The following is a 108,503-nucleotide window of genomic DNA, read 5'->3' on the forward strand; positions in this document are numbered from 1 at the left end:
CAAAAGCAGAGAAGCAATGTTACATCACCTGAACCGCCTTGACAGCAGATACGTGCAGTGGTAGCAAGATGAAGACAAAGGTGGGGAGCAGCCGATGGAGAGATCCTCTGAGGCACTGTTTCTTCCATTAGTGGTCCATGGCATAATTACAGGTGGTCTAAAAACTGCCCAGTCCTGAATGGCCTGGGCAGGTTTTACGTTTTTGCCCTGTGTGTGTGTGTGTGTGTGTGTGTGTGTGTGTGTGTGTGTGTGTGTGTGTGTGTGTGTGTGTGTGTGTGTGTGTGTGTGTGTGTGTGTGTGTGTGTGTGCGTGCGTGCGTGCGTGCGTGCGTGCGTGCGTGCGTGTGTGTGTGTTAAGGTTAGGTTAAGGTTAAGAGTTACAGCCAGGTAAAGAGTAAGAAAAAGAAAAAGTACTGTTATGTACAGCAATACAAGGCAGAAACAAAACAAAACAAGAAGCATCAACAATACAGAGCAACGGTAAACGGAGGTAAAAACAAATAAAGTGTCCATTACAGTCAGTGCTTCAGTGTCTCACTGTATCTCGTCATGAAACAAATAATAATAGTTATCAGAGACTGCCCTCATCAAAGTCACCAATGACCTCCTGCTCTCCTGCGACACCAGCTCACTCAACATCCTCATCCTCCTCGACAACCGTGCTGCATTTGACATCAACCACCCCATTCTCCTCTCAGGCCTCAAATCCACCCTCGGAATCACTGGCACTGCCCTCTCCTGGTTCACATCCTACCTTTCCGATAGACATCAATTAATATCCATAAACAACTGCAAATCCATCACAACCTCTGTCACCCATGGTGTCCCCCAGGGCTCGGTACTTGACCCTTTCCTTTATTCTTTACATTCTCCCCCTCGGTCAGATCCTTCACCGCCATGGCCGTTTTCACTGCTACGCCGATGACACACAGGTCTACCTCCCCTCCAAAACCTGAAACCACTAGCCTCCTCTCAACCTCTCAAGAAACTTCAATATGTGCAAAACTTTGCTGCCCGCCTCCTCACCAGAACCCGATCCAGAGACCACATCACCCCAGTCCTCCACGACCTTCACTGGCTCCCAGTAAAACACAGAATGGATTTCAAAATACTGATCACCACCTACAAGGCTCTCAACGAGCAGGCTCCCCGCTACCTCTCTGACCTCCTCCAACGCCACGTCCCCTCCCGCTCCCTCAGGTCTGGTAATGTCAACCTCCTGGAAATCCCCCCCAAAACAAACAAACGCACCTGGGGGAACAAGGCTTTTTCAGTTGCAGCCCCCTCCCTTTGGAACCCACTTCCACCTCACATCAAAGCCGCCAACACCCTTGCCGTGTTGAAGGCCTCCCTCAAAACCCTCCTTTTCAGACTTGCTTTCCCCGCCTAACTAATTTCAAATCCCCCTTTCTGCCTTTAAGTCTTAGCTCAATGTTTTTCTCTTTGCTCAATTCTTAGCCTTTTAACTATTTCTCTCCTAGTGAAGTTTATTTTATTTTATTATTTGTTTTGTAAAGCGACTTTGGGTACTATGAAAAGCACTATATAAGTTTGATGTATTATTATTATTGTTATCAGTGCAATGCCAATCAAAAAAGTGTCCATTCGGTCAGTGCAAAAGCATGAGAAGTGAAAGTGCGCACAGATAACCCTAGGAATGTCATTGGTGGTCTTTGAAACATTAATCATAAATCTAAGAACAATTTGAGGTCCCTGTGTGGTGATCTGAAGGACCTGAAGGCTACAGCAGCTGCTCCAGCTGGTGAATCAGCAGACAGTCTCATACCATACATAAAGCTCACAGATTTAAAACCAACGAACGAACCTCTCAACCTCTCAAACAACCCAAAGATGAACTTGAGGTCAACAGCTGCCATTCCTCATTCAGGAAAGACAGATGTGGGACATCGAAAGGACATCAGGGAGATTTAGCCTATAACTAGGAAAGATGTGAGATGAGCCAATAGTTGCACGGCAGCTACTGTACTAGGCTACTTCTAATTTCCTCCACACATAAAACCGGTGTAGTATGTGTACTGGGAGAACGTTCAAACTGACTGAGAAATACTATTGACATCTCGCACAACTTCTAATCGCTTCAATAAATGATGGATAAAGTTAAATGTAATGTTACTGCTGTCACCACTGAGAATTGAGCGCTTGAAATAGCCACTATGATGTAGAGATATAAATGGGGTAAGCCCTTGGAAATCAATCAATGGCTCAGAGAAACATAGAGTCTGGCAGAGTCAAGCAGATTGCATTACAATGAGATGCAGCTATTTACCAAAATCTCAGACTGTCTGGCTTAGCAGCATTGTCTATTAAGGAAAAGGATTAAATAGGTTCCCATTCCCATAAATGTTTAAATAGGTTATGTTATTGCTATTATAGTGAGTGTTAATAAATGTACAAGCTGCTAAATAATGAGCCTCCCCTAGCCTTTTTCAAAATTGTCCCGTGACGAAGATACAGTGGCCATTGGACTGAGAATGGAAGTCCCTCTGTGATTTTTTAAACTTTATCATTGTCTATAAATAGTTCTACTCATTCAACAAATAAAGTAACAGAACTGAAATGCTCTTGAAATGACCCATTACAAATGATTTAATTATGTGGGTGTGCAGGAACATCTCTCAAAGTACTGGATCAACCTGGGCAAGTTTCCCTCAGCCCTGTGATAGCCACTGGCCTGGTTTGTTTCCTTTCAACCAACTTTTGGCTATAGTATAGATAGAGCACATTAAAACTGCTTATGGATTTGAAGGTTACAAAAATAACTGACTCCATAACATACCCATGCCACCCTGTCAGGGCACATGTGATCCTGCATGCTCAGTCTGCTTATCTCCTTCTCCCCAGGACAAAAGCATCAGCTCAGGAGAGCATGAAATTGAGTTTAGAAACAAACGGACGTAAGTGATGGTTTTATGGTCACCTCGAGCAAACACCCGGACCATTAGCAAGTTAACAAGCCAAACATTCTAATAAGCTCAGCATTTCTCTGTGCAAGGAGCCCTGAGCACTTACTGGGCTTAATGATGAGCAGGAGTAATGGATGGACTGCAAACAGACAATAAAAGGAGGAGGCAGCCAGCCCAGGGCAACTGAGGGTTAGTTGATCTCAGTGTCTATCATCTGTTCTGACGAGCTGCCAACTGTGGAATCCTTAGTCAGTTCTGTTGTCAACACAAAAGTTTAATTAGTTTTACATATACAGTAGGAAAAAGACATGCCTGGCAGTGGGTATTGTTGAAGCGGAACAGTACAGCATACATGCACAGTTACCAATAATGGGCCAACAAAGTGCACAGCGAGGATCTTCGTGTATTTATATTGCATTTACATGGATATGACAAGGGAGGGTATATTATTATAATCTTTTGTTTAATATCTGTGAGCAGTGCCTGACAGTTTGAATATGAATGATGATCATTCATCCGAAACAAACAAGTTGTTGAATAGTGATAGAGGAGCGAGGGCTTCGGAGTATTCCCCCGAGGAGGGTCCTATTCCAGTACCAGATTCATCTCCATTCCCACTGGGCCTGCAGTCAAGTATGAAGAAGATAGCAGAGCAGCTGGCGTATCAAACTCCCATACGCTTGGGACTCAGGGGCAGAAACCCCAGAGTTGTCTGAGCTGACTCATTTGCAACCTTAAACTCCAAATTTTGTTTACTCTGTCGGTATGTGAACCTATAGTGTCACTTATTAAGTCAAATTACATTATAATTTTTGTTTTAACAAAACCATAACAGATGTACAGCATAAGGTTGATTTCATGATGGTTTTTATTTATATTTGTATTTATTGTCTCCGTCAGGCCGAAGGCATGGCGAGAGAGTATGTTTTGCACCTCGTCCGTCCGTGTGTGTGTGTGTGTCCGTGTGTGTGAGTGTCCGTGTGTCCATCTGTCTGTGAGCAGCTAATCTCCGGCACTGTTGGCCCGGTCGCTGCGAAACTGTGCACACACACTCCCTGGATGCCAATTCAGAACCTCTGGCCCAAGTTTTTGACATGGGCCTGTTATAGCGCCACCAGGAGGCCGATTTGTGCAAAACCCATTTCTTTATATTACTCCTACCGATTTTATCCAAACATAACGCAAAGCAGTACACAGTATCTCTATAGTCAAGTGATCAACACAGATCTGTCTGATTTTCCATATTCCATCTTGATTGGCTAAAGTTGCCCTCCAAAGTTTGCAGGATTGGCCCGATTTGAACAAAATGCCTGAAATCATCTACGCAGCATGCGATTTCCGTGAATTGTGCACACACATTCCCACTAGACTGAGGAAGAAATGCCACTTGAAAATGTTCAAATCAGCCTCATGGTGACGCTATAACAGGCCGATTTGCGTTTTTACCTATAACTGCACCGATCTGCGTGAAACTTTGCACGCACTCTCCCTAGAGGCCAAGGAAAAACCTTTGCCAAGCATTTTTCACATCTGCCTTTTAGAGCGCCACCAGGAGGCTGACTTTTGTAAAACAAATGTTTTGCTATTACTCCTTCATAATCTGTCCAAAAATCACACAAATCGGTACACAGTATCTCTATAGTCATGTGATCAAGATGGAAGTGTCCGATATTTCATATCCCATCAAATTGGCTAACATTGGCTTCCAAAGTTTGCTGGATAGGTCCGTTGAACAAAATGGCTCAAATCATGAACGCAACGTGCGATTTCTGTGAAATTTTGCACACATATTCCCACTAGGCCGAGAAAAAAATGCCACCCTTTTCACATTGGCCTGTTATAGCGCCACCAGCAGGTCTAATTTAGCAAAACACATTTTTGGAACAAAATGCCTCAAATCATGAATGCAGTGTCCGATTACCGTGCAAGGCCTAAGAAGAAATGCCGCCCCTTTTCACATTGGCTTATTATAGCGCCACCAGGAGGCCACAATAACCTACCTGACTTGGTGGAGACCTGTGCTCCGAGGAGCACTTTTTCTAGTTTTTGTATTAAATCTTGCTTATCACTAAGTGCACATGAAGTTGAATCTTTACTACAGTATGTAGACAATATAGTCGGGAACCTTTCTACCCCAATGTTCTTGTGGATTTCTCTTGTCAGAATCTTTTCACTTGTCTTCTTTGTGAATGTGTCAATGGTAATTGGCAAGTTATTGGCATGAGCTTACAATTGTGAATGTCAATACAATAACAATGGCTCAGCTCCTCTGCTGAAGGAGGACAAAACAAGGCACTTACTCTACAGTTCAGAGGATCGTGGGTTTTGAGAAACTACAGTAATTACTGCACTGCTATGGAAACAATTATATTGAATGGACCACAAAAAAAAGATTGCGATGACAATTTCATGTTCTAGTGGCACATTTATGATAGCATTTTACCCTGCTTACTGTAGTTGCAACAAGAAAACCCCATCTTGACTGTCACGTGGCTGCTCAGGAAGCCTTGCAGTCTATCAATACAACTCAATATTCATTTGGACCAATAATTGTTATTTAGGGAAAATGAGGCGAACATAAGCAATATATAAATGACTATATTCACAGCTGCTGACAGAGGAATGAGGACAGGACCATTGGTTTATTTAGGCCTATACATGTTAATCTCAATCCATCATTGTTCAAAACTCATCTATTATCATATAGTCTAAAATGAACGATTTTCACAAAACATCCGTTTCTCTGTCTTTTGGGTTGTGCAAAGTCACAGGGTCAGTAATGACTAAATCCCATATGTGACTGTGAGCGTGACATCCAATGATTTATGCAAGTTACTGTGAACTTTGAACAGCCTTGTTCAGCCTGCACAAAGGCAATGAGGATAAACACAGCACATCCTAAGTACCATTTACCAGAATGCAATTTTCCATGTTATTTGTGCTTTGCCAGTTTCTGTGATCAGATTTCCCACACAAATAGAACATAAACAGTTTCATGTCAGCGAGAGGAATCTGTTCGCCCCAGGAGGAAGCAGCGTAGCGTAACAGTAGCACAACGCTAAACCACAATGGTACACATTTTGTAAGGAGTTATTAAAGTCATGCTCAAATTTCAAATATAGTAACAAGAAAATACTGTTCCTGAAGAAACGTGGGCTCGCTGTGTTGGAAGCCAGTATCTAGTAGTTAGAATGTTGGCAGTGTTACTTATTGATAGTGTTAGGGTGCATGTCGCCTTTCCGACATGTCGCCTTTCCGACGTTAACGAACCCTAACCCTAACCGCACGCGGAAGCCACTAGTCGGAGTGGCGACTGGCGAGATGTCGGAATGGAGAAATTACCCCGTGTTATAGTGTTGATGGTTTTAAGTGGGGCGGCAGTGGCTCAGGTCGTAGGGGCGTCAGTGGCTCAGGTGGTGGAGTGGCAGTCTTGGAATCTGAAGATTCCAGGTTTGGTTCCCGGCTTCTCCTGGCTACGTGTCGAATGTCGTTGAGCAAGACACTGAACCCCTAACTGCTCCCGATGAGCAGGTTGGTGCCTTGCATGGTTTCCTACGCCATGAATGGGTGAATGTGAAGTACATGGTAAATTGCTTTGGAGAAAAGCGCTATAAAAATGCAGACCATTTAATTAGGGAGTATTTTGATGAGACTGAGTGCTCAAATCTAGTTACGGGGCCAGAGCTCAGCTCTGGACCTGTTTTATTATTCGCTTTATTCTGTTTCTTCTGCCAATTTTCACAGTTCTGCCTGAACCGTGCTGTCGCTTTTTACGAAACTCGGCCATATGGTAGATGGTCATGAAAAACTATCAATAAATAATTCTCACAATCTTTCGTCCAAAGGTGGCGCTATAGCACTCAATTGAAAATGGCAACTTTGACCAGGTACAACTCATGCCTTGTTTGACCTAGAGCCATGAAACTTGGATACACATATGCGTCTCCTCATGCTGAACAACTTTCACCCTCTGACTTTTGACCTCTGACCTTTAGATCTCCCACCATTTTGAATTATATGAAAAACAGTCATTGGCTCTTAACTTCCGCATTTTTTCACTTATGGAAAATCCGCTTCTAACGTTTTGTCGGCAGAGGTTCAAAGTTCATGTGTAAAGAGTTTCGTGCAGATTACTCAAAAATCCCAGGAGGAGATATTTAACTATTACAGTTTTATGAAAATTATTCATCTGCCCCTAACACATACATGCAGACTCACATTTCTTTGAAACTTTACAGAAATGTTGAGGGTCATTCCAAATATCACTGAAACCAATCTTACTCCAATTGGCCAAAGGGGGGCGCTATAGCAATTTTTTGAAAATGCAAACTTTAAACAGGCATAAGTCATGCCTCGTTTGGCCGAAAGTCGTGAAACTTGCTTACACTTGTAATGCAATTTTGAGCAGTTTGAAAAACACTTAAACCCAGGATTTTCCAGCTATTTGCGTGAAACTGTATCATTTGTGCGATCTCTTTTTTCAGAGGTTCTCGTCCAATGGCTTCCCGCTTAAGTGTATGTCTCACAACCTCAAAGTCGCCGGTTCAAGCCTCACTTGGTGCAGACTTCATTTAAAGTGCATTGCAAACAACAAGACTGTATCAATGAATACATGTGCAATTGTTAAAGATAACATGAAATGCTTATTTGATAGTGTGTTTTCAATGTATGACATACTTCATTGTGAAAATAGCTGATCTACAATCTCACAACTTTTCAGATAGCAACGAGAGTATGTTTTTTCAATGTATAACATACTTCATTGTGAAAATAGCCGATCTACAATCTCACAACTTTTCATGTTTTGTGAGCTTGTAGATCGGCTACTTTCACTAGTTTTGGTTCTGAGGAGATGTACAATTTCTTCATTGGTAAATGGTTTGTGAACGACTGATCTTAGTGTTAGTGAAACAGGGGCTTGGTTCATGACAGAAGGCAAGAGTTTATGATCTTCAACAGACAAAATCAGCCTGGACAAAGCTATAGCACTAGTGTTGCAGCCTATTAGTAGCCTACAAAGGTTCAGAGTTCGAATCCTGTTAATGGCAATAGGTTGAGATGTCCAATCAAACCATTCTGTTTCCATCTCTCTCTCTCATCAATCTATTCCGTTTCCATGTCTCTCTCTCTCTCTTCAATCTATTCCGTTTCCATGGCTCTCTTGCTCTCTCTTTCTCCTTTTCATCCACATGGCACCACCTGAATAACAGTGTTACTTTATAGCAGGGGCGACGCGGTGTGAGCTTTTAGATCGGACATTTTTTGTGCACAGTAGATGGAAAAATAACGCAGTGAGGTGAAGTGGTTAAAACTGAAGTGATACTGATGAATTCCAAGTATTCTGCAGCACTTGCCCCTGGCCCTGGGGGTCCCGACCCACAGGTTGAGAACCACTGCCCTAAGAAGCAGGGAGGCGCGGGCTATTTGAGTCCTTTAATTGTTGGCCCCTCCCCCTCTCACACACACCTACCAGCAAACAAATGTTTGTGACCCAATGTGTTGGAAGGAGAAAGACTCTTATAGTGAAATAAACAACTCATTATGTAACATTACTCCACATTGACATTGAGTAGAGTTATCAGTGTTCACAACTGTTGACATATGCTCTCCATTGTTTGTACTCTTATTTTGAAGTGCTCAACCGGAAGTGCTTGTTAGCCTGACATGTATAAAATGGCTGACTTAATAAACACACCCAGTTCAAAGTGAATGGGTTGAGATGATGCCTGATGTCTCCTTGTCCTCCTTATTCCTCCGTCTATATTATTTCACTGCAGTATTGTGGTACACATGCAGATCGCTGTAGTGTTGCTCTGCTAACAACAACAAGCTGTTAAAACACATTGTGACCAGACTGTGGAAACATTATCTCCATCCAAATGAAACAGGTGTGTTTTCTACAGGTGTGTTTGCTACTTAGCGTAGCTAATTAACTGCTTAGCATTAAGGAATTGATGAAATTGTGTGTAATTTCACTTTTATTTGATTTGGTAAAAAAGCAACAACTAATGAGGATGAAGCATTGTTGTGTGAAGTGAACATGAACCGTGTTTGTTTTAGTCCTGAAACATGAATGGATAAACTTCAACCTGGTGTTTGAGCTTTCTCAATTTACGGCCCCTACATCTATATAAACGTTCAGATTCTAAATATAAATTGCTTACTTTATGGCTGCGGTTATTATCATTATGTACGGGTCCTCAGATGTAGCTGTATATTCCGTATTTTTCAATTAAAAGCATTGTAATCCGATCGGTGGCCATTTTCTCCGTCTCTTCGCCATGTGCCTTAATCTACGCTGCCCTATCGGTTGGGAGGTGTATTGCACTCTGATATATTATAACTCTATGAGGAAAATGGCCGCCAATCGGATTAAAATGCTTTTTATTGAACAATACGGAAAATACGGGTACTTCTAAGGGCCCGTATAGAATTGTAACATCTGTGGCCATGAGGTAAAAACTTTATATTTGAAATGTGAACGTTTATGTAGATGTACGGACCGTAAATGGAGAAAGTGCAAACACCAGGTTGAAGTTAATCCATGACGGTCGTGATGCTGACGCTATGCAGGCCTAGTCAGTGGTGTAAAGTAACAAAGTACATGTACCAAAGTACTGTACTTGAGTACAATTTTGAGGAACTTTTACTTAAGGAGTTCCAATTTTCAATACTTTTACTTCTACTCCACTAAATCTCAGAGAAATATTGTACTTTTACTCCACTCCACTGCTATTTTTAAAATATTTTTATACATTTTGAAAACTTAAAAAGAGACATTTCTGCATAATGAGTACTTACTTTGGTACTTTGAGTATATTTTCGATGCCAATACTTTTGTACTTGGACTCAAGTATGTTTTTAATACAGTACTTTTACTTCTGCATTGTGGTATTGATACTTTTACTTAAAACATGTGAGTACTTTTTCCATCACTGAAAGTTGGTGTCTGTGTGTATGTCTGTCTGTTTAGTTGTAGATCAGGGGTGATGCAACTTTAATGATGTAGAGGGCCTCTGTATTTCCACACTCACTCCAGAGGGCCACTTTGCATATACTGTGCCATTGTCACACAAAAGTAGCAAAAACAGCCGATCTACAAGCTCAAAACGCGCCGCAGTGCGATGCGTTTTGAACTTGTAGATCTGCTATTTTTGAATTGGAATCCTGATTTGATTTTGTGCTATTTTTTAATTGGAATCCTGAAAAGTATTTTTTTTATTTAATTTCCAATGCATTTAGTTATACTTATGTTAACTGTATGAACTTAAATACAAATATATTGGACATAAAAAAGAACATAGAATTTTAATACTAGTCATTAAGCTATAAATATAGACTGAAGTAATTAAAGCGGCTCATGTTTGCGTGTTTGGAATTGTAACAGCTGAAATCAATAATATATCAGTATTCTGATATTAACCTGTGGGCCGCATTAAGTGAAGGTGAGGACTGCATGTGGCCCCCGGGCCGCCAGTTCCCCAACTATGATCTACAACATACATTAATATCGGAATACTGATATATTATTGATTTCAGCTGTTACAATTCCAAACATGACCCGCTTTAATTACTTCAGTCTATATTAGTAGCTTATTGACTTTGTTTTTGTCCAATGTATTTGTATTTAAGTTCATAAAGTTAACATAAGTATAACTAAATGCATTTGAAATTAAATAAAAGTTACTTTTCAGGATTCCAATTACAAAATACCCAAACAAATTTCAGGAAATAGCAGATCCACAAGCTCAAAACGTATCACGATGCGACACGTTTTGAGCTTGTAGATCAGTTATTTTTGCTACTTTTGTGTGACATACTAGAATGCCGAAGTACAGCATTAATTTACAAAAAGATATGTAGATAAGAGGTTACCAGTATGTCATGTTTCTAATGTTTGCAGACCAATAGTATAGTTGTATATTTGGTTGTGCAAGCCCGCCAAGGTTCTTTGGTCTGTAAAAATGCTTTACATAGACGTGGTGATCTTTTTTTGTTCCACATAAAATAAGTAATAGGCTACATTGATCTAGCATATTGAAATAGGATTTTGGTATGCAAACTGGAATAGACTGGAATAAGTGAATGCATTTTGGGAGCAAGTTCATTTTTATGGAGTTTATATTATACGCCCCGAAAGGGATAGAGGTAATGGAGACCAGTGTTCAAAGTCTGCTTGTTTTTTTTTTTTAGAAGCACAGCAAAGTTGGCTTTAAAAAGGTCTTCATAGTGGCGGGTGACTACTATGTCAAGCTATGTACATTGAGTTGACAGTGAACCAATTTAAATGGTAGGTCAGACATATTTGGTTTGGAGTGACTTGAGTGAAGTGTTAACATAAGGGATATTTCACTTTCAAACATGTTTGGGGTCATTTTAACGTCTACTTGTGTTTCACCCCAGATAGTTTTTAAGTTGCTTGATTCAGTATTTAGACATTTGATATGCATTTAATCAGACACGCCCCCCTCCTATACAAACCCATTGTTCTGGGACATTCTGCATGAGTACTTTCACTTTTTTACTTTTGATGCCATTACTTTTGTACTTTTACTCAAGTAAATGTAGAATTCCGTACTTTTACTTGTAACAGTATTTCTATATTGCAATATTGATACTTTTACTTAAGTAAAAAAGTGAGTACACCACTGGTCTATATCAAGGGTTCCCAAACTTTTCAGGCCGTAACCCCCCAAAATAATCCTATTTGAACAGGTGACCTTCACCTTGACAAGCACTTGGAATTGTAGGAGGCAGTTGAGGCATTAAGTTTAGTTTGACTCGGTTCCACATATAAATATTGTGAAAATAGCCGATCTACTAGCTTGTAGATCGGCTATTTTCAAAATGTTTGTCGTGCCAATGTTGGACAGTTTTTTTTAATAGTATAGTTGGTTACTTTTGACGCAGTAATGGTCTTATTCGTTTTTATTTGTCATTTTAGAGGTATTAAAATGTCTTAAAAGTCCTTAAATTGTAACTTTATAAATGTGCAGATACCCTGTACACTTATACTGTATGTTGGTTTGTTTACTGTTGGGTGAGAAAATAATGTTGCAACATTAAGCTAATCGTCTGGGGACTCCCAACATAATTTGGGGGACCCCCCCAAGGGGTCCTGGCCCTCAGATTGGGAACCATTGTTCTATTGCTCAATCTAGGCATTATCTTTGTATTTTGTAACTGCTGTTCTACTGTTATGGCAGCAGTATGGCATAATTTACAGTAATAGAGACATTTAATTTATTGCCTCACTTCACTGGCTCCCTGTCAAATTTAGAATTGATTATAAGGTCCTTTGTATTTGCTTTTAAATCTTTAAACGGGCTAGTATAGCTCCTCTGTACCTCGCTGAGCTCCTGGAACCATACACCCTTAGCCAGGGCTCTGAGGTCTGCCGATCAGTCGTTACTGGTACTACAAAAACGAGCAAAAAGACCACGGGTGGCCGCACTCGGTGCTACGCTATGAGCTTGTATATCTGCTATTTTTAAATAGCCAAAGAAATCTAAAATGACACAGATGCTTTCCCGGTCTTAATGGGTTAAAACCCACCTATTCTCTTTGGCTTTTAATGTCACTGCATCCTCTATTGCAGGGGTCTTCAATGTTTTCAGGCCAAGGACCCCCTCTCTGAGAGAGAGATGGAGCAGGGACCCCCATTATGTATTGCATAAACTTGTGTTGCAGATTAAAGCTTTTCATAGATGTTGGTTTCATGTTAATGTGTATTTTCAGACATTTAACCACTTAAACCATCAACACTAAGTAAACTTTAACTCTGTACTTAGTCTGCTCTTTTCCCCACTCTCTTTGCCAAAAATAGCCGATCTACAAGCTCACAACGCCTCGCACTGCGAGGCGTTGTGAGCTTGTAGATCGGCTATTTTCGGTTAATGTTCCCCTCAGGATAGGGATGCTAGGGTTCAAGTGGTTAATGTAAAAACAAAAATCCTATCACAAAGATTTGGCGGACCTCCTGTAGTAACTCTGAGAACCCCCTAGGGGTGAAAAAAACACGGTCCCACACATTAGAAGGTCCACATCAGTCACCAGAACCGAGGACAGGTGTTTTCAATGAATGTAACATGGTTAAAATGGAGTTTGAAGTTTACAATGGGTTTGTATAGGAAGGGGGCGTGTCTGATACAATGTATATCTTCTAAATACTCAATCAAGCAATTTAAAGTGTCTGGGGTGAATCACAAAAGCAGAGTGGACGTTAAAATGAGCTCAAACAAGTTTGTAAGTGAAATATCCCTTCACGGTTATTTGTCATTTGCAATTTGTTTTATTACAAAGCCTGGAAGCCAAACAGAAATTACATTTGAATCCATATGCAGTGGTGGAAAAAATGTTAAAATGTTTTACTTATGTAAAAGTATCAATACTGCAATAAAGAAATAGTAAAAGGACTGAAAATTGGAAATACTCCAGTAAAGTAAAAATACCTCACAACTGTACTTAAGTACAGTACTTGAGTAAATGTACTTAGTTACTTTAACGACTGTCCATATCTTCCAATGCCAAAAACACAACTAAATGGTTAATCACATGTATTTGTATGACAGGTGTCAACTTAAATGTTTTAATTGTCACAGCCCTAGGCATAGCCTAAGCCGGTCTTAAAGGGATAGTTCACCCAAAAATAACTTATTTTCTAACGATTAGTCACCCCTGAAGTCTTGAATTTGTGGATATTTTGTTGTTTTGTCTCATTCCTAAGCCAATAATTTGATGGCCGGTAGCGGTTCCGGTAGGAGACACAAAGAGTCTCCTTTGTTTCTCCTACCGGAACCGCTGCCTACGGGTCCGCTGGTTATCAAATTATTGTCTTAGGAATTTGACAAAAAAAAAATATCCATGAATTCAAGTCTCCATGGGGTGACTAATTGATAGAAAAAATTGTTTTTGCGTGAACTATCCCTTTAATGGATTAATGTGCTGCCTGCTATTGCCACTGCTATGCTGTGTCTAGGGCTGTGTCACAGTTACAAAACTTAAATAATACACATAATTGTGATTAACCATTAATTGTGTTTTTGGCATAAAACATTGGAACATAATACAATGCCTTTCAGGCACACTGTGTATGAGGATACAGTATTATCAGTATACGTATACTAGGCTGTGTATGAGGATATAGTATACGTATACTAGGCTGTGTATGAGGATACAGTATACTAGGCTGTGTATGAGGATGCAGTATACGTATCCTATATGTGGCTCTCGGTCACTTGAATAAATCTTTGTTTCTTTGTTTGTTTCTTTCAGATACTCAAGAATACATCCTGGCAGAGGTTCTTCACCCTCCTGTGGAACAATCCAGCCTGCACCCTCCAGTGAGTCGTCTAAGCCTGCCTCCGCCACTGTCTACACTAAGGTAAGTCTTTTGAAGAGCCGCTGTCTACAAAGTCTTTCGAAGAGTCGCTGTCTACAAAGTCTTTCGAAGAAGAGCCGCTGTCTACAAAGTCTTTCGAAGAAGAGCCGCTGTCACTGAAACTTCTCTGTATCATTTCATTTTCTGGTGCCCCCCCCTTTTTTTTCCCGAATTCGAATTTAAAATGATGTGATTGTATTTCAGTAGTTAGCACTGTAACCCCCCCCATCACCCCCCCTCCTCCCTTTTCAGATTAGAAAATGCCACACAGAATTTTGTTGAACTGAAACAGTTCCATATCATTTCATTTTCTGGTGCCCCCCCCATTTTTTTTTTTTGGTTCCCCCCCCCCCCCATTTCATTTGCCGGTGCCCCCCCTTCCCATTTCATTGTCCGGTGCCCCCCCCCATATTTTTTTTCCTTTTTTTCTTTTCTTCAAACTTGGATGAGAAAAATGCTATATCAGATTTTCACCCCCCCCCCACCACCACCCCCCCCCCCCCCTCAAAAAAAGTAATTTGATTTGCGTCGCGTCTCAGGATTTCACGTCACATCCGTGCAGGTAAGTCTTCATCACGTCAGCCCACATCACATAAGTCCGTAGTGTAGTGTAGTATGTGATGTGGATTGATGTGATGTATGTGTTGTCATTTCACAACACATGCGCATAAACCTTCATTACATTTGATTTGCGTCATTGAACTGAAACAGTTCCGTATCATTTCATTTTCTGTTACCCCCCCCCCCCCCCCCCACCCACCACCACCCAAAAAAATGACATAAAGAATTTTGCTCAATTGGAACATCTCTTTGTCATTTCATTTTCTGGTAGCCCCCCCATTTCATTTTCTGGTGCCCCCTCCATTTCATTTTTTTTGTTGCCCTCCCCCTCCCCATTTCATTTGCCGGTGCACCCCCCCCCATTTCATTTTCTGGTGCCCCCCCCCATTTCATTTTTTTTGGTGCCCTGCCCTCCCATTTCATTTGCCGGTGCCCCCTCCATTTCATTTTCTGGTGCCCCCCCATTTCATTTTTTTTGGTGCCCTCCCCCCATTTCATTTGCCGGTGCCCTCCCCCATTTCATTTTCTGGTGCCCCCCCATTTCATTTTTTTTGGTGCCCCCCCCCCCCATTTCATTTGCCGGTGCCCTCCCCTCCCATTTCATTTTCCGGTCCCTCCCTTTCCCATTTCATTTTCCGGTGCCCCCCCCAAGAAGAAAAATGGCGTATCAGATTTTCACCCCCCCACCACCACCGCCCCCCCCCCCCCCCCAAAAAAAAATGACAAAGAATTTTGCTCAATTGGAACATCTCTTTATTATTTCATTTTCTGGTAGCCCCCCCCCCCCCATTTCATTTGCTGGTGCCCCCCCTTTTCATTTTTTTTGGTGCTCTCCCCCCCCCCATTTCATTTGCCGGTGCCCCCCCCTTCCATTTCATTTTCCGGTGCCCCCCCATATTTTTATTTTTAATTTTTTCAAACTTGGGTAAGAAAAATGCCGTATCAGATTTTCACCGCCCCCCCCCCCCCCCCCCCCCCCCCCCCCCAGAAGGGACTGGACCAGTGGTTTTTTTTATTATTGAGTCACGGCCAGCGTTTGTGTGATTTATGTTTCGTAGCATTTCGCGTCAAGTTAAGTAATTTGATTTGCGTCGCGTCTCAGGATTTCACGTCACATCCGTGCAGGTAAGTCTTCATCACGTCAGCCCACATCACATAAATGCATGGTGTAGTGTAGTGTAGTGTAGTATGTGATGTGGATTGATGTGATGTATGTGTTGTCATTTCACAACACATGCGGATAAACCTTCATTACATTTGATTTGCGTCATTCAACTGAAACAGTTCCGTATCATTTCATTTTCTGTTACCCCCCCCCCCCCCCACCCACCACCACCCAAAAAAATGACATAAAGAATTTTGCTCAATTGGAACATCTCTTTGTCATTTCATTTTCTGGTAGCCCCCCCATTTCATTTTCTGGTGCCCCCTCCATTTCATTTTTTTTGTTGCCCTCCCCCTCCCCATTTCATTTGCCGGTGCACCCCCCCCCATTTCATTTTCTGGTGCCCCCCCCCATTTCATTTTTTTTGGTGCCCTCCCCTCCCATTTCATTTGCCAGTGCCCCCTCCATTTCATTTTCTGGTGCCCCCCCAATTCATTTTTTTTGGTGCCCTCCCCCCATTTCATTTGCCGGTGCCCTCCCCCATTTCATTTTCTGGTGCCCCCCCATTTCATTTTTTTTGGTGCCACCCCTCCCCCCCATTTCATTTGCCGGTGCCCTCCCCTCCCATTTCATTTTCCGGTCCCTCCCTTTCCCATTTCATTTTCCGGTGCCCCCCCCAAGAAGAAAAATGGCGTATCAGATTTTCACCCCCCCACCACCACCGCCCCCCCCCCCCCCCCCCCAAAAAAAAATGACAAAGAATTTTGCTCAATTGGAACATCTCTTTATTATTTCATTTTCTGGTAGCCCCCCCCCCCCCATTTCATTTGCTGGTGCCCCCCCTTTTAATTTTTTTTGGTGCTCTCCCCCCCCCCATTTCATTTCGCGTCAAGTTAAGTAATTTGATTTGCGTCGCGTCTCAGGATTTCACGTCACATCCGTGCAGGTAAGTCTTCATCACGTCAGCCCACATCACATAAGTAGTGTAGTGTAGTGTAGTGTAGTATGTGATGTGGATTGATGTGATGTATGTGTTGTCATTTCACAACACATGCGGATAAACCTTCATTACATTTGATTTGTGTCGTTGAACCCCCCCCCAAAAAAAATGAAAAAGAATTTTGCTCAATTGGAACATCTCTTTATTATTTCATTTTCTGGTAGCCCCCCCCCCCCCCATTTCATTTTTTTTTGGTGCCCTCCCCCCCATTTCATTTGCCGGTGCCCCCCCCCCCATTTCATTTTCTGGTGCCCCCCGCCCATTTTGTTTTTTTTTGGTGCCCTCCCCCCCATTTCATTTTCCGGTGCCCCCCCCCCCCCCCCATATTTCTTTTTCATTTTTTTTTTCAAACTAAGATAAGAAAAATGCCGTATCAGATTTTCACCCCCCCCCCTCCCCCCTCCCTTTTCGGGGAAACACTACATATATATAGAAGAGGAGCCACTGTCTACAAAGTCTTTCGAAGAGCCTCTGTCTACAAAGTCTTGTAAAGAGGAGTCTACCCCTCCTGTGAACCTACCCAGCCTGTACCCTCCTGTGACTCGTCTCAGCCTGCCTCCGCCTCTCTCTATCCATGGATTTGTCTGCTTGGGGGGGATTCCTCCGCACCGAGGCCCGGTGTATCCACCTCGATGCTCAACGCTGGTTGGTTTCCGCCGTCGAGGACCTTGGCCCATCGGGGGTTTCTTCTGAAGACGCCTCAAGGTAGGAACCTCCTAACCCTAACCTGCTGCTTTTTTCCCAGGTTTTTAGCCATAGGCCTCTGTAAATCCGGGCCCCTACCTGGTCATTTGAAAAGTCACTTTTTGGTAGGTCCCAAAGGTGACTTTTTTGGGGTGTTAAGTCGGGGTGGGGGGAACTGTGTAATTTCTTGCCCGAAGAAGAACAAGAATCACATGAAGCTGCTACATTTTAATCAAGATGATCTACGTTTTTCCATTTAAAAGTTTAATTTCTTGTCCGAAGAAGAACAAGATCAAGAACATCATGTCGATGTGTCCCAACATACCTGAACTGAGTCAACGAGATGTACATTTTGAATGATAAATGTCTAACCAATGGAGCAACCATTTTTGATTTCTCGCCCACCTTGGAGTTACATCATTGCAAGGTAGCTATACAATTCAATAGCTATAAAAGTGATCAGCAGTCTGCTCAAGCATATTGTGCTGTCTACCAGGCCCTACTTCTTCATGTATGTTTTGAAGTGTCCAACCCCAGTACGCAGTCGGTTCAGCTAGGTCAATTTCCCGCATAGCAGATCTCCCTCCTTTGATGCCGTCTCCTGGGTCCCAGATGTAGCGGTGACAACGTGTTGGCCCATGCAGAAGACTCCCACTCCTGCTTCCAGGATGCCTCCATCCATGCCTTTGTAGACAGGTCCTCAGGGATAGAACTGATCATCTCTTGTTGTATGGGTGGCGGGACTTGAGTCTGTTTTGAAGGCAATGCTGTCATAGTGTTGTCATGCAGGATATGCCAGTCATGTTTCTGGGCTATCCTTGGGCGAGGATGTGAGGGTAGCAGCCTCTTGTTGGAGGCCGGTTGAGGTCTGCTAGGATTGGGAAGTAGAATATAGGGGTGGGATTCAGGCAACCAGTTATAATCCGGAGAACATTGTTAATGGCAGCATCAACCTTTTTGGCATGTGGGCTTCTACACCAAGCTGAGGCACCGTGTTTGGCTGCAGCAAAGACCAGGGCTTGCGTGGGGATTCGTAGTACGTTGGCAGAGGAATCTCAGGACGTACCAGCGAGACAGCAGATTGGCGAGACCGTTGATGACACTTTGGCCTCTGGGTGTTGCTTAGAAGACGGTGTCCTATCCAGGTACCTTGGGGCTTGCTGGAACTCCAGGTGATTGTGGTCCATGAACGCGTCCAGTTCCCGTTTTGCTTCGCTGTTGTTGAGGTGATATGCTGCCAACACTGTCCTCCCAATGCTGAGCTGCAGGCGCCACCTACGAAGGTGGGCTGCTAAGATGTCCATGTGGACATGATAGAAGTCATTTGGGGTAGAGCGGCTGAGTTGGATTTGACAGACCAGGAGTGTTGGTATAGGTAGAGGCATGGCCGAAGAGCTTTGCCCTTCACTCACTTCTTGCTGATGCCGAAGTCAAAACACAGTATTTCCCTCATTGTGATAGCTCTAAGTCTGCAGTACACCTGACTGGTGGCAATATTCTGGTTGTGATGCGTAGATGTGATCAATCAGGGTGTGCTCTTTGGTCGTTCACAAATAAATCACCACAAGTGCCACAAAATGCCTCAAAATTGTTTTAAAAGACCACAAATGCCGCGACAATATCTCAACTGTCACAATACATTTCTAAGAACGGCACTAAAAATGTAAGGTTTTAAAGGTTTAAGGTTTAAGAGGTTTTAGGTTTAAGAGGTTTTTAAGGTTTAAGAGGTTTTTAAGGTTTAAGGTTTTTAAGGTTTAAGGTTTTAAAGGTTTTAAAGAAAGGTTTTGGTTTTTAAGGTTTTAAAGGTTTTAAAGAAAGGTTTAAGGTTTTTAAGGTTTTAAAGAAAGGTTTAAGGTTTTAAAGAAAGGTTTAAGGTTTTTAAGGTTTAAGGTTTTTAAGGTTTAAGGTTTTTAAGGTTTAAGGTTTTTGGTTTTTAAGGTTTTAAAGAAAGGTTTAAGGTTTTAAAGGTTTTAAAGAAAGGTTTAAGGTTTTAAAGGTTTTAAAGAAAGGTTTAAGGTTTTAAAGGTTTTAAAGAAAGGTTTAAGGTTTTAAAGGTTTTAAAGAAAGGTTTAAGGTTTTAAAGGTTTTAAAGAAAGGTTTAAGGTTTTAAAGAAAGGTTTAAGGTTTTAAAGAAAGGTTTAAGGTTCTAAAGGTTTAAGGTTCTAAAGGTTCGAGAGCTAAACTAATTAAGGGCTAGTTTGCCGTCAAAAAACGGATGGAACGGGTGGAAAATCCCTTTCAATGGGGAAATTCAAAGTGAAATATCTCTAAAAATTTAAATCAGATAAAAAAAATGCAACAACAAATTAGCTTATATCCACTGCAACGGCCAAAGAGCTTACCCTGATTGATCACATCTACGCATCACAACCAGGCAATTGCCACCAGTGAGGTGTACTGCAGACATACAGCTATCACAATGAGGTATATACTGTGTTTTGACTTCGGCCTATACTAACACTCCTGGTCTGTAAAATCCAACTAAGCCGCTCTACCCCAATGACCTCCATCATGTCCACATGGACATCTTGGCAGCCTACTTTCGCAGGTGGCGCCTGCAGCTCAGCATTGGCAAGACGGTGTTGGCAGCATATCATCTCAACAACAGCGAAGCAGAAAGGGAACCGGATGTGTTCATGGACAACAACCAGCTTGAGTTCCAGCAAGCCCCAAGGTATCTGGATAGGACACTGTCTTTTAAGCAACAAAGGAAAGCCCAGACACATGATTGGCATATCCTGCATGACACCTCTATGACAGCGTTGCCTCCAAACTGACTCGAGTCCCGCCGCCCATTCAACAAGAGCTGCTCAGTTCTATCCCTGAGGACCTGTCTACAAAGGCATGGATGGAGGCATCCTGGAAGCAGGAGTGGGGAGTCTTCTGCATGGGCCCACATGTTGTCACCACTACATCTGGGACCCAGGAGACGGCATCAAAGGAGGAAGCTCTGCCACGCCAGCAATTGACCTAGCTGAACCGACTGCGTACTGGGGTTCGACACTTAAAAACATGCATGAAGAATGGTCCTGGCAGACAGCACAGTATGCTTGAGCAGACTGCTGATCACATAATCACCTCTCTGTGTCCTGTACAGATCACCATCGGAGGCCGGTCTCTTTGATGTGGGACCTGAGACGAGGGCGTTGCTGCACGTCATTGAGCTGGACATCTGATGATGATACACGAAAGAAGAAGACGCCCAAGTCTCGTATTATGTAATATCTGTTTGCTTATGTTTGTAATAAATGTTTCATGTTGTCTCGTCCCAATCCCCCCCCCCCCCCTCCCACAACCCCCCCCCCCTCCCCCCCCACTCTCGGCCTGCACCTTGTCGTGGTGAGTGGGCTTTAAACCAAGACAGGCCATTTAAAACCACAGTTGTAAGGTAACTTAAGTACATTTACTCAAGAACTGTACTTAAGTAAAATCTAGGTATTTTTTACTGGAGCACAATTTTCACAACCTTTATTTCTACTCCACTACATCTCAAATGTAAATATTATATTTCTACTCCACTGCAATTATTTGAAAACTTTAGATACTTGTTACTTTGTAGATTTTGCGATCATTACGAAACATACATTAACCACTTCAGCCCTATATACATTTCGGCCATTTGAAAATAGACGATCTACAAGCTCACAATACGCATTGTGAGCTTCGGTGTCATTTTGATTATATATAATCAAAATTATTAATATATATATATATATATATATATGTATGTATGTATGTATGTATATATGTATATATATATGTATATATATATGTATATATATATATGTATATGTATATATATATGTATATATGTATATGTATATGTATATATATATGTATATATATATATATGTATGTGTGTGTGTGTGTGTGTGTGTGTGTGTGTGTGTGTGTGTGTGTGTGTGTGTGTGTGTGTGTGTGTGTGTGTGTGTGTGTGTGTGTGTGTGTGTGTGTGTGTGTGTGTGTGTGTGTGTGTGTGTGTGTGTGTGTGTGTGTGTGTGTTTGAATTATATATAATTCAAACCACCTCCTTCCACCACCAGAAAACTCACTACGTGTCGCGTCGCGACGCGTTGTGAGTTTAGCCAAAATGTATATAGGGCTGAAGTGGATAATGTCTGTTTTGTAGTAATAATCAAAATCTACAAAGTAACTAGTAACTAAAGTTTTCAAATACGTGCAGTGGAGTAAAAGTATAATATTTGCCTCTGAGATGTAGGGAGTAGAAGTAAAAGTATTGAAAATTGGAAATACTCCACAAGTAAAAATACCTCAACATTGTACTTAAGTAAATGTACTTTACACCACTGCAGCTATGTAACACAAGCAGGTTACCGATGGCTCGTTGAGCCTGTGCATTTGACCCTGATTTGACCGCATAGGCAATCAACAGCAACTAATTAATGGCAGCAGTAACCGCTTGTGTTTTGTCTGTCTTGTTTGTATGTGTGTAGGCCAGTGACAGTGGTTCTCAACCAGTGGTCCGGGGACCACCAGTGGTTCTTGAGGGGGTTCCAGGTGGTCCCCAGCTAAATGATGGACAGTTGGTAACCAAATGGACCCTTATAGATCTGTAACTCTTGAGAGTGTAAAATGAAACCAAATGAAAAAAATGAATGTTTTCTGTAGCCTAGATGTCGAGTCATTCCCTGCAGAGGGTAGACCCTCTCCCTCATGCTAAACTTAAATTGACTTCTAAGTTCCACTTCTCCTCAAAAGGACAACTTTAGTTTCCATCCTCAATGACAAGCCTAATATTATTATTGCATTTTGGCTATATGCAATAACTGCAAGCCAATGTTCAGAGGCATGTTCAGTATTTGGCTTATTTTCTTGAATTCCTATTTATTGTGTTGCCAATAATTCAACTGTAAGCCAGTGTTTTGAGACATATTGTCTTTTATTGCTACACAATAAATAGTAAAAGAAATTCTACATGCATGAATAATACAAAATAAAATAATAATAAAATCAAATGAAAATAGAAAAGTTAATGTGGAGCCCTGTCTTGTTTTTGTAGTGCTGATGATGATGTCATGATAAACTGTATTTGGTTAGGTCAAAGATATGCTAAATCCACCTTTGCCCACTACTAGTATTTCTTACCTTAAGGTGTGCTGCCAATACTACAGATTAATATACATTTTAAATGTACATATTCTCTCTCTATCTCTATGAAATACACAGTCTAGTCAACTGTTCTCTGTGAATAGCCTAAGGTTTGGTCTTGATCAGAAAATATTTGAAAAACGCAAAAAAAGGGTATTTATTAAATATAGTGTATAATTAAATATAATAATATTATAATCAAATGTTTTATGGTCATGATTCACCAGGAGCCTGGATGGCTTGGTTCCAGGCTTAGAATAATTGATGTAAATATTTGTATTATGTGAAAATGTAATGGGTTTGTGACGCATGTCCTCCACTGCTCTGCCCTATACTGTATGTTGGTTTGATAACTGTTGAGTGAGAAAACAATGTTGCACATTAAGCTAATCATCCCCCCCAATCATTTGGGGACCCCCCTAGGGGTCCCAACCCAAAGTTGAGAACCACTGACATACTGCATGTCAGCGCATTTACTTCCACTTGTCATTAATCATACTCGTCTCTCAGAGCTGCTCTGTAATCAGACAGCAGTGATGGAAGAAGTACTCACATTTTTTACTCAAGTAAGTTTGTGGAATTCTGAAATACTATGTATGCAATTATTGTCTCCGCCAGGCCGAAAGGCATGGAGAGAGAGTATGTTTTGCATACACATAATGACCGAATGACACACGGACATGGACGGACGGTAAAACATACACTCGCCATGCCTTCGGCCTGGCGGAGACAACAAACCAAAACAAAAGGCACTGGTCTGGTTCTCCTGGTTTTACTAAGACGGGGTTCAAATCCCTGTGGTGCCCTGCTCATGGTTTGCGTTGCATTTACATTTCCATGGTTTATATGCACTCTATAGTTGATTGGTTACATTGTTACATTGTTACAGTTGGTGCCTACTGAGGCACTTCTTTGGGCTCTATCATCAGTGGCCCGGATCACTAGTTGATGCATAAAAACGCTAATATACGGCTGACATTTGGGGAAAGCTAAAAACGGGCTTTGGTGTTCCGTGCACATGGTGATGGTCAATGGCTGTGCAAACGCAGAGCAATTGCTCCAGCCACTGAGGAGAACCGGGCAGAAGAGATTTTGGGCTCACCGCACAGAGCTTCGCACAGAGCTTTGTAGAATTATAGGAGGATTATATTTAAGCTATTCTGTTTGTTTTAATTTGTGTTTAGATTAGGGGTTGTAATATTATTCATTTTAAATTGTATCTCCATATTATGTATTCACTTTGCTAATTTCTTATCTTGTGTCCCTTATTATTATTATTATTATAATTATTTTTGCAAAATATGTTGATTGCTTTTTTATATACAAACATTCAAAACAAACATAAACAAACAATAAATAATAAAACAATAAAACAGCTCCGACACAACATTCATAAAATGCCACTTTTCGCAGTTCTGGCTGAACCGTGCTGTCGCTTTTTATGAAACTCGGCCATATGGTAGATGGTCATGAAAAACTATCAAGAAATAATTCTCACACTCATTCGTCAAAGGGTGGCACTATAGCACTCAATTGAAAGTGCCAACTTTGAACAGGTACAACTCATGCCCTGTCTCACCTACAGCCATGAAACTTTGATACACACATGCAGCTCTTCATGCCCGACACCTTTCGCGGTCTGACTTTTGACCTCTGACCTTTAGATCTCCCACCATTTTTAATTATATGAAAAACATACTTTGGCTCATAACTTCTGCATTCTTTCACTTATGGAAAATCCGCTACTAACGTTTTGTCGGCAGAGGTCCAAAGTTCATGTGTAAAGAGATTTGTGCAGATTACCCAAAAATCAGGAGGAGAGAGTTTTTAACTATTGCAGTTTTATGAAAATTATTCATCTGCCCCTAACGCACACATGCAGACTCAAATTTCTTTGAAACGTTGCAGTAATGTAGAGGGTCATTCCAAATATCACTGAAACCAATCTCACTCAATTGGCCAAAGGGGGGCGCTATAGCAATTTTTCAATTGCTATAATTTTCGTAAATAAGTCATGCCTCGTTTGACCGAAAGTCGTGAAACTTGCTTACACTTATGCCTTGACGCATGAGGAACACATCTATCGCTTTGACCAGTAAGCTTCGCCCTTAGATTGTCCGCAATTTTGAGCAGTTTGAAAAACACTTAAACCCAGGATTTTTCAGTTATTTGCGTGAAACTGTATCATCTGTGTGAGCTGCTTTTTCACCAGTTGAGGTCTATCGGTCCAATGGTTTCTCGCTTAAGCGTCTGCCTGACAACTGCAACGTCGCCGGTTCAAGGCTCACTTAGCCGATCTACAATCTTACAACTTTTCAGATAGCAACGTTTTGTGAGCTTGTAGATCGTCTACTTTCACTGGTTTCTGTTCCGAGGAGACGTACAATTTCTCCATCGGTAGATGGTTAGGGAACCAGTGATCTAGAGTAGTTAGCAAAACAGAGGCTTGGTCCATCAGGGACAGAAAGAATTATCAACAGACACTGTCAGGGAAGCCATATATCTAGCTCAATGAGAAGAAAGGCAGCCTATGAGTCCGGAGGTCACCGGTTCGATCCCTGTCCCCGACGATGTGTTGAGGCGATCATGATTTGGCATTCGTAGGCTTACACGTAGTATTTCTTGAGGTAGGGGAAGGCATAGTTTTACCGAGGTTAGGGTTAGTGAGGGTTTAAAATGCTCATTTGTTCAGTATTCTATGTTTCTATGGCTTATTGTGCATATTACTTATCATTGCTTCTTTCTTTCTTCTCTCTGCAATCCCTGGCCCCGTATTATCAGTGCCTGCAGCTATTTTTATATTTGGGTTCCGATTACTGGATGAATTGACTATATTATCTCAAAATGAAAATGAGAGCCCAACATGTCCATTGCCACACACCCTAATCACATATTAAATCAAGATTAGAATTGATCATTTATTGATGAATCTATTACCTACAATAGCTACAGTGACTGACCAGGCACAATTTCAGGCTCAGACACATTCGCTGTTCATGAAACAGTCTGGTTGGCAATTTACAGTGGGAAAACAATACATTTTAAGGGCAAATATTAAACAAATGTTTTGTATATCAAGTCTCTTATCTTGTGTATTGGGGAGGAGGGGTGCATGCCATTTCTGTCTTTGTACCGTTATGTGTATTGTGTCAATGTTAAACTGATTTGTTCTTTTTTTAACCAGAAATGAAGAACAGATTAAGAACTTGTTATCCTTCCTTTTAGTCTTTTTTTTTTTTTTAGGTTTTTCTCAGATAAAATTCTAATTAACTTCAACGCTGAGTGACAAGCAATGACAAGGGGTGGGCACTAGAAAAGGGCTGGTGCTGGAAGATGAATTATGGCCTGTGATGCGTTTAAACACGATGGCCCCAGTCAATTTCTATAAGAGAGATACTGCAGTGTTGGCCTGATTGCCCAGTGGAATTCTGTTGAAACTCATTTAAGATTCAGCCGGGAAGCTCATTCCCTTGACTTGAAGATAAATTCAGCATTATTGAACACAGAAACAGACGCTCACTGACAACAAGCTCACTGACAGACAGCATCTCATATAAATGAGATGCTGTCTGTCACATACAAGTCTACCTGGCTGGATGATCACTTAACATTACAGTGAACATTCATGTTACCTTGTAATGCTGTTCCAGTCATCATGGGTGATTGGACAGAGCTATACTGTAGGTTTCAAGATTGCCTTTAATGTGAAAGGGAGAGGATAAATAATTTCCACATACACAATACACATATTGAGCATACATATGTATGCTCAATGCTGTACAGCATGTGTACTGTAGGTTCCAATCAAGTCCCAACATCACTTTACTCTACTCATCTCCTCCTAAACACGCTCATTGCTGAAAATAAGTCCAGAGTTGTAGAGGGGCTTGGAGGATTAAGTGGGAATCAGTATTCTGGTTTGTGCTCAGTCACAACAGTGAGACAGAATGAATTAATACCGGACCTGGACACTTGTGTCCCCTGTCACCTCAGGCATAATAACTTTTCAAGCATATCAGGGCACTCCAGCTGTGGCTGTGCAGCCTTATCATTCCCACTGCAATGTTACACATTCTGTCACGATCTGTTGGTGTGGTGAGGACCCAAATGCAGACAGACAGGCAGAAATAGAGTTCAAAACCCATGAATGGGTATTTAAAACAGGAAAACGGGGAATTAACCTCACAATCACAAACTAACACTAAACATGATGTGACACCAAACAATGACTGGACAAGGACTGACTGGTACACATGAGGGCTGATTACACATGAGAAACACCTGGGGAAGACGTGAAAGCTAGAACAAGAACATAACCTAGAAATACAAGACCTAGAAAAGAGAGGCAAAGTCTGTGACTGTGACAGTAACCTCCCCCCTCCCCCCTCTAGGGACGGCACCTGACGTCCCACATGTCCACCATGATGAAGAGGGACACGACGGAAATGCAACAATGGGCTAGATCACCGAGAGATGAGAGTAAAGGTACTGTAGAAGGCAGGGAAAGTGGCTGAAACCCCCCAGAGTGTTCTTCCACTGCAGACAGGAAAAGGTATTTGAAACATTTTCCAAAGGGCAGGGAAAGGGGCTGAAACCCCTCTGAGCTTTCTTCCACTGCCGGACAGTAAAGGGACATAGAACCTGGGGCTGAAGAGATGCCGGACAGTCAGCGCTTCCACAACCAGAACCCCTGAGGAATGATATCGGAGGCAGCACAACCAGGACTTCGAGGAGTGACACCAGAAGTTGCATGACCAGGACATCACAATCAACCAGTCAGTGCTTCACTAGTAATCCCTCCAACAGTCACACCAGCTGGTGCATTAAACGACTTGCCCCCCACTAGCCGTAGCATCAGATGTCCATTTGACAACTCAAGGCCTCACCAGGTGTAGACAGGCTGGGTCAGGGTGCTGTCCGATGGGTCCTGTATGGTCGAGTCATTCTGGCACAATCTGGTGGTGTGGTGAGGACCCAAATGCAGACAGTCAGGCAGAAATAGAGTTCAAAACCCATGATTGGGAATTTAATACAGGAAAACAGAGAAAACGTCACAATCACAAACTAACACTAAACACGTGACACCAAACAATGACTCCAAAAGGACTGACTGGGGAACTAATATACACTAATATACATGAGGGATGATTACACATGAGAAACACCTGGGGAAGACATGAACAACAACCATGAAAACTCGAACGAGAACACAACATAGAAATACAAGACCTAGAAAAGAGAGGCAAAGTCTGTTTTTTTTTATTTCAGTGCAACTCACAATTCCGGTGGCATCAAGGAAGGAATTCTTATTGACAGCTTCACAGAACCAATCCAAAGACTTGGGGTGGTCCTTCATATGGGATCTGCATATTCCAGATCTGTGAGGGGGTAACTGCCTAGTTTAACCCTAAACCTGGGCTGAACACGGAAAGAGCAGATCTGTAAGCTAAGAAAGCATTGAATCTGCGATGTGCTGTGCGCTTGTAGATCGGCAATAGTCGGATATAATGATTGTCCACAGAAAGGTGACATGATCTTTCTAGAAAATATAGTGTTAGGGAGTCATGTGATTCACTGCATCACAGTCACTCTACACTATGCTTAAAAAACAAAGACATACAGTAGGCCACAAACATCCTCCGAGAATAAACATTGTCAGTGCCATTCAGACTGTGCAGATCAATCTCTTCTGAATGCATTTTGCCCTTTTGTAAGCCAGAGATAAGAGTCAGCATTCACAATGAGGAAATGTAGGGATAGGGATTTTGGCTATTTCATTCATTGAACAAAAATTCACAGACCAATATCTCTTTGAAAGTGACAAAATGGTTTCTTATCCATGTTGATTATCAGAGCAGTGAGTTCCACCAGAGTGTAAAGAAACCTAATCAAGATGCACGTGACCCAAGGGTTGACCCGCGGGTTCGGGTAAGCTTCAGATGCAATTATCCCGGGTGCGGGTCGGGTGGGTCAGCCCCAGCCACAATAAAATGAATGGAACAGGTTGTGTTCAGGTCGGGTCGTGTTGTTATTTACAAATGTTTGTTTTTTTCGGGTTGGGTCTGGCAGACATCACTAGCGGACATTTTAAAATCAAATGGGCACCCTCATGACAAAATTAAACCTTAATTATATGAGTCCTAGTGTCACTATTCTGGGCATGTCATAATAGGCGAACATTCATCAGAAATTGCAGATCTTGTAGATCAGCTTTTTTCCACAAATCGATTTGGGGTAGAGGGGAAAAAGGAGGTGCCAAGTACAGAACCTTGGGGGACCCCTGCCAACGAATTATGGTTAAGTGGTCTAATTTATGTTTTCCACATGGAATTCTGTTATTGGGGTGGCACTGCACTAACTGGCACAGCCTGGCACAGCCAGTTAGTGCACTGACCCCATGCTCCCGAGTTTGAATCCATCTCACATGTCTCCTCTCTCTGACCTAAATTTTCCGTCTCTCTACAACATCCAATCTAAGTAAAGCAACATGCCAAAAGATATTCTTTAAAAGAAAATATGTTATTTTCAGCAAGTGGCATGGTCATACATCAAAGAAAAGATTTGACTCAACTCCAGTAATAGCCAATTTGTCACATGCTCTGCCTACTAATGTAGGGCCCATAAAGAAAGACAAACTAAAAGATGACTCCATTTCACATTTGAAACCTTGTAGTTCCATTAATTAATCTTGAGTTAAGTATTGTAAAAATGATCAACTTTGGGGAGGGAGAACATGGATTACATTACATCCCTGGTTACATCATGCAAAAGAACATTCCACTGAGCACTACAGTACAAGAGACTGTTCAATGAAGCATGAAAAGTACATTTATAGAATGTGTCTAATGATTCTAAGCCACTTTGACCTTGACAGTAAACAATGCCAAATTACCTTCTTATCGAATTCATAATTTTATATTACTGAGGTGTATAACAAAAGGTACTTGGAAATAGCTCCCATAATTTTCCACAATCTTCCAGTAGCAGAAAATAAAATGTAATCCATTATGGCCATATGTGTAATTTAGATTTTGTTATACTTGTCAAACAAGGTTGGAATTTATATCAAGTAACAGTCTTCTCATATTTAATCACTAATTACCTGCAGCTATTTCTTTGCAGATATGTTGTAATGCGGTATTGATCTCAAATAAAAATGAAAAAGATTGGTAACTTTGTTTCTTTTTGTACACTGTATATCATCTGTAATTCAGAACGAGTAGAACATTTGTAAATCAGTATCTAATCAGAATCTGTCTGTACAGGGAACTTGGACAGTTCTACAATAAATGGACAAAAGAGTAAGACTAATAAAACAGCCGAGATATAGTAGATAAGTATACAGTTCATATACTAAATCTTATATACTTTTAAGATACCTGGTACCACCCAAGCTGAACTCCAAAGAACTATCAGAAGGGCCAAACGGGATTACAAGGTCAACAGTGGCAACATGAGGAGGAGCATGTGCAGAGAACCCCCCCCTCCCTCCCAGTGAGCTGAACGCCTAGTTCAAGACTAGTTTGAGTTTAACAGTACCAACCAGCCAGTCAGCACCACCTGAGTAGGCCAGCTCATTAACCATCTCGGATGCAGATTTTTTGAATGCCTTCCAACGGGTGAACACCCGTAAGGCCACTGGTCCTGACGGCATCCCAGGCAGTGTCCTCAAATTGTGTGCGGATCAGCTGGTGGGAGTGTCCGGGAATAATTTCAACCTCACCCAAGCAGTGTTCGGGGACCACCATTGTGCTGGTTTCCCAAACACATCAAAGTATCATGTCTGAACGACAGGAGACCTGTCACCCTCACCTCAATTGAGAGGATGGTGAGGAACTACATTTGTTCCATTTTGCCTGCCTCTTGGGTTTGCTGGTCAGTCCAGACAGCTGGCCGACCAGCTCCCGTTTGTATGCGAGAGCTGGCGAAAACTTCTGGGAACTCAGATTACTGGGTGACCAACTCTTGAACCGTAGGTCGTACTTTCAACATATCTTTACCTGGATTCCTTGGCTCATGGCGCAACATATACCGTAGATATAACATCAGAATTATTAGATCCCATTCCAATTGGCTATGACTGCCTTCCAAAATTTGCAGGCCCTGGATAAGCAACTCGGCCTGGCGGAGACCTGTGCTCCGATGAGCACACTTTTCTAGTTTTTCATGTTTTTTACATTGGACGACATAGTGTAGCATGGCATTTTTTACATTTTACTTATTTTTTTTAATCATTGGACGACATAGTGTTAGTGTGTGTAGCATGGCATTTTTTATGCTTTTTACATTGGACGACATAGTATAACCAAGCCAAAAGTGAGCAGATCATCAAGGACACTCACCACCCCAGCCACATCTGTTCACACCAAGGGGACACATTTGAGAAGCGAGACAGATAACTTTACCTAAATCCAATTATATGAAGAGGGCCTAATTTACCTATTCTATACAGTAGGTCGATTGTATTATGGAACAGTCTTCCATCAAGGGAAAGTCTTGTTTTAAAAGGAAGACTCACATATACAATAAACGTGTGCAGGCTAGTTTGATGGTTTGTGGACCTTGCCCTGTCGCCATGTTGTCTTGACAACACAGGCCATCACACAAGCATTATCGTTGTGTGTAGGTGACACTGTGACTGTACTCCACTCTGGCACTTGCACTGCCACTTGTATGTATAGCCTACACTACTATCTGATATCGGCTGCTAAGTGACTGTTATTCTGTATACTGTATATCTGCTGCTGTTTCTCTACCTGCACAGTCTGCCTCAATGTATTACCATTTTAACCATGCACGTTATTTGACATTGCTTTTACTATATTATTGATATTTGATATAGCAACCGGTCTTGTGAGATAGTAATGACACGATTAATTATAGAAACAATTCAGATCGCAGGTGGATTAGTGTGTGGTGTCAAAGGTGCTCCTGCAATCAGCAAGTATTGTAGCTGTAGATGAATACACTGTCAGCTATTAGTTATTTATGTTGTAACAGAAATTACAGGCACATACACGACCAAACATCACAGCAGGAATCCAAAATGACAGATGACTGACTGACACAGAATTTCTTAATAGCTAAAATAGAACAGTACGGCTCAATACATGACATGGGCTGTGCAGATAACAGCAGTCATTTAGCTAAAAGGTGCAGCTTTGGTCATTTCAATATTTTATACTGTCATCTAAGAACATAGTGCCCCCCTCTGGCTAGACTGAAATACGTGTATGTCAAAGGTTGAACCAACAACATCATTGTAACTCACTCACTGTAGTATGTCTGAATGGGATCAAACTCATCTGAATAGACCTTCTGAACAGCTGTGATATTTTCTCTAAGCAATACAGCATTTGTGTAAGACTATAACAGAGTTGTTTGACAAAGTTAGTTAGGAGTTTGGTGGATGACCTGGCTGTATGGGTCGGTATTGTCTGAGCTCTTCCATCTGTGTTGAATCACATCAGAGACTTCATTCTTTTGAGTGTTTTTTTAAAATGTCATAATATTATAACTCTATAAAGTACTTATCAAAACAAGGTTGGGCAACACTGATTTAGCAAGCCTGAGCTCCTCAGGCCGGTCATTCCAGAGTATGTTCTCTTCTCCTGGCTTTAGTTAAAAGCTTAGCATCAGCATTCTGTACAATGTGGATGCCTTTAAGATGCATGCTATACAGACTACTCGATTCTCCATGTCAAAACCTCATCTTAGGTCCTGGTTGTGGCCTTGGCTTTTGAACAGCGATGGGTTCTGCAGCTTATCATACAGTATAACACTTTTATATGTCTTGGCTAGTTATCTACTCTCTGTGCCGAGCAGGCCCAGCATCTTTTCAAAGCGTTAGAATTAAAATAACCTCACAACAGAAGCCAAGAAAAATATCTTTAAAAATAAATTTGAATGCTTGCCTCCTGGGACTGGTGGTGCTCCCTCTCAAGTATACAGGCCATTTCAATGCTCTCTTTGACTTATTTCAATCCATCACTTCAAAAGAGCTAATTTTCATATAGGGGGAACATGAGGACATATTCTTACCGTAGCTTTCAAATGCATTTATGAACTCGGAATGGAGCAATCAGAGGAGTTTCCACTCATTCACATATGCATATTGAAACGTATCTTTATGCAGATGTCATTTCACTAAACAGCTGCATGGCAGAATATATTAGGAGAACAGCTTATCACAGAGTAATCAAGGGTAATGCATGCACGCTGACTGAAATATGCATGACAAATTGGCTTTGGAGAACATGGAGCAGGCAGGTCCTTGCACAAAGGCTCATTGAAATTCCTTTCAGTAACACTGCAGAGAGAGAGAGAGAGAGAGAGAGAGAGAGAGAGAGAGAGAGAGAGAGAGAGAGAGAGAGAGAGAGAGAGAGAGAGAGAGAGAGAGAGAGAGAGAGAGAGAGAGAGAGAGAGAGAGAGAGAGAGAGAGAGAGAGAGAGAGAGAGAGAGAGAGAGAGAGAGAGAGAGAGAGAGAGAGAGAGAGAGAGAGAGAGAGAGAGAGAGAGAGAGAGAGAGAGAGAGAGAGAGAGAGAGAGAGAGAGAGGCGAATGGAAAGATGATCCAAGCATCACAGAGTAAATATAACCACATTAAAGCAATCCTGCAGTTCAGTGAATACACAGTCAGACAAGATGAGCATTTGGTCATTTTATTTACAAACGTTACTGAAGAAAGTTTGCCCAATATCATTCCAGACAATATGTTTTTTCTCATGAAACACTTCTCGATTGTAAATTCCAACAGTGAAAACTCATGATAAGTGCTCTCCAAATAACCGTGAAAATGTTTAAATACATTTGGAAATAGTTTCACCTCTATTACTTCTCCCTTGTTAGGAACATGAAGGCACATAGACATGGTAAGCACAGCTTAGTTGACAAAACATTTTTATAGCGCAAGACTCAGCAGAAATAAGGCCTAGATGAGAGGAGATGAAGGTGCAGGTTTCCCCCAATCTAATCTTCTGTCTCAGATATCTTTTAATAATATTTATCAAAATCGGTCATGATCTGCCTCAATAATTTTAAAGACAATATAACACTTGAGTAGTGTTTTCTGGTTAAACATCTAAAAACTCTCTGGTGCATGCACATCCCTTATACTTTGTACAACTTGTAATACTTATTAAGATATAAACACATTAACGTTGCTAACCTTGTCGAGCTTACCCTCTCACAATCACACACACTGTAAAAAGAATCAATATGATGATCAGCGAGGAAGGGGGGGGGGGGCTTTATTGGAATCATAAATGCGAGTGCATCTAGGCTGTGGTGTCCTGCCTGGTTTCCATGGCTGCGTCGTTCATGGGTTGTTGTCCAGAGTAGTCTCTTCATCGATCTGCTGGAGAGCAGTCCCATCACATGGGGGTTGGCTGGCCAGCTACAAGGAAGGGAACAACAAGATGACAGACGCCTGAAACAGCTGGCCGTAGAGTTTGTGGTGCCCATTTAACCCATTAAAACCGGGAAAGCGTCTGTGTCATTTTAGTTTTTAACCACTTTAACCATTATTTTATACTTTGGCTATTCAAAAATAGCAGATATACAAGCTCACAGCATGTCACTTTGTGCTGCGCTGCAAGCTTTGTAGATCTGCTATTTTTGAAAAATCGTCAAAATGTGTGCAAATCTTTGAATAAATATATATATGTATATTTTAAATATATACATTTCTTTTAAATATATATATATATATATATATATATATATATATATATATTTATTTTTTTATCTTTAAAAAATCTTTGCTTCTGGGGGTCCCTGGAACAACATATTTTGAGATGGGGGTCCGCGGCCAAATACATAATGTTGGGGGTCCACCTTGACATGAAAACATTTGAGAACCACTGACAAAACATCAGTTTTTCAGAAAAAGGTTAGGATTTAGAAGACATTTTTAGAATCGGCCTCAGGTCTTAACAGGTTAATGTACTCACTTTTGAGTCGCATGTAGCAGGAGTTACAGTAGAGCTGTCTGTTTCGTATCCTGACTTCGGCCCCAATCTCTGATCCTCCAAGGTCGGACTTACAGTCGATGCACTGTGGGGTTTTAGGAGAGGGCAGGGTCAGAGAGGAGACAACGCTTAATCAGACCTACACAGTTCAATCCAGAGGATTAAGCCTAATTTATACTTTGACGGTGTTGCTCGATGCTCAAGTGAAAAGCAACACCCTCCTATGACAAAGTATACCCAGTAAAAATTAAATCCTCAGTGTTCATTTATCCATGTGTCAATCCAAGAGCGTACAAGCGTAACCAAATGTACCCGGTTACATTTATACACTCTCAGAGTTAAATGAACATTGAGGATTTTAATGTGTACGTACATTAGGCTTTAATTATAATTGTTTAATTATAAGTGTGTAATGTGTAGCCTTCAATGTCCTGCTCCACAAGAGTAGAGCCTAATTTATGCTTTGTTACATACCGGTAATAGCAGACCTATAAGCTCGCATTGAACCCAACGTGGATTGTTAGCTTGTAGGTATGCTATTTTCAGCGTGCGACCGTGCGAGGGCTTTAGAGCACAGACTGACTGAAGGCTCTGGGTCTGGGATATACATATATATATGTACAGTGCAGTAGGTACTGCAGAAGTTGATCAGCGACGGCGAACAGCAAAGTTGGAAAGAAATAACATCAGAATGATTGACAGACACCTGAGGATGACAGCCATGATAACCAATTAGATGCAGTAGACCGACAGTTCAGAGACTAGTAACAACCAAAGCTCCAGGTTATATCAGCAAACAGAATCAGGTGTTAGGATGTTAGGAAGAAATAGAATGGAGGGAATTGATTAGTTTGGCTCACATAATAGTGTGACATGATGAAGAGTGTGATCAGCAACCAGAATCAAGTGTTAGGATGTTAGAAAGAAATAGAATGGAGGGAATTGATTAGTTTGGCAGAATAGTGTGACATGATGAAGAGTGTGTTAGTGCAGTAAAAGGGATCAGCTTCCATTGCGATCCATGGTTAGTAGAGCATAATTAAGGCTAGGCTAAGGGTGAAACAAGATTAATTTCTGGTGGGACCGACCAAGATGGGCAAGAATCTCCAGGCCAAGGTGGTCCGATGTGGACTTTAAACTCTCACCTTAAAACAGCCCAAATGATAACAGAGCCCAAGGGACTCGATGATCATGGCAGCTCCCTTTCCCAGTGGGCTGTCACAGAACGTACAGATTTTCTTGCCACTCACTGACCTAGATTGCAGAATGTAAAACCATGATTGAGGAGCTAAGAAATACAGTATGCAATCTATGCATTAAGTATACATGTCTGAATGTACTGTGTTGTGTTGTGTATTGTTCTTTTGTGTGTGATATAAATTGGGGGAAAAAATAATTACAAAGAAATGATGCATGTGTGAAAATATATGCATACGCAAGTGAAGTGCACACACACACACACACAATTTACATGTGCGCACGCTCACACACTCTCACGCACACACACACACACACACACACACACACACACACACACACACCAAAAATCTATGCAGCTGAATGGCAAAGCCAAGGGGAGACGGCATCAGACAACTATACAGAATCGCCTCCATGCAATCATTTGGATCTGAAGTGAGCGAATGTATATTAGTTTGACAAAATAAATGGAATGACATACAAGTTTCCCTTTTACCACCACTCCCAAACCAGGGTTATGGAATCACACCTGCATCAGTGGTTACTGGGTTATAATCGGTCCAGTATCAGTCAGGGTTTAGAGGCAAAGTTGCATTAGAGCTTTTTACTGGCTGTTACCTGCTCCGCTGCTGAGGAGGCCGTGGCTCAGAGGAGGGCTCAGGGGAGGTGGTGGGGGAGGGAGATGATGGGGTTGGGGAAGACGAATGCTGAGACCACAGGGACGAGGGGGTTCCTGCCCCACCTCTGAGGGAACCCATGGAGTAAGAGGATGGCAGGGTAGCTGAGCTGGGGCGTGCCCCCACCCCCTGCCCGGCTCCGACGCCATAAGAGGAAGTGCTGCCGGAGAGGGCAGAATGAGGCCGACTGTAGTTGGGGATGGAGGTGGTACTTCCTGGCGTCCACGACGACCGCCAGGAGTTGCGAGGTGTGTCCAGGTTGTCGAGGGACTCTCCTCTGCAAAGCCAACCCAAGCCAGCCCATGTTAACCAGTTAGTAGAAGCATTTCCTAAAAGAATGGACTGGCTGGCAGTCTTCATCTTTACTCCACAAAAAGTGAAAGATACAGTTCCCAAACAGGCAAAAGTCAAAAAATATGAAAAATTAGATGACAAGCCATTGCATAATGCCACAAAGAAATGTTTATAAATAGCCTTAAATAGGTCACCCTTTACAACATTTTGAGTAGTTGAGTAGGCCTTCAGACGTAACGGCTATATGTACTTACAGTAAAGACCACTTAGCAATGCGTTTAAACTATTCTGCCTGAGCATTGGACACTTGAAACGCATTGCAAAGTGGTCTGTAGGTATAAATCAAAATGTTGTACAGGGGGCTTATTCAAGGCTATAAATAAATATTTAGGTTTTTGGAGCATTTCCTTCACATTTTTCATATTTTCAGAGCTTTCATCTGTACCCACAGTGATGCACATTTCTTTGAATTTTTCGTTCCTGTAAATGTATTAATATGAGACCAGATTGGACAAAAGCAGACTGAGACTGGTAGCCATCCATGCTTTAAGAGACAAATTTAAGCATACCGGTACTATCGAGGCACTGAAAATATTAGTATGTTTATGGTTATTTAGCCGCTTTAAATACACACAGGCAAAAATAAACTCTGACGCCTTGTGAGCTTATAAATCTCCTAATTTAGAAATAATTTATAAAAGTTGTAAGTGGTTAAACACACACATAATACACTGACAAAGTGTTCCATCAGAAAATAAGGGCCTACCTACCAAATGCATTTAATTCAGTCCTGTTGGCTGTTTACTAACGTAATATTTGTGTTATGGGTGAGATATTGTAGTGCAGTGTAGTGTACCTGCGCATTGGCAGGTGGATGGGCTCCTTGGGGACTGCAGCGGCGGCACGCTGCCGGATCCAGCTGCCGTCCGTCAGCAGGGGGGTTTTCTTCTTCATCTCCTGCAAAATCTGCTGTCTCTCATGCTCTGCCTGAGACTGTCCTTTCTTCTGAGAGTCTCTCCATGATGTCTCCCCCACACCACTGCCTGTCACTGGACAGAGAGACGGAGAGAGGGGAATAGCATTTAGGGACAGCATTGAATGGTGCTCCCAGAGTCTGTGGTCATAGAGAATGACCTTTAGGACAATGAAAGTACTATGTTATTGTTCACTTTACGCAGTCACTGCAACCACAATGTTATATTGGATGCAAAAAGCATGTATGAAAAAACTTGCTATGTGAGAACAAGCAACATTTAGGTATACAGTAGGTCGAGATAAAATACCAATATTGCACTCAAACAAATGTTCTGGGTAACTGATTGATTGATTGATTGATTGGTTGATTGATTGATTGGCTGGTGAGATTCTCCAGATTGGATCTGTGCATAACTGTAGTCCCAATTTTCAGAAGGTGGCATACCTGTTTCAATTCATCTTCCCATAGCCTCATTTGATTGGCTCAGCCCAAGACAAATACTTGAAAACCTATCTCCGCTTTCCTTTCCGTATCTGTGTAACCTAGGTGGCCGCCTCTTTAGGGGACCAGAAGTAGGTTGTGAGTCTATTGATTCCAAAGGGAGACGTGATTGTGAACACAGCTTCTGACCCATTCTTTAGCCCCATGGTCACTGAACTAAACATTGGACCCATTCTTTACAAGCCACACATCTTCCAAACATTCCAAAAGGGAATTTTTCAGAGAGACAAATGAGGAGCAGATTTGAACTAGAAACACATGTGTTGTGTGTTTATGGTTCAAACCTGCTGCCCGGCCACTCAAACAAATAACGCCAGGGGAAAATGAACTGGCACGGTATGCCAAGTATGCCACCTTCTGAAAACTGGGACTACAGTTTGTGCACAGAGACGATTGAGTGGATCACGATGGAATTGATTTGGAGACGAGCAGGTTTGTGACTCGGCACACCTCTCTCTGGTTGTCTGTATCTCATGGCATTGAGGATGTGTCTCCTCTCCAGCTCCAGTTCTGATGCAGCCCTTTGAATCTGTGCCTGTCCACGCTTACGCCTCAACTCCTCCTCCACCAACCAGTGGGTCATGCCCCCCGGTTGCCCATGCACCCCTGTGGTACAGCCCCACAGTATGGTGTTTAGGTCAGGATCCTTATTAGGACATGGATATGCAATCCTACGTTCCTATACACTGACCGAAGTGTACATGGAGATATGATTGTTCACAGATATGCACCGACACACGCAGATATTCTCAGGACACGCACGAACACACGCATGAACAGACAGACACACATGCGCGCGCGCACGCACGCACGCACGCACGCACGCACGCACGCACGCACGCACGCACGCACGCACGCACGCACGCACGCACGCACGCACGCACGCACGCACGCACACACACACACACACACACACACACACACACACACACACACACACACACACACACACACACACACACACACACACACACACACACACACACACACACACACACACACACACACACACAATACAATTACATGTTTACTTCAAAGGATTTTTCATAGAACAGCCCCCCATTCCAGCACTGCAGCTGATCTATAACATCTCTCAGTCTTAATCGGAGGAAAATGGATCGGAAAGACTGACCTTTGCTCTGCGGTTTCTCCACTTCATCAAGGTGAGGCGTGGATTTAGACTTTGCCCTGTTAATTAAAATAGATTTGAGGAAATCAATCAAGCTCATGATATTTCATCCAGTTTATAGTGGAAACGGATCAATTCAAAAAGCCACACAGATCATCATAAGCTGATGGTGCCTACATTGCATTGCTTTGACACATTCATTTATATCATATATTTTGCAATCATTAAAAAAAAAGTACATTTAGCAACCGAAACATTGTCATCACATGACAAATTATTTTTACGTTTAGCAATTATTTTTCTGAAATATTACATGCAAGGGTTTCCCTAGTGGAATTAGTGTGATTTATTAGTGTAGTAGCTGTGGAGTGGATACACAACGAGAGCTGAACCAGCATATGTAAGTAGAGAATGCATGCATGCTCTCATGCACTAACCTGTCTGCAAATGATAGCTCAGGCTGGACATTGACAAAGCCATAGGATTCCCCACCCCTTTGGTGAAGGGATAGGTTAGGGTTTAGAGACAGGAGTGAAAGGTGGGGGTGAGGAGGGGGGAGGGGTGTTACAGCGGACATGCGGAGGGAAAAGCACATGCATACACATCAGTGGGAGTCACAATAACGCACAGACAACGAGGCAGTTTACAGTTTAAAGTTAGTGGTTAATTCTCTTAACATTAGCATCATAGGCGAGGCATGAACACAGCACATTTAAGCACTTTTTATAATTAGTCGGAAGCGTCGCTTGACACAAACACTCTTCAACTGACTTTTAGTGTTTAGTGTCAACACTTTCTTCAGTTGAAAATACGCAATTAAAAAAGCCTTTACACACGGTTTATGTGAATTATGACCAATTTATACTTTGTCGTACGACCCTGCCACTCGCATTAAATAAAATTGTAGTTTTCAGCGAGTATCACACAGCCATACAATGAAGTATATAGGCTTCGTTGTGTAAAAAATAATCTGACTATACTAAGTTGTTATTTGTTTGTTTAAGTCAGGCTATACTCTACTCAGAGTCATAAGTTTACAAAATGTACTAAAGTACAGTGAACGTCTGTGCGGTTTGTCTTCATCACTGAAAATAACGTACATGTAAACTTATGTCATGTGCAGTTGGGGTGAAGAAACACAACCATTTCACTCCTAATAATACCTATTTGATTTGACATCCTGACTTGCTGCTGTAGCTGAGGCTTGAACCTGTTACCTGCGGCTCACTAGTCAGTGACTCTATCCATTCACCTACAGCTGTTTCCTTGGAATCTGTGGTTCTGAAACGTTTTGTTGTCAACCCCCCAAATTGACATGTATTTGGGCAGTGGACCCCAATGTGAAAAGATGTAGTGTCAGGGCCCCCCATGAAAAAGATTTATATTTATGCTGTAACACATTTTTTTTTAAAGTTATTTGTCTTGTTTGTTGTTCAAGTCAAAGCACCAGGAAGGCTGTACTTGTCAGCCATCTGTTAGCTCAATGGGTTGAGACGCAGTATTCATGATCCAGAGGCCATGAGTTCAAATCCCATTGATGTCTTTCCTATGATTCTTTCCTTTGCAGACTGGCTTCCAGAAGATCAACTGAAAACTACCAGGAAGGCTATATTTGTCATCCAACTGTTAGCTCAATGGGTTGAGACGCAGTATACATGATCCAGAGGCCATGAGTTCAAGTCCCATTGATGTCTTTCCTATGATTCTTTCCTTTGCAGACTGGCTTCCAGAAGATCAACTGAAAAGTACCAGGAAGGCTGTACTTGTCAGCCATCTGTTAGCTCAATGGGTTGAGACGCAGTATTCATGATCCAGAGGCCATGAGTTCAAATCCCATTGATGTCTTTCCTATGATTCTTTCCTTTGCAGACTGGCTTCCAGAAGATCAACTGAAAACTACCAGGAAGGCTGTACTTGTCAGCCATCTGTTAGCTCAATGGGTTGAGACGCAGTATTCATGATCCAGAGGCCATGAGTTCAAATCCCATTGATGTCTTTCCTATGATTCTTTCCTTTGCAGACTGGCTTCCAGAAGACCAACTGAAAACTACCAGGAAGGCTGTACTTGTCAGCCATCTGTTAGCTCAATGGGTTGAGATGCAGTATACATGATCCAGAGGCCATGAGTTCAAATCCCACTGGTGTCTTTACTGTGATGCTTTCCTTTGCAGACTAACTTCTAGAAAAGTTAAAACCACCAGGAAACCTGTAACTCTCAGCCAACAGCTTAGCTCAACTGGTAGAGCGTCTGTCCAATAACATGACTTGACCTGATGACCTGACTTGAGTGGGTTCGATTCCCACTCGAGGCAAGTGTCCCCGGTAACTTGGGGCAACGGATAAATTGTTGGCTGAGAGTTACAGGTTTTCTGGTGGTTTTAACTTGTTTTTCTAGAAGTTAGTCTGCAAAGGGAAGCATCACTAAGGATATCAGTCAATTTATCCGTTGCCCCAAGTTACCGGGGACACTTGACTCGAGTGGGAATCGAACCCACTCAAGTCAAGTCAAGTCATGTTATTGGACAGACGCTCTACCAGTTGAGCTATGCTGTTGGCTGAGAGTTGAAGGTTTCCTGGTGGTTTTAACTTGTTTTTCTAGAAGTTATTCTGCAAAGGGAAGCGTCACGAAGGATATCAGTCAATTTATCCGTTGCCCCAAGTTACCGGGGACACATGACTCGGAGTGGGAATCGAACCCACTCAAGTCAGGTCAAGTCATGTTATTGGACAGACGCTCTACCAGTTGAGCTAAGCTGTTGGCTGAGAGTTACAGGTTTCCTGGTGGTTTTAACTTGTTTTTCTAGAAGTTAGTCTGCAAAGGAAAGCATCACAGTAAAGACACCAGTGGGATTTGAACTCATGGCCTCTGGATCATGTATACTGCATCTCAACCCATTGAGCTAACAGATGGCTGACAAGTACAGCCTTCCTGGTAGTTTTCAGTTGATCTTCTGGAAGCCAGTCTGCAAAGGAAAGAATCATAGGAAAGACATCAATGGGATTTGAACTCATGGCCTCTGGATCATGAATACTGCGTCTCAACCCATTGAGCTAACAGATGGCTGACAAGTACAGCCTTCCTGGTAGTTTTCAGTTGATCTTCTGGAAGCCAGTCTGCAAAGGAAAGAATCATAGGAAAGACATCAATGGGATTTGAACTCATGGCCTCTGGATCATGAATACTGCGTCTCAACCCATTGAGCTAACAGATGGCTGACAAGTACAGCCTTCCTGGTACTTTTCAGTTGATCTTCTGGAAGCCAGTCTGCAAAGGAAAGAATCATAGGAAAGACATCAATGGGACTTGAACTCATGGCCTCTGGATCATGTATACTGCGTCTCAACCCATTGAGCTAACAGTTGGATGACAAATATAGCCTTCCTGGTAGTTTTCAGTTGATCTTCTGGAAGCCAGTCTGCAAAGGAAAGAATCATAGGAAAGACATCAATGGGATTTGAACTCATGGCCTCTGGATCATGAATACTGCGTCTCAACCCATTGAGCTAACAGATGGCTGACAAGTACAGCCTTCCTGGTGCTTTGACTTGAACAACAAACAAGACAAATAACTTTAAAAAAAAATGTGTTACAGCATAAATATAAATCTTTTTCATGAGGGGCCCTGACACTACATCTTTTCACATTGGGGTCCACTGCCCAAATACATGTCAATTTGGGGGGTTGACAACAAAACGTTTCAGAACCACAGATTCCAAGGAAACAGCTGTAGGTGAATGGATAGAGTCACTGACTAGTGAGCTGCAGGTAACAGGTTCAAGCCTCAGCTACAGCAGCAAGTCAGGATGTCAAATCAAATAGGTATTATTAGGAGTGAAATGGTTGTGTTTCTTCACCCCAACTGCACATGACATAAGTTTACATGTACGTTATTTTCAGTGATGAAAACAAACCGCACAGACGTTCACTGTACTTTAGTACATTTTGTAAACTTATGACTCTGAGTAGAGTATAGCCTGACTTAAACAAACAAATAACAACTTAGTATAGTCAGATTATTTTTTACACAACTTACATTTTGTAATCAAACTACCGAAACGAAAGTTGGTCACCACCAAAGCGAAAGTTAAATCCGAAATAATCACTAAGTGTGGAGGCCAAAATCGTCCCCCCAAAAACCTGTTAGGAGTACGTTTCAGGCAATTTAGAGTTGATTGGTAGTACTTTCTAGTGACTTTGTTGGTCCCTAACACCACAAATGGTTTACATACTCTTTACGAATGTCTTACGCATCATTTGCTTAACATGAATGATAATTCTAGTAATTGTTTGGTGTCTGCATTCATGAAAGCCAGGTAGTTTGCAACAGGTAAGGAGAAAGTCCACATTAACAGACAGTCATAAATGATGAACTGTCTTCACTTTACTGTAGGGCACATAATAACATGTACAAAGGATTTATAGATATTTTAGGAATGTTTTACAAAGCATGTTAAACATGAACAAACACATTAACAGACAGTTGTAAATGATGAACTGTCTTCACTTTACTATAGGGCACATAATAACATGTACTAAGGATTTATAGATACTTTAGGAATGTTTAACAAAGCATATGTTAAACATGAACAAGCTACCAATAGCTTGTATATATTATGTAACATCAGTTACAAATGATTTAATAATCATTTACAGATGTATTATACATGGCTTATTCATGAATAGTTACTAATACCTTTATAGATGATTTGTAACCGTAGTTATAAAGGTTTTAGTAATCATTTACGAATGTCAATAAACAGGTTGTTAATGATTTGTTAATAGTCTACAAACTGCTTATAAATGTTTATAAATGCTTTAGAATGGGTCGTTACAAATGATTTAATAATCTTTTACAGATGTATATAAATGGCTTATTCATGAATAGTTCACTACTTACTAATACTTTACAAATGATTTGTAACTGTAGTTATAAAGGTTTTAGTAATCATTTACGAATGTCAACAAACAGGTTGTTAATGATTTGTTAATAGTCTACAAACTACTTATAAACGTTTGTAAATGCTTTATAACGGGTCATTATTGTAAAGTGCTACCAATATTTTTAACGTTTGATTCCACTACAATTATTTGAAAACTTTAGTTACCGTGCAAATTTAGATTAGCATTACAAAACAAACATACATTAACCACCTAAGCCCTATTTTATATATATATTTTGACACATTTTCTTTTAAATTAGGCGAAATGGGACATTCTGCATAATCAGCACTGTTTATAATATATTTTGATGCCAATACGTTTGTACTTTTACTCAAGTAAAATGTTGAGTGCAGGACTCTACATTGTGGTGTTGCTACTTTTTAAATAAAACATCTGAGTAATTCGACCATGTCTTCAGAGACACTGACTGCACTGACCACTGCTGCTGCTGCTGCTCCAGTTCCAGTGCTCTCTCCCTCTCCCTGCGCTGCTGCTCCTGCTGCTCCGCTGCCCGGCGCCTCCTCTCCTCCTCCACCCGCTCCTCCTCTTTCCTCCTCTGCCACCTCAGCTCCTCTTCCTCCCTGCTCTTCCTCTCCTCCTCCTCCTGTTGCTCTCTCCTCTTCCTCTCCTCCTGGAGGCGCTGCAGTTCGCGCTCCTCCTCCTCCCGCCTCCTCTTCTCCTCCGCCTGCCTCTGGCACTCCTGCTCCTCCCTCCTCTTTCTCTCTTCCTCCAGGGCTTCCGCCACCTCCTCCTGGTTGTCCCAGGAGGAGGGCTGGCTGAGGGGAGAGATGGGGGTGAGGGGGGAGAGGGGAGAGTACGGGCTGACGGGGTGGCTGTTCACCTGGAGGCCCTGTGGCTCCTGAACGTCAGGCTGGAAGAGGGGATCAAAGAACAATCTCTGATATATCAAAAATCTGATATTTCACCCATTAAGACCTGAGGCCGATTCTACAAATGTCTTCTAAATCAATTTTTCTGAAACACATATGTCGCTATAATATCAGTGGTTCTCAAACCTTTTCTTGTCAAGGACCCCCAAAATGATATGTATTTAGCCGCAGACCCCTATCTAAAAATATGTAGTTCCAGGGACCCCCCAGAGCAAAAAAATTGAGTTACAAATGTTCGCTTTAAAAAATATATATATTCAAAGATTTGCGCACATTTTCTTGATTTTTGACGCGCTATGAGCTTGTATATCTGCTATTTTTGAATAGCCAACGTATAAAATAATGGTTAAAGTGGTTAAAATCGAAAATGACAGATGCTTTCCCGGTCTTAATGGATTAATTAAGTCTGATCATGTGTCAGAAGTCAGAAAAACAAAGAAATGATAAATAACTAACTGATGATGAAAGTGCAATGTACAAATGACGCATTTGTACATTTTCTGAAGTAATTAACACTCCATATTTGACTGTGTAGTCTGAGGCAGTAAGTGGACTTTGTACCTTCTTGCTGGTTGCCACTTCCTGCTGGGCCTTAAGCCACTCCTCCTGCATCTTCTCCTGGTCACGCTTATACTTCTCCTGGACACAAGAGGCAATGAAAGTGGGTCACCGACTTGAATCGCACTCAACCCACGCGCGCACACACACACCTTTGAAGTCCACAACATTGAAATTGATTCTCTGGAACATGGATTTAATACACTACTTGCAGACATTCCCTTGACTTGAGCCCATCATCTTTAAAACACTGTCCTGAAAGCAGTCGAACCTAGAAGAACTTGTTTCTCCACCTCATTAACCCATTCAATCCGGGAACGCATACTGTGTCATTTTAGATGTTTTGCTATAAACATTAATTTACACTTTTGGCTATTCAAAAATAGCAGATTTACAAGCTCATACGAGCTGGTAGATCTGCTATTTTTTGGGAAAAATCGTGAACATTTTTGCAAATCAAGCGAACATTTTCAAATCTTTGCTTCTGGTGATTCTACAAATGTCTTCTATAAATCCTAACAGTTGTTTTGAAAAAAAACTCGCGTTGCAATAATATCAGTGGTTCTCAAACTTTTTTCATGTCAATGATATGTATTTGTTCGCGGAGCCACCCCCATCTCAAAATATTTTGTTCCAGGGACCCCCAGAAGCAAAGATTTTTGTTAAAAATGTATATATTCAAAGATTTGCACTTTTTGCATTTTCACGGTCTTTCAAAAATAGCAGATCTACAAGCTCATACAGCCACGTTATGAGCTTGTATATCTGATATTAGTTCTTAATAGCCAAAGAAATCTAAAGTGACACAGATGCGTTCCCGGATTGAATGGGTTAAGAAATCAGGCCGTTTGACCTACAGGGAAAAAGACTGCAGGAGTAGCAGGCCTCTCCAGCTACAGCAACACTCTCTTCTCAGATGTGAAGAGAGAGTGCATTTATATGCACACGTGTGAATGATGTGTTAGGAGTAGTATTCTTAGACCATTAGGAACCGTAAAGGAGGATTGGTTGTGATCCCGAGGGGAAATTACTTATTTGTTTTGATCCAGCAGAGGCTTTTTCTGTGAGCAGCTGGGGGGTGGGGGTCAAAACGGAGTGAATGCAGAATAGTAGCCATGAGTGAAGACCAGACCCATAATAAATTGTATCCCTTGGCCAGGTGATGTTTGATGCTTGGCTTCCCAAATGGGAGAACCAGGTTCAAATCCAGGTGGTTACACATGAACACTGGTAATCTGACCCTGTGTACCTGGAGGAGGCGCTCTTGCTCCTTTTGCCATTTCTCCTGTCTTCTGCGCTCCTCTTCGGGATCCCATGACCAGCGGTTAGAGGAGGGAGTAATTGTGGGAACAGGTAGCTGTACTAGCTGGTAATGAGAGAGCAGACACACCCAGTGTCAATCAACACACATTACATTACAGACGACTATTATGTCATTATGAAAACTGCATGATGACAATCATCTTCTTAACCACTAACCACCCTATATACTTAGTTGATCGTGCCCCCAGGGATCTATATTTGGCCCCCCCCCTCCTTTTTCCCCTCTACACCAATTCTGTTCGCCAAGATTGCAGAATGTTTGCCTATTATGACATGCCCAGAAAAGGGAGCTTGGGTTTATGGGGTTAAACTCATCTTGGTTACCTATTCAGTAGCATCTGATAGTAAATTTCAGTATTTCTCTTCTCAATATTCAAAGCGGGAAGGAAATGGCAGCACCCATTAAAAACAACAGCAGACCCCAACAATCATATGCTTTGTGTTCACATGATACTGTGGAATGTCTACCATTATAATGCTGTATTCAAGCCAATCAAGAGCTTAAAAGGGAGAATAAGCACCCATCTCTGTAACTGTATGACACGATTAACTAGTTAAACCCTATTCAAAAATGTTCAAAAACAGCCAATCAACAAGCTCATGTAACGCAACACATCGCATCACTGCGTGACGCATTGTGAGCTTGTCATTTTCTGACATGTCCAAATAATGGGCACTAGGGTAACAGTGGTTGATGATGGGCCTTGGCGCTGTAATGATCATGGTATCCTCTTTCAAAGATGCTGTCACAATTTAAAAATACCTGTTTAACTGTGTGCAAAAATCTATCAAGGGATTTGTAAAAACAAACAAAACAGTCACACTAAAATAGTACAAATGAAAACAGGCAAAACATACTTTTATATACGTATATAAAAATTACTCACATCGGATATTACCGTCTCTGATCCTCCTTTAAAAGACAAAAAATTGTTCAATGAATACCAAGTATGTACTATTGGAGCAGCAGAACAAATCACAAAAACAGCTTACAGGCACGTTAAAACCTAAGCACTATTTGCAGTCTGGTGCAAATTCGCTTTTGGTAATGGAATTTAACACCACAGCGATAATTGACGTTTTTAAAAAGCCTGGAGCAAAAAAGGTCCCTTAAGTTCACCTCCTCGGATTTATTATCAATTTGACATTTACATTGGGTAATGGTCATTGATGTCTTGTGGGTAAAATATATCATTACATTGATTGTAGAGGAAATAACATCAGACAAACAAAGTAACATCATACAAAAAACACTTCAGAAACCACAAACCGGGCACATGCACAAGATGCAAAGTATACAGTCACCAATCATCAAACTGCACTTCATCCAATGCATGCAGGCAAACTATTAGTAGTCAAACGAGTGCAACAAAAATGCTTTCATCATCGTGCACAGCAGCACAATGAAAAGTGTAATGTGTTTAACCTGGAAACCATACAAAAATATCACACACAGCAAGATACAGATCAAACGAGGATCTGTATTTGTGGTCAATATATTGGCACAGTGTCTGGCATGCTGTGTAGCTTTAGGGGCTAGATCTGTTACTTAAAGGGGAAATCCACCCATTTCCCACAATCAATCCTCCAGTTCAAGGCAACACAGAAAGGGGGGAACTTTTTTCTTATTTCCACACAACTCCTTTATGCTATATTAATGACATAGTTAAATATTGAAAATGGGTGGATTTCCCCTTTAACACACAAAAAAGTATTTTCAAATGTAATCTTATCACTAAACTAGATTAGACAGTATTGGAGGAACTCTGAATTGTATGTCTCATTGTTTGTCTATGGTTATTACTGTACCTCATGGTCTGTACAGCACTTTGGTCAATGAGAGTTGTTGTGCTTTATAAATAAAAACTTAATTTGTTTCATTTGAGGTGGAAAAATCATGAAATTTGTCATATGTTTTGAACTAAGGTACTCTTTAAGTAATACAATTATTCAAGCGGAATAGTCTGAAAAGTGAAAATAAAAAGCCTCCTTTGGTGTTAAGTTCACACTAAGGGGTCAAGCCTGATTATAGTACTTGCCGTGTCCATGTAGGTGCGAGGGTCAGTGAGGGACAGTGGACGTAACATGGTTGTAATTCTAATTATACTACAATTTGGTGTCTGCAGACACATGCATTCAAGAGCAAGGTCCACACAGGCTGCAATCAACACAAGGCATAATCTAATAACCTTCTTCCAAACAAATTAAAGTTTTGTGAGACGTGGTCTACTCTCTATCTTGTGTAAATAATTTCTGTGCATTCATGTTATTCCCTGAAGACCTCAGATACTAATGAATTTGAGATTTGAAGTGGGTTTTATTCAGGTTTTTATTCTGTTCTGCTGCCATTTCAAGTTCTTTATTGTAACATAATATAATACAGCAGGTAGCAATGCATCTCCTAAATTGGATTTATAAAGAAACTCCTCTCATCTCCTCAAACAGAGCGTCCATTTTTCTTTTCTAGCACATGTGCAGTCATTACACTTGTCTGGGATGTACGCAGATGTCCCCGCGGGCGCGGACATTACTTGGTGACGGATTTATGACACATGACGTTGCTACAGTACATGGACTCGCCTACGCAGACGCGGCAAGCATAATTTGGCCTTTAGTGTGCCTTAAGACTTGTCAACCACTACACTATGTCTGTGTTCCCTTGGCTTTGACAGCATGTCAGTATACCAGGTGGAGGTGAAGACATCACCGCACACTCAACCCTGTTTACCACAGAGGTAGACCAGCGCACTGACACTGGGCCCTGAGCAGCCTGAAGAGGGGAGGGGGTAGAGCAGAAAGGGTTACATACTAACAACAGACCAGACAGACAAAAAAGCTGTGACCCCAAGTGGAACCCTGGAGGATCTCAAACTTTTGCAGTTTTGTTTCTATTTCAGTCCTCAGGCGACCTATGATCAACTGATCTCTAACCACTTGAATCCTAACGTCCCAATTTTGTCTTTGGCGACTGAATTTCCCCAGCGGGATCAATAAAGGTCTTGTCTTATCTCTCTCTGGAGGGAACATTCGCAGAGAATAGCAGATCTACAAGCTCGCAACGCCTTGCGTTGTGCTGCAACACGTTATAATCGTAATTATTCGCTATTTAAGGCGAAGAGAGGGGAAAAAATGAGCAGACTAAAATATAGCTAAAGAGCCAACGCTGGTCAACTAAGTAGAGGGTTTAAGTGGTTAGCACATTGCTGAACAGTTGAACATGAGGTCTTGATTGGTTTATGTAAAACATGCATAAAAGACAATAAGCCCAATAGAACCCCGTAGGATTGCGCAAGATGAAAGCATGGAGCACCCAGCCACCAGATTATGCAGAACTCAACCCAACACTGACAGCCCTGCTAAGGTCAGTGCTTTTTACCTTGTTCAAAAAACTCTGACCTCCGTTTTAAGTTTTTCATAGATATGGGTTCTGAGTCTACATGGGAAATGGAGAACAGGGGAAGAGAAAGTAGGAACCTATGTAAATAACACATTTAATTCAACAATTGATATAAGCAAGATTCAACAAAAGTAAAACATCATGCTGATTTGATTTCAATGACTTCAAAGTATTTTCAGTACCCTAAAAAAAACTTTCTTCCAAAATCATGGCACACAAAATAGATAATGCTTCTATGTTTTCATTAAGGATTGATATTCTACCTTAATATATCTCCCATCAAGATGCGCTACTCTGCCCTTTACCTTTGTTTCTCATGGTCACTGGCTCTTTACGGAAACCGCCATTCATTCCGTTGGAGGCCACGTCCTGCAAGGAGACACATTATGGCGGAACTTTGTTAAAAAAAAGGTACTAGCGAATGAACACATGCATCTAAATAATATACTCACTGATCTGTCCACATCCAAGCATTACTAGAAACACATTTAAAACAAAGCTCACAAACTAATTAACTACTTTAGTTAGTCAACTTCACTTATCCTAGGTCACTCACAATGGTTGAGTGGGTAGGCAACTCCTGGGGTGTCAGCGTGTCCGTGGGTAGTCGTGAAGTGAAATCCAAGCTGGTGTTGACCGTTTTTGTGTCTGAGGCACCTACAAATATTGGATGATCCATAGTGGTCAGATTGATGGTCTTATGGCCTTTAAATGGTGGGGAAGGTAGGTCTCTGTCCCAGTCTGCATGCACACAACGCAGCGACAGAAAGAGAATTGGAACGGACATGTACATGTACATAGACATGTACATGTACATGAAGAAGGTGCATTTGTGTGAGTTAATGCACAAAATGTGTGTTTACTGTTATAGATTAGCTGCAGTGCTGGAATAGGTGTATGGTCTATAAATAAAATATTTTACATAAACATGCATTTGCAGAGTGTGTGTGTGTGTGTGTGTGTGTGTGTGCGCGTGCGTGTTGTGTGTATACAGGTATACTATATGTCAAAGGGAAAACACAACATTATACATTATGTTGTCTATTATATCACTATGGGGCCCTGACATGGTTATCAAGCGAGGAAATGAAGGTGCTGTTATGGTGTTAGAGAGCAGCATGGGATTGAGAGAGAAACCAGCTTCCCCAGCCATGCAGTCTATACCAAAGCTGCCACAAACCCCACAGTGTTGCTAACAGGCTCACACCCACACTAGACTTATAGAATGAGTGTTTAACACGGGACCTATACAAACACTATTCAGTTTCACTCAACTAGGCTGGAAGGCATATTATGTTAGCAAGTGACAATGAATGACTTCTGCATAAGAACGGGTAAGCCTGTTATATTAACCCATTAAGACCCGAAGCTGATTATACAAATCATCTCTGTCGGGTGGGAAACCTCATATGTCCGAAACGGGTCATATTTTTCAGGGTTCAAATTAAAAAACAAATTAAAAAACATCAAAAGTAGCAGATCCACAAGCTCAATAATTAAGTAGGGCATTCATTTACGAAAAAACACCAAAAGTTAGAATATGGAGATAAAAGATTTCTGCCCTACAGCAACGAAATGCTTTTTTGAAAAACGTTTGTTGTTATATATATATATATATATTTATAGCTAAAATCTAAAATGACACAACTTCTTTCCCGGTTTTAATGGGTTAACACTCTAATCAAGAAAAACACACACTCATAGGACCAGGTGCCTGGGCAGGGTTCTCCTAAAACACCACACTGGAAACAGAGGAAAGCTTATTCATAGAGAGTAAAGCCCGACGTGCATTATTTTCAACTGAAAAAGTGTCGCTTCAACACTTTTCCAGTTGAAAATACGTTGCTGCTGTTGTCGATCAACATGTCGCACGTCAATCAAGCTTTAAGAAAGGACATGAACAAATAGACACAAATACAGGGACAGACATTAAGGACACAAAGCGACACCAGTCAGAGGATAGAGTGGTCTCTTAATTCTCAGCATCAGCTCGAAAATTGTCTCCCGTTCCCAGAATAGAAATAAATAGGAAGAAACACAGTTATGAGACCTTTACCATTTAACTGTCATGAGATCATTCACGGATGGTTTCACAGCAGTTTACGGACCAATTTAGAGTGTCAAAACCGTTTAGCAACCCAACCAGCATAAGCAACCTTGTCACCCTAGAAATGCAATCCTTTAAGTGGTTCAGCAGCAGCTCTGCTATTCTCTCTCTCTCTCTCACACTTTTTCTCTCTCGCTCTCTCTCCACCACTGGATCAAGTATTTCACTCCCTTGCAATTTGTCTCTCTTTCTCTCTTTCACTCTCTGCCTGTCTCTCACCTACACCCACACTCAACCCTGTACACACACGCACACAGGTGACTCACTGTTCTTGCCGTGGCGGCGTATATCCATGACCAAACTTCCCTGCTGCAGAGCATGCTCCATGCTGTCCTTCCAGTCTGGATAGCTCATGTCTGCCACCCTGTGACCGTTCACCGTCAGCACCTCATCACTGACCTGCAACTGGCACATCTCTGCTGGGGTGCCTGCACAGGGGAACACAGAGAGCGGGCATGAAACACCGCTGGTCTCTGATCAGCTGAGAAGGGCCGGAGAGCCAACATTGAAAATCAAGACAGTGACTGACTGCCGTGGCCCCATCTGCACCATTACTGACCGTTCAAAGTAACCCCTTCCCTCGTTATAATACAGCACTATCTGTCCTTACCTTCATGGGAGATAGTATCACCACTGTAAACAGATTGCTGTTAACTAAGAAACTAACTATCACCATTAACAAATGTCACTACCACCAACAAAAAGCGTGATCAAACTCTTTATTTCAGCTGATGCATAATAAAAGCCTTGATACAGAGGTTGAGAAGCCTCTGCAAAGAGACAGAGAGGCTCAGGCCCAGCAGATCTGACCCAGATAGATGCTGCCCTACATAGGCCTGGCATACCCGCTGCAATGGGCCCCCGCCGCAAGGCGATCTGAGAACTAGGCTTTAATTCCTGACTGCTATAATGAACAGAGATAGAACACAGGTTTTCAATACTACCACTCTATCTCTAAACCCAACAAGTCGCTTTGGGTCATTTCTTGCGAGTCGTTGTCCACTGAACCATGCTGGACCAGTGTTATCTTTGGTGTAAAATATTTAAAAAATATTAAAATGTTCTCCATTTTTCAATTCATGGCTAGTCAGTTTCCTTTTTTTGTAATGACATTTCTATGTGTTCAGACATTAAGCAAAGTGTACCTGTCTGGATGGACGAGACGTGAGCCCCGGTCGAGTCCCAGTCGGCCTGGAAACCAAAGTCTCTGCTGCTGTTGGGTTTCTGATTCAGATTAATCCGCATGTCACAGTAGCTCTCCTAGAACAAACACACGCGCGCGCGCGCACACACACACACACACACACACACACACACACACACACACACACACACACACACACACACACACACACACACACACACACACACACACACACACACACACACACACACACACACACACACACACACACACACACACTGTTACAAAGTGCTTCACAAAACAGAGTCCCATGGACCGACATGAACAGACACACTCCATCTATCTAATATGACAGCCTTCAATGTTTTCCATTTCCATAACTTTCCTCTGCTATGGGGAGGAGCTGGCATGTCAGGTTTTGTGCGCATGTGGAAGCAGGCCTGTGCTGGTTAGGCTCCAAGAGCCAAAGAAAGCCGAACCATTGTTGCTCTCTGTATGTATGAATGATTTATGTCTGTCTAATACAGCCAAGCTTGGATCCTGTACTGTACTGTACCTACTGTGTAGCTGCCGTGTGTGTGTGTGTGTGTGTGTGTGTGTGTGTGTGTGTGTGTGTGTGTGTGTGTGTGTGTGTGTGTGTGTGTGTGTGTGTGTGTGTGTGTGTGTGTGCGTGCGTGCGTGCGTGCGTGCGTGCGTGCGTGCGTGCGTGCGTGCGTGCGTGCGTGCGTGCGTGCGTGCGTGCGTGTATTATTATTATTTAGTAGTCTTGTTGTGTAGCCTTTATTTAAACAGGCAGGCCATGTAAGGACAGTTTTGTATTTACATTTGAACACCTGCGGCAGCAGCTAAAAATCATTTATTCAGTGTTCAAGCTCATCTTTCATATATAATCTCTTACAGGATTATTATATGTCACAGTCTACTATTGTAGCCAGTGGATAAGAGCCGACGTGCTTTGTCAACAGTTTGTAATTCAAGCACCTGGTTGGTATCCTTGGCCAGAGCAGGACTGACTGGGGCTTCACTCTTGACCTGGGGAGGGACAGGTGAAATGCTCTGTGTGGAGCTGACGCCTTTCTCTCTGGTCTCGTCATCCTCCTCTTCATCCTCGCTGCTGCGGGCTGAGCTGGAGTGAGACTGAGCCTCGTCCTCCGAGGTCATGAACTGGTGGTAGCGGCTTGGCACAGAGGACTTCTTGGAGATGTTTACATCGCCGTTCACACGCTTGTGAGGATCATCCATCTGCCCCAGAGGAAATGAAGAGCGGGTTAAGTACAGAGAACACAAGTCTCAAACTTGACAGGGTGCAACATTCCAATTTAAAAGACACAGGAATAATCATAATCTTTTAATCATTACAAGGTGTTTAAGTGGGTAAATCCAGATATGAACTACACAGTAAATGCATTTCAGATGTACAGTAGTACAAGACTTAAGACTATAACGATGGCATAACCATGATTTGTACATGAAATCCAGTTCGACATTCAAGGACTTGTCTAAATAACGTATTTAAAGCTGACAATAATTTCTATACTCAGTGAGTTAGTCCTGTATAGTAAGAAAAAACATGATCTTCATCCATTATTTACAGACAAAGTAATCAGATATTACTTGTGAGTTACTCTACTGTACAGCCCAATACATGACACTATAACACACCAAAAAAAACAAGTTTCTCCTAATGTCAAATACAGACAGTGTCCCAGCCTGCCTGCTAGATGCCCTTCAGCTTAAAACCACTGCACAGAACAGACCTTGGATAGAAGACAGGTACAGGTTATCTTTAGCTGCACAAAGATGCACAATAATCAAGTACTCACGGTGACGGCTCGGGGAAGGGAGGCGATGCGGGTGGACTGGGTCCCGATGGGCCTGGGTGTGACGACTGAGGTGAGACGCGCGCTATCCGATCTCTGGTAGCCCCTGGGGAGGGAGGCAGACACCCGATACACCCCAGGAGGCTTGGGTTCCATTGAGTTGTACTGTGTTGGTTGTTTGTACAGGGAACCGGAGGAGGGGGCCTCGTTCTCAGCCTGCGTAGCCGCCAAGGGGCGCTTTGCCTCCGGCGCCTTTTGGAAGGCGCGGGGCGCGGAGACGGCATTGCGGGACTCCTCCGACTTGGCCGTGCTGGTGTGCTCCAGGGCTGGCCCGGTGTTCATCTCTGTAGGTGCAGCGGTTGCAGAGTAGTGCTTGGAGATGGAGGTATAGCTTCTGGGGGTGGTGGTGGTGGTGGTGTCGCTGCCAGCAGGACTTTCCACAACCTTAATTTCCTGTGTGGTGGGAGGGGGTGGTGCAGGCCTGTCAGTAGATGGCGCAGCAGGGGTGTCCTCCTCTAACAAAGAGGGTTCCGAGTAGATGCGGGGACGGTCCGCTGAGGAGTAGGGAATGTCGATGGTGTTGCTTCTAACCGGGACAGTGCGGGAAGAGATGGGGTTGTCAAATACGTCCTCGTCCTCGTCCAGGTAAGAGAGAGAGCTGAGACGACTGCCAATGGAACTTCTGTCTCTATTCTTATTCTCTCTGTGGGGAGGAAAAGGGGGGTGGGGGGTTGGGTAAGTGGTGGAATGGACAGTAACAGGTACATTAAAGACGGACGGGGTGGGAAAGCAGTGAGTATTAGGGAGATGCGGAGGGCAGGGACAAAGAGTACAGGGCTGGGGTGAGCAGGCGTTGACATCAGGAGGGGAACAAGTGAAAGGGAGGAGAGTGGAATGAGGGACACAGGATAAAAAGGGAGAGAGGTGAGGCAAGAAGAGAAAGGGCAGGTAGGGAGGCGAGTTATAAGTCACTATTAGATTACACTTTCACAGAGGGACAATTAGAGAGTTAGCCCATTCAATGTCTCTGACCACAGGATCCGATGTCCACTCCAATCCTTGCACAAGCAGATTTATTTGTTGTTGATAAAAAAGAAGCAAAGTTTCTCCTTCAGCGAGTATTAAAGATAAATTACGTTTTCCTAATGCCATTAGGTAAAATCACAACAACCATTAACAAATAGTTTGGAGCAGACATACCAAGATTGCACCAACGTTCTTCAGTACACTCAGTGAAGCCTGCACATTATCCAGTGTTTTTCCATACCTCCCCTCTTGCATCTCCTTGAAGGTCTTGGACCTTCTGTTGCTGTAGGTGGCCGCAGGTGACTGCTCAACTTGCTCCCTCTCCTCTTTCTTCTTCACAATATCAGAGTTGACACTCTTGCGTCGGTTCTTCCATTTGGTCAGGTCCTGCAGAGACACGAGACCAGACTACCTCAACCACCATCGCAGAAATATGCACTGTATGAAAACTAAACTAAACTCAGCTTGTTCACCTAATATGGATGATGGAAGGAATCTGTTGAGTGGTTAACACCACAGAATTGAAGTGAAGTTGAGAAGGAAAAGGGAGCGAAAGAGTAGGACGGAGAGAGGGAGAAAGGGCTACATTTGAAGGTGTTCTATTTGTGTGCTTTAGGCTCCTCCCGGCTCACGTCCCCCGAGTGTTTGGGACTCTGTGTGACCTAAATGCTGCTTTAAGACTCCATTATTCTACACTGACACTGTACTATTAGACCACTGATTGACTTTTCCACATTGTAACTACATGTGGCTAAGAGGTTATTAATGAATCTATCTGAAAAGGACTAAGTGAGCATGACGGAATGGAGAACAGCCTCCTTCAAAACTGGAGTGATAGGCTGGCCTCCTTCAAAGAACATGTTTTCAGGTACAAAAGTGCACCGCATTTTCACTCGACAGTGGAACAGATGTCATGTTGTTTTGGATAGTTTTAGCCTAATTAAATCTATCCTAGCATCACTAGACGTCTCGGTATCATCTCTAGACATTACATCACAGCATCATTGCACAATATTCCTGAGTGAGAGCATGGTTGCAAATTGGAATGAGGGCAATCCATAGCCAGAGGGCAGTGTCGCTCTAATCAGCTCTGTCTCCCTCTCTACCTTCTGTCTAAACAGCTCTGCTTTCACCCTGTGGCCACTGGGCCATTCTGGCTGCACCGTAACACCTGTTCTCTTTATGTAGCTCTAACAGTAAATAGAGTGCACTTGTTTTCAATTTCTAGGTACACAATTTTATCATAAGCTTAGGTCAGCTTACAGGTATTCAACAGTTAACACACAAGGGATGTTTGGGTTTGGAGAAACAAGGCTGCTAGGTGACAAACGGCGATCCTGCAGGTGTATTGCACCGTGTGTGTGTGTGTGTGTGTGTGTGTGTGTGTGTGTGTGTGTGTGTGTGTGTGTGTGTGTGTGTGTGTGTGTGTGTGTGTGTGTTATGCCTGATTTATCTTGGTTGTTAAAATGCTGAAAATAGCCAATCTACAAGCTCACAACGCGTTGCGTAGATCTGCTATATTCAGCATGCAACATCAGCGCGCAACTAAGTATACAGTAAGTCAGGCTTTCGAGTGGTACTCACATCCTGCCATTGGTCATCTGTCTCCTTCACCGTCTCGCGCAACTTCTGCAGCTCCTCTTGACGCACCTGTCGCAGAACGGCCGGGTCCACTTGGATGTCACTCATCGACTTGCTCCTGTGATCGGTGGGATGTATGGAAAGTAGACGGGAAAGCAAGTTTGGGAAAAAATCAGGACCAGCAAGCAACTTGAGCGAAAGGTGTATGGGATGTGAAATTTATATTTCCACGCAGATCGTTTTCATGCAGCTTTGAGAACTGGAAGACTATACCTCTACAGTATACACTCATCAAATTATGCTATAAAAAGGTGTTGAACAATACCATGTCTTCTAGAGTCAATGGCAAAAGATATCACATCCACGTGTTTTGCATTGAGAAAATAAGCCAGGTTAATCATTTTATCTGTGTACAGATGTTAGTGCACAAACACAGCACACAGGTCAACCACACAAAACTGCAGAGCAGTTCAAGCTGAATGGGTTAGGAGTCAGGACAACATGCTGCAGTACAGTAGAGTGTATATATTCACGGCTATGAACCATCCCCTTCATGCAAACACAGTCTTTCGAAGCTTTCAGAATGTCAAAGCGTTCGCTCCCACTCACCTGTAAAGGTTTATGCATTCCACATAATTGCTATCAGTGTCGGAGAGTATTTTAGAGGTGCAAATAGAACTTTGACTGTAACGCTCACTGGGACATACAGTACTGTAGCGTTTGGGCAGATGTCCCTGTGTATTGGTGCTGTATGCATCATCACGCCTCACTTTGTTGCTTTGTCAATAGAGCTTTGTGGAGCAATACCCCCCCGCCCCCACTTGGCCCCGTGCCATACAACAATCTTCTGCGTCAGCGTTTAGCAACTAGACAGTGAGAGCAGCAACACAAAAGCAGGAGCTGTGGGGGTATGACTGCAGAAGGCAGAGGAAACGCAAAAGTGCCACATTCCTGGAACCCCATATCAACTCACCCGTCGCTACCATCACGCTTTTGGAGCAGTCTAGGAAACCAAAGAGAACCACAAGACAAAAAAGGTCACAATGGTGGAAGCTGATTGCTGTCGGTGTGTCTGAGAGTGGACGGCTATTACTTAAGATCAAGGTCAAGAGCGTGGACTCCCTGACAGAGGTCAATTAGGAAAATCAGCTTCCACCTCCAAAGCAAATCCAAGATCAAAGATATTATTTCCCTGGTCTGGACTTTCTCTGTTGGTGTTGAGTAGTGTTTCAGGTATATGTAAAGAGTTTCAGGTGTATGTGCAGTGAAGTAAGCCTGTGCAGTACAACTGCACCACCTTTCTCTTCCTGCTATTTAGCTCCTGAAGATTTGAGGAGCTTTTTTTTGTGAAGTTATAAAACTTTTTTCTTTGAACCAGTGGTTCCTCTCTACAACATACTCTGACATGATGTAATTGGAAACACAGCTTTCCATATACAAGGGAAGTAAATCCAGATGGCCTCAGGTCAGGTTAAATGGCTGCTTTGTTGCTGTGTGTGTGTGTGTGTGTGTGTGTGTGTGTGTGTGTGTGTGTGTGTGTGTGTGTGTGTGTGTGTGTGTGTGTGTGTGTGTGTGTGTGTGTGTGTGTGTGTGTGTGTGTGTGTGTGTGTGTGTGTGTGTACGTGCGTGTGTTCAAGTCTCTGTGGTATAGATGTGTTTCCATATTACTATGGAGTTAAAGATGAACTTTCATCTTCTTGCTGAGCATTGGGAAATTTCAGTAGAGTACATGTAATAATGACTCTGCTTGATGTAGTGTGTTCAGGGCATTCCCTGGTTTAAATTTGGCCTTTACTCAGACCATAAAGCTTTCTACAGTACTATGGCACATTACATCAGCTTTCCATGTCAGTGTGAAGTTCCCTTCACTCCAAGGAAACAACTATTTGTTCTGTCTAATACCTGTGTAAGTGCTATGGAGAGGTCAGGTCCAATGCATTCCATCACAAAAGCTTGAAGTCTGAGGTTTTCTTTATTAAGCTTGGAAAAAATGGTTCCATTCACAGGCAAATTCAGTTCAAGGAGAAGAAAACAAGAACATTATGAAAACCAAAACAATCTGGGTCTGTTTACCCATATCAAAAACTAGTTTATTTTTTGTAGATCCTGTGAGAATTCATGCAATTTTGTTTGTACAGTATGTACTGTACATCTTAGAAATATATTTTATTTGTCATTGTGCTCAGAGAACAATGAAAAACCGTTTAACAGTAACACTTCAAAAGACAGAAACACTGTAGCAGCAGTAGGTCATGAACAGTAAGGCCATCCACTGTGGGTGCCTTACATTTCTCTCCTTGTTATTGTACAGTGTATAATGAAAGGCCACATGGAGGCTGTATACAATCAACCTGGTCAGCAAATGCATATTTTTACAATTCAGAGGTAACAACAAACCAACACAAAAATAAAATTGATCAAGTAGGATGTACATCATTCTGCTACATTTCCTCCGCTGGGATTTGTGTTTCAATATTCCTAATTTAATAGCAATTGATTAAGGGAGTATACAAGGCACCTGTATGTTTGCAGGAGGAAGTGCTTTGACTGGTAAGATTCCCCATCTCTGTGGTTCTGGTGGTTCATGTACAACAACATGCAACATACTGTAGACCACTTCAGCTCCAAGAGCCAAATGTCACCAGGGAGCTCTCACACAAAAGATGAAAAGGAATAATAATCAATAAAGAAAATAATTAAATACACAACCTGCAGTGTCAATAAAGTAACTGGCACTGTAACATAAAACAACTTGTTTCTACGATCTCAGAGCTGCTAGCTTTTCCACCAAAAGCTTCCTCCTAAACCTCAGCTGACTGGCTTCCCTGATTGCCTGCATCTTTAGCAGGTCACCTTCACTACAGGATTTCGGCAGTGACGGAGACATCTGATTGCCTCTCGGTGACCCCTGACCAAGGATAGACCCTAGCTTACGGAGCAGCATATCATCGGTTTTGGGGTGGACCTCCTCCTTTTCCCCCTGATTCTTATCTACTTCTTTTTCATGGGTCAAAGGGCATGGGGGACAGAGCAGCCTGGCCTGGAGATTTGGGGGCAGTGCCCAGGGCTCTGGGATTGGCATTGGGGCATAGTTGTCAGGTGCGCCTGAGAGTGGCCTCTGTGGCTGAGCTTGCATGGTGGCACGGTACACGACATCGTCCAGCTCGATGTCTGGGAACTCGAGCCGGTCCTTGATGTTGGCGCTGCCGAGGCCTTGTGGCTGGACTACGATGTTGAGCTCTGGGTCCGTGGAGTACAGGTGACGTGGGGTGCGGCTGGCACACAGCCGAGTCTTCATCATGGCCAGGTCTGTGTTGGACTGGAAGGCCAGGGTCCGCCTGGTGAACATGTCATCGTTTTCCATGTCAGGGATAATGCTGTCATAGTTGACGGGGTCAGGGGGCTCATTGGGGTCTTGACGGCCCAGAAGGGGTCGTTGCTCACATTTGATGAGTCTGGGACCTGAGGTGGGGTCCATTTTGGCAAACACCAGAGGGGGGGTCTCTAACTGAGGGGACTGTAGCTTGGGTAGCAGGGGGGCAGAGTGTAGCTGAACGTGAGGACTGGAGGGTGGGCAAAAGGAGGGAAAGAGAAGGATATAGGAGATGATGAGTGCATGCATGTGAACCAGAAAGTACAGAAAGAGCAAGAAAAGGAGGAAGGGATAAAACGAGCAGCCAAAGTGATATTTGATTCAAATACAACAAATTTGATCAAACAAGGATTGTATAATCACTCTGCGTGATGCTAGCAGCTATGAAATATTATCTAAAAAAACACACTCTAAATGTTTGTGCAGTCTTTATTCCAGCAAAGTCTGTGCAAGCAAGCTGCCTTCTCAAGCGTGTTAGGGCGACATCAGTGGCACAGTTTTGTGATTATTGTCATTAGTGTGTTAGGGGGGCAGCTTATTAGAAGATATCTGCCCACAGTAAGAGCCTTTCATATTCCTCTTATTATATCAGCATGGCTCTAGAACATTCCTGCATCGTCAGAGTCATGCAGCTGTATCGACCTTTTCCCCACAACACGGGTGGTGGTGTGGGCGGAAGTCTCAGGTGTGTGGGAGTGAGAGGGAGAGGGACCGGCAGGGGAGGAGGCTGAGGAACGCCAAGGACTGGTGTCACAGTCTGAGTCTTCAGAGGAAGAGCCTGACTTCTTATGGCTACAGACACCGACGACAGGGAGTAGAGGAAGAGAGGAAGGCAGCAGATGGATACAGGGACGAAAGAGTGGAGCGGGGAGGTAAAGTTACAGGGAAAGAAGAAGAAAGGGAAAAGAAAGAAAGAAACATAGGTCAGACGGGGAGAATCCATTACAGGGAAATGCAGTTAACCCCAGCAGAAGATATGCAATTGAATGAGAGCAATAATGTCTTACAGCTGAGGTTAATATATAAAGTAGCATGCAAGTGGGTGGCATTAGTCCATCAGTCTAGCACACCGAAAGAAAAAGGGAAATATGCAAGCAAGGAAGCAATTTTAAATAGTGGGAAGAAGGTTATATTTAATCAATTCAATGCTGTCACTTTTCAAAGTAGTCTGTAGCTACAGTATACTGTATGTTATCTTCCCTCGGCGTGAACATTTTGTGAATTGCCGATTGAAATGATAATAGTCTGCCACACTGTATGTGGAACATACAGAATGTTCCTGCAGTGCATGCTGATGACAGCTACAGTATGCAGACAGAACAACAGGGACAGCTATTTGATATATCATTAATATATCTACTGCATGGACCGTATCTCACACTGGATAGTTGCACTGTATATTCACACACCTGAAGCCTTGCATCTTCTTGTACCAGGGCCTCCTCTGAGAGCCCAGTTTAATCTTCTGTATATGAATGTCTTCTTCGGGTGTCCAGAACTTGGGCAAGAATTTGTCGTAGGGTGTGTTGCTGGTGGACTGGGAAGTGAGGCCCACCTTACGGGCATAGAGGTCATCGTGAACAGGGTCGCCGTAGCCCACATCATCATCCTCATCGTCTGAGTCATCGTACATCTCTCTGAAGAGGCTGTCAGCGGACAAGGGCCGATGGTGGTCCATCCTCACTGAGTCCTGCTGGGTGGGCTGTGGAGCCCCACAGTGGTCGCTGCTGCTCAAGGGACAGCCAATTCAAACTGGTCAAAGATATTTATCAGGAAGTACACCACACCAGTCAACACAGCAAGGAGCAGAGTGTATGTTCCTGAGGTGCAAAAGTTCTCCAATGAGAGCATTCGAAGGGTTAGGAAACCAACGCAAACTCAAAAACCAAACTCAAATAGTAAAAGAGGCAAAAAAAGAAGTCCATTCAAGAAGCTTCAAGATGAAATGACTGCAGACCACTCAACAAACCACTCAACAAACCACTCAACAGCTCATCAAACTCTGAAGGGGCAAATAAACACAGCTGAACCTCAAGCTCAATCAAAACAATTCATACTGAAATCAATGAGCAGAAAGGCAAACAACAAACCAAAGAAAACAAAGGGCTGACAAACTTCCAGCTCGGTTAGAAACAGCACACTAGACCAAAGGCCTTGCTCATGGTTATGGTTAACCATGCAAACTGAAGGTAAGAGAAGCACTCTAATCTGATCCCTCATCAAGCAGGCAAATCCAAGTCACTCTCTTGCGTTGTGTGTTGCGCTGACCTGAGTAAGGTCACATTCTGCAGAGGGGCGACCTTTGGTGTCATAGTGACCTTGGGCCAGGGGCCCTTTCTCCCCCCTGACACCCCTCCGCCGTCCGCTGGACCGATGGGAACAGCAAAGTTGGTGGGGGGTGCGGGAGAGGGGCTCTGGAAACGTCTGCCGGCCAGGTCGTCCAGAACCAGATCAGGGTCCGGTCGGTCTGAGTCAGAATCACTGCCGCTTTCGTACTCGTACGCCCACTGCAGGTGGGCTGCAGGCAGGGCGCTCTGGGATGCTTGTCCGGTGACGCAGGAGTCCGAAGACGGCCTTGACTCACTGAAGTCATCGTTCCATAGTGAGCGATCGCAAACAAAACATGACCACAGAGCACAACGCCATGGATACATCAATCACAGCAGTAACACACAGCACAACAACAGTGGGAGAGGAGAAGTTCAATAATGCTATGGTTTAACAAAAAATGGGATTGGTCTTCAAAATTGTAAATGCAAATTTGCCCGAAATGCCCCCTATACCCGCATATCTGTCTAAATACCTCCAAAAAGTTAGTGACACCCACAGTCACAAAACTAGAGGGAGTGTTAACAACAATCTGGTACCACCCACCCATAAAACAAACAAACATGGGCAAATTCTCCTTCTACAGCACTGCCACCCAGGTTTGGAATAGTCTAACCCCATCCCTCAAAAAATGCAGTTTGCTGGGCTCATTTAAAACAGCCTTAAAAACTCACCTTTCTGGAGGCCAAAAGAGGAGGTAGTACCATTTTCCCGTTAGACAGACGACCTCCCCTCCCGCACCCCATTTTTTGTACATATGTTATTTTATTTTTCTGCATTTTTGTTTTGTTTGTACATATAGTGTTATTTTTTCCGTATTTTTGTGTTGATATTTGAACTGTTTGGTTGCTACTATATACTATATGTCTATGAATTGAACACCAAGGACCCCAATGGAAACAAGACTGCAAGGACTTTTTTGGACGGACCTTTCAGTCAAAGTATTATAAATGTAATTGTGCTGTTAAATTTTCTTGCCTAATAAAATATTCAATCAATCAATCAATGGTAGAAGCATCGGGTAAGAGCACTAGTTGTGTGGTACAAACCGGGGCTATCACACCTACAGTATTCATGGTTATGGTCTGTGTTGTCGATTTGTAGACTACAGTAGAGAGGAGTGATGTAACTCCTGTATACACACCAAGAGTGTCCAAATGGACCATATCAGGTACATTTTGTAACATTTGTACACTCCCAAGAGTGGAGTTTTGTCAGGCTGACATACAGCACCTGTGAGCAGAGCCATGTGAAGTGACGTTTCCTGTGACTGACAGTACCTGGTGAATGTGCCATCCTCCTCTGTGTACATGGGACTGGCCCAGCTGCGTCGGCTGTCCTCGTGGCGTTCGGCCCGTTTCTTCCTCAGTGGAGCAGGTACATAGGCTGTGACCTTGTCCTTGGTGGGCAGGAACTGGTTGAACTGGGCGGTGGGCTTGGGTGCGATGATCGCAGAGCGGCGGTAACTAACGGACTCTTTGTTTTCCGCCATTCTGAAGAGGGATTCTGCTTCCGCGTCACTGCAACAACCTGGAGCAGAGAGGAGACGAGGAGTGGAGAGAGAGGGGAGGGGGGAGGGGAGTCAGGTGTACAGTAAAAAATATTATTACAAATGTAAATAGGAGAGGGGCCAGTGGTCAAGTTTAGTGGTAGGGAGTAGGGTGATAATAGGGGGAGACAGTGGAGGTCTAGTGAGGGGACTGTGTTGTTCCTCCTGGTATGAGTCTGGAGCAGGAACAGAGGGGTGTTGGTGGAGAATGGAGGCCTCCTCATTTACAAGACTGTGTGGAAGACTGTGGAATGTCTCACTGGCCTCTCACCCAGGGGGAGCAGTCACTCTCTAATTACTGAGGAACTCTTTCCCAGGAAAAGTCAAGTTCTCTGCTCTCTCAAAGGAAAAAAACCCTCATCAGCTAAAATTAACAAATCTTTTTCTTCTCTTTCAATATTTTTCTCCTTAGTTGAACCTGGTGAATTTTCCAAGGTGGAATTAATTTACAACAACAAACCACTAGGTGGCGATGGGCATTTGTTTTCACAAGTGGGAGTTTGGTTTCTGGCTCTGAACTGCATATCTTTCCTTTTTACAAATATTTCATTTTCTACACATGACTGAATTTAAAACTAAAACACTTTTCAAGCAGAAATCCTGGAAAGCTCTCACTCTGACCCCAATTAGCATAGTCTATCACTGACGAGTATATTTCCTGCATCAACACACGCAGGGTGAGTTTGACAAGACAATCTTGGATTGAACTCAAACTAAATGTAACTCAAACACATTCAGCCAGTCAGTTCTGCTCAAGATTTTAAAAGACATACAGCAAAAGTAAGACAGCCAAAGACAAAGCATGGTCCAAAGAATTACACTATAAATTTGACCACGCCTCAAAGGTAAAATATAACAATAAAAAAAAAGAGATTTTAACAACTCAACTAATCGGATGTGTTGAGCGGGTGTGTGAGTGTGCATGCACGTGTGTGAGTGTGCATGCGTGTGTTTGTGAGCATGCAAGCATGTGTGTGAGTGTGCATGAATGTGTGTGTGAGCATGGTTGTGATTGGCAGGTGTGCTCCTACCCTCGCTGCTGCCTTTAAGTGTGGTGTCAGATGAGACGCTATGGGGTCGGGAGCCCAGAGAGTCTAGGCTGTCCAGTGAGTCCTCTCTCCTGTGTCCTCCTCCTCTTCCTCCTAATACTCCTCCTCTCAGCTGGAACAACTCCTCTCGCTCCGAGTACCAGCTGTCTCCAAAACCACTGTCTCTGACACTGCTGCCTCTCTGGCTGGATGAATCCTCGAGAGCCTGCCACACACACACACACACACACACACACACACACACACACACACACACACACACACACACACACACACACACACACACACACACACACAAACAACACACAACACACACACACACACACACACACACACACACGGTCAGTTAGTAGCATGCCAATTACAGCATTTAACTTTGTGTGTGTGTGTGTGTGTGTGTGTGTGTGTGTGTGTGTGTGTGTGTGTGTGTGTGTGTGTGTGTGTGTGTGTGTGTGTGTGTGTGTGCGCGCGCGCACGCACACGTGCGTGCATGTGCGCGTGTGTGTGTGCGTGAGTGTGAGAGAGAGAGAGATCTCCCATGTAGAGCGTGAAGTCTGTCTCGTCAGGCCACGCTCATTCCTGCAGACTCACCATCAGTGACTGTAAACAGGCGCTGTGTACAAGGGCAACACATGCTGCAATTTCAACTGCAATACCTCATTGTTTTCTATTCACTGTCATCTAACTGGAAACAAACAGTGCTGTTATCCATGTCCTCTAGATGATTGTGTTTACCGCCCCTAAAAGAGGGGCGTTGCATAAACACATAAACAAGCCATGGAGCCGCTTTAGCCCGGGTTGGTTATAAACATGTGAAAACTCGTCAGCCACTTTCAAAGAAAACAGTGCTCAGATCTACGATCTCCCTGAGTCCTGGCAGACAGCGCGAGTCCACTAACTAAGCCCAGCTTTACCCTGCTCCAATGAACTTGGATTATGATAGATAAACGTACAAGACGTGTCGTAAGCAACTGCTATTATGGAAAAGCCCAAAATGCTGTAGAATTACAGGGGCTCAACACGCCGTGGCACCTATAAATCTATGTGTAAACAAAGTGTCAAATTCAACACTGGCACGACAAGGGGCTGGCAAAGGGCGTCTTGAGGCAGGGTTATTTTCAAAAGTGTAGCATGATTTGAATTGTCTGCCAAGCGGTAAACAAGATTAAAATAGCTGAGTCGAGGGATCGGCTCATTTATGACTTAACGTAGCTATGGTTTCAGTGGCCAGCATTCTGAGGCCCTCCTCAGCCTATCACATCCATTCCTCCGCACATAGTCTACATACCAGGAAGGATACAGAAATGGTTGTAAAACAGTTGTAAAAGACGATTTCATTCACAGTGCCAGTTTTGGCAGATTCATTATTGTTCTGTTATGTGTTAGCGCACATACTGTAAGACAAGGCAGATTTCTTGCTGACAGTATTATTTGGCAAGTTACCTTGGCTAGTGCTGTTCCCAATAATCCCTCAAATGCCTTGAGGTTCAGGTAAGGTCCATCATAGAATTGGTCACAATGAGCCCTTCTACCCAGCCAGTATAAGGTAATCAGCACCTAGAGTAAAAAAAAGGCTTAATACATACAGTAGTCATACAACCTACCGCATGAACTGTACACAGTAAAGTGTGTAATGTATCCATTTGTAACTCTGAGAGTGTACATTACGTTCACTCTCAGAGTTGAGCGTAATGTATTTTATTGTGTCCGCTCTGTGCTCTTACACGGAAGTAAAAAGCCTATAGCTCATCATCAGTCAACACATACTGTATTGTATGTGGTTTGCTTCAAAGGACTGATCGCGGTGCGATAGAAGCCACACTTCTTGTCATTTCACTCACCCCTTGTGCTCAATGTATTGTTCCAAAGTGTGAAAGCTGTGATGGTTATCATCGTTATAGTCCTGTTCTGGCAGGTCATATCATGCACAGTACTACACAGTAAAATCCTGAGTTGTTCATTTAACGCTCTGAAAGTGTGAAAATGGACCCTTAAGGGTACATGTTCCCCACTTTCAGAGTTACATTAACAACTTTGGATTTTGCATTGTACAGTATGCTCTTTGTTTGCTGGCCCATCCAGAATGGTCTGTTATTGTTTGTCTGTGTGTGTACGGGATGGACAGGTACTACGTTGAGAAAATATATAAACACAACTGGGGCGCCACCCCTAAGTTTGTGGTGTTATACGTTTCTGGCGTTTTTTATGTTTCTGGTTTTATTTTATGAACTTAGACACCATCATTTAAAATCAATGGGAATAGTTTGCAGCTGTAGCTCCTTAAGGCACTCTCGGAAGAACTCTCCTTGATGAAGCATTGATGTGAATGTTTCATTAAAAAAAAAGTTATACTATGAGTAAAAGTAATAAATCTTACATTATTAAATAATGTGGTATTCTGTAGTTGAGTAGAATACCATATTATAATCCTGCCATTGACTTATAACGCTCATAAAATACCGCACTATACATAACTGTATTTGAAGGAACATTTTCATATTTGTGCTTTTTATTTGTACTTTTTCTGTAAAGCACTTGTGCTTTATTCTTGCTCGGTAAAGCACTTTGAGCGGCATTTCATGTCATGAAAGGTGCTATACAAATAAAGTTTATTATTATTATTATTATATTTGGCTAATATCTCAACAAATTAAAGCATCCAAAGAAGCATACGTTAAAAAATTCACTCACATTTTTCAGCCTCCGGTTGGTCTCTTGATGCCTGTGAGAGAGAGCAGAAGGGACAGGTGTGTTTGTGAGGTTTAAACCACAATAAAAGAATGGAGGGCATTTTGAGGGCTCTGTGTTCTGCAGTGAAAGGGCTGGAAACTCAGAGCACAATCCAGAGTGCATCACCCCTTCTACCTCACACAACAACACAAAGGCTGAGGGAATACACACACGCACGCACGCATGCACGGATTGCACGCACAGGCACGCGCCCACACATGCGCGCACGCACACACACACACACACACACACACACACACACACACACACACACACACACACACACACACACACACACACACACACGCACGCACGTGCACACACGCACACACACGCTCATGTACACATACTGTGTTTTTCCAGATATCCTCACAAAGCTGAATACAAGACCTTGTGAACTCTTACATTAGTTAAATCTGTATAATGGAGTGTATACTGTAACTATCACAAAATCATGAAGCCATAAAAATAATTGGTGATACAGAAAGAGCTCATGATGTTACTGATATGATAAATAACTAACTAATAGATAAATATCAGTTCAACAAATGATTCTCTAAAAAAAAAACAAGGTCTCCTCTGTCACAGCTTCAAGAGTCAGACGTTATAGAAGTTCTATTCTTGGGTCTGGCTATTGACCTGGGTGTCGTTAAATCACTTTCCCAGTGAACTGCCAGCTCACTTTACACCGGAAAAATGAAACTACAGTAACACAGCCCACAGGCTTCCCTGCTAACCTGAGAATACCATCTCACAGGTAGACAATCAATCTACTGCTTCGGGGGCCCCAGTGTAATCTATTTAAAAGGCATTACTGACTGTGATAAGGTGCTACACTAACTAACTGCTGTGACAGAGGGAGATTTATGGCTACTTCACAGCGTCATGCAGCACATTCCTCCCATCATACAGTAATACAATAGTCACACATGCCCCTCTACCAGTGAGTACTTGAGTATCCTGTAGCCTTTTCTCAGCATGCGATGTAACGGGTAAAGCGGGGAGCACCTGCTGGGCATCTAGTGAACATTCTGTTCTGAGGGCTGAGGCGGCTGCCAGTCGATCAAAAATATTCATATTTCCTACAGGTGCTCAGAGGGACGGAAAAGCAGCTGAGAGAAAGCAGAAAGGTGCAACTGAAATCACATCATTCATGGTATTACATGATAGCTATTGCTTTCATGAGGATCACAGAAGTCAGCATTGACAAAGCAATGCAGCAGAGTGAATTAGAGTGTGATCAACCCGCCCACCAATGTGCGTCATTTCACACCAGGGTGATCCATCACGCAGAAGAACTTCAAGTGAAAATTGAAATAAACGTACACCAATTCCACATCTTGCAAATTTATGGGCCCAATAAAAGTAGTGGGAGCGTAAAGCCACCTCCTCTTGTGTGGCTTGGAACACAGTCACAACATCGACAATTATAGTTCTGGTAGCCTGGTCCAAAGGGAGGGTGTAGCGGACCAAATTACCACAGCACTGGTTACCTAATGCTAATTTATGTTTAGTGGTAATAGCTGAGGCTTGTTTAGGGGAACAGAGGATAAAGAAGGCTATTCTTCAGCCAGCCGAGCTTCAGGGCTGTGCAGTAGTCTGCATCAGCTGAGCGCTCACATGAAGGAAGACAACGATCAAAGGCCTCGCTATAGTCTAATACGCAAGGTTTTGTACTTACAGGGTGGACTAGGAATAACACTGTGACTCCTGAACAAAGGGAAACCGGGATCATTGAACATTTTAGAAACCCGCATAGGCCACAAGCCTAGTTCAATATTTCAATTCATCTCCCTATAAAAATGCTCTTTATTTCAAAAACATTTTGCATGGAATATAAAGTAACTAGATGCCTGTCCTGATGATTATGTCAAAAAGCCTAAGAGGAATTTGAAGATATTTTATATTGCTTTCCACAATATGCAATTTATTTCATTTCCGTGCACCTCAGGAACAAGGAACAAAAGAGTTGTTGACCTTTGTAACGAAGCAGGTGTTAACATGTTCATCTCATAATCCACAACGTTTGTGACAGTAAGTGGTTTAAGGTGGTTTAACAATTATTTAGCAATTAAAACGTCACGGTCCTGAACGTGAACCCTTGTTCTTTGACGATCGAGTGAAAAGATCACCTACTGAGCTCAGCCACGAAAACAAACAGATCTACCAAGGCTGTGAACCCACACCTTTAACCTGTGGTCTTCTAGATACACAGTGGTCTTGACAGAACAGTATTCAGCTTGACAGATTAGCAGGAACTTCTCATCACTTCCTCCAGCATCTCCTTTGAGTCACAAGGCTCAACCTTTGCTTGCTTACAAGAGCCTTCACATCTCCACGCTCCTGGAGAGGTCGAAGGGTTACCGGCAACCAATCACCCGCACAGGTTTGTTACATCCTTCCTTGTTCAACCGCCAGTGGAAGTATAAAGACACCAGACAGCATTCTTAAGTAGTTCAACCCCTAAGGGAGAAACACTAGCTTCTGTGGTCTATGTTAACACAGGCACCTACTGCATCACACCGGATCCATCAATCAAAGTTGATAACTTTATGCGTAAACAGTTGAATTACTATAGGATCTTATACGTATGATTCTGTAGGTGAAATGTATGTTACTGTGTTGTTAGGGCCTGTTTTGTTATAAGTTATAATTTTTATTCAAATATTAGACAAATAACGTCTTAGCAAAATCCAAAGTTCAGATCCAGTTTTGTCACAGGTGCAGGACAAAATAAATAACAGTATCAAAAGGAATATGGTCATGTTCAAAATGTTGTAGTTTGCTTGTGTTTTTGCACAGAACCACAGATACTGCAGACCTATAGAACAAATTAATTAACCAACAATACTACTGCATGGGAGCCCATCAAGAAGTGTTAATCTATGTAAGGCTAATAAATCCAACCCAGTCAAGCCAAGCCCTTATTTAAGACAACAACATTGCAAGGACAAAGACAGGATAAGACCTTGAGCCAAGTCCCATTGCTGCCCACTCCCTAGACTCTAGGAATAACAGAGCGATCACCAACCCAATACCAAAGCTTAAAATTAATGGGTGTGCACACTCATGAGCATACCTGTGCAATGAAGATCACTTTGCTCTGCTGCATTCAATACCACATGGAATGTTCTCTGTCCGCCTCTTAGAAAATAGAACGCCCCGCATTGAAATTGCCCTGTCACTCTGCATTCATCAGGAGTTATAGAAAATATGAGCGCTTTTCAGGAGCGCTGGACTGAGCTTAGAAGACGAGCATTTAAGTCGAGTCCGATTAAAGAAAGGCATCAGCTGTACAAGAGACAGTGTTGGGAAGCATTGTGTCATGCCTATCAGAGACAGTGCAGCCACTGTGAGTGGGGACACTGGGTGAGGCTGGTATTTCTCTCTCCAGACAGCCAGCGAACACAAATATAGTCCTTGTGTTGGCCCTTTTCAGCCAGGGCCGTAACCATGGAGGGGAGACTTTAACGGCGGTTCACCATCATCAGTCCTTTGGCTTCTTTCACAATCTGCCCACAGTTTGCACACATCACTGCTTAAGAAGTGACGGTGGTGCCATTCTTGCAGCCATGAAAGTGTGCAGTGCCAGCACAGTGTGCCACACCCCAAATACTAATAAGACAGGTTTGTCTATTTCTCTTTCATGTGAAGTTAAAATATTTCAAACAAAGAGACTGCCAACATGGTTGAAATGACAAAATGCACATGCTTGAGGAGGAGGTAGGCATTCAGACAGGCAGTCAGGCAATAGGCATCCTAATGTGAAATACTGTAGGGAGCTTATTGTACATGTGTGCAGATGTTTCTTCTTATGATAACCATGAGCCAGTCTGCTCATCCTCGCGTGGGAAACAAGACATTCCTTCAGGTATTTCAAACAGCAATTTTGGTCAACAGCCAGGTATGGAGTTTCATAATCAAATCAGGTTATAACAGACACTCCTCTTTATTTATTGTTGAGATGGGAACATTCAAATTCCTCAAAGGCCAAACAGTTTTGATCTATGTACCGCACAGCTCCCTACTTTTGACTTGAAAGGTATCCAGTTCTTGTCAATAATTTGCTCAATCAGACGACCGCCACTAGAGAGACTTTGAACCTCTCTCTCAGTGGGGGGTTCATTCTGTCAGTTACCGCTCTCCGGTCACAAAACAGAAGCTGACTCAGAGGGACAGTTACACTTCACATGTCAGTCAAATAGACAGACACATCTGATCTAGGATCAGATATGCTATAATTCCTTCCTAACCTTAAATATAGGGGGCGAGGAAAACACTGTATCTGAACTTACATTGGCGGCTAAGGGTTATTTCAGCTCACACACTTAAGCTGAGTAAGCATGTGAATTCCTCAGTAGCTCCAACAGAACAGTGTGTAATGGGATAATAACTGTGTATGATTGGCACTGTCTCCTGTCATTTCTGCCCTTTACGCCCCCCACAAAAAAACTTTAAGTGAACAATTAGATGAGTGAAAATTATGCATTGAGGTCAGGTACATAAAGCAATGAGGTTGACAGAGAGGGTCAGTGGGGTAAAAAAATGTGTTTTCTTTCTGAGTTTTCCTCTCGCCTGTGACATTGGGTTGGTCTGAACTCTGGGCTATTGCTGATGGATCACAGTGTGCCAGCTAAAAACAGGGTCAAAAGGAAGTGGCTAAAGCTAAAATAGAGTAGTCCTCTGTGCTATGGGTCTGTCCAGAAGCCACAATTCGTCTATAGCACTTAAATGCACTCAAATGGCCTCATTTCCTGGGCAGCTGTTGGAAGGCATGGTCCAAAGTAGCCTGTGAATCATATCCTCCAATGATGAAGCAAATCCAATTTGGTCAGCATGACACCTCTGGGTATTCACTGGGCAGTTGCACAGGACCACTCTGTTATATGACAGGTGGATGAAGCCGGGAAATCTTCCAGACCTTTCCACGTATGGCTCACACATCATACTGAGGCCCTACATCATCTCAGGCACTCTTATCGGTCTCTATCTTCTCTATCACAACAGTTTTGCATGATATACGACAATTTTGATATAGAAAGTATGCAGGCAATGACAGATAACCGTCTTTATCAGAGGACAGGTTGCATAACATGAGGCAATAGAACAATATAAGCACCAGATGGTGGATAATGCCAATACCACAACAAACTGGTGAAGCTCAAAGGTCAAAGCAGGCTCCGCTATTACCTTTTATGGTTGTCGTGACAACAAACGCACTACTGTGAAGTGAACTGCGATCGCAGTTGACGTCGCTGTGGCAAATGCATCATTTCAATTCAACACAGGAAACGAAGTTACGGCGTAAAGGTGTTATCAACAGCTATACACAACCTACAGTCAACACAACAACAACTTCAGTATTTCCCACGTGCACAATTTTTCTAAGTGAGGCCTGTCAATCCAGAGTCTGTGAACGGCTGTCCATTTTCTACGCCACGCGGTACCACATTAATTCAGCTCCATGTCAAGTACAGGATGCTGCCAAGAACATGCTGCACTGGCCTAAATACAACATACCAATGGGATGAGAGCAGACATATTGCTGTTGGTGCTATGGTACAGGAAGGGGAGGCTATGCAGAGCACCTGTCAGCCTGAGTTAAAGGAACTGCAGGTGGGATATACACCAGAGGTAGAAACATAGAGTATCTACCTCTCTGTCTGTCTGTCTCTCCCCCCCCCCTCTCTCTCTCTCTCTCTCTCTCTCTCTCTCTCTCTCTCTCTCTCTCTCTCTCTCTCTCTCTCTCTCTCTCTCTCTCTCTCTCTCTCTCTCTCTCTCTCTCTCTCTCTCTCTCTCTCTCTCTCTCTCTCTCTCTCTCTCTCTCTCTCTCTCTCAGGCCCTGATGAGAAAAAGTCAACCAAGCCACTGGTTGCTTGTCTGCAGCCTTGAAGAATCAGAGTGAGTTGTATGTCCTCATGTTGCTCCCTTTGACATTATGTCTGGTATCTCCTTAAGGGCTGTAAGTTCCCCGGTCGGAGAACAACAGAGAGCTATAGGGTTACATTTCCCCCCCTTTTTTACACTTGACAAGAATTCTGTGGGGCAGGAGGATTTAGCCTGATGAGGTCTGACAAGGTCAGCTGTAATTATCAACTCTAACCTGAGGAGTCACATTCCAAGACAATGAAGAAATCTCATCCTTAAAACACATCATGATCAACAATCCACTGACTAATCACACATTATTGTATTATGGCCAGTGACCGGCCATAGCAAAAGTAATCTAAAAGATAAGAGACTGTGTATGCCCTGCATGGTTGAGTACATTAAAAGTTGCGCTCCAGTGATCAGCTCCATCACACAACCTATTCATGTCCTGTTCAGTGTGAGTGGACCACAGCTGTGCATGAATGGTTCCTCAACCCCAAACGTGCAAACCTCAACTAACAACACGACTCAAGTTTCCAAATGCAGCAGATGCACCCACCACGGGCACACATGTAACCTGTCACACCACACAGACTCAAGACCACCTGACACAGGGGAGAATGCAGTGGGAGGAGAAAGTGAACTCTATAAAAAGGCCCACTCCCATGGGTCCTGTCACCATTCCAATCAATCCAATGGCTCAAAGTGACCCTACACATCCTAATAATAACCCAGTGAGCCTCTCTGTACAAGCCCCCTAACACATGCCGGTTAGAAGAGGGGGATGAGCTGAACTTACAGTAGCTCCAAGAGAACATAGGCAGTGGGCGTTTAGCTTCAGACCAGGGGTTTCACAGATCTAGCTAGAGAAGGATCTTTTCTTTTCCTAAACACCCAACATTACCCCTGCTATGGCAAAATGACATATTAAAGAGAGGGTGTCTCCCAGTGTACATGAAACTTTTGGTCATTGGTCAAATAAATTGCATAACCTAGTACTGCTTTATCATGCTGTATGGTTCATCAGAATGCCCTGTGAGGGCTGGTTAAAGGGTGCGCCATCATGGCAATAGTTAAGCAGAGTTGTTAATTTTGACTTTGTGTGGATGTTGTAATGTGTGTGTGTGTGTGTGTGTGTGTGTGTGTGTGTGTGTGCGTGTGCGTGTGCGTGTGCGTGTGCGTGTGCGTGTGCGTGTGTGTGTGTTTGTGTGTGTGTGTGTGTGTGTGTGTGTGTGTGTGTGTGTGTGTGTGTGTGTGTGTGCGTGTGTGTGTGCGTGTGTGTGTGCGCGTGTGTGCGTGTGTGTGGAATGAGTGTGGTGTAGACCACATTTTTTGTGGGACCAGGGACCAGAGTGGCTGACTAGAGTGGATCATGGGAAGAAAAAATATCATGACACATACGTTGTGCCAACATATCAAAGGAGTGGTTAAAATGAGCATAATTAGATTATTGGGCAATACTGAATGACTCATAGTTGAGTGCTGTTGAAAGACAATCAAATTCATACCAGATCGCTATTTCATAACATCACTCCGTCACCATTTGAAGTGCATTTGTGAAGTACTGTTGTATAGCGTCTGTGAACTGTGAGTTCAATTACTGCCAGTATTGTTGTTGAAGGAGCCTCACTAAAGACTCATTCATATGTATAAATGAACCATTATGCTGGCACGGTGGAGAACTGCGGTGTGCTGCCTTGGAGAACGTGTCAGAACGGATGGACCGGGCTGAAGGCTGTGCCTCGCCTCACCTCGCCACCCTCCTAAGGGCACACCTGTGTGAAAACTGAACAGGTTGTTCAACATACCGCATGCATCCTTGCTCGACACGCAGGTGACACAAGAGCAACTGACAAAAACACAGAAACAATAAACAGTACAGGCACAATGCCATTTTAAAATAACTATTATTACACATAGTGATACTACATAGTGATATTGTATCTCTACTTCCTCCTCCCCCTCAAAGAGACACTATTTCAAATCTTTACAAAGTGCACCTGACACTAATGAAATGCTTTGTTTATTCAGACATCAACTGACAGAGGTCATGATTTGCTTAAACTACAAGGAAGTGAAAGCAATGGGACATTATTCCTCCATGACACTGTCAGACCACAGTGCCATACAGGCAAGGGACCATTCTCTTTACCTTCTCCCTGCTCCACTGGTTTGTGTGGTTTCACTGTTCTCTTGTAATGTTTACAATACAGTAGGCTGCATGCAGCAGCACTATGCTGAAATGTGTTTACCAACACCTAGCAACAGTGCAAGTGCAAGAGCAAGCGGGCCTGCTGCAAATACCAGCAAATATGTCTTCCGTTGACCCCCCGCAAACTTCTAGTCAACATAAATCATACTGCACATGAGGAGCCATGTGATGTGAAATACAGTGTAGAAGTTACATGTAAACCTGAGGGCAGAAGCATGGATTTCCCCATGCTGTGCACATCAGTGGGCAGCACAGTATGTTAAGTAAAGACTTGTCAGCACAGTAACAGACAAGTCTTAATCCATGCTACAACCCAGAACATGGGTCAAAATGCTATTGCCAACATTCTCATGTTATCAGTGTGTTCATGTCATTTAGGACTTACTTAACTGTGACTCTTGTAGATAGGTCTTGCAGGTCTCCTGGGTGGAACAGCTGGGCCTCCTTTAATCCGATCTTCCCACAGGCCTTGAGGAAGACGTTGAGGTTGTCCTGCACAGAGAGCAGAGCAGGGAGAAGGGTTCGTCCACGGTCTGAGGCAAAAAGAATAATCACTCAGGAATTCTCCGGCAGAGACACAGCCCACAGCTCATTGCTTCCAAAGTTCATATCGCCAGGGAGCCAGCGGGGACAGGGAGGAGCGTGTGTGTGTAGCAAATAAAAAGTGACACAATGCCAAACACACACACACACACACACACACACACATACAAATACAGAGGGGGCAGGGCTGTGTGACAGGCTGTGACTGACAGTGCTAAAACTACCTGTGGGCTGGGTTAGGGTGGACATGGAGCCTGAGCTAGGAAGGAATGACATCAGAGCGACGCACAGATCCCACCCACCCAGCCATGCAAGGCAAAGGGCTGCCACCCAGGAGCCTAAAGTATGCTACCACTCACACCCTGAAACCATCCCCTCCCCTCCCCTCCCTGCCAAATCCTTTATTGGAGAATACCTGTGGAATCTATGGGGTGGTGGAGTATTTTGGAGACATGTGGTTGCTATGAAACAGGAGGTCGGGTGACAGAAACTGACAAATATTTCCCTCAAGCGCAAAACGAGGGAGTGGAAGCTGAGTTTCTCTTCTTAAACGTTGCTGATTCTCTTGGATTATAGTGTGTGCGTGCGTGTGTCTGTATATTTCTCTGTGTATATGCAAATGAGAGAGTACACTGGAAGGTGATGAAATTCCACATGGCTCTGTAATTACAGTTTACATGCCTTAAAACGTTTATTGTGTGTCAAACAATTCTCAAGCACGCAGCACCACTCCTCTTCATGGTTATGTATATCTTCCATGTCAAACTCCCAAGTGCCTTGTTTTTACTACTGCATTTCCCATTGGGACACTACTTTCCAACAGGCTGTCATGTAATGACACATGGCTTCAACATGGGCTGAAATAATTAAGGGGTAGCTAGTTCTATTTTTAAATGGCAAACATGCTTATTAGCAAATGGCAGTTGACCTCTCCATGTCGGCTACTCTTCTTAGCAGCTATTGCTTGTGCCAAAACATCGGTTTGCGGGGCCCCTAGATGCCAAAGGTCAAACCCCATTCCTGTTAAGTCGGGGCCAACTGGGGTTAAACTTGATTTATATTTGTGAACTTGTAGATCTACAATTTTCAGTGTGTGACATGGCGTGCAAAGTAATCAGGCATTAATGTTTACTTCTAATGATACACTAGCTCTTCACTTATATGGTTTTATTTAGGCTATGAGAGGGATGATCTAATTTGCCATGTCTAAACAGGAACAGGTGCTAGCAGAATTAATAAACAATAAAAGTAATTACTACAAAGGTTAAGTGCTGGCTGAAAGCAAACCAGAGCTGTATCTGGACTTTAGCCAATCATCATTTTAACATAGTATGCTGTTTTCTGATTGTTCTAAGATTGAGAACAGATAAGAGCACATGGAAGGCTGGTGCCCTCCTCCTCAGACATGATGAATAGTACAATTAACTTTTGTAACTTTTATTTAAGTGAATACTTTCTTCTTCTTTTTTTCTTATCTCTGCCAGGCTGGAACGGCCGGGAGATTATGCTTTCACCCCTGGCCGTCTGTGGCACCGCTAGACCGATCCGATTGCTGTGAAACTTTGCACACACACTCCCAGTAGGCCAAGGAAGAACCTCCACCCCAGGTCAAATAGGCCTCATGGTGGCGCTACATTTTGGCCTATAATTCTTGAACCGTAGGTCATACAATCATAAAAAATCCCCACAATTACTTGGATCATGATGCAACTCCTCATATAGGCCTAGCCCATTTCCGAGATTTTTATTCAAAAGACACCCTTTGCTACAATTCCAACAGATTTAGTCCAAAACTGATGCAAATCGGTACAAATTATCTCTGGAGTCATGTGATTAAGATGTATCAGATTTTTCAGATTCCATTCTAAGATTGGCTTCCAACGTTTGCGGGGGGAGGAGAATGCAGCATCCCAACTGCCAAAGATTCACACATCGAGGGGACCCATGTGACAATGACCATCAAACTGTTTTTTGATAACCCGTTCAAAAACGCCATCATGATCATAACCAAATTGGAATTACATGTTGAGGGGCCTTTATAGAGCGCACCTCCAAAACCGCTTTCACTTTTGCCCATAGGGGGTGCTACGAACTCGAACAGTTTGTCTGTCTTACAAGCTCTATTTTCCCCCATAGCTCCTTCTTATCCTGATGACTGCACCCCACGACACAGCCCTTGGTAGGGAAGCAGCTCCTGGTGGAGATCTGCACTCTGAGGAGCGCACTTTTGTAGTTTTACTTTTAAATATACTATATATTTAAAAGCCTAACTCGGGTAAGAGGAAAGACATTGTTGTAGCCAGGTGCAGCACATCAGTTCCATGTTCTGATGGCTAAGCCATAACTATGTAAAATTTGTACAAACAAATAAAACATTACTGACTGACTTGTTGGACTGTGTGTAACATAATTAATTCCTACATTCTTCAGTGACACCATCTTTTATGACTCTGCACAGGTACGGTATGTACAGTGACCACAGTTAAAAGGTGACACAGCCAAGAGTACATGTTTGAATCCACCACACCTACCTCACCCTATCATGTTGACTGACACGACAATATTGCACCATAAAACAATGAGGAACTACAGATAACATGCATGTAAAGTTTCCAATTCCTGGATCATTTCACTTGATACGAACATAGAACTCAATCTGGCTCTTTGTGCTCTGTACTTCTCACACCCTCTCGTGTCTCAGCACCCAAGTTCTCACACACATTAACCCTAGAGGTTCTATATTATATATATATATATATATATATATATATATATATATATATATATATATATATATATATATATATATATATATATATATATATATATATATATATTTGTGGAGATGTTTCACAATTTTTCAAAGTATAAAGTAAGTGGTTAAAGAACTCTAACAAAGGCAAACTAAATTAATTGGAAATGATTCACAAGCTAGCCAGAAAGGCCTCCAGTCAGTGTTAGGCCATTGCAAAGATAATGATGTTGAAGGAATGTTATTCTGACTTTTCTGCATCTAATCCTGCTAATTATGCTGTTCCCATTCCCATACAGCAGACTCTAATCCACTCATACAGTATGAGAGGATCCTGATTTGAGGGAAGAAAACGGGAAGGGGTCTTACGCATTAGGTGTCACATTTGGTATCAAAAGACCACCATGCTTTCTGCTAAGATTGTGGTCATTCTATTTATTCCACTAAATTCTTTTCTAGGAGGGACCAACTCTGCAATTATCCTCAGCTGACCCCTGGCAGGCAATGCTTTCATAAGTCTATCTAAACTGTAGTTAAAATATCAGGCTACACATTTTCAAATCCTGTCACAATAAACCGAGAGGAGATGGAATATCTTAAATGCTCTTTCTCTCAAAAGAGACACCATAAAAACCCTCCTGTCCCAACTGTTAGGTCCAGGCAAAACACGGACCCATACAACAAAAACACTGTAACAAAACATGGTCAAATGCCTGTCATTACAAAGATTATTGCATAGACATTTGAATGAGCAGAGATGCCCTCAGGGCCAATGAAAATGTCTGTCTATCTGCTTCCATCTTTTATTTTGTGCAGCCTCAACTCACAGAGGAGTTTAGTGTGTGCAAGAACATCCTGCACCACGTCAATTACATTGTGTTTACGGTGGGCAGAAGCCTATGGAGTCATCTCTAACTCCGTCCCCTTGGGCTCAGCCCAGCGGGCCTCAATCTGGGGGCCCCTCTCATGTGGCCGGCTGCCCCACCACACAACTGCAGGCTTCCTCTGCAGCACTGGTAAAAAAGCAGGACCATCATGCACCAGGGCACCATGACCCAAACCCACAGCTCACTGAGTGCTCATCGTGGATAGGACAAGGAGAGATGTGTGCTGACATGGGAAACATACTCTTGGATACAAGTGAAACCAAAGAATGGACCAGGATCTGGGGCCGATGTTGCTAAATATTCCACAAAACCAGAGATTTCCTTTTTTCTCCATTTTTTTGCCTCCCCAAGCTTTGATTCTGCCAGAGCTGGAGCCTGGTATCGATTTCAAGTGGTGAAATTATTCTGAAGGCAAAACTAAAAAAGACAGATATGACCATAATGGCAGCATATTTTCATATTTGAGCGTTAATGAGGCATGCTTGTAAAGAGGCTTTCATTCAGCTCTGATTAAAATCATATCCAAGCTACAAACAAAAAAAAAATCCCGACAGCATTCCTCTTGTTCTTTGTCCATTGTGTTTTCCCTCCATATGCACTAATGTAAGTTCAGCACCCCAGAACAAAAATATTTTCCCAGCTCTTTCCACTCTAAGAGCATTCATAGCCTTAGTCAATACCCTTTCAGCCTCAGCCATCAGAAAGAATGCACAGGAATCTTAGAATTGGGTATTTGAGAAAAGTATTACCAACAGCATTTGAAGAACAGACACTTTGCTATTTATAGAGAAGACAGATATAACCGAGCACTATTAACCACTTGGGGGAAAACACTCCCAACACACTACTTAGGGAGAAGTGAGATATTCCCACAGCAAACAGAGTGCGTCATGTTCAGTTGAAGTGTGCTCCACTACTGCCCATGTGGTCTGCAGTAACTGATAGCCCTCGGCCAATAGGCAGCTCCTCCATTTGCTGAAGAATTTATGGTCAGGTGGTTTTGGGTTTGAGTCCAAGCCTCGGAAATACCACTCACAAAACGCTACTGATCAAGAAGATACTTATCTTCATTAAATCTGCAGGTGTCCAGCTAGTTAAATGAAAAATGTCCCAAAACAAACTGCCCGCCAATGTGATTTGTATCATACCACAGATGTGGTGGTACATTGTTTGGCCGAGTAAATACAGTGTTTACTGTGTACATTAGCCCTCTGGAACTGGGATTGTGTGCCAGTCTGTTTCCACTCCAGCCAACTTGCCATTGTCTTGCCAAACATGTTGAGTTCCTGAGCCTACTGTCAAGTACCCAGACTCACCCAGGCTCTTTGCTACTATTCCCTATGCAGCTGGACTCAATTACACCCACAAGAAGGATGGGTTTAAGGTGACTTAGTTTCAACCCTCAACTTCTAAAGTGCTTGCATGCAGACAATTGCCAAACATTTATGTCAACTCAACAACTGTGATATAAGTGCATTCTCAAGGATGCTCTGCCCAAAAGATTGATAGGCGCTGATTTCATCACAGGTAATTACTCACACCGAACTCTACCCCAGCCTGACCTGCCACTACTCAGTAAAAACACTAATTGCCACCCCAGTACAAAGACTTTTTGTCTTGGATGAAGGTTTTGATTGAACACAGCCTTAAGCATGGCAGACATCACATTTAGGGTGCACTCCAATGTGCCCACTGGCATTTCAAGCAGCTCAACATTCAATGTGCTTATTAGTGTGGATGGATATGAAGACAGACAATTCACTGAGGCACACATCTCTTGCTCACTGGCAGCCATGTCTCTGTCATCCGTCAACCCAAGCCCTGCACCCCAGACTACCCTCTCTTAGATCTCACCACACCCTGTGCCACAGACATAGCCCCAGTACATCATGGAAAGTTGTACATGACAAACGACAAAATTGTGTGGAAAGGACATTTCTTTGTCAAGTAAGATCAAGTTAAGCTAACAAATCATGTTTTAGAACGAAAGAAAACTGTTCACAGTTCAAAAAGAAATTGCACCCAGTGAGTGCCAGAGTGAAGTTTCGAGCTCACGCTCTTCATCAGACACTAAAGGCCCTAAAGATACGATCAGGCACTAAACACACTGAAGTAATGTTTTAATACAATTTTAACAGAAAATCAAGTTAGTCAAGTTAAGCCAGCCAAATGCATTCTATGTAAAAAAATAGTGTCAAATTTAGTATGAATGTATGAGTGGTAGGTTTTCCTCACCAGTCCGGCGATAGGCGTGGAGAGCCTGTTTACCCTCTTGATAATACCAGGTTTGATTTTGTTGATCAGACTGGAGGGAAAGGGAGGGAAACAGAGAGGAGAGAGAGTGAGTCAGAGTTGTTGGTCGTTGGTTAGTTTGCTACAACTAGCAGGGAATGGATGAAAACAGTTGCAAAGTCTCTGTGCCGTGTGTTTACGAGTTTCTTTAATGGTGGCCACCTGGCTCCAGTTTAGTAAATGGCCAGTGCAGCACCACGAAGTAAACACGCAGATCTCTGTTGCTGAAACATAACCACCACACAAAAATACATACGCTTTCAATGTGCTTAAAGGGATAGTTCAACCAAAGAAAATCTTTTTTTCTATCGATCAGTCACCCCATGGAGACTTGAATTCATGGATATTTTAAATTTTTTGTCGCATTCCTAAGCCAATGATTTGATGACCAGTGCCGGAAACGCTGCCGGTCATCAAATGATTGGCTTAGGAATGCGACGAAAACAAAACAATATCCATGAATTCAAATCTCCATGGGGTGACTAATCGATAGAAAAAACGTTTTGGGGGTAAACTATCCCTTTAAGATAATCTTTCCACAACCTCCTTGAATGAGAGGATGCAATGTAAACACAGACTCTATAGTCTATCACACTATATGTTGCAAATTATGCTACTGATTAAGTGGTGAACTGCCAAAATAGGAACTAGTGACTAATAGCAAATGTAACTAACAATGCAGTAATGGATGTGATAAGAACTCTTTCCAGACAACCGTGCCTGACACTTAAGAATACTGTATCTCTCCAGTTCAATCTGCAGACAGCTTCAGAGGGGGGTTGAGACCCCTTTGTTGACTTTTGTTTTGCCACTACTGATAACATTATGGGCCAAGTTAATCAGCATCATGACAGAAACTATAAAGAAACATTTGTTCAAGAAACAAATGAGAGTTTTGTCATTCAGATAACACATATAGATGGCTCATGTAATGATAAACCATAGAAAAGACTATAGCTAAATAAAGACCTCAGTGACATGCTTACAAAGGCCTGATAGAACAATTGTTTCCGACCACTTGTGATAAGCACACCACAATGCCACAGTGACGGGCCACAGAATTATATCTTCCGTAGTTTTGCTTCCTCTATCTCACCCTGAGAAAACATGGAGAGCTCCCTGAAAGTGTCTGCTGTTCTCTGGGAATGATGAAACCGTGGAGTCAGGCTCAGATCAGCAGAATGAAGAACAGTTCCTAGAATAGATAGGAGAGGTCTGGGATATTCTGCATGGGCCTGTGGTAATTACTGCATCCTGCTGACTCACCCAAAGTACACTATTGTGTCCATCTACTGGCTCACATATTCGTGCATACGCACGCACGCACGCACGCACGCACGCACGCACGCACGCACGCACGCACGCACGCACGCACGCACGCACACAGAAACATAAATGTGCACATACACGTATATATACACTCGCGTACACACACACACACACACACACACACACACACACACACACACACACACACACACACACACACACACACACACACACACACACACACACACACACACACACAGTCTAACGATGCTAAGCCTGTTCTGTGAAGCTAAATTTATTTATTTCTCTGTCCCATCATATCTACTGATTTGTAATGTACTCAGTCTAATGAGAAAGCAGGGTTCCCTTGCTCTCCAATGTGGTCTCAGCTGGAGGATTTCCAATTACCACGCAGCTTCACACAGCACTCATTAAAGTAAAAATGGAACTCCCATCCACACAGCTCAGCAACATCTGTCAAACAAGGCAAGGCGATCCCTCTTGAAATAGATCAGAGAATGCCTAATCTCAAACAAGCCCACATTGGTTTGACACTAAAAACATCAACAACTACAATGCAACCTCTGTTGTGTAGTCTGAAAACATTGGTTCAATTAGCATGGCCAACAAATAATGTTGGCCCAGCAGGGATCTGCCAAGCGCCCTGGGAAATCTCAGTAACACTTACTGTGGCGAGCAGATCTGGAGAGGAGAGAGGACTTCCCAATGAATGAGTGGCTTTAGAAAGGTGGCTGGGAAAAAAGTGTAGTACTCACTCGCACAACAGGACTCCATTCTCCAGTGCTGATCGGAAGTTGTTGCCCCCAAATTCTTTCTTGGTTACCGCCTGGAAAAATAAAGGATACAGAAAGATAGAGAGCAAAACAGAGAGGGGTGGGGTACGGGGATTGGGGGGGTGGGGGGGTGGGCGGTGGTTGGAGAAGAAAGGTAGGATGTTGAGAACAGTAGCTACGGAAGTCAGTGGTATTTCCTCCCACGTTCCTACAGTGTCTCTCCAGGACACAGGGTTGAGAGTTCCTCAGGTATTCCTGGAGTCCTGCATAGCTGAGCTTGTCTCACTTCAGTGCTAGAAGACTTTGGTAAACAGGAGAGTTTTGCTAAACAGAGTCGGAGCCAGGCAGCCCGAACCACAAGGCTATGAGAGCATCTGGAGGGCTGGAGAAACACAGTGCCGTGTTATAGCCTCATGCCTTTCCCATGATCTCAAACCACTAAGACCCATTACGCAGGAAAACATACGCGCATCGCATGCATGACATGCACCCTCACTCTCACACACAAACACAGACACACACACACACACACACACACACACACACACACACACACACACACACACAATGTTTACATCCTTGATTTTAAGACCTAATTGCAAATGTAATGGCCACTGATGACAATAACTGCATTTTAAAAACTTTAACAACGTTTTCGCAAATGTGGAAGACTTATTTATTCTATGTGGAATTTAGACACGCTCTAAGGCAATTAACGTGACTAGAAACATTATAATATAAAAAAGTGGGAGTGGATTACAGGATGTCAAACTGATGCCAATAACCACTCCTTAACAGCTTCCTGTTCCCTGTTCTGGGATTTTCCCTCAAGGAGCACCAATACCTGAGGTTTTAAAAACAACAAATAGCTGCAGCTGGAGGAGGTGCACTACTCTATCAACTGATAATGCCTACCTTTTGAGTATTAATTTCCAAAACAATTACCATAATTTATGAACATACTGTGTTTTTAGTTTTGTTTTTGTTAAAAAATACATTTGTGAAAAGAAAGCCATTGCTAAAAGGGCAGATCTCAACAACCATTTATTTATTCGTCTAAAAAGTTAAAGAACACAAGACACAATGATTGTGTTTGCCTCTGACAGTGTGGGACTTACTACCCTGACATTCACAGAGATATACATTATGCACAAATGATGCGAATGCAATGCACGTTCCAGTAAGTACAGGCACACACTGGTCAACAATACACACAAACAAAATTCATCAGCTTCTGTCTCTCTCGTTGTAAGCTTTTGTCCTTTTGGCTTTCAAATATGTTGCAGTGACAATTATTTAAACGCCAAAGTAATCCTGAGGAGGGTGTAGACAGCCATGTGTCTCCTGACAGAGGTGATTCACCAGGAAATCGCAACGTGCACACTGCACAGAGGTTCACGCTATCTTCCACAATTCCCCTCCCTGCTGAACAGGTGCCCTGATAAGGACACCATCCCCTCCTGGCTTCCCACCCCGTGAACACTGCCAATTGTGTACATTGGAGGCACTGCTGATGGGATTCAAATTCAGGCCTCGGCATTGGTGGTGGTCAAGTGCTTCACCTCTGTGCCACCCGGATACCTCTAATTTCTGTTATCGCCCCCTCTCCACGTAATATATTTGATTATAAGATTCATATTTTGCCACAGTACATTTTCATGTGCAGTGTAGCATGCATACAGGGAAATGTTGCCAGATACAGATAGATCTGCTTGTACAGTAAGTCTAATTGTGAATAAGGACAAAAGGTTACCACTTTATTTTCATTATAAACATTTCAGACTTCAAATGTCTTTAAAATAGAATAGATGATGGGACATGTGATGTAGCCATTGTTATGAAATACTTGTCTAACCCCTCCCACCTTCCATTGACAAAAATACAGAACCAGATGCTAAAAACCTAGACAAACAGACAAATAGGCAGCCACACAGAAGACCCATGCAGACACATGCATATACACACTGCTTCAAATGCATGCGTGTGAGCAAGTGCGCTTGCGCGCGCGCGCACACACACACACACACACACACACACACACACACACACACACACACACACACACACACACACACACACACACACACACACACACACACACACACACACACACACACACACACACACACACACACAGCAGTAACTAATGACACCAGTCACACCCTAGTTTTGGCAGATGAAATCCTGACCCCTACTGTTACATTCGAAAACATGCTTTCATTGGGTTTCACTCAGTAACTATTCTGTGTTCAGAGAAGTAACAACAAAAAGGTCATAAACAATAAACATGAATATAATTACTATTATTATTATGTTGTTATTATTATGAAGAAAAAAAAAACACTCTGATTGAGGTCAGACAGCACAACAATTTTTTCTTCATTTAATTTAACAGTGCTGTCTTGTTACTGTATGTCCTTGACACTATGTTGTTTGCCATTATTCCAAATTCCAGTCACTTAACTCCTGTATCAAATGAGCGGAATTGTCTAAGGAAGATGCCATCTCCTGACCCAAAGTCATGACTCACGCCTGGCAGTGACTGATACTGTACAGCTGCACCTACCTAAATGGTAAATCCAAAGCGGCAGCTCTACCTCCTGAGCAGTGGCTAACCTGTAAGAGTTCCTTTACTCCTCTGTATCATCATCATTAGCAGTTTAAAGCATTGGTTCTCAAAGTGGGGTCCCCCCCCCAGAGGACCCCTTTGACTACTTTGGCTATTCAAAAATAGCAGATATGAGCTTGTAGATCTGCTATTGTTGAGATGGGGATCCGCAGCCAAATACATATCATTTTGGGGGTCCTTGACATGAAAACATTTGAGAACCACTGGTTTAAAGTCCCCTACGACCCAGCCTACATTACCCTCCCTCCTCTGCTGAACCTGCCATGTCGGCTTAGAAGTTTAATCTGCAGCAACATACCACTGCTCTGGCCAAACATGGGAGACTTAGAGCAGAGGCAGAGATATGAAAAAACAGCCCTCCTTCAGACCCTTCAACTCTCCTCAATGTGCTCCAGAGGCATGCTGTCAAATGTGCTGAGGGCTACTGCACTGGGAGCACGATGTGGACATCCCCCACTTCTCTGTCCGATGAACAGAAATGGATGACCCCATCATTTAAAGTGGTATTAGCAAAGTATTTTATTTTAAAAAGTCTTATATCTGACTTGCCTAAACCTGCTTCGGGCCCCCAGATGGACAGGGTCGGCACTGCATGACCCCATGTGAGAAACGTGATGGAAATCCAATAATGCGCAAATGCACCAAGTCAGTCGTAAATCGTGGTATTGTGTGTCAGTAGATGTGAATCATTACAGAACAGGGGGGTCCTGGGTCTCTGACCACAGCTATTGTTTATTCATGCAAGGCACTGAGGCAACTCAGCATTCAAGGTTTGTTTGGACGCACGGAATGCAGCCCACCACTAATTATTCCAAAATTCTTTACTCCTTCCGCAGAGGGCAGAGAAGTGGCACTGCTGTACAACTAAAGGCATGGTTCAAATAGCTCAGGCACTACCCTCAATAAATACCAATTTGGAGGAGAGATAGTGTGACAACTAACTCTATGGGTAGTGACATCATTGCAGGACACACACTGTGAACGCGATGTCCTGTGTCTCTGTCAGAGTTGTAGTATACAGTAGTACATGTCTACTCGTGTGAGGCCCTGCCTCACATGAGTACATCTGAATGGATGTTGTCATAGATGACTGGTCATTGCGTTCAGTCAAAAGAGTCGACAAACAGAATGCAGCCATATAATGACATTATTGACGACCACACAACTCGTAGTGTGAAAGACAACACTTTATGTCATGTATATAGGCCATTTATAAGATTGGGTCACTGGACAAGCCTTTTATATCAACTGCCAGTGTGGGTACCAGAAGAGACAGATGAATTTGGGTTGTGAATGGATTGTGGAAAGATATTTTAAAAAATCATTATGATCATTACTCAAATATTCTACAAGGGGTAGACATATTTGATTTAAAACATTTTGACTTGCCCTTTGGTGAGCCTTGGGCACAAAATGTTTAATGTTTGAAAACCATTACTGCAGGTGTTGGGTTGGGCATATTTCCATTACAACAACATGAGGAATTCCACATAACAGGAGGATAATACCATTGTTCTTTCTGATGGCTTAATTCCCTACAATCTAACAAGGAATCTGAGGAAGCTACGGGCCATTTCAAACAGCCGCTCTGACACAAAAGGAGGAAAATAATAATCAAAGCTAGATGTGAAACTTGATATTGAAAAGATCAGCCCCTGCATTGTTAAATTGCCTTCCATCTTAACTATGCCAAACTCCTGCCTAATGCCCAAGGAAATGAAACAAAGATTGTTTAAGGGTTATTCTAAGTATTCCAGCATATACAGCAAAATCCTGTGTTAATTTAACCCTGAAAGTGTAAACATTGACGATGATTTTTATCTTAAGAGTTAAATTAACATTCAAATATTTACTTGATAGAACAAAATGTATGTCAATTCACAGTTGCTAAAGACACCTATACTTAAGACACAATATTTGTAATAAATGTAATAAGAACATTCACAAAAACAGTAAAAATTGCAACAAGAACAGTTCCAAACACATATAAAAAAAAGTTTACTGCAACATAATTACAAAACGGCACTGTGTCACCAAAGTCTAGTATCACATGTCAAGCTCAATAGGAAGCTAACAGTAATAAGAATACACTATTGAAAACACACAAACATTGGTTTAATGTTACTTGTCACGGTATGCATATTCTTCTGAGCTAACACTAACAGTAAGTTTTCAAAGACCTTTCTATTCAATTAACAAGGACCTTCATTATCGTACAAAGCCCTGTGGTTGTAGGGAACAGTGAAGTGAACTGCCTGACAGCCATCGTGCACCGAGGGGAGGAGGGCTATGCTCACAGCCATGGAAGCCAATGCAGGAATGCATCCATGTGACAGACTCCAGACCATTTAAGTCTAGTTTTTAACACCACCACCTACCTAGCCATGAACACATGCCACTGTTAAAAAGTGCTGTGAAGCCAAGCACCCTGTAAATCATTCAGCAAGACCCCACGGCCAGCAAAACTCTGCCTTTGAAGGAATAGATTCACTAAAATGGCCACAGAAATCACTCAACACACTATTGTATTGCTCCTGTCAGTGAGATATATTGCGATACTAGCTATTCAGCCCACACTTTTTTTACCTGACCCCCCCCCCCCCAAAAAAAAAGAAAACACACTACCCCCCTCCCTGCTCCGGCCTGTGATCATGCCCCTGCCAAAGTCCATGAGCCAAGCCGCTACAATGGGCCAGTGTGCAAGTGTGAGAGACGCTGATGTCACATAGAAAGTATTCAGATTCACCCCTCATGAAATTAGAACAATATTTGTTTAGTTACAGCCGGTGCACCGGCTCCCTGACACCCTGCTGAGAAGGGAATTCATGAGGCCAGGAAACATAATTTCACTCTCTTACAAAGAAAGAGAGAGGGAACGGGGAAAAAAGAAAGAATGGGTAGCTGGCTGGATATTTGATGGAAACTTGGGATAATTTGACATTTTAAAAGGTAGAAAAGTGTCATTGAAAGCACAGGATATGTATTTTACAGTTCTACTTCTTGATCCATTACAATTCTTGTACATGAATACACACGTACATAAATCGATGTTTCACAAAATGATCAAACATGACATATTGTGTCATTGTCTCAAATAACTTAAAAAAGTTCAAAACTATTGTTATTACAATACGCTAGTTGTGTTTGTATTTGAGTGTGAATGTTTATTGTAACAGATAAACTAGGCAAAAATCCAAACCCCAGAAACTCTACTGAGTCAGGCTGACTTTCCACATAAACTTATCTTCTGTTGCATAACAGCTGTATCATTCATCTACATAATGAATTAATGGTCTCTGTTTTTTCTTCCTCACTGTTTGTTTGCACTTGGAGCCTCAAAGCCATAAGCTGAAAACATTCAAAGATCTGATGAGCAGGTCTAGGCAAGATCTGACAAAGGACCTGGCTCACACTAATGATAACTGGGGTCAAAGACAAATACCTGTTTGAAGGACTAAGGATAATGCACTACAGAAGGAGGGAGGGATAGAGAGAACGAACAGACAGATGCAGAATATACAGTAGGGTAAAAAGAAAAGACCACTGTGCTGAATACACAAAATATAGTTAAATAAGATACCACAATGCTTGGTGAAGTAAACATCATTGGCCTATATACACTGTTTGATATACCTTGTGTTGTGTACCTAGTGTGAATCTTTACTCCCCTTCAAAACCACTCTAAAGGAGCACTTAGAGGTGGCTCCAATTCGGAACTGGCCCCTGTAAAAAGTCCAAGCCTGAACCAGCAGACCCCCCCCACAGTTTACTGTATATATTTTTATTTTTGATTACAACTCGTTTATATGATGTTTAGTATTGTATTTGTCTGTCATTAAATGTTTAGATTAATTGAATGATGAATTTCAATGAACACATGGACCCCAATGGAAACAAGCCATAGTGATTCTTGGGTTTTAATCCTTTTAGCAGACCTTGTATAGAACTATACTTTCTGTGCTTAGTTTTTGCAAACTGTTAATCAAAGTATTCAATCAATCAATCAAAACCTATTCTTCCAGCTGTTGTTACGTTGTATTCTGAGGTCGCAAATGTAAGAGGGAAAAGTAAGTAAGGTAAGGCAAGCAACCAAAGTTTTAGGTACTGTAGTAAATAGTATATATATATACATTTATAATAACAAGTAGGCCTATTGTAACCGTTGGGTCTCAATGCATGCTATGCTACCCCTCAGTGACTGAGTCTCAGTCTCAATAAATAAACAAAATAAACAACAGGTGTTGTTGAGTCCCCACACCTACACCTGTAAACATGGTACAAAGTAAGGGTAACTCAACCGAGGAAAAAGTATGCTATATGACGATTGCTTGTTGCTCTTACCTCAACCCATCTCTGCGCTTCCAGATAGGCTTCTTCGCAGCCGACAGTTGATTGCTCACGCCACTCCATCGCAAGAAATTATCCACCTGAATAACATCAAAGTGACCGAAGTGCGATCTCAATTCATACCGAGCAGCTACCGACCCAGCATTTATCAGTGACAGTGTGGTCAGTGTTGCCATGTCCGCGTATTATAAGCGACTTTGGGCTTGTTTTTCTGTAAAGTTGCTTGTAAATATTGGTAGTATTGGTATATTGGCCAAATTAATATGTATTTGGCCACGGACCCCCCATCTAAAATATTTTGTGCCAGGGACCCCCGTACCAGATTTGTTGTTAAAATGTTTAAAAATATATATTTGTTTTCTTCACTTTTCTTCACTTTGCAGATCTACAAGCTCACAACACATCACAGCTTGCAGATCAGCCATTTTAGCCAAATAGCTGATGTATAGGGTTTAAACTAATTGCTCGTGCAGCTTCTTATGGGCTTGTTTTCATAGAGCTGGTTGCTTGTTTCTCTCGCAGAATCTGGCAATACTGAGTGTAACACACTGTAAATCAAACAAGAATAGACACCTTCAGTCATCAAGCGGTGACAGGCAGCCATCGCCCTATTAACACCTGGGGGTTACTAGCCTACTGCTCTCTCCTACTAAATACTGATGAACTACGTTTTCGTTAAGTTGAGTTAGCTCGGCTAATCATTAAACAAGATCAATGCATAAGGTGTATTAAACTTCTGTTGCCTACCTGCTTTCCTCTGCTCTGACACACCTTTACTTCTTTGACAATCCCTTATGCCCGCTCCACCTTTCCGCAACCAAACGGGTCTTCGGGGACGCGCAGAAGTAAAGAAGTAGGCTAAATACTTGTTTTTTAAAGGAGTGGGAGACAGTGGAGCTGCTAACTCTATTCATCTGAAGTTGCGTTGCAGACAACGGGACTCTAAAAAAGGGCAGCGTTAATTCTCTCGCTCTCCTGAAAACTCCATGCACGATACTACTCTCCTGAGACGCCGCCCAGTGGCAATTATGTGGTGCTGTGCTGTTCTCTGAGGTCACACTAAATGGCCAGCTTTTAATGGATACACACAAACACAGACATAAATCTATATTTCACAAATGTTATGCTTGTTGCAATAAATATCTTATTAGTAAGAAGTAGCTGTCCGTTTACATTTGCCTAAAAAAAAAACTAACATGTATATTTAATACCATGATTTGAAATGAAGTAATGACAAGAAACATTTTCTTTTGGAAAGAATGTACAAAATATGACATTAATTGAATCAGCATGACTCAAGCTATTGCTTTGTCTAACCAACCATTATTTAGACTTCTTTACTTAAACTGCCATGCAAATTAATACATATCACATTTATTACAGGTAGGATAGAAGATCTCTCTCAAGTTCAATTTTCTTCCACTGCTGAGATCACAGTCTTCTTCCAATCTACACTAGATACACTAACTATATAAAGTTACTCGATATATACATGTTAATACCATTTATTATTATTAGTTTTAAATACAACCTGAAATACTGTCCATCTTAAAATACAAAAGCATAGAGAGAAAAGTTTTATAAATTTGTGTTTATTTGACAGAACATCCAATTCTTATAATTACAAAATTTTAGGCACATTCCGCATAGATGTATCATTTACATTTTGATCTTGTAAATCCCCAAGTTAGCCTCGCATAGCAGGTAGACTTATCAGCTTTAACACCATTACTTCACACAGTAGCTTTAAGCCTACGTCTTTTCAAAGCAAGTATTCTAATGAACTTATTTATCAACATGTTACAAAACCGATTTTTATGCCATTGACTTCAGACAGAGACATGCAAGAAATTCTTGCCAGATTCTTTCAAGCCCATAGCAATAAAATCAATTTCGCACAGCCTCATCAAGAAAATATTGCCAAAACTTTGTTGCCTTAACAACTAGTGCCAAACACACTACATCAACAAACTTTAGTGCAGGTTTCAAGTAATATGGGAAACTTTGATCGTACACCAACCAATTTTAGTTGCATGGCAACATTTTAACTCCCTTGCTGAGTGCACAACTTAACAGCAACATAACAAGTGTGGAACATTACTTTAGAATGATTTCCCTTTCTTTTGAACATGATCCCCACATCACAGGCTAATCTAATAAAATAAAAAAATCTAACTTTCTAATAAAGTCAGCACTTCAGAATGATTGGCAGTTGTTTTTCTTTGCTTTTCTCTGTGATCAGAAGGGAGTGTCATAAGAAGAGTAGCTTCATGCTTTGGAAAGGGCAACAACGGTGAAGCGAAGCTCCTGAGGGTCTCGAGCCATAAAAATCTTACACACCCCTATAGCATCCTATTGTAGAGAGAGAACACAGATCAAGAGAAACAATTTATGAACTGCTGTTAAACAGGCAAAGATATCATGTTTTTCACTGTCGTACTTGTAATTATTACGTCATTACATTAATTTCTTACCTCAAGGAAGGTATCTTCAGAGGTTTTCCCATGAACAATAGGGAAAGGCTTGCGGCCATCTGCATACATGAAAGGTAGACATGTTAATTTTACTGCAGTAAATAACCTGTTAAAACCAAATACATTCATCGTAGGGTAGTTCAAGTTGAGTAGTCAGCAGTTTTTGTGTTTTTAGAATTATGTTTGGCATTTTAATGTTTTATTTCAGATATATCAGTATGGAGAGACTGAAAACCAAGGGCAGAGAGGAGAGATACAGTATGTGAGACAAGACAGGGTTGTATTCGAATCCGATTAATATCACTGCCGAGGGCATGCACTGGCAGATTAGTCTGGTTTCCAGGCTAGTCTGAGCACTAATTGGCTCCCTTAAGCAGTCATATAATTTAAACAAAAACAATATTGGATCTTTGTAATATCAAAAAAGAAAGTTCAGAAGCTGATAACTTACCCAGTTCATATAAATGTCCTCCAACATCCACAAATGCTATAAAATGTAGATCTACTTTTTCATCTATACTTGGTGCCTAAGACAAACAATAAACAGAGATGAAGTCATTGTTTTTGAAGTGTAATAGATTTACACTGCAGTTAAAATTGCTATTTTTTTACAAAAAAAAATACAATTCTGTGCCTATCGGTACATAACTCGGACTGGGCTGAGTAGGCTCAAGCGCACTTTGCAACGTTCAGCACGGCAACTCGCACACTCGGTAGTGCTTCTCGTGCCTCAAGTTCGCTTGAGACTGCGCCCCTTCGTCGCGGTCCAAAACCATACTTTAAAAAAAGTATTCCGCGGTTGTTGGAAAAAGTAATATCTTTTGCGGGAGTCGAACCCAGGAGGTGTGGGTTGGGAGGCGAGTGATTAACGAGGCAAGCCACTGAGACCGGTGCTAAGAACGGGTATTAGGGCTGTATTAGAATCTGACAACACCCACCATTCCCAACTCTACTAATGTAGAGCTAAAAGAAGCCCTGCCCAGTAGGGCCCCTACGTGGCCTTGCTTACGGGGCTTCACCCAGTAGGGCCCCTAGCCTACGGGGCCTCTCCCAGTAGGGCCCCTACAGGGCTACTGCGAACGGTTAGTAAAACGCTGCTCGCACCAATGACATAATTGATGGGGATTCCAAACTAATAGAAACCATTTAGTTTCCATTTCCCCAAAAGGACAACAATGGAACAAGCCCTCTGGCTTTCTTGTGTATTTATGCTTTTGAATTCATTTTCAATAAAGTGCTCAATCAATCCAGCCTCTCTCTTCCTGTAAAGTTAGCATACTGAAATAGAAGCTAGAACACTTTTTTTTCATTTGGGAAATCTTTTTTGAAATGTCCAAATCTGCCTAACAATAATGTCACTGGTAAGCAGGTATCTGAACTGTCCACAGCCCTCCTCTGAGACAGAGAGCGAGTAGACAGAAATGGTACCATCTTATCTTACCATGAGCAATAGTGACGACCAATTATATGAAAGGTTGAAAATGGTTGAAGTGGTCTTTTAATGCTAACCTCACTTTGTCCATCTTGTGCACTGGATTCGTGTGTAACACGAATACTCTGAAAGATAAGGGGAGGGGGGGTTCTTTAGTCACAAATGACATAACTTTAAAGCAGGTGAATAGTCATATAGTTAATTAATGCAGTTTTAATAATGGAATTGTTGTTTAATCTATTCTTAATTTTACCTCATCTTTTTCCAGGAAGACAGCCTTTTCCTCTGGGCTCATTTTAGAGGATTGCTCCAGGAACTTCTTCAGAGGAGAATCAGGCTCTGAGGGGAATTGACAACTTTAAATAGGCAAAAACATCACTGGAGTTCCCAATGTATTGTTTTGTTAAAACTCCCATTTTCTCATACCTACAGTACAGTATCTTCCCAAATTCAAATTACCGGGCAACAACATGCTGTTCAAACTAAGTTACAACAACGTGAGAGTGAATGTCAGCATTTGAGGCCTAAGAAGGGACAAACTTGTTACTGTTAAGCACTTACCAAATTCCAGATGTCCTCGGTTGTTCGCCACAGCATGAATTAAGCCTATTGTTCCACACGCATTTCCAATGGTCTGCTTCATGAAGTAGACTGCAGGAGACACCTCCTGTCCCTGTGTCTTAATCTTCGCCTCCTCCTCGAGCCTGAATGACTCATACTGGACAGGGGAAAGGAAGAGTCAACATTTTCACATCCTTATGTATGCAGTGTAGGGTTGATTACAAATTTTGTATGAAATAACAATAAAATCCACACAACCAGAATGCTGCTCCCATCGTGTTTTTTTTCTTTATTGGAAACGTTTTGAGGGAAGCTCTTCCTCAGACCTTACTGAAGGTCTGACCCACCCACGATGGGAGCAGCATTTTGGTGTGCACATTTTATTTTTATTTCCTGTTGAATTCTTGATCCAGCACCCAGCCCAGAAGGACAGGATCATGTGCGTGCCTTTTGTCACTTTGTGACACCTTTTTCATTGAGTACATTTGTACACAATGTCACTCAGAGTTAAACACTCAGGATGTTACTGTTAGCCACCTGAAAGCAGAAACGAGACTGTACCTTCTCTGTGACAGGGAACAGCAGGAGAACCGCAGACACTGGTCTTGGTACCATGCCGAGAAGATCTGGATCCAAACCATATACATCCCCAAACTGCCAGGTTGGAAGCAAACCTAACTGACACAGGAACTAAAGAGACACTGAAAGTTAAGCTTAGTAGTGCGATTATACTATAAAGAAAACAACCACTTTCCCTTTTTACTTTGTCATAATTTAGCTAAGAGTCTCATTTAACTTTACTATACATACATGACATATCTAACCTGGAAATGATGACCACGTGTACTGATTATACAACTATAAGATAGCGATCGATTTTTTAGCATAATCTTAAAATAAAGATGGCATTTCAAAACACACCTGGGAATGTAGGCTAATTTATGATTGGCTAACCTTCTTGCAGTGCAGAGAGAGATACACGTACCTGGTTCATGACCTGAAAGGAAAAACAGAAGAACAAATTAATAACAGCCCCCAATAAAAACGATATTAACCAACACGTTTTATTTCAGCAGACTAGCCAGCCACGCCGACCCACTGCAGCTTTTGTTCTCACGCTAGCGGCAGCTAGGAATAGTTAGCAATGAGTTAGCATTCACTCACGCGTCTGTGAATTAATATCCTTTATACAGTTTGTTTTACGCATGTGAAAACTGACAATACATACCTCCGGATTGGCTTCCAGTGGCAACCAGCGTTGTCCATCCATTCTGAACGAACAGTTGTTCTTTCAACAGACTAGACTTGAGCAACGTTACGTTAGACTTTCAGTCAGCAAAGCAGATGACTGTGTCTGTTTGACAGCTGATAGACACGCGCTTCCGTGTGTATAGAAGTGAACCAGTGTTGCCAGATTTTGTGAGAGAAATAAGCAACCAGGTCTAGGAAAATATGTCCAACTAGGGCACTTTATATGGGCAGTTGGGCACTTTAAACCAATATACTGTATACATTGAAAATAGCCGATCTACAAGCCCACAACGCGTCGCATAGCTTGTATTTAAAATTTAAAAAAAAAAAGTGAAATAAAATATTTGGAATATTTTTGAAACTTTCTCAATACAAATCTGGTACGCGGCTCCCCTGGCACTAGCCCTAGAATGTCTGTGATCTTACAAACATTTCATGTATTTCAAATATAATACATGAAATGTATGTAAGATCACAGACATTCTAGGGCTAGTAAGATCACAGACATTCTAGGGCTAGTAAGATCACAGACATTCTAGGGATACCCTTGCACATTACATTTTCAGATATGGGGGTTAAGGGACAAATACATATTAATTTGGGGGTCCTGAAAATATTTGAGAACCACTGGTTAAAATAATTTATAGCCCAAATAAGCAACTACACTTTAGAGACAAGCCCAAAAAAACTGCAACCCGCAACTACCAATATTTACAAGCAACTTCACTGAAAAATAAGCCCAAAGTCGCTTATAATAAAAGGACATGGCAACGCTGAAGTGAACTGAACGCCGAGTGCCACACAGGGTGGTGACTTTATACATAATTCTGCCATTTAATTAATAGACCATAGTTGTGTACGGCAGCGACATACATTTAAAGATACAGTACACTCTTAAATATATTCTTACGCAAAAATAGCTCTTCTTTGAGTTTTTGTCGAGGGAAAGATACGTTATTAATTATAAATACACCCATGCTAGTCCAACAATGGAACATCCCGGGGTCATGGGCGTGACGCGCAGAGTACAGTCAGACTGAGTGTGTAGGGCACTTCTTCCATTCATTACCGGTGTACTTGCAGTGGTGTAAAAAGTAGGCTACTAAATTATTTTACTTAGGTAAAAGTATCAATACTCCAATGCAGAAGTACCCTACAAGTAAAAGTTCGGAATTTAAAATTTACTTGAGTAAAAGTACAAAAGTGTTGGTATCAAAATGTACTTAAAGTACCAAAAGTAGAAAGTAATCATTATGCAGAATGTGAATGTCCCATTTCACAAGTTCAAATGTATTATTACACACAATGCGACGCATTCTGAGCTTGTATATTGTCTATTTTCAAATGGCCGCACCACTGATTGTTCCTTGTTTCTGCGATATTCTAATAAAATGGTTTCTTTTGTTATATTCATATTTTTTTTAAGTGTATGCGCGAAATGTTATGTTGCATTGACGCAGGGAATCCACAAGATGGAGCTGTTGTACTCTTCTGTTGGGCCTAGGCACTGTTGCTGTTTAGTACTAACCACCAATCTGCTTTCAAAATAAAAACGTAAAATATGATATAATGATTGATTGATTGAAATACTTTATTAGACAGAAATGTAAACAGCACAAGGTACAGTCAGACATTTGAGCTAAAAAGATAACACAGAAAAGTTCTGGGGACTTATATCCATATTTGTATTTTTCATTAACGTATATAATGATGTTTTGCATATTATTGTTTGTCTTTAAATGTCTCGATGAATTGAATACACTGGATCTCAATGGAAATAAGCCATAGGCCATCATCAACAAATATAAAACAGCAAATGTACAAAGTAGAAAAATGGAAAAAAGAAGAAAAAGAAACTGTAGGCAGTGAATGCCATCACCTTTCAATGGGAGTTTACCTCCCCTTTTGGGAGGTAGTAATATTTTATTATTAATTTAGTTTTTCATAAAGTAAAATAATAATAATACATTAATAACAATGTAATAATAATAATTATTATTATTATAAAAACAAAACAAACTTTTGAGTCTTATTTTGAAATCCGCGTACCGGAAGTATGACTTGTATTGTCATGTACACTTATTATAAGCGGCTTATTTTTCTTTAAAGTTGCTTATAAATACTGAGTTGCGGGTTGCTTTCTAAATGTTGTTTTAAAACCAGTGGTTCTCAAACATTTTCATGTCAAGGGCATGTATTTGTCTGCAGACCCCCATCTGAAAATATTTTATACCAATCATCAATATACACGATTTGTGTTAAAACATTTTTTTTTAAATCCACATTTTTCACATTTTCTTCAAGATTTTTTCTTGTGGCCTAGTTGCTTCTTTTGGGCTTGTTTTCCTGGACCTGGTTGCTTATTTGTCTCCCAGAATCTGGCAACGCTTCTGCTGCTGTATCTTCAGTTTTCTGTGAGCGGTGTGATTCAGAGAAGATGCCTGGGCTAGACACATCATATGGTGGGTTTTAACTTACGTTTTAGGTGACCCTACTTAACGAAGACGTTTTCTAATCCGTATGCATTCAGTAGTGCAAAATACACCACCTGATCTTACATTAACTTGGGGTTTGGCTAAACAAAGCTAATAACTTAGCTATGGTAACGTTAGCTTGGGCTGAGACCAACACTGTCAGTGACATGATGGAGTAATAGATTAACAGCTGTATACTACCTTAACCTGATGGTTACTTATAACGGTGTCGTGTCACTGTCTGTCAAGGACGTATTTATTTCATTTGTTGTCATGACTCGTGTGTAACTTTGTTTGTCAGCGTCCACACGTTTAAGCGCGTGCTTTACCTTGTCCTTTTATTTCCTCTTTTGTAGATGTACACAAACTTGTGGAAAACATTGGAAGGCTTTCTCCAGATCTGTTGGCTGAAACAGTGAGAATATTCTCTCTCTCTCTCTCTCTCTCTCTCTCTCTCTCTCTCTCTCTCTCTCCATATATATACATATACACACACACATATATATATATATATATATATATATATATATATATATATATATATATATATATATATATATATATATATATATATATATATATATATACATACACACACACACACACACACACACACACACACACACACACACACATACACACCTTTTAGATAGCAACTATAGAAGTACTAAGTCATTGCTTGAAAAGCCAGGCACTGAAATCCTGGTGCATAGTGTGTTATTCATGTTATAGATTTAAGCTTAGATCTCATTCCCACGTGACTTTTTCTACCCTTTCTCCCCACAAATTAGACGTAATAGTCAGCTAAGCTTGCATATAGCGACGGTATGATGCTCATGTGACACTGCTTGACAAATCATTGCCAAACACTGTCCACTTATGGTTCTGGTGAAAACTGGCTATATATCCATGGCATGTAGCAACGACCTCAGTAGCTGTGCGTGTGATGTTGATTTGTTGAATATAGAATCTTGCTTGGCATTACAGTATAGCGCAACAGGTATTCATGCAGTGTGGAATTAGCATTGCATGGTGGATTGTTGCCTTTTCAGAGATGTTGGTTCTGAGAACTAATCTTCTCATCTCCAGTGTCAGCAGATTCTAACTTATCTTCAAGGACACACGAGGGGTGTAGATTCAACAGAAATCTCTGATGTGAGTAAAAATGTCTTAACATTTCTTTGCTCTCAGCAAATTATCTTCACATGTCCCTCTTTCATAAGTTCTTTTCTTGTTCTGGACAGAGGTTTCAGAGAGCTGGAGTTAGCCTCGACCAGGACACTATACAAAATGTTACCAGATATCTCTTATTAACATTCAGGTAATTTCCCTCTTGTATTTGTCCCATGTAATGGTGTGTGGCCCCTAGCCACCTACAGAATGTAATGGCAAGGTGTCCTACTGTACTTACTGGCATTATATTTATCTTTGAAATAGTAAAGGCATCACAATGTGATATGCATTGAGTTTGTGCAGTTGGACTAGATAGCATTATTTATTAGGAGGTCCCAAACAAAACTGACAAGTGTGCTTTTTTTCTGGCTTCACAGGTTAATCACACATAATTGTTTGCATAAGCGATACCAAACATTTTGATTGCTGTGTATTGTATTAGGTCTGCTGGGAAAAGTAACCTTTCTGGGGATGAACTAGTGTTGAGGCTGGAAGACGGTTGCACAAAGTGGCCCAGGGCCTCTCTGCAAGTGATGCACAGGCTGTGGAGTGATCAGGGGGCGCTAGTCCATGCACAACAAGATGCCCAAGCCATTCTCAGCATTGGCCAGGTATGACATCATTTATTTTTGTAGATGAATTCAATTGACAGTATTTGCTGATAAACATGAATACAGATATTGCTATATTATTTTGTACATCTTCTTCTGACAATAAGATAAGAGTGGCAGATGACTGGTGTTGAGTGTCTTGTGTTCTGCTGTTTCTATCTAGTTAGTGGACATGCAGTGGAAACTTGGCATGGCAGTGAGTTCTGACACCTGTCGGTCTCTCAATTCTCCCTACGTGTCTCTACTGCTGAAGATCGCACATCCCTCTGGACACATCTGTCAGAGATCTTTTGAGATGACCATTCCCCAGTTTCAGGTCTGTATCTGAGTGGATGTGCCCTATGAATCCAGTGCTTGCTTGAGTACAATTTTATAAAGCATCTGCATCATTAATTAGCATTGCAGTATGATATAATGTTGAAAGCCTTAATCGGTTTGATAAACATCATGCCTGACTTCGATCTTTTCTTTACATCCGCTGCAGAACTTTCACAAGCAGTTCAAGGAGATGGCTGCTGTTTTGGAGACTGTGTGATGATTGCAACTGCAGATTGCAGAATTCACCTTTTGTTATTAATGAACGTGTGACACATGTTTGACATAAGATGCTGTATTTTTGCTGTGACAAAAGCATTGCTCAAATACGACTATAAATATATATTGTTACTCATTGACATGGCTCTACATTATAGTGTCAATGAGTTTTATGTGTCCCTAATATGCAACATATACTAGAATGCTCTATGATGAACATCTCCTCATGTTACTGAAATATTGCTTCTGCAGAACCCTGATCTATGTTGCAGAGGAGCGACATTAGTTTCAACGGCTATGTCTCACATTGATAAGGTTTACATTGATTATGATGATATAGTTTGCATTGATCAGTACTTACATTTGCTTCTAACATGGTGTACTTTTCAGTTGTAAAAGAAGGAAAATGCATTTAGACAATACTGTTGAGTGCTTCTATTTTGTACAATGGACTACTTTTGTTTGTAATCTATTTGCAATTTTCCAGCTATACACTGCATACTACCTACGTATTACACCACAGATAGACAAAGACTTAAATAATATAAGAATATACTTTACTGCTTTGCACTAGTTTGGTACTGTTTCTCTAGTTTGGATAGCTTATAAGAAAGGATTTTGAAAATCTATTGTTTACAAAAACTCAGTTTGCTTTTGTTTTGGCTAGTTTAACCCCCTTCCTACAAGGAATCATTATTGGACAACAATATGAGGTAAAGGCTCTGGATTGTCGTTCAAAAACTGCCCTCCTTTATGGAGAAGTTACTTATAGTGACTGTTGCCACTTTAGATGACTGTTACAGATACAGTACGCCATAAGCTTATAAGTCACTGTGTTTAGTCAGATAACATGTCATGTGATATGGATATTATCCTTAACAGACCTCTGCAGCCTTTGTTTTTGTTTGTTCTTATACTTTTATCCACTGTAACTTGATCATGTAAATAGTAAAAATTAATATTTGAAACCTTTTTTTTATGATTCCATACTATGTGTCCCATGTATAAGGGAGTTTACGATTAGCTTCAGATGTGTGGGTACTAGCACAGTACCCATAGTACTCTTCCTAGTGTCCAGTCTTCTCCACCCCGAAGTACCCATTCTTCCAGGTGCCCACATGTCCCTAGTGCCCGCTCGTCCAAGGTGCCCAGTTGTCCCTAGTGCCCAGAATGCTTTGGTGCCCACCAGGGGTGCAATGCTCACTGGGCGGCCTTGCACGCCGTGCGGAACCTATTTGACCAGGAGCACACACAGACACACGCATAGATTTAAAACGACTTTAATTTCAACATAACATATGACATATATAACATATGAATGAGCCTAGATGCATATCAATTGTCCATTGTGTGACTTGTAGTGTAGGTGTTAAGCGACGTGCGCGACACGTCTTTAAAATAAGAGTGCAACCACCTTCCAATTCAGCATTGGTGGTGCCCACCTATCCTGTTACCCTGGCATAGTAGGCTTTACTATTTTGCAGGGATCCGATAGTCCTTTGATGATGACGTTACATCGACTGAGGCTATTTTTTAGGGTAGACTGCTTGCAAACATGGCATTTAGTTTCTAGTTCGAAAACATACTTGGCTGAATTTTACGCCATACAGCAGAGGATGAGAGGCCAACTGTTCTGTATTGGAGTAACTGATGATGTTAGACATACGAACTTGCATGGATGGAGGTAACAGCTAAAAGGTTAGGATAAACTGTATATGAGGGAAACGTTATTTGTAAATATTATCATGATGATTGCTATTTATCCTGTATGATTATCTGAATATTTTGTGTCTGTGTGTCTGTTTCTATAATGATATGTTATGCCTTGTCTTATGTGTTGTCATATTATCTCTGCCAGGCTGGAAGGATGGCCAAAGGCAATCCAAATCATGTTCTATTAAATCAGGTGTTTCAAGCACACAGACACAGAGGATTGAAAACGTTTTCCTTGAAGTTTAAGTTAACTTGTTGTACCTGGCTGGCCTGGCTTCTGCCTCACCTGTTTGCACCACCATGGTTTTGCACTGGTATCCAGTAGTGTAAAGTAACTAAGTACATTTACTCAAGTACACAGTACTTAAATGCAATTTTGAGGCATTTTTTACTTTACTGGAGAATTTAAAACTCCACTACATCTCAGAGGCAAATATTATACCTTTACTCCACTACTAGGGAGATAGCTGCCTAAAATAAAATACAATAAAATGGAATGCATCTATTATTCATAGACTGTCTCACACAGACTGACAACTTTTAATTGTTTCCAATATTTATTTGTATATGGTTTGTCTAAAATATCTACACTATTTACAGTTGGGTATAAAATAAACAATCTCTTTCGCATTTATCTTATGACAGCTTTAACTTAAATGTCCATTATGACAGCTTTAACTTAAATGTCCATCAGTGCTGTCAGTAGAAAAATATACATATTAGCAGATAATATTTACACTTATATGCAACAATATTACAATTTAATAGTTTACATTTTAAGCAACAATATTTTGTCATCATGAAAAATGTTGTCATCCTGAAACAAGAAGACATTTTGACCATAGAATACAATTTAAAAAAAAGAAAAAGAAAAATTCCATAGAATAGAACAGCGGTGGGCAACTTTGATGATGTAAAGAGGGCCACTATATTTCCACACTCACTCCAGAGGGACACATTGCATATACTGTCGGGCCATTCTATGTCACACAAAAGTAGCAAAAATAGCAGATCTACAAGCTCAAAACACGTCTCATTGTGAGCTTGTAGATTTATGATTTATTCATGTAGAATCTGGTGTCATGCTGCGTTCATCTCATTTTAATGTTTTATAAACAGAGTGATTTATTGACGACTTCCACTTGTATTTACTCATTTTGTCCACATGAGGGCGACAAAGGCCCTTGATATATAGACAGATGAACGAGTCAGATGTTTGCAAAGTGATTACAGTCAGTTAGTTCGTTTATAGTTAGTTATTTAGTTAGTGAGTTAGTTAGTTAGTTCATAGTTAGTTAGTTTATACTATAGTTAGGGAGCAAAACTGGTATAGTAGCTAGACTATTATTTACTCATTATATTAACTGTTGTAATAGTTATATACTGTATAAACAGTAGATAGACTGTATATTATTATTTACTCATTACATTAACTGTTGTAATAGTTATATACTGTATAAACAGTAGATAGACTGTATATTATTATTTACTCATTATATTCACTGTTGTGATAGTTATATACTGTATAAACAGTAGATAGACTGTATACTATTATTTACTCATTATATTAAATGTCCCATCCCATCTCTGAAAGACAACACAAGTTACTGGTGTGACTGTTGTAAGTGATTACAGTCAGTTAGTTCGTTTATAGTTAGTTATTTAGTTAGTGAGTTAGTTAGTTAGTTCATAGTTAGTTAGTTTATACTATAGTTAGGGAGCAACACTGGTATAGTAGCTAGACTATTATTTACTCATTATATTAACTGTTGTAATAGTTATATACTGTATAAACAGTAGATAGACTGTATATTATTATTTACTCATTACATTAACTGTTGTAATAGTTATATACTGTATAAACAGTAGATAGACTGTATATTATTATTTACTCATTATATTCACTGTTGTGATAGTTATATACTGTATAAACAGTAGATAGACTGTATACTATTATTTACTCATTATATTAAATGTCCCATCCCATCTCTGAAAGACAACACAAGTTACTGGTGTGACTGTTCCCTATATTAGGTTATATGTCGTGTTGTTGCTATATGTATTTCACCTTCATATGTTTCACTTAGGTTATGTGGTTATGAGTTGTGTTTGCTTTGCCCTTCTAATTGTTGTTTCTATTTGGTTCCTAGGACTTGGGGAGCAGAGTGATGCAGGTCATCAGGCTAATTGGCGTGCACCTGGGCCCGGGTGCTCACGCCCCTATTCACCTGTTTCCTAGGCTGTGTGTTTTCCACTTCCTGTCAATTTCATTGGATATCATTGGTCATCTGACCAGTTTCATTGGATTTCATTGGATCAAATCGACAGGAAGTGGAAAACACACAGCCTAGGAAACAGGTGAATAAAAAGCCTGCTCCCCACTCTTGTGGCAGATCTCTGTCTTCTGCACCTTCCTGACCTGCACTCCTTCCAACATTTATGTTAATACATACAACACTCGCACCCACACGACACCATCCACTCATCCATACACGCATTACATTGCTGACTACTGATTTCCACACCTCATCTCTTTATTTATCGTTTGTTTGATTTGTGTTTTGATCATTAATAAAATAAACACTAAAGTTACTTTTTACACTGCGTCTCCCTTGTTTTTGCTATGTTCCATGGTTTCCATTGGCCAGGGTCATAACACTGGTGTTAACTTGGGAGTGACCTTTCTGATCATGTAGATTCACTCTGAGAGTACAAATGGAACCAATAATGGACCCGCTCCATTTCTACTCCTACACTCACTCAGACCAACAAGTGTTGTTCAAGGTTAAAGGTTGTGTTTTATTGTTACATCTTGTATACAGGTGAAGCTTTCTTCAGACAATGCAGCAGCCTAATAGTAATAAGTCAAGAACAAAAAAGAGTGAAAACACAAGAGCAAAAACAAGTCAGTAGTTTTATACTTAGGATAGGATGATACAAATAAAAACAATAAAATAACATCAGTTTTTTTAGCTGCCAGCCTGCCACTTTACTTTTGTAAACAACTTCACAGTAGCCTATATTCTATATACAGCAGTTCAGTTTAACAGTTAGTTTAGTTAATTTTAGTTTAACAGTTCAATTAAAGTGCAAGAGAAAGACAGGAGAGGGGAGGTATGAGGGGGAGTTGCATTTCCTTTTGTTTTGGTTTATGTCAGATTGTTCATGTGCCTGAAAGACACTTTTTAGCAGTCTGTTGTTGCCAGTAGCCCTGAGACCAGTGGTGTAAAGTAACTAATTACATTTACTCAAATACTGTACTTAAGTAGAATTTTGAGGTATTTGTACTTTACTTGAGTATTTCCAATATCCAATACTTTTACTTCTACTCCACGACATCTCAGAGGCAAATATTGCACTTTT

General features: G+C 41.9%; 4 protein-coding genes across 15 annotated transcripts; 1 reads left to right on the plus strand and 3 right to left on the minus strand.

Annotated features, from left to right (window-relative positions):
* Positions 1-33,406: 33,406 nt before the first annotated feature.
* Positions 33,407-93,857, minus strand: lmo7a (LIM domain 7a). 10 transcript variants are annotated; one of them, XM_084084924.1, is made up of 30 exons: positions 93,665-93,851; positions 92,912-92,997; positions 85,924-85,994; positions 83,822-83,891; positions 77,790-77,896; positions 69,283-69,313; positions 68,035-68,148; positions 66,574-66,796; positions 65,274-65,523; positions 59,266-59,295; positions 58,296-58,410; positions 56,953-57,098; positions 55,689-56,388; positions 54,847-55,107; positions 53,867-53,981; positions 52,988-53,149; positions 51,171-51,271; positions 50,920-50,983; positions 50,594-50,650; positions 48,105-48,130; positions 47,144-47,260; positions 45,898-45,975; positions 44,869-45,317; positions 39,942-39,998; positions 39,508-39,563; positions 37,755-37,947; positions 36,546-36,881; positions 35,876-35,984; positions 34,713-34,815; positions 33,407-34,156 (listed from the first exon to the last, which is right to left on the minus strand). In XM_084084924.1, exons 2-30 carry the CDS (start codon positions 92,978-92,980, stop codon positions 34,134-34,136), a joined length of 4,233 nt encoding a protein of 1,410 aa, XP_083941050.1. In that variant the 5' UTR covers positions 92,981-92,997; positions 93,665-93,851; the 3' UTR covers positions 33,407-34,133. The 10 variants fall into 10 exon arrangements, with proteins under 10 accessions (XP_083941050.1, XP_083941044.1, XP_083941043.1 ...); XM_084084918.1 differs by having other exon boundaries at positions 44,884-45,317; positions 51,171-51,355; XM_084084917.1 differs by having other exon boundaries at positions 44,875-45,317; positions 51,171-51,355.
* On the minus strand, positions 59,329-63,879 carry LOC311064891 (LIM domain only protein 7-like). Its single transcript, XM_084084925.1, has 3 exons — positions 63,075-63,879; positions 62,308-62,457; positions 59,329-61,855 (listed from the first exon to the last, which is right to left on the minus strand). The coding sequence occupies exons 1-3, from the start codon at positions 63,341-63,343 to the stop codon at positions 61,051-61,053; spliced, it is 1,224 nt and encodes a 407-aa protein (XP_083941051.1). The 5' UTR covers positions 63,344-63,879; the 3' UTR covers positions 59,329-61,050.
* A 645-nt stretch (positions 93,858-94,502) lies between the features above and the next one.
* Positions 94,503-98,741, minus strand: uchl3 (ubiquitin carboxyl-terminal esterase L3 (ubiquitin thiolesterase)). 3 transcript variants are annotated; one of them, XM_084084999.1, is made up of 9 exons: positions 98,613-98,741; positions 98,370-98,381; positions 97,946-98,074; positions 97,385-97,541; positions 97,077-97,162; positions 96,901-96,948; positions 95,843-95,918; positions 95,392-95,450; positions 94,503-95,269 (listed from the first exon to the last, which is right to left on the minus strand). In XM_084084999.1, exons 1-9 carry the CDS (start codon positions 98,652-98,654, stop codon positions 95,186-95,188), a joined length of 693 nt encoding a protein of 230 aa, XP_083941125.1. In that variant the 5' UTR covers positions 98,655-98,741; the 3' UTR covers positions 94,503-95,185. The 3 variants fall into 3 exon arrangements, with proteins under 3 accessions (XP_083941125.1, XP_083941126.1, XP_083941127.1); XM_084085000.1 differs by having other exon boundaries at positions 98,339-98,381; positions 98,613-98,695; XM_084085001.1 differs by lacking the exons at positions 98,370-98,381; positions 98,613-98,741 and adding an exon at positions 98,306-98,358.
* A 2,259-nt stretch (positions 98,742-101,000) lies between these two features.
* Positions 101,001-104,400, plus strand: commd6 (COMM domain containing 6). Its single transcript, XM_084085524.1, has 7 exons — positions 101,001-101,097; positions 101,466-101,524; positions 102,199-102,264; positions 102,354-102,430; positions 102,725-102,893; positions 103,057-103,209; positions 103,378-104,400. Exons 1-7 carry the CDS (start codon positions 101,073-101,075, stop codon positions 103,426-103,428), a joined length of 600 nt encoding a protein of 199 aa, XP_083941650.1. The 5' UTR covers positions 101,001-101,072; the 3' UTR covers positions 103,429-104,400.
* Positions 104,401-108,503: the final 4,103 nt, after the last annotated feature.

This window comes from Gymnoscopelus microlampas (genome assembly GCF_963454915.1).
Source record: "Gymnoscopelus microlampas genome assembly, chromosome: 17".
NCBI lineage: Eukaryota > Metazoa > Chordata > Actinopteri > Myctophiformes > Myctophidae > Gymnoscopelus > Gymnoscopelus microlampas.

Bases quoted from the DNA above. Each gene is read 5' to 3' on its own strand.
- LOC311064891 (XM_084084925.1), bottom strand. From the start codon at position 63,343: ATGGACCACCATCGGCCCTTGTCCGCTGACAGCCTCTTCAGAGAGATG. The intron at 62,458-63,074 runs GTGTGTGAATAT...CGGTGTCTGTAG, and splicing joins AAGAAGATGCAAGGCTTCAG to CCATAAGAAGTCAGGCTCTT. The intron at 61,856-62,307 runs GTCGATACAGCT...CCCACCCTCCAG, and splicing joins ACCCGTGTTGTGGGGAAAAG to TCCTCACGTTCAGCTACACT.
- lmo7a (XM_084084915.1), bottom strand. From the start codon at position 92,980: ATGGAGTGGCGTGAGCAATCAACTGTCGGCTGCGAAGAAGCCTATCTG. The intron at 59,296-65,273 runs GTACTGTCAGTC...TTGGTTTCCTAG, and splicing joins GAGGATGGCACATTCACCAG to ACTGCTCCAAAAGCGTGATG. The intron at 48,131-50,593 runs GTAAAAAGCACT...TGTCTTTTAAAG, and splicing joins GTCAGAGTTTTTTGAACAAG to GAGGATCAGAGACGGTAATA.
- uchl3 (XM_084084999.1), bottom strand. From the start codon at position 98,654: ATGGATGGACAACGCTGGTTGCCACTGGAAGCCAATCCGGAG. The intron at 97,163-97,384 runs GTAAGTGCTTAA...AATTCCCCTCAG, and splicing joins CCGAGGACATCTGGAATTTG to AGCCTGATTCTCCTCTGAAG. The intron at 95,451-95,842 runs GTAAGTTATCAG...TCATGTATGCAG, and splicing joins AGGACATTTATATGAACTGG to ATGGCCGCAAGCCTTTCCCT.
- commd6 (XM_084085524.1), top strand. From the start codon at position 101,073: ATGCCTGGGCTAGACACATCATATG. The intron at 101,525-102,198 runs GTGAGAATATTC...TCTCATCTCCAG, and splicing joins CAGATCTGTTGGCTGAAACA to TGTCAGCAGATTCTAACTTA. The intron at 102,894-103,056 runs GTATGACATCAT...GTTTCTATCTAG, and splicing joins CCATTCTCAGCATTGGCCAG to TTAGTGGACATGCAGTGGAA.